The sequence below is a fragment of the Bos javanicus genome, chromosome 1, assembly GCF_032452875.1.
Source record: "Bos javanicus breed banteng chromosome 1, ARS-OSU_banteng_1.0, whole genome shotgun sequence".
NCBI classification, from domain to species: domain Eukaryota; kingdom Metazoa; phylum Chordata; class Mammalia; order Artiodactyla; family Bovidae; genus Bos; species Bos javanicus.
In genome coordinates this window covers 65388202-65524224 of record NC_083868.1, presented here as the reverse complement: position 1 = coordinate 65524224, position 136023 = coordinate 65388202, and the positions used below count along the sequence as shown (strand labels likewise).

At 42.9% G+C, this 136023-nt stretch overlaps 1 protein-coding gene across 2 annotated transcripts; it reads left to right on the top strand.

Annotated features, from left to right (window-relative positions):
• The first annotated feature begins 77098 nt into the window (after nt 1-77098).
• FSTL1 (follistatin like 1) lies at nt 77099-133299 on the top strand. Of its 2 annotated transcripts, XM_061400126.1 has the most exons (11): nt 77099-77252; nt 77414-77470; nt 116248-116352; nt 118525-118654; nt 119486-119518; nt 120811-120941; nt 124341-124459; nt 126287-126399; nt 126719-126829; nt 127874-127950; nt 131306-133299. In XM_061400126.1, exons 1-11 carry the CDS (start codon nt 77250-77252, stop codon nt 131348-131350), a joined length of 924 nt encoding a protein of 307 aa, XP_061256110.1. In that variant the 5' UTR covers nt 77099-77249; the 3' UTR covers nt 131351-133299. The 2 variants fall into 2 exon arrangements, with proteins under 2 accessions (XP_061256110.1, XP_061256207.1); XM_061400223.1 differs by lacking the exon at nt 127874-127950 and having other exon boundaries at nt 77118-77252.
• The last annotated feature ends 2724 nt before the right edge of the window (nt 133300-136023 follow it).

Below are 136023 nucleotides of genomic sequence, written 5' to 3'. Positions count from 1 at the left end.
ATATAGTCCAGCCTTTTCACTCCTAGATATTTACCTAATAAACATAAAGCTAAACAAAACTTGTATATGAATATAGCATAAGCATTCATAATAACCACAAATGGTAACAATACAAATGTTCATCATCTAGTGAATGAATAATCAAAATGTAGCATATCCATGCAATAGAATATTACTCAACAATTAAGAGAAATGAACTACTGACACATGTAACAGCCTGGATGAATTTCAAGAGCATCATGCTAAATGAAGGAAACTAGTTGCAAAAGTATTATCACACTGTATGATTCCATTTATAGGAACTTCTAGAAAAGGCAAAACTATAACAACCTGAAGCAAATTAGTCGTTTCTAGGGGAAAGAATGGACTGCAGAAGGGAGCTTTTGGTGGGTGATAGAGTGTATTGAGGGAGAAGGCAATGGCACCCCACTCCAGTACTCTTGCCTGGAAAATCCCATGGACGGAGGAGCCTGGTAGGCTGCAGTCCATGGGGTCGCTAAGAGTCGGACACGACTCAGTGACTTCACTTTCACTTTTCACTTTCATGCATTGGAGGAGGAAATGGCAACCCACTCCAGTGTTCTTGCCTAGAGAATCCCAGGGACGGCGGGGCCTGGTGGGCTGCCGTCTATGGGGTCGCACAGAGTTGGACACGTCTGAAGCAACTTAGCAGCAGCAGCAGCAGAGTGTACTGAAACTGGATTGTGAGGGGCTGCCTGCATGACTCTGTACATGCATACATAAAATTTACCAAAATTTATCAAACTATACATCCAAAAGTGGGTGAATTTTATTACATGTAAATCATGCCACAATACAGATGTAAAAATAAAAATGAAGGTTAAGTAAAGTTGTTTCCAGACAAACAAAACCTGAGAGAATTCAATGCCAGCAGCTGTAAACCAAAAGAAACACCAAGAAGTTCTTCAGGTTGAAAGAAAATGGTCTCAGATGGAAGAGCACTGACAAGGGAAAACGTGTGGTTAAAAATATAAGAATGCTAACTGTTTACATCAAAACAATAATAATCACATATGTAGAAATAAAATACATGGAAACAACAGCACAAACTGTGGGAGTGTGACAAATGCAGTTTAACTGTTGCAAAGTTTCTTGCCTTATTTAGAAAGTGGTAAAATCAAAAGTATTCATTTAAGGTAGACTACAATACACTAAGAAGGCATATTGTAATATCTAGCCTGTGTGTGTGTGCTTAGTCGCTCAGTCGTGTCCGACTCTTTGCCACCCTTTGGACTGTAGCCCGCCAGGCTCCTCTGTATGTGGGATTTTTCAGGCAAGAGTACTGAAGTGGGTTGTAGTTTTCCTCTTCCAGGGGATCTTCCCGACCCAGGGATTGAACCTGCATCTCCTGTGTCTCCTGCATTGCAGGTGGATTCTTTACCTGCTAAATCTCTAGGGCAACCACTTAAAAAAAACTATGTAAGAATGTATAACTAAAAATGGAATAAAGAAGAAAAATGGAATAATAAAAAAATGTTTCCATACTCCAAAAGAAGGCAAAAAATGAGAAATAAAAGAAAAAACACAAGAGGACAGATAGGAGAGAAATAGCAAGCATTAGACTTAAACTGTATCATTAACTATTAATTATTTTAATGTCAGTGGTCTATGAGCCGATTAAAAGACAGTTTGCCAGACCAAATAAAAACACAAAAACCAGCTATATGCTATTATTAATCAGAGCCACACATTAGATGAAAAGATAAAGATTGAAAAATAAAAGGATAAGAAAAGCTATCCTACTCAAATACTAATCAAAGTAAATCTGATATAGTTAAATTAATATCAGACAAAGTAGATGCTGAGGTTAGAGGTATTGCTAGAGATTAAAGGGGACAGTTTATAATTAAAGGCATTCAAGAATATTACTCATTTCTATCTTCCTTTCTTTCATTAAGTGCTATAATTATCTAATAATAGAATAACTATATTCAGGTAAGAGGATGATTCCAAAATGCTTTGTCATTTCAAGCACAAAAAAATGATAAAATCAAGTTTAAAAAATTAATTGCTCATCCATGCATGCCATTAGACTTTTAAGAGTGACAGCTGTGAAAATGTTAGGACTATTACATTTGCTGATCACCAAAGATTTTATTTTACTTCTGCCTATATAGCATTAATGTGCAGAACCACTCTTCGCATCTGTCCTATGTAATAGTCTGCTTCTCTTTCCTCTTTATTCTTCTGAAGTTACAGGTAATGAACTCACTCAGAAAACAGGAGTGAGTTAGCACTGCCAAGATAGACCAGTTTCATTAGCTTCATGAAAATGGTTCAGGGGAAAGACCTTCATCAGCTATTATGTCCTGATGAGAGTTCAGTCATTACCTGTCTTAAAAAAAAAATAACTTAAGCTTTGAATTCAGCTGTTTTCTTCTGGGCATGCATCTAGTTTCAAATGCACCCTTAAATAGAAAGTACTAAATGTAATGCTATAGAACTTTGTATAAATGTCAGGTTCTGTTATTATTTTTCACCAAACTAAGAATGCCGTAATTCAGAAACTACATATGGCCCAATGAGATGCTTTTGCTCATAAAACCATTTGGTTTCTCTCAGGGAGCTGGAGCCAGCAGTAGAGACACTGTTTAAACATTGAACCAGGAGCTATTCAGGCCAAACACTGTGGAGGACACACAGACTGTGTCCATCGTTCAGCGACTTCATTTGAAGCAGAACCAGTAACGAAACAACAAGCTGGACAATCTGGCGTCTCCAGGCTTTGATGTCTTATAAGCCGGTGGAGATAAAATTCACTGTAACTGTAGGCACACTCGAACTGGGAGCGTTGAGGTGCGGCCAGGGTGTAGGGCCCTCAGAGGAGTGAGTGGTTATCAAAACGCGCAGGAAGCACCCTGTGTGGAGAGGAGCTAAGACTTTTGGTTGGTGGAGCAGAAGAGAGCTGGGGAGGGGAGCATAAAAACCTTTGTCTTACTCTCCCTCTTTCTCACCTCCTGCCAATAATCTCAGTTGGCCAAACACAGCTGGAAACCAGCAAGCAAGTTGGTGCATCCTTTGTGGGAACAGAGTAAAATGGAGACGTGTATAGGGAGGATGTGGAGGAGCACAGGGAAGCCATCTGGCACAGGGGCTGTTGCAACTGTCTAGATAAGAGACCACCTGCTAAGTCGCTTCAGTTGTGTCCAACTCTTTGCAACCCTACGGACTGTAACCTGCCAGGCTCCTCTGTCCATGGGATTTCCCAGGCAAGAATACTGGAGTGGATTGCCATGCCCTCCTCCAAGGGGTCAAACCCGTGTCTCTTGTGTCTCCTGCATTAGTAGGAATGTTCTTTACCACTAGTGCCACATGGGAAGCCCAAGAGCACCTACTGAATTTAAATCTGAACTCTGCCATAAACTGTGTGCTGTGTGACTTTGTGGAAGATACTTAACTGCTCTGAACCATAGTGTCCTAGTCTTTTAAAACGAGGTAAATAGCTCACAGATTATTGTCAGGATAAGGTTAATGTGTATCATTTAGTGCTGTACCTGCCCACACAGTAAGTGCTAGATAAATGCTATTATTTTCCCTTCTTCATTGAACTTATTCTCTGCTTGCCTCTTTTAAGCCAAGCCTAGAAATCTACTTTCTTTTCAACATTAGCATGCTTTAGAAAGATCCTCTTACTCATAAAGGCCCTGGGAAAGTGTCAGGATCATTCCTATGTCAGATAAATTATTGCAGTAAAATTGTTTTGGATCAAAATATTATTTAAGCAGAAAAACATTTACTTTTAATTCTTCAGAAAGAACTACAAGGACCAATTTGGACTTTAGCAAATAATTCAACATAAATTACCACCTACTTACCAAAAGCAGCAGTTTATGTTGCCCTCGTAGCTCAGTTGGTAAAGAGTCTGCTTGTAATACAGGAGACCCGGGTTCGATTCCTGGGTCAGGAAGATCCACTGGAGAAGGAAATAGCAACTCACTCCAGTATTCTTGCCTGGAGAATCCCATGGACAGAGGAGCCTGGCGGGCTACAGTCCATGGGGTCACAAGATACAGACACCACTTAGCGACTAAACCACCACACCAGAAGCAGCAGTTTTATTTCCTAGGACCACTGGACACTGGCATCAGCCGTACCCTATTCGTTTGTGTCAGATAATGAGATACTGTGCATGGAGAACACTTAATTGGATCTTCGTGGAGTGAATCTCAGAAGACTTGCTGTGAGCCAATTGCTTATTCCAAGCATCTGAAGAATATTTTTTGTTGTAAACCTCACAGCAGCTTGCCAGGTCGTTTCCAAGTTTGATGCAAAGTCTATAATGTATTCCTAAAATCATCTAATGTTTTTATCGATGATCCCTCAGGCTGAAATGTTTTCTGCTGTTTCATTCACTCAGTGTAATTCTAAAACAATGATGGTTGCCTGCAGGCTGGACCATTAGAGGAGACTGGACCATGCTCACGCTACAGGCTTTCCTCGTGGGCTGCTCTAATGACAGGGAGGAAAACTGAGGGTGTTGAGTGCAGTGTTGAGAAAGGCCCACAAAATGATAATTGCATGTGCATCTGCTTCTCCCATCACTAAGCAACTTCACAGCCATTACGCCAGTTGAGGTGGGTAGGATAATTACTTCCTTGCTCTTTACAGATGAGAAAACTGACTTCCAGGGATGTTAACTAGTTTGCCCAAGGCCTTCCAGCAATTTGGGTTGACACAAGGGTTAGAATATAGGCCTTCCAATTCTAAAGAACTTGTTCAGGGATGAAAAAGAAAATTTACATTGCAAAGTCACTATTGACTGCCTGTTCTCTGTAAATGAAACAAAGACCAGCAGAGCTTAAATAGTAAAAAGAAGAAGAAGAAAGCAAAGTTTATTTCTTTGACAAGAAAACACTAATCAGTTAAAAACAAAAACAAATTCAGTGACTATTTACTTAGAAGGAAAAGTCAGAATTTTGTAAGTGCTTTAGAAAGATTCAAGGTGCTTATGCCAAGTAAGCATTGAAAACTACTTCTTTGGATAGAATGGAGCCAGACCCTAGGTCTTATGTGATTGATTTAACAAGCCCCATTGTTCATTGGTCTGGAGAGTCTGAGTGAGGGCTCCCCAGAACTTGATGTTCCTTTTTCAGCTTCAGCCAGTTACTATGGTTAAGTATAGCATTCAGGGTTTTTTTTTTTCAATATAAATTTATTTATTTTAATTGGAGGCTAATTACTTTACAATATTGTATTGTAAAAAAAAATTACTTTACAATATTGTATTGGTTTTGCCATACATCAACATGAATCCGCCATGGGTGTTTTTTTTGTTTGTTTTTTTAGGATTTTTGATGTGGACCATTTTTAAAGTCTATTGAATTGTTACAATATTGCTTATGTTTTGTTTCTTTGTTCTGGTTTTTTGACTGACAGCTCATGGGATCTTATCTCCCTGACTAGAGATCCAACCACCACCCTCTGTGTTGGAAGAAGTCTTAACCACTGGACCACCAGAAAAGTCCCTAGCATTCAGTTTTGACATCTTCTCAAACTCTCAAAATTCTCAAATATTCACTGAAATTACACAGAGGGCTTGCTGAGGCACAGATTGCTGGGCCTAACCCCCGAGTTTCTGATTCAGTAGTTTGGGCATAAAGCCTGTATCTCCAAGTTCCCAAATGAAGTTTTGTGGCTATCCTAGGGCCATGATTTGAGAACCTCTATCCCAGACACATAATGCTATAAAGGGAGAGTTTTCATTTTATAACTCTTTGTCACCAACATCCTCTCTAGGATCTAGCTACCAGATGACTCCCTCACACTCAGAAGGGACAGAGGTCTCTCCTGATAATAACCTTTATATTCCCCTTACAGGAGACCTGCCTTTTTCTTCTATCAGTAGGGAGCCTTTTTTATGGGGGCAGAATAGATAAAGAATTGCTCGTGGAATCTAAAGTCAACACAACTTCATACCACAAGCTTTATCTGTTTATTTCCCTTCATGGTGACAGTACTGAATTATTTGACTAGCCTTTTTAAAAAATAGCATTACATGCATTGATTCAATCTCATTACCTTTAGAGTTTGCTTTTATTACATTACCCCCTCTGATCAATAATCACATTTTTCCACCTTCATAACCTTTTCCCATCTGATTTTTGATGAGCATACAATCTGATTTATTTCTGCTGCAATTCAGCCTTACAGTTCTCCAAGCTTACAATTCTCCTTGTAATAATCCAGACTTCTCCATTTACACTGTCATCGTTCCTGTGTTAGGCACATATTCTAAGTAAACAGTAGTTATTTGTGTACCTGTTTGTGTCTTGCAGTGGACTGGTGCCTATGGAGAGAAGGAGCTTACTAGAAGGCTTTGTTTTCCTCATACCACTAGTCCAGGCCCTACTATAATAGGTGCTTAATAAATACCAGTTTGAATTTGTTGGCAGTTTTCAATCAGATTCTTTTAATTCACATAAGTAAACTTCATACTTTTGGGCATAGAGTTCTGAGTCATGACAAACATGAAAAGCCCTGTAACCACCACCACAATTATAATAGAACAGTTCCATAACCTTAAAAAGCTCCATCATACATGCTACTGTTTGTAGTCAAAAACTTCCCTTTACCTTAGTTCCTGGAGATCCCTAGTCTATTCTCTATCCCTATAGTTTTACCCCTTTTTGATTGTCATATAAAGAGAATGGTACAGAATGTAGCCTTTGAATATGGCTTATTTCACTTAGAAAAGTGCTTTTGAAAGCCATCTATTTTGGTGAGTCTATCAATAGTTCATTCTTTGTTACTGAGTATTGTTCCCCTATATGGATGTTCTGCAGTTTGTTTATCCATTCACTAGTTGAAGGATCTTTGGGTTGTTTCTGGTTGTAAATATTTGCATAGAGGCTTTTGGGTGAACATAAATTTCCATTTCTCTTGGATAAATACCTAAAAGTGGGATTGTGGGGTAGTATGATAAATCTTGGAGAAGGCAATGGCACCCCACTGCAGTACTTTTGCCTGGAAAATCCCATGGAAGGAGGAGCCTGGTGGGCTGCAGTCCATGGGGTCGCTAGAGTCGGACACAACTGAGCGACTTCACTTTCACTTTTCACTTTCATGCATTGGAGAAGGAAATGGCAACCCACTCCAGTGTTCTTGCCTGGAGAATCCCAGGGACGGGGAAGCCTGGCGGGCTGCCATCTATGGGGTCGCACAGAGTCAGACACGACTGAAGCGACTTAGCAGTAGCAGCCGCAGTATAATAAATCTGTTTAACTTTATGAGAAACTGGCAGTTTCTCATAAAGCTGCTGTACCACTTTGTATTTTTATCAGCAATGTACGATTCCTATTGCTTTGCATCCTCAGCATCTCTAGGGCTTGTCAGCTTGTTTAGTTTTCAGTTCAGTTCAGTTCAGTCGCTCAGTCGTGTCCGACTCTTTGCGACCCCATGAATTGCAGCACGCCAGACCTCCCTGTCCATCACCAACTCCTGGAGTTCACTCAAATTCATGTCCATCGAGTCGGTGATGCCATCCAGCCATCTCATCCTCTGTCGTCCCCTTCTCCTCCTGCCCCCAACCCCTCCCAGCATCAGAGTCTTTTCCAATGAGTCAGCTCTTCACATCAGGTACATTCTAATAGCCCATTCCCATGGGCTTCCCAGGTGGTGCTAATGGTAAAGAACCCACCTGCCAATGCAGGAGATGGAAGAGATATGGATTTCCCTGGGTGGGAAAGATGCTCTCGAGGAGGGCATGGCAACTCACTCCAGTATTCTTGCCTGGAGGGCTACGGTCCATAGGGTAGCAAAGAATCAGATACAACTGAAGTGACTTAGCATAAACACCCACAATTTTTTCGTTAATCTGCATATCCATAACAAATAATGATATTGAATACCTTTCCATGTGTTTATTTGACACCCATGTATTAACTTCTTTAATGAGATATCTGTTAAAATCTTGTCCATTTTTTCCAGTTGTGTTGAATTTAGAGAATTTCTTATATATTTTGGATAAAAGTCCTTTGTCAGATTTGCGATATGCAAATATCTCCCCCCCCCCCCCAATCTATGACTTATCTTTGCAGTGCTTTAAATTTTGACTCTTGAGAGTCCCTCAGACTGCAATGAGATCAAACTAGTCAATCCTAAAGTTAATCAGTTCCGAATGTACATTGGAAGGACTGATTCTGAAGCTGAAGCTCCAATACTTTGGTCACCTGATGTGAAGAACTGACTCACTGGAAGAAAGATTGAAGGCAGGAGGAGAAGGGGATAACAGAGGATGAGATGGTTGGAAGGCATCACCAACTCAATGGACATGAGTTTGAGCAGGCTCTGAGAGTTGGTGATGGACAGGGAAGCCTGACATGGGGCTGCAGCCCATGGAGTTGCAACGAGTCAGACATGACTGAGCAACAGAAATAAACTGACTGAAATTTTTATCAAGTTCCATCTATTAATTTTTTTCTTTTGGGAATCATGCTTTTGCTATCCTTTTTAAGAACTCCATGTCTACCTCAAACTCACAGAGATTTTCTCCTCTGTATTCTCTTCAAAGTTTTATAGTTTTACCTTTTGTATTTAGGTCCATGACCCATTTTGAGTTAACTTTTGTATAAAGTTTGGAGCATGGTTGGAGATTCACTTTCATGGCATTTGGGCATCCAGTTGTTCCTTCACCTTTTTAAAGAATATATTTGTTCATTTATGTGACTGCACTGGATCTTAGCTGTGGCATGCCAGATCTAGTTCCCTGCCTAGGGATTGAACCCAGGCCCCCTGCCCTGGGAGCTGGGAGTTTTAGCCACTGGACTACCAGGTAAGCCCCTCCTGCACCTTTTGTTGAAAGGACGGTTCTTCCATTGAATTGCATTTACCCTTTTGTCAAAACCCAGTAGATCATATTTGTGTGGGTTTATTTCTGGATTCTCTATTCTGCTTCACTGATCTACTTACTTATCTTTTTACGAATACTGCAGTTTTGACTGCTATAAACCTATCTTTTTATCAGTACCACAGAGCTGATTTAACAAGACTTTTAGGAAGTTGTGAAACCAGGTAGTATGGATCTTTCAACCTTGCTTTTTTCCAAAATTTTCTTTGTTAACCAACCCTCCCAAGTCAGTCCCCAACAAAGGTCCTTTTCCTGTGTCACTAACACTGATAGAACAAGTTACAGTTTGGTTCAGAAGCATAGGGAAGCTTTGTTATTCGATCAAAGAATGACGATGTGAGCTCAACTCCTCGAGCCCCTGCTCTCCCCAGAAGACGAACCGTGGGGGGAGGGGAGGATGCTGCTTTATATGGATTTAATCAGCTGGGACGGGGCAGAGTTCTCACAAGGCATGCGCAGCTCTGCTCCTCCGGGTCCAGATCACCATGAGGAGCGCAGCGACTCTAACCGCGGCACTCTGCCGCCATCTTGAATTGAGTGTTATGAGCAGAGTCTCTGTACACACCCCTGAGCTGAGGTAGTGGTGCAGCCACTTCACCCTAGGAACTGGTTTGAAGTGCTGGGAATAAGACCTTTGCACACAGCACCCTTTAAGCAAGTGAAACTGGATGAAGCACAAAGAAAAAGAAAAAGGTTAGACTCTGTTTTACTACCACGTTCTATTTTTACGGGGTGGGAATTGTTCGTGGGCTTTGCCTGTGACAAATCTCTGTTCTGTCTTTTGTCCTGCTCCTCATTCTTGAGGGGTATTGAGGGGCGCAGGTCCATCTTCTGCTTTCTGTTGGTTTCGGGCAATGTCATACCCCTGGGTAGAGGAGCAGAACTTCTCAGCTGCCTTTAGGTACATTTGAGGCTCACCAGACCTCAGCCCTGACTGTTGGTATGCCTGAGCCACCATCTTCTGTCCAACTTTCGCAGTATCACTGGTGGCTCAGACTGTAAAGAATTCACCTGCAGTTCAAGAGACCCTGGTTGGATCCCTGGGTCAGGAAGATTCCCTGGAGGAGGGCATGGTAACCCACTCCAGTATTCTTGCCTGGAAAAAACCGTGAACAGAGGAGCCTGGCAGGCTATAGTCGGTGAGGTTGCAAAGAGCTGGACAGAATTGAAGTGACTTAGCGCACATGCAACCTTTAAAAATTATGAATCACTGTATTGTATGCCTATAATATATAATACTGAATATCAACTATATGTTAATAGAAATTAATTAACTAATCAATTAATTCAAAATACACGGCCCAAAAGAATATGATCACATTCAAATTGTGATCACAAGAGAATATGATCACATTCAAATTGTTCTCCTAAAAATGCCATTATTTAGGTCTTTTGTGTTGTGTTGGACACTCAATTGTGTCTGACTCTTTGCAACCTCGTAGACTATATCCCACCAGACTCCTCTGCCCATGGGGGTTCTTCAGGCAAGAATACTGGAGTGGGTTGTCATGCCTCCTGCAGGGGATTTTCCGAACCAAGGAATTGAACCAAGGAATTGAACGCGAGTCTCTTACATCTCCTGCATTGGCAGGTGAGTTCTTTACCACTAGCATCACCTGGGAAGCCCATCTAGGTATTTTGCCCATAGGCTACGTATGCCCTAATGTTGAGGCTCACTGCCAAGGCCTGAATATCCCTTATCACACTTTTGTTGTTTTCTGCAAGAGAAGCCTCAGGTCAGAGAGGTTTTCATGAGTAGTCAAGGGGTTTCATTGTCCCAGGTTGTTTCTCCAGAGTTTGGGGCTTGGGGGCCTCTTCACTCACGTGATGTAACCACAGAGTGACCCTGGCAACTTCAGGATGGAATGGATGGTTAGGATCACCAAATGGGGTCCATTCTCCTTAGGGGTGAATTGGACTTGCAGACTGCCACTTTTCTAGATTTTAGGTTATCCAGTCTCCTGCCAGAAGTAGTGTAGGGCCAGGTCAGTGGGTGCAGGCAATTTCATGAGGGCTTTCTTGGTTTCTGCTACCTGAAGGGCACACTTGAGTTGTTCCATTTCAAGGCAGTTAAGGTTTCTGTCCCTTCCCTCAGGCTTGGGACAGGAGTTGGGACATGAGTTCAAATGCACTTAACTTTTTTTCTTCATATTTTTAAAATTTATTTTTAATTGGAGGATAATTGCTTTACAATGTTGTGTTGATTTCTGCTGCTGCTGCTGCTAAGTCGCTTCGGTCGTGTCCGACTCTGTGCGACCCCATAGACGGCAGCCCACCAGGCTCCCCCATCCCTGGGATTCTCCAGGCAAGAACACTGGAGTGGGTTGCCATTTCCTCCTCCAATGCATGAAAGTGAAAAGTGAAAGTGAAGTCGCTCAGTCGTGTCCCACTCTTAGCGACCCCATGGACTACAGCCTACCAGGGTCTTCCATCCATGGGATTTTCCAGGCAAGAGCACTAGATTGGGATGCCATTGCCTTCTCCGGTGAATCAGCCATAAGTATACATATGTCCCCTCTCTCGTGAGCACTTAACTTTATCTCATGGAGTTAACTGAATAAGAAACAGGGCAAATGGAAGCAACTTAACCCAATTTTCTTGTGTTTCTTGACACAACTTGCCTAAAGGCCTGCTTCAAGTTCTGATTGGATCTCTCTACTTTCCCCAACAACTGGGGCCCCCAGGATGAGTGCAAGGTCCATTATATGGACTCCATATCTCTTCATCACTTGAGACACAAATTCTGGACCATTATTACTTTGTAGGGGTCCTGGGAGCCAAAACTTGGGCATTATTTTCCTTTACTATTTAGCCACTTTGGCTGCAGTTTCAGGTCTAGTGGAGAATGCTTCTGCTCACCCTGAAAATGTATCCACTAGCACCAAGAGATACCTGAAGCTGCCAGATGCTCTCGGCATGACAGTGAAATCAGCCTTCCAGTCTTCCCCAGGATATGTCTAACTGGTCTGAGGGGCCTTATCTGGGGGAGGGGGTGGGGTCTGGTGTTGGAGTTGTTCATTGTGCAGATGGGGCACCTCTCGACCATCTGACTGATTATACTTTTCACACCTGGAGTTACCATTATCTCAGCTGATGAGTTATATAGAGCTACCTTCCCATAATGAGTTCCTTGATAAGCCTCCCTGGCAGCTGGACAAGCTGAAGTTTGAGGAAAGAAGTATCACCCATGTTCATTAACTAGCTGCCCGTGGCCTCCTAGATCTCTACTGAAACTCCATTTTTGGGCTCTTAATTCTTCCTTTGTGTAGATTGGGGAGTAATTGGTTGGAGCTGGCCTTCAAGGTATGAGGGATAGTTGCCAAGTTACTGGGTCTTGGGCCCCCCTTTTGGCAGTTGCATCTTCCTTGTTGTTTCCCTTTATAACCTCTATATCCCCCTTCTAGCACCCCTACAATGAATCACTGCTACCTTTTTGAAAGCTTTACCGCTTTGAAGAGCATCAATACACTTAAGCCTTGTTTTGCCTTTTTATTCTCCACAGTGAGCATACCTCTTTCTTCCCAAATAGCCTTGGTGTGTGTAGGATGGCATACACATGCTGAGAATCTATATAAATATTCAAGGTCTCCCCTGACCTGAGCTCTAAGGCCTGAGTGAGGGAAATCAGGTTGGCCTTTTGGGCTGAAGTCCCTGGGGATAGTGCCTCTATGACTTGGGTCAGGGAGGCTAATGCGTATCCCGCTAGCCTTTTCACCTCTCATAAAACTGCTCCATCTGTGAACCAGTCCTCTTCGGCACTTGGGAGAGGACCACTTCCTAGGTTGGGGCAACTGGAATAGAGTGGTGTGTATGGGTTTCTGTACAATTATGCTCCAGGAGCCCCATTTCTGTGGGTAGGATGGCAGTCTGCAGGGTGGCAGGATTTAGCATGTGTCGGGTTTTTATGGTAACCACTGGGTTGTCTGGACTTGGCCTTCTGAGGGATAGCCATTCCATTCCCTTAGAACTTACCACAGCTGAACCTGGTGTGGAGTCCATATAATGATTGGCTGACTGAACATTAACTTTTCAGCCCCCTTTGGCAGGGTTGTAGTAGCTGCTATTGCCATGGGTAAAGAGGCCGTCCCTTACCAGTTTGATTCAATTGTTTAGAGAAATAAGCAACCACCTCAGTAAGCCATCCCGGTTTTTGAGCTAATATCCTCAAAGGCAAGTCCCCTTCTCTCATGAATGTGAAGGTCAAAGGATTTAGCTAAATCTGGGAGGGCCACGGCAGGGGCCTAAAATAATCGCTTTTCCAATTCTTGAAAGCCCCCTTCACATTCTGAATTTCATTCAAAAGGATTATCGTCTTTTCCTCTTAACATTTCATATAGAGGCCAAGCTATTAGATCATAGTTAGGGATTCAGACATGGCAAAACCTGACCATGCCCAGGAAATCTCTAAGCTGTCTTCCAGTTTAGGAGGGACAAAATTGAAAATGGCTTATTTCCTTTCCTGGGATAGACTTCTCTGACCTTCTGTGAGAATGAAGCCTAGGTAGGTCACTCTAGTTTGTGACCATTGGAAGGGCCAACTTTCCCCATCTCCCAGCTGGTTTTGGGTCTAGGCTGTATTACCTAGAAGACTAAATGTTTCTACAGGATGCACCCTAATAGGTTGTCCTTAGGTATGGTGGACATTTGATTCCCAATACCTTAGATGCTCTGTTTTGGATTTGTTTCCAACTACCGAGGGGGCAAGAACTTACCAAGAAGCTCAGTGGTAAAAAAAATCCACCTGCTAATGCAGCTGACACAGAGACATGGATTCGATCCCTGGGTTGGGAAGATCCCCTGGAGAAGGAAATGGCAACCCACTCCAGTATTCTTGCATGGGAAATCCAATGGACAGAGGAGCCTGGCAGGCTATGGTCCATGGAGTTGCAAAAGAGTCGCACATGACTTAGTGACTAAACAACAGCTGAGAGGGTGGTTGGAGTGATATGGCACAAGATTTGACCCAGATAAGATTTCCAGTTCAGGAAATTTGGAACCACTACCAGATTAATGGATTCCTTTAAAGACCAAAAGAGGAGACGTCCAGATGACATGGACTCTGATATAACTGAGGTCCCCCTTGAATTGTAATGGCTTGTGCTTGAGACAGTTAGCCCCTCCTCAGTCAGAATATGCCACAGGCAGTCAGACAGGACTACTTCCAGGCCAGGGCAGCTGAGCCATGTTAGTTCCTGACCCACCTGGTCCATTAGAGGGTGGCACAAATATCTCAGGCAGGGGTCTTCTTTTTCTCCCTTTTGGCCAAAAGGGAAGTTTTCTGACTTTCCATCAGGTGAGAGCTAACAACATGAGTGATTCTCACAGGGTACTCACCAGATCACTGGGGAGGGGAGCCTGTGGAAACTCAGTCAATGAAAAATCACCCAAGTTTCTCCTTGTAAGTAGAAGAGGGCAGAGGTCAGGCATTGGTTGTTTCCTCTTCTTGTCAGCAGCTCACAGGGCTTCTCAGTAATACAGTTCCTGGTCTTGTGAATGGTTCACAAGGCTCCCCAGCCCATTTCAGAGAAGCTGGTGCTGACTAGAAGAGGTCAAGTCACCAGTCACACACCTACCTACACAGGGACCGTCTCTCACTCAGACAGCCCGGTGCCTCTCCCTGAACTCTTCATTCCATTTTGTCAGGCAATCCTTAGCACCTGGGCCTCTTCCCAGTCTCTCCTCTGGGCCACTTTACCAAATGAAAATGGCTGTGGAGAAAGCTACTGTTGACTTCTGGAGGTTGGCAAGGAGGGCAGCAAGCCCTGGTGTGGCTGCTGCTGCTTTGTACGGGAGTTGAGAGGACAGCTCTTGTTTGAGACAGTGGGCAGGACTGCCGTGGCTCCCTCATTCATGAGTCCCCGCATCCCCCACCACAGGAAGGCCAGCCAGAGGCAGCAGGCAGATAGGCATGAGTTTTAGTCTCTTATCCCCAGTGATGCCACAGTGTGAACCATCAAGGGGATGCAGTCCAGATGACTCTGAGGGCTATGTGCTGTGTACACCACACCCTCATATTATTGGGTTGTTTGGCAGAGTTGCTCTGAATTTGGCCAAAGGCTGCCGCTGTTATACCGCATCAGTCTAAACTCAAAGATCATCATGGACTGTGATTTGGGAAACATGTCCCTAGCTTCCCTGGAACCTAGAGAATGCTCCACAAGCTTTGAGGAAATTGATTACACCCACAAACTTGGTGAAAGAATATGGCATTGGGTTCACAGTTAAACCAAACAACTGATACCATATATTATACAATATTACGACCAATCAGTATTGTCCATCCAGTGCTAGTACACAAACCCAAATTTCATGGATGTCTAACTACCCTGCTTTAGATGATGAGAAAAATGGTATGGATTTCCTTGTCCCATGAGTAGGTCCTCTGTGATATGTATGCTATGGACCACTTGCATGAACATTTTCTTATACTCAGGGCAGAAATTCATAAATCATTCCCAGACAAGGAAAAAACTGGATTGGAGGGATTCACAAGGTAAGTGAGAAAGTTACAAGGAGAAACATTAATCAAATGAATAGACTCTCTAGAGAAAAATTAGATTAACGACCGTAAATATTAACTTTGCTTTACATTGAAATATGAATTGACCATCTTGCTTGGGGAATTGGACATTCTTGTTAATTTAATTTTCTGTAATGGGAGATGGAAGGTTAACTGGAAAAAGCTTCCAGTAGAAAAATCTTTCTGAAATGAATTAGTGCACTTTTCATGTTAATTTATTATTAAGCATTCATTGCTTTGCTTGTTTCCTAAGGGTTGAAAAAACAATTTACAAAAAACCAAAGTGAATTTAAGAGGATTCTCACAGGTACCTAGACCAAGAGACTCACTGAATAGGCTTAGCAAACAGGTGGAAAGAAATAAATTATTGTAGAATGCCACTGGGGAAGTGAACTCCTTTCCAGGTGTTAATTGCTTTGCTAATAGGCCAAGGCTGCTTAGAAAGTAGGGGGAAGTAAAAATTTAGAAGAAAACCAGTTTTCAGTCTTAAAAGAGCCTTCTCAGAAGCCCCAGAGTCTGCAGCCCTTGTGAAAAGGTGTGGCATACCAAGTGACCATGTATTCTTTATCGAGTAACCATGTATTCTTGACTCTTAAGTTTTCTCGAGGCACCATAGGGAGGCTTGATGAATCTTTCACTGGACATTGTAGTCTAGAGGTTCCTAGGTGGGTTGTACCCAGCTGATATCATCTACACCCTGGCCTCACCTTTTGTTGGTTGTATCAGGGGTCCCCAACCCTGATTGGAATGGTCCTCACAGCAGGAAGTGAGCAGTGCGTGATCTAGTGACGTTTCTTCTGTATTTATAGCTGCTGCCCACTGATTCTGCATTATGGTGAGTTGTAGAACTTCATGATACATCACAATGTAATAATAATAGAAACAAAGTGCACAATAAGTGTAATGCACTTGAATCATCCTGAAACCATTCCTCTGCCCCTGGTCCATGGAAAACTTATCTTCCACAAAACTGATCCCTGGCACCAAAAAGATTGGGGACCACTAGGTTATATGACCTTGGAAAAGTCATTACACTTTCTCTTTCCCTCAGTTTTACTGTCTGCAAAATGTAGGAAACAATAGTACCCACTTCATAGAGTTTATTGTTGTGAAGAGCAAACAGGTTCTTGTATGGTTCTAAGATATGCAGAATAGTCCCTGGATGGTAATCACTGTCATGAATTTGAGCAAACTCTGGGAGAGAGTGGAGGACAGAGGAGCCTGGTGTGCTGCAGCCCATGAGGTCACAAAGAGTTGGACACTACTTAGCTACTGAACAACATCAGTGATCAGTATTAACCACTACAACTAATAAAATCATTTATTTATGAGAAAGAATTTAAGACTGAGAATACTTCCTGAGGAAGATATTGTAAGATTTGGCATGAATCCTGTTCCTCTCTTTGCCTGAATTGCTACCGTTTACTTGTTGTGTGTATACAAGGTGATTGGGTCTGCAGCACAGTCACAGCTCTCTCTGCCCAACTATGCTTCTTCTCTACTTGCCTTTCACAGCTGTCAGAACTACCTGTGAAGTCTTTCCCTGCCCTAGTTTGCTTCCACCCCCTTTATCTTGACTCTTGAACTCTTGATTCTGACCCACCATGCTTCCCGGAGGACCCAAACTAACACTGGGATCACCCCCAAGCACACCTCGGAAGACAGAGCCCACTGAGAGGTGGCACCTGACTCTGAATCCCCTCAGACAGTGGACCCCGAGCTGCTGGTTGGGGAGGGTTTCAGGCAGAGAGCTGAATGTACCAGAACTGTCTTAGCTCTTCCACTTGAAAGCTGTGCCTTTGAAAGGTTAAGATTACTGGAAGTGAATAGGTATCTCAGAAGATGGTGTCAATACTTTTTCTTCTCAACTCTGATTTATAATACCAAAATGACAGATTCCTGGCAAAACAAGTGATGCATGTTAGGAAGATTAGGGGAAAAGCTTCCTAGCCAAAGGGTTCCACATGAAGTTTGAAGGGAAGGGAGAAAAAGACTTAGAAGAAACTTCTAAATTACAGAAATGGTCGTAAATATGAGTAGTGTAGAAAGAAGATTCACTCTGGGAGAAGAAGAAGCCCAGTAATTCTAAGAAAATTACAGAGAACTGGGCTGAGAATAATACTTAAGGCTCATTTTGTCATGTTTCAGTGTATGAGATAATACAATATAGGACTTCTCAGGAAACAAATGCTGAGATGGAGTTCAGCTTGCAGGATGCTGACTAGGGAATGCTCTTAGGATTAATACCTGTGAACTGGGAGGGAAGGAGCAGAATTGAGCAGAGGAACAAGTGGAGTTTCATTGCCACCTCAACGGAATGTCTCACCAACCTTGCTGGGATGACCCTCCAGAGCTAACCTGAACGGAGGCAAGAGGGAGTGGACTTTATTCCCGCATCGGTCAGTCACTGAATGACTACAGGCTACTCTGGAAGGGGCATGGCCTTGGGAGATGACGCAGCTCTCCTCAACTGAGACAGTTCCCAAAGAGACTGACAGGTGAAGATCAGCTTCAGAGTCATTCCCAATAGCTTGAGTGATACTTCCTTTATTCCTAAAGGGGAATGGGTGGTACATCATAGCATCCACCACACAGATCAATACAAGTTCTTAGATCTTAATCAGGCTTGGGGAAATGAAACTGGTTTAAGCAATGAAATGGTATGTGTTTCTCAATGTAAGCAGATCTGATAAAAATGGATATATAGTACCACTCTATGTCAAAACTGCAAATGTATGGAATCCACAAGTACAGCATACAGCATATGGAGAGGATTAGATGAGAGTGAGAGAGTACTGTTATTTATAGGAGCGTGCTAAGAATGCCAGGCTAAACCGGAGGATGCTTCCCTAAATCAAATGATAAAAATGTCACAGAGGCAAGATATAATATGGCTATGTTACTTCAACTACTTAGACATCTGTTCAAAATCTCTATAACAGTCTTAGAATTTAATACATTCTTGGCTTGCCTTCCTAATAATTTGATCTTTCAAAAAGTGTAAGAAAGAATGAAGGGAACTGCTACACTTGACTCAGTCTGATCAGCAAGGAAGGAATTGTTGGTGTTTATATGCTAGAAATCTTTCAACAAGCATATGAAATAAAATGCAGTCCTTGCCTTCCTGAAGAAAAAGAAAGGAATTGTGTCATCCTAGAGTCTGTAATAGGAAAAAAAAAAAAAGAAACCTTTGTCATGATAGACATGTAATTGAGGCTTTAGGAAAACAAACTTCAACAAGTTCACAGAAATATAAATATAACCCCAGGGCCAGAGGCAGTAAAAAGGACATCCATTTTCCTTAACGGTGAAACTCAGAAAAATTAAACTTTGTACCATAATAATTACCTGCAGAGGCCAATATGACCCAACATGGAGTTCTCCAATGAGTCTGTATTTTGAAATGACACATATAAAAGATGAAAAAAGACACACCAAGATGAATAAGGAAGTTATAAAAGTGTAAGAATGTGTCACTGTAAGAAAATGACAAAAGGTGAAAATTCAGAATGAGCTGAGGAGTGTTAAATGGCGAGGACCACAGAAGGGGCTTTAAAAACACACACACAGTTTGAAGTAAGATGAAGGAACGCATAAACTGACTGACTAGAGAAGATTCTGTTAAATGATTATGGAGAAAAGGCAGAGCTACTCAATTGCTTCTTTCTTTTCCAATAAGGAACATGATCTTCAAACTGAGAAGAGTATAACAGATATCACAAAGAATAAATTGAAACACAATCTAAGTGAGGAGAGAGTCAGAAAGAACAGGTATGCAGGATTTGCAGTCTGAACAAAAGATTATAGGTCTCAGGGAAATAGAAAATAGGACATGTGCCAGAAATCTAAGGCAGGCAAAAATACAGATTCTCTAAAGGAGAAAAGGAGGTCAGGGGTATACAGTCAGCAAAAACAAGACCAGGAGCTGACTGTGGCTCAGACCATGAACTCCTTATTGCAATATTCAGACTTAAATTGAAGAAAGTAGGGAAAACCACTAGACCATTCAGGTATGACCTAAATCAAATCCCTTATGATTATACAGTGGAAGTGAGAAATAGATTTAAGGGTCTAGATCTCATAGATAGAGTGCCTGATGAGCTACGGAATGAGGTTCGTGACATTGTACAGGAGACGGGGATCAAGACCATCCCCATGGAAAAGAAATGCAAAAAAGCAAAATGGCTGTCTGGGGAGGCCTAACAAATAGCTGTGAAAAGAAGAGAAGCGAAAAGTAAAGGAGAAAAGGAAAGATATAAACATCTGAATGCAGAGTTCCAAAGAATAGCAAGAAGAGATAAGAAAGCCTTCTTCAGCGATCAATGCAAAAAAAAAAAATAGAGGAAAACAACAGAATGGGAAAGACTAGAGATCTCTTCAAGAAAATCAGAGATACCAAAGGAACATTTCATGCAAAGATGGGCTCGATAAAGGACAGAAATGGAATGGACCTAACAGAAGCAGAAGATATTAAGAAGAGGTGGCAAGAATACACAGAAGAACTGTACAAAAAAGATCTTCATGACCCAGATAATCATGATGGTGTGATCACTGACCTAGAGCCAGACATCCTGGAATGTGAAGTCAAGTGGGCCTTAGAAAGCATCACTATGAACAAAGCTAGTGGAGGTGATAGAATTCCAGTTGAACTATTCCAATCCTAAAAGATGATGCTGTGAAAGTGCTATGGAAAATTCTGAAAGAGATGGGAATACCAGACCACCTGATCTGCCTCCTGAGAAATTTGTATGCAGGTCAGGAAGCAACAGTTAGAACTGGACATGGAACAACAGACTGGTTCGAAATAGGAAAAGGAGTACATCAAGGCTGTATATTGTCACCCTGCTTATTTAACTTCTATGCAGAGTACATCATGAGAAACGCTGGGCTAGAAGGAGCACAAGCTGGAATCCAGATTGCTGGGAGAAATATCAATAACCTCAGATATGCAGATGACACCACCCTTATGGCAGAAAGTGAAGAGGAACCAAAAAGCCTCTTGATGAAGGTGAAAGTGGAGAGTGAAAAAGTTGGCTTAAAGCTCAACATTCAGAAAACGAGGATCATGGCATCCGGTCCCATCACTTCATGGGAAATAGATGGGGAAACAGTGGAAACAGTGTCAGACTTTATTTTTGGGGGGCTCCAAAATCACTGCAGATGGTGATTGCAGCCATGAAATTAAAAGACGCTTACTTCTTGGAAGGAAAGTTATGACCAACCTAGATAGCATATTGAAAAGCAGAGACATTACTTTGCCAACAAAGGTTCGTCTAGTCAAGGCTATGGTTTTTCCAGTGGTCATGTATGGATGTGAGAGTTGGACTGTGAAGAAGGCTGAGCACCAAAGAATTGATGCTTTTGAACTGTGGTGTTGGAGAAGACTCTTGAGAGTCCCTTGGACTGCAAGGAGATCCAACCAGTCCATTCCGAAGGAGATCAGCCCTGGGATTTCTTTGGAAGGAATGATGCTAAAGCTGAAACTCCAGTACTTAGGCCACCTCATGTGAAGAGTTGACTCATTGGAAAAGACTCTGATGCTGGGAGGGATTGGGGGCAGGAGGAGAAGGGGACGACAGAGGATGAGATGGCTGGATGGCATCACTGACTCGATGGACGTGAGTCTGGGTGAACTCCGGGAGTTGGTGAGGGACAGGGAGGCCTGGCGTGCTGCGATTCATGGGGTCGCAAAGAGTCGGACACGACTGAGCGACTGATCTGATCTGATCTGAAAGGAGAAAAAAGTGGATTATGGAATCTATAAAGTGAGTGAGCTTAGCATTACTTTCTATAATATTCTAGAGTGCATATTACATAAACATTTGTGAACTAAACTTTAAATCTCTGAGTTAGCATCATATTATTTTCTGATAGAGCTAAAAAATAGAATGGAAGAATACCAGGCATAATTAACCTTTTTTGGCAGCACAATATTTTGCAAAGATGCTTGTAATATTCATTTGAATAAGATGGAGGGATTTTGCCGAGTTTGTGTGCTGGTTGGGGGGATCCACTGCTGACTAGACAGTTGCATTCATATGTCTGTTAATAGATCTATGCCCATCATAAACAAAGACCTCTAAGGCTGTAACGTATTGTTCTGTACATGTTCTTGTACTATTCAACATTTTGGGGGTGGGGGGGAGGTTCATGTGAAGACTCTATAAAACAGAGTAGAGAGAATATTATGAAAAGAGTAAGAATAAGCAGTTCATACAAAAGATGTTATGGAAAAACCTCAAATGAACTTTTTGGCCAACCCAGTTAGATCCTCAAGCTCATTAGTAATTGGAGTAATTCAGATTAGTAAAAACTAAAGCATGTACAGAGGTAAAGAAGTGCATAGCAACAAGTCTTGATGAGTACATACCAAGTCAAGTTGAGTAAATATCTCTGGAGAAGGATGTGGGGTTAGAGGAAGAAGGGCCAAAGGAGATGTTCACTAAATCTGTGGTGTTTGATTTTATGCAATGTTAATTTCCAGTGGTCATGTATGGATGTGAGAGTTGGACTGTGAAGAAGGCTGAGCACCAAAGAATTGATGCTTTTGAACTGTGGTGTTGGAGAAGACTCTTGAGAGTCCCTTGGACTGCAAGGAGATCCAACCAGTCCATTCCGAAGGAGATCAGCCCTGGGATTTCTTTGGAAGGAATGATGCTAAAGCTGAAACTCCAGTACTTTGGCCACCTCATGCGAAGAGTTGACTCATTGGAAAAGACTGTTGCTGGGAGGGATTGGGGGCAGGAGGAGAAGGGGACAACAGAGAATGAGATGGCTGGATGGCATCACTGACTCGATGGACGTGAGTCTGAGTGAACTCCGGGAGTTGGTGATGGACAGGGAGGCCTGGCGTGCTGCGATTCATGGGGTCACAAAGAGTCGGACACGACTGAGTGACTGAACTGAACTGAACTGAGATGTTAGAATCATCACTGTAGAAGCAGTTCTATGATGTAGATGATAAAAATATAACAATTTCAAGCCATATTAGGAGAAACCTTGGGAAGAGAGATGTGGTCACAGTTGTTGGTGGGGTCATCCACCAGGACTGACTGGTCTAAGCTTATTAACCAATGAGAAACACAGAAATATGTATCATTCAGGAACATAACAGATTTTTCTGAATGTCTCTCCATTGAATGCCATACCATTTAGCATTTAATATGATTTCATTAATTATCACTGTTTTTCCCATTATCTCTTCCTGTGATTCCCAGGTGTCGCTGTGATAAAGAATCTGCCTGCCAATGCAGGAAACACGGGTTTAATCCCTGGGTCGGGAAGATCCTCTGGAGAAGGAAATGGCAACCCACTCCAGTTCTCTTGCCTGGAAAATCCCATGGATAGGGTAGCCTGGTGGGCTACAATATGGTCCATGAGGTCACAAAGAGTCAGACACAGCTGAGCAACTGAGAGGATCCCATTACATTGTAAACACCTTAAAAACACACACCACAGATTGTATTTTTCATTCCCCATAAAACTTGGAGGAGAGCTGAGCATATAAGAGGCATTTAGTAGATACTGAATGTAATAAAACAGATTTTATGTTTTTCTTTTTTAACTTTTTGACCTGGCCCCACTGCATGTGAGATCTTAGTGCCCTGGAAGATTTTTAAAGACTGAAGATAATGCAAGTTCTGCATCTGTCATTCTGAAGATCAGTAATAACATACATGATTCTAAGAGTAGATGTAGGCATGGTTATACCTATACTGTCAGTTGATTGTTTTGTTACCTTTATATGACCTTGTTTTCTTGAGGCTTTTTTTTTTTAACACAATCCAGCAGAAATTCCAGTGGATTCATTATTGCATCATATTGCTAAAGGTTTTACATGCAGAGGATTTTATGTTACTGGTGACAGAAATAACTAAGACATCTGTAAGAATATAAGAGCAAGTTATCCATCAATCAGAAACAACTGGGAGAAATAGCTATTTAAGCAAGGAAGCCTTTTGTAGAGTTTTATGAGAATTCAGACACATTCGATTTTTCTGTTAAAAAATCCACTTGGTACTAATTTTAGCTTTTTCAGAGTTGTGATACTCTTGAAGGAGGAAATAAGTCCATTGGAATATGTGAAAAGTGGGAGCTGTGTTTATCACTTTGTGTTGTTTCAGTAAATCCTTTTCCCTAGCATCTATATGTAGTTTGCCGCACAATCAGCTGATATACTTTTAAAAAGATATGTATAGCCTGGGCTCCCTCCTCCTGGTCTGAAATGGAGCCTCAAATTCCTGATTTTTTAAGTGTTCTCATGATACATGGCCAGTTATGAAATGAATTTGGCTATAGCTGTAGAAAATAAATGTTGAAACCTTAGTGATATGCTTCTCCTCCTATCATATTTTCAATACTGTCTTCATATAATTCAGTTAATCAGTGATTCGGGTTTGAGAAGAAAACAAAAGGAAATATATTCAGGAATTTTATTGGTGAGATGAGAAAATAAGGTCAGGCATGTGTCACAGTAAGGATGGATATATTTGTCATTTGGGACCCTGTCAGGGAACTGATGGAACATGTGAATAGGATAACTGGGGAGAGTTTAAAGAAACTATTTACAAAGTGTCGAGGGGGTAAGGGAAGTCACAAAGGATGGGTAAGTGCCCCCACCAGCAATGGTGGGAGCCACTGGGCCTGGAGGGGCAGGAGAAAGTAGTGGTGGTCAGAACTGCAGCTGTAGGAGAGGGCCACCCGACAGGGGCCTTCAGGAGAGAAACGAGCTGCAGCCCAGCCAGGAGGGAACTGAGGCGCTAAAGGCCCCAAACTTGCCCTTCTGCTACCGTCCTGTCTTCTGCCCGCCTCTCCCACTGGCCAGACTTGACTTGGAGCAGAGGGCAAGGGAGCTGGTCAATGCATTCCATGTAAGTAAGCCTTGAGTGGCACAGTGCAGGGAGGAGAAGAATGGAAAATGGATTTAGAAGGATAAATGGAGAACATCTGGCACAGGGGATGGTCCCCGGGTACCACCGTGGACACTTCAGCTTCTTTATTTGTTTACCAATTTTGACTTATTAAATCTATAAAACACTGGCAAACTTTCTGGCTGCTTGGTACCTCATCACTGTTGGGGAGGTTCTCATGTTCAGAGCTTTGGCTCTGTAAGATAGAAAACAAAAAACTTGCTTCCCCAGCCCCTCGTTTGCAGCAAGCTTCAGGCGTGAGCCGGGGTGCATCAATTAGACATATCCAAAGCACAGCAGATTCTGGTTGAAGATAAACTTCATGTTTTGCTGCTCAGGATGGCAAGAGAGGTGATTGGGTTTCGGGATCAGTAGGATTATAGTTGAGCTCCCATAACCAGAGAAGTACAAACACACTGCACAATTCCAGCACATGTCATTGACACCAAGGTGTGTTCTACACAGAAATAGCACTGATGCTAGTGGCAGTCATAGTTTCAGTAAAGCCAAGTTTCTGTAAGCATCTAGTTTACTATAGCATCCAGTGCTCACCGCTTGAAACAGTAGCCTTTCTCAGCAGGCTACTTCTAAGGTTTGGAGCCCTGTTTAGCCTTCCCAACAATTTGGTGAGCTACACAAAACCCTAGTAATAAATTTTTTCTGCTCAATCAACCAGAGTCAGTTTCTGATGCTTGTAACTGTGGACCCTGAAATGTATAATACTTCTCTTTGCATTTCTATTCTTATTTTTTTATTCTCTTATATTTATCTAAAGTAAAAGTGTTAGTCACTCAGTAGCCCACTAGGCTCCTCTGTCCATGGAGTTCTTCAGGCAAGGATACTGGGTTGCCAGTCCCTTCTCCAGGGATCTTCCTGACCCAGGGATCAAACCTGGGTCTCCTGCATTGCAGGCAGATTCTTTACCATCTGAGCAACCAGGGAAGCCCCATATTTATCTAAACTAAATCACTGCAGATGGTGACTGCAGCCATGAAATTAAAAGACGCTTACTCCTTGGAAAGAAAGTTATGACCAGCCTAGATAGCATATTGAAAAGCAGAGACATTACTTTGCCAACAAAGTTTCATCTAGTCAAGGCTATGGTTTTTCCTGTGGTCATGTATGGATGTGAGAGTTAGACTGTGAAGAAAGTTGAGCACCGAAGAATTGATGGTTTTGAACTGTGGTGTTGGAGAAGACTCTTGAGAGTCCCTTGGGCTGCAAAGAGATCCAACCAGTCCATTCTGAAGGAGATCAGCCCTGGGATTTCTTTGGAAGGAATGATGCTAAAGCTGAAACTCCAGTACTTAGGCCACCTCATGTGAAGAGTTGACTCATTGGAAAAGACTCTGATGCTGGGAGGGATTGGGGCAGGAGGAGAAGGAGACGACAGAGGATGAGATGGCTGGATAGCATCACTGACTCGATGGACATGAGTCTGAGTGAACTCTGGGAGTTGGTGATGGACAGGGAGGCCTGGCGTGCTGCAATTCATGGGGTTGCAAAGAGTCGGACATGACTGAGCGACTGAACTGAACTAAACTGAACTGAAACACTTAATAGGGCCACGTGAGAGACAGAATAAGGAGTAGCCTCCTAACTGCTTTCTATCAGAAGCAAGAAAGGCTGATATGCACATATTTGCATTTGAAAAACTTGCAGTAGATTGAAACTGAGACCTTATGAAAACTGGATGTGATTTGTTCTGTGAAATGCCTCCACTTTTTAAATAGTTATGCATTGCAATAGAAATCATTTATCAAGTATCCTAGTTCCATCACTTCTGATATATGCTACTGACAGCTTTGTTGAAGAAATACAAATCTAAGAGAACCCAATTACTAAGTTCTAGCTTTGCTGTCAGTATACCACGTAACCTTGAGCAAATATCACATATTTTTAGAATCAGCAAGTCATTCCAACTTTGCTAATTACAAAAATTCCCATTCATACCTTAAACATTACAACCCATGGTGTATGTTATTAATGGTCACTTTGTCACAGAAAATTGAAAACTTCCCAAGGAAGATTTTTATAAAACAGCTGCTGGACTTGAATAAGATGAGACAGGAAATTCACACTGACATTGCTGTTCTTCCCTCAAATACATGGTGATTATAAACTATGAAAAAGAAAATTAAAATGATGTTGCAGAGTTCAAGGGGGGAAAAAGATTGCTGTCTTCATGGATGTCTCTCAGATATGCAGATAACACCACCCTTATGGCAGAAAGTGAAGAAGAACTAAAGAGCCTCTTGATGAAAGTGAAAGAGGAGAGTGAAAAAGTTGGCTTAAAGCGCAACATTCAGAAAACTAAGATCATGACATCTGGTCCCATCACTTTGTGTCAAATAGATGGGGAAACAGTGGCTGACTTTATTTTTCTGGGCTCCAAAATGACTGCAGATGGTGATTGCAGCCATGAAATTAAAAGACGCTTACTCCTTGGAAGGAAAGTTATGACCAACCTAGATAGCATATTCAAAAGCAGAGACATTACTTTGTCAGCAAAGGTCCATCTAGTCAAGGCTGTGGTTTTTCCAGTGGTCATGTATGGATGTGAGAGTTAAACTATAAAGAAAGCTGAGTGCCAAAGAATTGATGCTTTTGAACTGTGGTGTTGGAGAAGACTCTTGAGAGTCCCTTGGACTGCAAGGAGATCCAACCAGTCCATCCTAAAGGAGATCAGTCCTGGGTGTTCATTGGAAGGACTGATGTTGAAGCTAAAACTCCAATAGTTTGGCCACCTGATGTGAAGAGTTGACTCATTGGAAAATGCCCTGCTGCTAGGAAAGATTGAGAGCAGGAATAGAAGGGGATGACAGAGTATGAGATGGCTGGATGGCATCACGGACTCAATGGACATAGGTTTGGGCGAGCTCCGTGAGTTGGTGATGGACAGGGAGGCCTGGCGTGCTGAGGTTCATGAGGTCGCAAAAAGTCGGACACGACTGAGTGACTGAACTGACTGACTGACTCCATGGATGATAAAGAAAACAATAGAATGCCAAAGAGTGAGTTGGGCTAAAGCCATGAATGTGTCAGTCTCCATGTCTAAAATTAGGTGGTGAAGGCTATGTGACTGGAAGTCTGCTCCACTTGAGACAAGGGGCCTGGATTAGAATCACTGCCTTAGGCAGAAGCTGCCTAAACTGTGAGTTAGAAAAGTCTATATAGCTAGGGAGATGGGAGGACACAGATCCGGCCTTGAGAGCAGGAAAGGAACCAAGCCACATGTTGGCCTGGTGAATGGACCTGTGGTACCTATGACATCACCATGGCCAAGAGTCCTGAACTGCCTTTATAGCATCTGGTTCCGAAATGGAATTCCAGGGGGCCAAGTGAAGTGACAATCACAAAACCAATGAATTTAGAAAAGTAGACACAGGGAAAGAAGAAAAAAAACAGACTGAAAACAACAATTAAAAACAACACAAAATTAGCTTGCAAATCAAAATACCAAGATCCATGAAATCTAATCCTAAAAAAATAAAGTCAGTAAAATATGAAATCAGAACATGAATTCACTCCAGAAGGAAATTTATTATAATGAATGCATAATGGGTATAACAAAATGGTTAAAGCAAGGAAGCACAAAGATATAAATAAGAGAATGACAGTCATAAAAAGAAGCAGCCATTACTGAACAAAAACAGGCATAAATGAAGCAAGAACAGATGGATATGCAAAATAACCAAATAGAACTACTCTTCAAGTAGCCCTCAAAATTTTTAAATTACTTAATAGACGGAATGACCTCTAGATCAATGAAGAAAGTGCTGGGCACTGGAAAGTTCACATTGAGGAATTCACCCTAAATTTAACACAAAGAGATAAAGAGTTTGAATATACAAAAGAGTGGTTACATGCGTATTCTATGAGTCCCAGAAAAAGAGAATGAAAAGGATGACAGAGAAGCAATACAAGTTGTTTCACATAAAAGTAACGGCTGAGAATTCTCCAGAGCAGAAGAAAGACGTAAATCCTCTGACTGAAAGTTCACTCAAAGGGTAAATAAAAATAAATCCCCATCTAGGAATGTTGTCATGAGAGTTAGAACACAAAGAATAAAAGTAAATCTTAAATGTGCCAGAAAAAAATACAGATTGTTAAAAAAAAACACCCCAGATTATCAGATTTAGCAGCAGCAACATTAAATGCTACAAAACAATAGAGAAAACATTCCTCAAAATGCTGAATGAACAAAACTTTCAACTTAGACTGTTATATTCAGCCAAACCACAGTTTGAGTGATGAAGAAAAATAAAGATATTTTCAGACACACAAAACTAAAACTATTTATAATCCACAGACCTCCACTGAAAGGACTTTTGCTTTGCCAAGCAGGCTTCTCGCCCACCCCTTCTTCAGCAGTTCTCCACCTCAGAGCACTCCTACCTCACTCTCCTCCCAGTTTCTGCCATGTTTGGTGCCCTGATAGTGTACACACAATTAACCCTTTCCCTCTGGTCTCTCTCTGCGCTTCCTCAGTTTACCCTCCCCCTCCTTTGCCCTGGTTCTCCTTATCCCCATGGTACAGGCACCAAGCAACTGCCATCTCCTGCATCTCTCCGCCCGCCTAAGCAACCAGCCACACATCGGTTGATGGATTTTCTGCTATCTTCTTCCCTAGAGCATGCAATGTGGGCAACCTAAGCCTGGAAACATCAGAAAGGCTGCTTCATTATCTTGTATGCAGTTGGGTTAGTGTAGGACATAGATTGGAGGGAAGAATTATGAGTGCCAGGGAGAAAAGTAAGAACACCAGGTCATAAAGCAAAAGATGTAGCAGGAGGAAACCCTGAGAATTCCAACTATTGCTGTAAATCCTCATCCTAAAATCTCTCTCTCTTTGCACTGGAGGGTGCACATGTGTGTGTGAGAGAGACAGAGGCAAAGACAACTGAGACTGGGGATTTTGCAGTTTTTAAATACAGTACATGTGTCTCAGTTCAGGAGCAGCTAATACAGTAATGCTTTAGTTTCCTGACCATCTTGGATAATAGGGTTTACTGGAATTTCCCATGTAAACATGAGTCATTCTCATTTGTGCTGTGAAATTGCCGTGGACAGGGATCCTTCCACACAAGAGTGTATTGACCTACGGCCTGATCTTCCCCCAGTGCCCAGTCTTACTGGTCAAAACCTCAATTCTGCATCTTCAGTCAAACAGCTTGATTTGTCTTCTGCAGGCAAGAGCATTCTGGCTTAGCATGTATGCCTTCTTTTCAGTTTCTAGGGTTTGCATATTGTTTTGAGGGTGGAGTTTGTCCTAGAGGTTTTTGCAGTAATAGAGGACTGTTTTATTTCAGGCCTGGTGGCCTCTTGACCAATTTAATGGCCTATTAACACCACCTAACAACTTCTAAAGAGGCTTCACAGAAATAAAATTAGGACCATTTCTGTTGACTTTGGCACAATCAAATTTAATTTCCCCAAAGCATCGCATAAGTAAAGAGCAGAAAACTTCCAAATATGACAAAAAGTGATAGGTATTTTTTATTGATAAGAAATATAAATACATATGCCTCTAAAAAGCCAAGTAATTTGAGAGTTCTAATTTAAAAATAAGAGATTAACATATACACCATTTCTCAGCATATTTTACAAATGAAATGCCTCTTTGTGACATTTATTTCACTTTTCTTTGATTATGGGAAAAGGCAGAGGGAAGAAATTCAGATTTTTCTTTCATTGTCCTAGTGATGGCCACGACTGACTTTTGGAGTCTTATTTTTTAACCTGCTTTTTTTCTCTTAATACATATAATAATTAGCTTAATATATCACAAAATTTTCTTATGAAATTTAATATTATTATAACATTATTTTATGGTTGTATAGTATACCACTGTGTGACTATATCATGTGTGTGCTCAGTTGCTCAGTGGTGTCTGACTCTTTGCAAACCTATGGACTGTAGCCCACTAGACTCCTCTGTCCATGGGATTTCCTAGGCAAGAATACTGAAGTAGGTTGCCATTTCCTTCTCCAGGGGATCTTCCTGACCCAGGGATCAATCCTATGTCTCCTGCATTGCAGGCAGATTCTTTACTGTTGTGCCAGCTGGGAAGCCCTAAATATATTGTAATTTGTTTAAAGGAGGATTCTCTTTTTGGCTATTTGGCTGTTTCCAATTTCTCACAATGATAAATAATGTTGCAACAAACAACCTTCTACAAAGTTTTGTTTTGTATTTGCACATCTTGGATTATCTTTTTTCCTTCCTGAAGGCTGGAGTAAGTGACTTGAGAGATTACTTTTAAGTCCAATTTTCTTCAAGCTCAGGCTGTCCCAGAAGTGTTGACCTTCTGGTTCACAGTGGTGTCAGTTAGTAGAAGGCCTGGTGTTAGTAGTAAGATGGTGCATCATTCTTAATCGACAGGTCCATGGGAAGTAAACTCTTCATTTCCATCTTGAAACCCTAGATTTTTTTTGCCATTCTATTCAAATCAATTAAAAAACAAAAATCCTGAGCTAGCTCACATGCCAATTTTTTGAAGCAGCTGAAATTAATTTTGATGTGTTTAATATGAGTTTGGAAACTGTTCTCTAAGATTTGTTATTTTTAGAGTTTTCATAGCTGTTCCTATGCCTTCCCAGTGCCAATTCATTGTTAAGTGTACCAGATCTATAATGTACATTTTAATTAACTCCATAGTTGAGCCAAATAGAATTCTGCAAAACGTAATTGAAATTTTGGAGACACTTAATGGGCATCTTAACACACAGTTCAGTCCTATTTAACATGAGTCAGAAAAAAGGCATCTTTGGCTCATGAAATTGCCGCCCTTACATTAGCAGTCTCCCTTATATCCCAGCAGGCAGAAAATGAAGTCACTTTGGAACAAAGCCTAAGAACACAATGACTTCAGAACACAAATCTTCACATAGGGAGGAGTTTGAACATAAACAGTTTCACTAATGTCCAGGAAGTTTAAATCTACTTCTTGTTAGGATGACTATTATTATAAATAGCCAAAAAGGTAGGAAAGGGAGGAATGGGGATAGAATTTTTGCCTATTTATCTGTTTCATTTGATTATTTCTCCTTTTTTGGTGCTTTTTGAAAGCATGATATCTAAATACATAATCATGGAATACAATAGTTCTCATAATTTCATCATCGTAAAAAAAGAGGGGAAAATGTAGGTTTTTTCAAGCTGATCTAATTACTATAAACTAAGTCTGATAGATTAAAATAAATTTTTTTCTGAATATAAATAATATTCTGAGTATCTTGGGTTTCCAAAGTGCAGCAGCTGAAGATTAAGTTTATGGCCTATGGCAAAAGCAACATATCTTAAGACATGTCAGATTTTCTGGCTGAAAACAAATAACTGGGGAACGTGGGCATAATGAAAGCATAGAATTTCCAAGTTAATTCCTAATATTTTTAGCAGTCCTGACCCCAGAAGAATTATAATCAGTTTTTAATAAAGGCCAGTTCAAAAGCAGCAGTGTAGAGCTGAATGTTCACAGCACCATCCATAATCATGCCTTGTTTTCTTATAAACCTCTATCCTTTTAGTTTATAAAAATTGGTTAATGCTGCTTGGCTCATTAATAGTCTATATGAGTTCAGGCTGAAAGGATGCCAGAGAGAGAGAGAGACAAGGCCTCAGAAGAGCTGGGAGAGGAAACCAGAGGAGAAACATAGCCTGTGCTGAGAGCTTTGCACAGCAAAGCAAGAGTGGGGCATGATTTCAGTCACCCCTCTACCCCCACACCTGAGGAACATGTGAGGCGCACAGAGTGACTGTAAGAATAAAAACTCCTTCATGTTCTGTCCTTACAGTCAAACTGAAGGAAACCATGTGACCTACCATCATTCATTCATAACCCAAGGTGAATTAGAGTTGGGAAGTTAACGAAAATGCTTAGGGTCAATGTGCTAAGACCATGGGGAGAAAGAATCAGGATGCAGTAAGATGAACCTGGGCTTATTGCCAAGCTGGTCAGGCTACAAGGATGGGATTGGACTTCTCCCCGAGGAGTGTGAGCACATCTGTCATCACCAGGTGACAGTGCCCCATTCCCTGAATCAGTACATAGGAGAAGGGAACCCTGGGGAAGTTTCCACGGGGTGTCATACACCAATAAGAATAAACAGCACTAGCACGCTAGAATTTACAAAGCACTTTCACCTTCTTTTTCACATATCTATTCCTCACATTTCTGTCAATGGGTAAACCCTTAAGAGAAATGATGCCTGAAATAGTGTGTGATTTTCATGTTACCAGGGAAAGATTCAGTTCAGTTCAGTTCAGTCGCTCAGTCGTGTCCAACTCTTTGTGACCCCATGAATCACAGCACGCTAGGCCTCCCTGTCCCTCACCAACTCCCGGAGTTCACTCAGACTCATGTCCATCGAGTCAGTGATGCCATCCAGCCATCTCATCCTCTGTCGTCCCCTTCTCCTCCTGCCTCCAATCCCTCCCAGCATCAGAGTCTTTTCCAATGAGTCAACTCTTTGCATGAGGTGGCCAAAGTACTGGAGTTTCAGCTTCAGCATCAGTCCTTCCGAAGAACACCCAGGGCTGATCTCCTTCAGAATGGACTGGTTGGATCTCCTTGCAGTCCAAGGGACTCTCAAGAGTCTTCTCCAACACCACAGTTCAAAAGCATCAATTCTTTGGCGCTCAGCTTTCTTCACAGTCCAACTCTCACACCCATACATGACCACTGGAAAAACCGTAGCCTTACTAGACGGACCTTTGTTGGCAAAGTAATGTCTCTGCTTTTGAATATGCCATCTAGGTTGGAAAGATTCAGTAACATGTTCCAAATAAAAGCATGAGAGAACTAGGTTCTGACAGAGCAGTCAGCATACTACAGCGTGTAGCACTCTGGACTGGCTGCACTGGTAGGCATACTTAGCAGGCTCGGTTTTCTTCTGCTTCTCCAGGGTGTCCAGAGAGATAGAATGTTCAACTACTGTGGAGAAGAGCACGTGCAGGCCAGTCCTGCTCAGACTGTGGTAAAGAGATACCAGACGGGGCTGGGAAGATCTTGCCCACAAGCCTTCACTCCCTCCTAGATGGTCACATGACATTCCCAGAGGCAGAGAACACTATTCATCCACTTTCCGATCAAATGAGGCTGGTATCTCCAAGTGGGTAAGTCAGAGGCAGGAGAAAAATTGAACTTTCTCCTGCACTTCAGGTTTTCAGTGGACTTCCCTTGTGGCTCACATGGTAAAGCGTCTGCCTACAATGCGGGAGACCTGGGTTCAGTCCCTGGTTCAGGAAGATCTGGAGAAGGAAATGGCAACCCACTCCAGTATTCTTGCCTGGAAAATCCCATGGATGGAGGAACCTGATAGGCTACAGTCCATGGGGTTGCAAAGAGTTGGACAGAACTGAGCAACTTCACTTTTTTTCTTTTCAGATTCTCTGCATATGGGAATCTGGTATGTCCCTGGGAAAGAAGGTTCCAAATTGACACAATAACCTTCATGAAGTTTTACAAGCAGGCTTCATCTTCCAATGTCTAGTTTTACCTTCAGCATCATAGCTCTGTGTTTTGCTAACACAAATCTACATCGTCTATGAAAGTGAAAGTGTTAGTCTTTGCAACCCCATGGACTATAGCCCGCCAGGATCCTCTGTCCATTGGATTTTCCAGGCAAGAATACTGGAGTGGGTTGCCATTTCCTTTTCCAGGGGATCTTCCTGACCCAGGGATCAAACTCGAGTCTCCCACATTGCAGGCAGATTCTTTATCGACTGAGCCACCATGCCTGCATGCATGCTAAGTCACTTCAGTCGTGTTCAGCTCTTTGCAACCCTATGGACCACAGTCCGCCAGACTCATCTGTCCTTGGGATTCTCCAGGCAAGAATACTGGAGTGGGTTGCCATGCCCTCTTCCAGAGTATCTTCCTGACCCAGGGATTGAACCCACGTCTCTTTTGTCTCCTGCATTGGTAGGCAGGTTCTTTACCACTAGTGCCACCTAGGGAGCCACTGAGCTACCATACGGGGTATTAAATCCTGGAGAACCACTTCAGACAAAGCCAACAGCTCTTCAGGGTTACCACTCATGGCAAGCCTCCAGCATGTTTCAGCTGGCCTTGGCCTTGCCCTCATTGTGAAAGCCTATGACCATAAAGGGTCCTAGACTATGCAGGCAGCAACTCCAGGGATGGGTCCAGCAGTCTGAGCTGTTTCAAGCATTCACTGAATCTTGGGGGCATAGGGGAATTCTTATCTTCAGAGGATGAGGGAAGTGGCTATATCTTGCATCTCTTCCTCCTCAAGCTTAGTAAGTCCTCATTCAGCCCTACAACCCTGGGGGTAAGTGAAGAAGCCCTTGTGGCTGCTGGAGATGGCTCTAGAGTTCTCTAGGCCTTGGGATTAGCCCTGCAAGTGAGTCAACAGACTGATAACCTAAAGTTTGATGGTAAGGGAGCAACAACCCCTGGGGGCCCCATGAATTCTAATGGGTGGCAACCAGGGCTCAAAGGCTCCCTCCCAGTTCCTAGTAAGCAGCTGTGTTATAGGATGGAACTTCTCTGGGCTTTTCACTGTTCTACCTACCACCTTGGTCATACATGAACATTCACAAAAAGAAGACCCACTAAGGGTGATTCAGCAAGAGAGAAGCAGAGACAGAGAAGAAATAAAGCAAAGAGAAAGTTGGAGAATGAGCAATTGAAGGGAATTCAGTAAAGAACAGAGGTGAGATTGAAAAAAAGCAGTTACTGTAGCTGCACCCCCTTAGCATCTGATACTGTTTACATCCCACATTTTGGCCAAATGTCTTAACAAAGATTTTTGCCTTAACAGGTAGGTGTTCTTATTTGTGTTTCATAGATAGAGTCATGAAGGGTGAGGACTAGAGAGTTCTTGCTCAAGGACACACAATATCAGACATTTTCCCAGTTCCTCATTTGTCTTCTGGCCTCTGGAGATTAAAATGCCTTATTGATTAAGCTTTAACTATGTCCTTTGAAACCTTTCTCTTCACTGGGTTCCACGACACAGTCTCCCATAGCTGTTCTGTATACTTCTTAATTAGAGAGTATTATAGCATTGTTTTTTTTCCAGAATTGTACCAAAGCATCAGAATAATGAAAATAAATCAAAGGATCTGAGAGATGGAAGCAACTTCAGAGGTCATTGAGGTCATTGAGCTCGGTCTCCTTGCTTTCTACATTAGCAGCCTGATGGCAGTCCAGGGAGGTGAAGAGGTTCATCACAATTGCCTGGTTGCACAGGGAAGGCAGGAATTGCAGTTTATACATCTTGATTTCTAGGAAGCTATCTACCCAAGAGTCTTACCAGACACAGATTTCTTTCTTTTCTTTATACCTAATCCCAAGTATTTAGCATTCCCAGAGCATTCCAAATGGATGAACGAAAGCAAAGAACTCAGTGTGATCCAAAGCACTGATTTCTGGTGTTTCTTCAAGGGTGTTTTTGGCTTTCAATCTGTTAACCATAAGGAATATTGAGTTTAGCAAAGTACATCGACGTTTTCTGTGCAACATGTTAAGAACAGCTGAAACCAATTAAATGGTAATCAATTTTACCCTGTCTGATGCAGAATGGAAAAAATGTTCCAGAGGTCTCTCCACCCTGAGATGTTCTTGGCAATGGGTCTCTGTGCTGTGGGCCCCCTCCCATCTCTCTTAGTCATGTACACTCAGAAGAGGAGAGCTGGCCAACTCCCTTCACAACTGGGAGGAGAGTAGAACCCAGCCCAGACTTTCCTTTGAAATGAGAGTTCATCATGGGAAAAGAAGGCTGCAGACTCTGAGACAATGCACATCACAACTGTGAGAACAGAAGGGACTGGGGAAGGCAGTGAAGTCACATTTATCAATCCTCCATGACCACTTCATGGAGTTTACCAAGATCTCTATTACCTTATCTCCCTGCCCTGCTTTCCCCCAGTCTCCATCTTCCATGAGAAATAGATAGCAAAGAAGACAGTGTCCAAATATGATAAACTGGGGTTTGAATTTGGACTCTGCAATTATTAGATGTGATGCTAGGCAAGTGAACCTCTCCTGGCCTCAGTTATTTACTTATTGGTTAAAATTGAGTAATAATATCACCTTTTAAAAATTAAATGTTTATAGAGTACCTGATACATAGTGGATGAGCAACATGCCTTTTCATTAATTATTCACAAACGCTCCTATATTCAAGCCATTTCATTCGCTTTTCCATCAGCCTAGTCCAGTGTGTCACAGTGTGTATGTATATTTGTCTGTCTGCTGACTATCCTGCTCTATCTGTCTTGAGGATGCATGGGTGAGAATATGTATATTAGGGAACCACAAGAAAAAGGGCCCTGGTTCTCTGCTTGTGGGCAGAATGGGGAGCGTGTTACCCTCCACTCTGCCCAAGGTTCTGTGTCCAGGGTAATAATCATCTTCTATCCCTGAGGCCTGAACTTCAGGACTTCTAGCGGATACTCACCACTCTCCAGTTCACAGCATTAGTCTAAATGTATATATTTTTTAATCTGTTAACTTCATATACCTACATGTATAAAAATATCTACGTGGGTAGATAAACATGTATCTATATCTTTATTTTATTTGCTTAATTTTTAATTTAAATAAACACCTATTGATTAATTATATATATACTATTAACTTATTTTACTAACTTGATGATTTACTCTTTTATATTTCTGTAAAGAGTAGGAGTGGGAAGCGGGGAGGGTGGTGTGCCTGACATAGCCATCAAGTGTTTACTAAGACTTGAAAAGGACTCAGTGACTTCTACTTCCAGGAAGTGGGAGGAAATATACTTTCCCTATTGCTCCTGCTCAGCACAACTGAAAACAAGCATAAGAAGCCTCTGAAAGGTGGAGGGAAGGCTTCTAAACTCAAAGAATGACATGATGGTAATTCCCTGGGCTTTCTCTTTGCTTCACACATTCCAGATGTGGAGCTGAAGAACATACAACCCAGAAACACCAACAGGTGCAGGCAAGAGAAACCTTGAACAAAAACCCGCTCTCTCTAACTGAACATTGTAGCTAGACAAAACTTTTAAACAAAACCTACTCTCCTCCAGTGAAACACCAAAGAAAAGCCATGCTTCAACCTCTCTCACACCAGCAAAGCCCTGGTGGGAAGCTTAGATTTCCACCCTTGGGAGGCTGAAATGAGGCACCCCAGCCCCTCTGCTAGAGTGGTGCAATGGAGACCACACAGGAAGCCTGGAATTCTGTCCCCACCTAGCAGTAATGAGACATCCTTCAGCCTTCCTGCTGGGGTGTTGTCAGAGGAAGATTAGTGAAGAGTTAGAACATTCATCATTACCCTGTGGAAACTAGGCCACCTCTACCACAGTTCCAGTAGAGACCACCAGGAGAATCAGAGCTCCCAACCCTGTCCCACAATACTGAGTGGCTCCTCACCTTGGGTATCAGTGGAAGTTAGTGAAGAATCTGGATTTCTACCTTTACCTGACAGTAAAAATGTGGAAGTCTCCTTCTCCTGCCAGAGCAAGGTCCAGAAAAAGGCCAGCTAAAAGAGAAGGTTTAAATAAGATTTAGAGTCACGTAACCTGATATGAAAATGTCTAGGTATCAGTCAGAAATCACTCATCATAACAAGAGCTAGGAATATCTCAAATTGAGTGAAAAGAGATGGTCAACAGATGCCAACACTGATATAACAGAGAGGTTGGAGTTATCTGATAATGAGTTAAAAGCAGCCATGATAAAAATGCTTCAACAAGCAATTATAAATATGTTTAAGATCTGTGAAAACAAGAGAATTTCAGCAAAGGGACAGATGATATAAAAAAGAATCAAACAGAAACTTGAGAACTGAAAATACAAAAACCAAAATAAGAATAGCAGTAGATGGGCTTAATTGCAGAATAGAGGGGACAAAGGAAAGAAATCGTGAAATAAAATATAGAACCATAAAATTACCCAGTCTAAACAACAGAGAAAAACATACTTGAAGAAATGAGTGGAACCTCAGACTGTAGGATCATAACAGATGATCTAACATTTGCCTCATCAGAGTCCCAGAAGAGAAGAAAGATGAGGGAGCTGAATAATTCTTGAGAGAAATAATAATGGAAAACTTCCCAAATTTGTCAAGAGATGTATATTTCCAGGTTTAAGAAGCTGAGCAAACCCCAAACAGAATAAGCCTAAGAAACTCATGCCAAGACACATTATAATTAATCTTCTGAAAACTGAAGATAAGGAAAACTTGAAAGAAGCCAGAGAAAAATGGCACCTTATCTATTACAGACGACTGATTTATATGTCAGCAGATTTCTCATTAGAAATCATGAAGGCCAAAGGGAAGTGATACAATATTTTTTCAAGTCCTGAAAGAAAAGAACGTTTAACCCAGAATCCTACACACAGTGAAAATATCTTTGCCTACAACCACATGGCATGTGGCATCTTGTGGACTCTTAGTTCCCCAGCCAGGGATCAAACCCACGCCCTCTGCATTGGGAGCACAGAGTCTTAACCACTGGACCACCTGAGAAGTCCTGAAAATATCCTTCAGGAAAGAAGGGGAAATTAAGACCTTCTCAAGTGAAGGAAAACTAAGAGAATTTGTCACCAGATCCATGTCAAAAGAACGTCTAGGTATCAGTCAGAAAGCTAACTGAAGTTCCTTACACAGAAAGGTAAAAGAAGGTAAACAAGGTAAAAGAAGGAAGTTTGGAAGACCAGGGCAAATGAACACAATAAGCAAAATTATGGTAAATACAATAGAATTTTCTTCTCCTCTTGAGTTTTCAACATTCTGCTTGAGTATCAAAGCAAAAGAATTTTAACACTATCTGATGGGGTTCTAAATGTAAGTTATTTAAGATAATTATATTATAGATGGAGGAGGGTAAATGTACATAGAAAGAGGAGGTGAGGTTTCTCTGACATTATTCAAACTGGTAAAATGATGGCACCAAAAGACCTATAAGTTAAGTAGATATGATGTAACATTTAGAGCAACTATTTAAAAAGCTATGCAAAGAGATACACTTACAAACACCACAGATAAATCAGAATGGAATTTTTTTTTTAATGTTTGAGTAATCTGTAGGAGGGCAAGAAACAAACAAACAAAACCAGAAGGGAAAAAAAAACAGAAAACAAAAAATAAAATGGAAATAATAAAATAGTGCTCGGGAGCTCAGTGGGTGCACAAGTGCGTGAACAGCACACAAATGCCAGGGTTGCTCAGCCCCCACTACTACCTGCTTGTAGGCCCAGCTTCACCACTGCCTCACTCACAGGCCTTCCCCTGGCTGCAACCAAGTGCCATCCATCACTGATGGGGTGGGGAGGGGAAGCATGTTTTCCAAACTAGACTGCACAGGCTTATGGTCTTGCTCAACAAAGCTGGAAATATCCCCTCCTCTTTCATCTTCAGGGCCATGTCCTCATGGTACTATCAGCTGCTGAGGGACCGCAGGCCCCCATCCCTAAGCTACACCCAGGGAACTGGGAACAGCCAAGTACCTCGGAGCAAATATGCAGAGCTGCTGACTGTCATAGAGTTGAGGAAAGTGATCAGACCCACCTACCCTGAGGTATCATTCACCCTAAAGGACTGGATAAGGAGTACTTGGCTGAAACAGAACACAATACCAGACCCTAGTCACTTTGTTAGTTCTGAAAGATTTTCCATATATATATTTTTAAATAAGATGGAAGATTACAGCTTCTCTTCTGTTTAAATGAAACATGCTTCCAAAATGGTAACAGTTTGAATTTTTCTACCCTTTTCCCTCTCACGGTTCATTAGGTTCTGAACCTAAAGAACAGATTTTGCTTTTAATTAGAATTTTCGTCTTAAGTAGTTAGGAACTATTTGGGTTAGTTTTTAAAGCATCGATTAAAAAGATGCACATGAAAGTTATCTACTGTTGCAGCAAACTGTAGTTTGCCTCCCAGATACCAGTGTCTCATTTTAATCTCTCTTGATAACAGTTAGGTAGCCCAACTTCTTCCTTGTACGTTTTCGTAAGCCAACACAACCCTAAGGATTTTGTTTGTAATGAATCCTGACAGATCACTTTGTTTTTAAATTTTTATTTTACTGACAGCTGTACAATATAAATGCTACATAACAGAACTTTTTTGCTCAAGCACTTGCATGACTGTTAGTGCTTTGAAGTCAGCTTTAAAAGTCACAGTTTATAAATACAGATAAAAGAGCAATCAATCCAACAGCAACTTTCATACTGACTGTATGTAGATTTAAGTACTGCTTTTACTGTGTAAGTTGATCAAAACATCTGTAAAAAAAGGACTAAAACTGCTTTCATCTTTGTGCATATTTATTATTTAATAAAGCTTATTTTCATTAACAAAAAACTAAAATAAATTAAATGGAAGATTAAGGCCCTAACATATTAATAATTACATTAAATACAGACAGTCTAAATACACCAATTAGAAGACAGAGGTAGGCAGACTGGATTTTAGAACATGACAAAATGTATATGCTATGTACAAGAGATTTCGATTTGGATGATATACGCAAGTTGAAGGTTCAGTTCAGTCGCTCAGTCATGTCCGACCCTTTGCAACGCCATGGACTGCAGCATGCCAGGCTTCCCTGTCCATCACCAACTCATGGAGCTTGCCAAACTCATGTCCATCACATTGGTGATGCCATTCAACCATCCCATCCTCTGTTGTCCCCTTCTCCTCCTGCCTTCAGTCTTTCCCAGCATCAAGGTCTTTTCCAATGAGTCAGTTCTTCACTTCAGGTGGCCAAAGTATTGGAGTTTCAGCTTCAGCATCAGTCTTTCCAGTGAATATTCAGGACTGATTTCCTTTAGAATTGACTGGTTTGATATCCTTGCAGTCGTAAGGGACTCTCAAGAGTCTCCTCCAACAGTTCAAAAGCAGCAGTTTTTTGGTGCTCAGCTTTCTTTATAGTCCAACTCTCACATCTATACATGACTACTGGAAAAACCATGGCTTTGACTAGACGGACCTTTGTTGGCAAAGTAATGTCTCTGCTTTTTAATATGCTGTCTAGGTTGGTCATAACTTTCCTTCCAAATAGCAAACATCTTTTAATTTCATGGCTGCAATCACCATCTGCAGTGATTTAGAGCCTAAGAAAATAAAGTGTGTCACTGTTGCCACTGTTTCCCCGTCTATTTGCCATGAAGTCATGGGACTGGATGCCATGATCTTCAGTTTTTGAATGTTGAGTTTTAAAACAGCTTTTTCACTCTCCTCTTTCACTTTCATCAAGAGGCTCTTCAGTTCCTCTTCACTTTCTGCCATAAGCATGGTGTCATCTGCATCTCTGAGGTTATTGATATTTCTTCTGGCAATCTTGATTCCAGCTTGTGCTTCATCCAGCCTGGCATTTCACATGATGTACTCTGCATATAAGTTAATATGTAGGTTGACAGTATGCAGCCTTGACATACTCCTTTCCCAATTTGGAACCAGCCTGTTATTCCATGTCCGGTTCTAAGTGTTGCTTCTTGACCTGCATACAGACTTCTCAGGAGGCAGGTAAGGTGGTCTGGTATTCCCATCTCTTAAAGAATTTTCCACAGTTTGTTGTGATCCACACAGTCAAAAGCTTTGGCATAATCAATAAAATAGAAGTAGATGTTTTTCTGGAATTCTCTTCCTTTTTCTATGATGCAACAGATGTTGGCAATTTGATCTCTGGTTCCTCTGCCTTTTCTAAATCCATGTTGAACATCTGGAAGTTCATGGTTCATGTATTGCTGAAACCTGGCTTGGAGAATTTTGAGCACTACTTTGTTAGCATGTGAGTTGAATGCAACTGTATGGTAGTTTGAACATTCTTTGACATTGCCCTTCTTTGGGATTGGAATGAAAATTGACCTTTTCCAGTACTGTGATCATTGCTGAGTTTTCCAGATTTTCTGGCATATTGAGTGCTGCACTTTAACAGCATCATCTTTTAGGATTTGAAATAGCTCAACTGGAATTCCATCACCTCCACTAGCTTTGGTCATAGTGATGCTTCCTAAGGCCCACTTAACTTCACATTCCAGGATGTCTGGCTCTAGGTGAGTGATCACACCATCATGGTTATCTAGGTCATGAAGATGTTTTTTGCACAGTTCTGTGTATTTTTGCCACCTCTTCTTAATATCTTCTGCTTCTGTTAGGTCCATACTGTTTCTGGCCTTTATTGTGACCATCTTTGCATGAAAAGTTCCCTTGGTATCTTGAATTTTCTTGAAGAGATCTCTAGTCTTTCCCATTCAATTGTTTTCCTCTATTGCTTTGCATTTCACTTTAGGAATGCTTGCTTATTTCTCCTTTCTATTCTTTGGAACTCTGCATTCAGATAGGTTTATCTTTCCTTTTCTCCTTTGTCTTTTGTTTCTCTTCTTTTCTCAGCTATTTGTAAGGCCTCCTCAGACAACCATTTTGCCTTTTTGCATTTTTTTTTCTTGGGGATGGTCTTGATCATGCCTCCTGTACGATGTCATGAACCTCCGTCCATAGTTCTTCAGGCACTATGTCTATCAGATCTAATCGCTTTAATCTATTTGTTACTTCTACCGTATAATCATAAGGGATTTGATTTAGGTCACAAACCACTAGACCATTCAGGTATGGCCTAAATCAAATCCCTTGTGATTATACAGTGAAAGTAACAAATAGATTCAAGGGATTAGATATGATAGACAGAGTGCCTGAAGTTGAAGGTAAAAGTATTGAAAAAGATATACCATGCAAACATTAATTAAGGAAAGAAGGAATGTTAGTAACAAATAAAGTAGACATTAGAGAAAATAAAATTACTAGAGACAGAAAGGGATATTATATAATAATGAGTCAATCCATCAGGAAGATAGCTGTTACTGTTTAGTCTCTAAGTCGTGTCCAACTTTTTGAAACCCCATGATGGGTGACCCCCCAGGCTCCTCTGTCCATGAGATTTCCCAGGTAAGAATACGGGAGTGGGTTACCACTTTCTCCCCTAGGGGATCTTCCCAACTCAGGGATCGAACCCAGGTCTCTTGCATTGGCAGGTGAAAGTTGTTTACCAGTAAAGCCACCTGAAAGAAAGTGAAAGTGAAAAATCGCTCAGTCGTGCCTGACTCTTGTGACTCTGTGGACTATACAGTCCATGGAATTCTCTAGGCCAGAATACTGGAGTGGGTAGCGTTTACCTCTCCAGGGATGTTCCCAACCCAGGGATTGAACCCAGGTCTTCTGCATTGCAGGTGGATTCTTTACCTGCAGAGCCCCAAGGGAAGCCCAAAGCCACCTGGGAAGCCTTAAATATGTTTGTGCTAAACAACAGAGCTGCAGAAAACATAGAACTGAAAGGAGAAATAGAGGAATTCTAAAGGAAGAGCAGAATCACTAGAGAATTAGAACCCAGAAAACATGACAGGATTGGAAATCAGTAAAGATGGACTTTGCACTGATGATGAGCCAGGCTGGGCCCCATGAGAGAGAGAGTCAGCTAGATATGATGGGACCTGAGGACTCTGGCAGAGTGTGGTATGCAAGATGATTTCAGGAGGCTTACCACTGCAATGTTAGTTTGCTTTTTACATTATGCATAAGTATTTTAATGTTATTAGGGGCACAAGTACTTGGGCACAGAAGATAGAAACATGGTTTCATAGACCACCTAGATTAACAGACTGCCATGAATATTTCAGACCTTTATGTATTCAGCATTTCACCACAACTTCTTGGAACCAGGGATAGTAAGAACGACTGCTCTTATCATCCTCCCATAGTGGTCATGGTAGGTTATCATTCCCGTATTGAGACTGCTGTCAAGGTGGCCTGACTATGTCACACCACCAAGCAGGGGCCCCACTCACTCTGAACCAAGGACTGTGTCACACCACCAAGCTGGGGCCCCACTCACTCTGAACCAAGGACTGTGTCACACCACCAAGCCGGGGCCCACCCACTCTGAACCAAGGACTGTGTCACACCACCAAGCAGGGGTCCCACTCACTCTGAACCAAGGACTGTGTCACACCACCAAGCCCGGGCCCACCACTCTGAACCAAGGACTGTGTCACACCACCAAGCCGGGGCCCACCCACTCTGAACCAAGGAAGCATCTAGGCATGGTGGCAACATCGAGCACCAGTTGGACAGTCGTGAACTTAAACCAAGGAGTTTTTCACATGTCTAAGCGCTTTTCGTATATGCATTTAAACATTATATTTACTACTTGTTTATCATTTTTTTATTTTAATTTTTTAAAGTACAACTTTTGTTTTTGCAGTGTTTATGTCAGCAGTGTTTTGTTCCCAAGTCTCCTTAAAACCTGACCTGGTGGGAAAGCTTTTTTTTTCCTTTGCTAACTCTTAGGTTAAAGATAGTACAGTCTTTTATGTTCTAATTCAGTCTTAATTTGGTCATTTGAATGTCAGGTCCTTTAGCCAACCCTTCAACCTCCTCCCCCTCCCCTGGGCAAGGCCTCTAACTTGACAGCTGCCTGCCGTCCAGGAAGGGAGTGTGTTTGGCATCTGCTCTTTCCACTCACTTCCTCCTCCACTTGTTAGCTGCTGTTTTACTTCTTCCCTGGTTAGAGATGGGGAGGTCCAAGACAGGAGAGGTACAGGCACTAGGACAGTATTTTCTGACAGGTGACTGAGTGCTCTGTGGGCCCAGGAGCTCACATCTGAGTCCTTGCCTGGGCACCTTAATAGAGATTTCTGTCATCCCCTGGAGCAGGGCACGTACGTATTTCTAGTCCTGTCACAGCATTCCCTCCTAGCTTCTTTTTGCTGAACTTCCTTCAGGATCCTAGATGTTCTGACCCAACTTCTCTTTCTCCCAAGTGGCCCAAATCTGGCCCATGACAAAGAGTAATACCTTCCTTGTCCCCAAAACACTGGTAATTCAGCCCACTCCTAACACAGCCACTTCTACCCTTCATGGGGTGGGAATTGGTCGCAATTACTCCATTTCCCTTAACTGTAGGGAACATAGTCTGCAGCTCTGTATGTGTGTGGTCCCGAGGAAACTTGTCACTCTAAGTCTGAAGAGAAGGACCCTTCTTGAGTCTCTGCAATAGCACCAGAATCCTAAGAGCTCCTCCACAAATCCTCCTCTCCCTCCACAGTCTGACTCATTTTAAATATCATTGATCTGGCTAAGGGGTACAAAAATCATAGAACCAGTTCTCCACAACTTCCTATGTAAACTTGCATATAAGGACTCCATCTTACACTACTTTGGCAGTATATATTGTATATTGCATTGGAGTCTTAGTCAAAAACCATGGTTCGAAACCACATTCTAACATCCTGCTATATTTATTTACATGATTACTTTCTATTTAAGGAAAATGATATCAGTTATGGTAGAGTGTATTTTTTAAATTAATGTATTTAGTTATAGGCTGAGTTGTGTTTTTTTTTTAAGACATTAAGTAATGAAATACAAGAGGTAACATAGATAAGGCTAAAACACAGAGACAGTATATGAGTAATAGTCATCATAGATTGGGCTTCCCTGGTGGTTCAGTGGTAAAGAATCCTCCTGCAATGCAGGAGACACGAATTCAATCTCTGGATCAAGAAGATCCCCTGGAGGAGGAAATGGCAACCCACTCCAGTATTCTTGCCTGGAGAATCCCATAGATAGAGGAGTCTGGCAGGCTATACTCCATGGGTTTGCAAAGAGTCTGATACAACTTAGCAACTAAACACGCACACACATACCATAGATTATAAATCTAAGGTATTTTATAGAGATTAATTCAGTAGAAGTGAGAATAATACTTTGGAGGAAGGACAAAATGTAGTTTTCCCATAAATTCCCAAAATACAAATACACAATCATGAAGAAGGCTTAATAGATAGTCCAGGGAACTTTTGGAACTAGAATTCCTTTAGAGAGTTAAAGTATAACACAGCTGCTGTGGACGATTGTGTCCTTTGTTTGCCACAGTCTCTGACTTTTGAGGAAACTGCCCTATGTTCTCAAATGAACATACAATAAAAGTAGTATATTCAAAGGGACCTTGTTCCCTAGCCACAGTTGATTGTTCCAGGGCAGGAAATTGACTGGAGTTTGGCTAATTATACTCCTTCCTTAGGAATTTGAAATTAAGACCAAGAGATTACAACTCAGTTTAACTATCCTGCAGGAATGCATTAACCATGAGTGCGCTGGCAGATTGTATTTCTGAACTTGTGAAATGGACAGCCCCCATCTCAGAACCTGATGATATGGATTATCCAAAGTCATGAAAATTAATGCGTGAAAAGCCAAAACTCTGATTTTTAGATTTATATTGAGAAATATAATGATCCAGCAGACTAAATACTTAGGCGTACAGAACAGCATATCCTGTCACTGCTTAATCTGCATAAGCAGCCAAATTATTAGAAAATTACTTGAAATCAGAACAACGGATGCTAACTCAGTGAGCATAGTGGCTGGTGTCCGGACCAAAAAAACATGGTGCATTTATCTCCTCCAGGGGGATGTGCAATCTGGTGGGTCACAACCTGTGTTCTTTGCATCTGCAGGCCTTTTATTCCATCTGGTACTGAAAACACTCTTTGTCATCCCATTGCCAGCTAATGCCATTTTTTTTTCAGTTTAATTTATTTATTTTAAATGAAAAAATGTACAATTCATAAAGAAGATAGCTAACACCATTTTTAATTGGCATTTTATTTTTAAATATGCCAAATGTTGAAGGCCATATTGATGGTCCCCTAGAAGATATTGATGTCCTAATCCCTTGAATCTGTGAATATTACCTTATATGGCAAAAGAAGTCTTTGTGGATGTGATAGCATTACATATCTTGAGATGAAAGATTATCCTGGATTATCTGGGTGGGCCTAAATGGAATCACTGTGTCCTTTTAAGAGTAGGGAAATTTGATGCCCAGGCAGCAGATGGGAAAGCAACATGACTCCAGAGGCAGAGACTGAAGTGACTGATGTGGGCACAAGTCAAGGAACTGTGGCGGCCACTACAAGCTGGAAGAGACAGGAAGCAGATTTCTCCTGGAGTCTCTGGAAGGAGCACACCCCTGGAGTGAGCATGGCCCTACCAACACCTTGATTTTATTCCAGTGATACTGACTTGGACTTCTGGCCTCCAGAACTTAAGAAAATTAATTTCTGTGTTTTTAAGCCACCAAGTTCATGGTAATTTTTTCTTATAGAAGCCATAATAATCTAATACACCAATACTTACAGATTCAGCTTGAGAGTCACTGTTTCTCTTACAGATGACTTTACTTGACTGAATTCTAATTCATTATGTGTATGAAGTAACAGAAACTGATTTTAGTAACCATAAGCAGAAAGGGAATTGGTAATTAGGGCCCAAGGGAGCCGTACAAATGCTGAAGGCAGGAGAGTGATTGGATCTCAGGAATAGGTGGAACTATGCCACCTGGGAATCCTCTTTCACGGTCTCTCATCTCTGCTCCTTTCTGAGCATCCCTCTGCTTCCTAGCCTCTCTTGCACCAGTGTAGGCTTTCTCTGTTACTCAGCCCACATAGCTGGTAATGGCTTCTTCCTTCAAAAGTTCTCAGCTGTAAATTTTGTTTTCTCAGCTGTTAAATGAAAAAGTTGGATAATATGCTTTGCAAGCTCCCTCTGGCTCTGAAATTCGATGGAATTCTATTAAGGGTCCTGTGTGGTAAATGACAGAAGGAATGGAAAGCCAGCTACAGTGGGTGTGAGGGAGCAGAAGTGCTACAGAGAAGGTAGCTATGGGGTGAGGCTCAGAGCTGGAATCTCTCAAGACCCACTGAGCTCATGGGCTTAGCCAATGGGAGGAGAGATTCTGACAGGTAGCCTGGAGTGGGGGGCGGGGGGGGGGTTGCGGGGGGGAGATTCACACTTTGTTGTTCAGTCACTCATTTGTTTCCTACTCTTTGCAACCCCATACACTGCAGCATGCCACACCTGGAGCTTGCTCAAACTTAAGTCCATTGAGTTGGTGGATGCCATCCAACCATCTCCTCCTCTGTCATCCCCTTCTCCTCCTGCCTTCAATCTTTCCCAGCATCAGGGTCTTTTCCAATGAGCCAACTCTTTGCATCAGGTGGCCAAAGTATTGGAGCTTCAGCTTCAGCATCAGTCCTTCCAATGAATATTCACGATTGATTTCCTTTCAGATTTACTGATTGGATCTCCTTGCAGTCCAAGGGACTTGCAAGAGTCTTCTCCAGCACCACCATTCAAAAGCATCAATTCTTTGGCACTCAGCTTTCTTTATAGTCCAACTCTCACATCTATATGTGAGTACTGGAAAAACCATAGCATTAACTAGATGATCGGACATTTGTTGGCAAAGGAATGTCTCTGCTTTTTAATATACTGTATAGGTTTATCATAGCTTTTCTTCCAAGGAGAAAGTGTCTTTTAATTTCATGGCTGCAGTCACCATCTGCAGTGATTTTGGAGCCCCAAAAAATAAAGTCTTACTGTTTCCATTGTTTCCCCATCTATTTGCCATGAAGTGACAGGACCAGATTCCATGATCTTCATGTTTTGAATGTTGAGTTTTAAGCCAGGTTTTTCACTCTCTTTCACTTTCATAAAGAGGCTTTTTAGTTCCTCTTCACTTTCTGCCATAAGTGTGGTGTCATCTGCATATCTGAGGTTATTGATATTTCTTCTGGCAATCTTGATTCCAGTTTGTGCTTCATCCAGCCCAGCATTTCACGTCATGTACTCTGCATAGAAGTTAAATAAGCAGGGTGAATATACAGCTTTGACGTACTCCTTCCTCAGTTTTGAACCAGTCCATTGTTCCATGTCTGGTTTTAACTGTTGCTTCTTGACCTGCATACAGATTTCTCAGGAGACAGGTAAGATGGTCTGGTATTCCATTTCCTTAGGACTTTTCCAGTTTGTTGTGATCCACACAGTCAAAGGCCTTAGCGTAGTCAATGAGGCAGAAGTAGATGCACTTTTAGGTAGGCATTGTGCACTTACACGTAATAGCTGACAGAAACTCTAGCTAGATTGTTCCTTACCTGTAATTGGCATATATTATTTATGAATTCTTTCCCTTTTTTTGAGTAGGAGGACACTTTCTTTATTTTTAATAGAAATGAGTCTGACTGCCCCATTCTATTTGGGTAGTCCCTCAGAGCACTTCCTATTGGAACCACATGTTCAGTCTGTACTTGGAACCACAGTGTGACAACTAGATGCATCTCTGCCCATGCCCTTCACCTGGATAGTCCTACACACTCACATGACACCTCCCCTGGGACCCTACCCCTGAGGCCGTCTTATTTAGAGCACCCTTATATGTACCCACTGCACCCATTACTTGTTACTAAGCTTATCACCCTGGCTGGGAGTCAGCTGTTCACTCCATCTATGTTTACAAACTGTACCTTTTCCACCTACATCTCCTGTGTCTCGCACAGAGCTCGGAACATGGTAGAGACCCCACACATACTGAATGATGAGAAGGTTAAGTGTCCATTTACCCATCTTAATTATGCTGCTCCTCTGACAGAAACCACTAGCCCCTTCCACATTTCCTGCTTTCAAATTGTGATCCTACTTATAATGAACATTGCATCATGAGATATAGTGAAAAATGAGACGCTTACTACCCTAAACAGAGAAGAGCTCATGTTTTCTTAGATTAGCTTGATTTCTTTGTTCATAAAAAATCTAAACTAGACTTTTTAGGCATGTTAAGTTTGAGGAGAAAATGTTCTGGGAAATATAGGAAGGGATAGAGAGGAAAACCAGCCCTTCCTGCTCTCAACTTAGACCCTGAAAGGAAAGCCTTTCCAGCATCCTCCAGTCTTGCTACAAGATGACATACACTTACCCACTCCAAGATCCCCTTGTGGTTTTATTTCTTGTGTTCTCATAGTTTGGAAAACAGAGTGAATTCATTTTGAGACTTCAGTTTATATGCAATATTTTCATGATTAAATCTATCTAGAGAAACATCACTATTGCCTGACTGGGGTTATTGTTGTCTGGTAGCTAGGCACGTATTTTCCGAGCATGAAAGGAAAGGGTTGATATGTGGAGCCTCAGAAGAAATATCTCACTTGGCACCTGCTCCAACTACTTCCTTAGAACCACCCCACTCCCAGGCAACCTACCTTGTCTCAGAGGTCTCAAGTCTTATCCAGGGTCCCAGAAGTTTAGAGGAGCTGTAAAGCATCTTAAGGAGGGGCTCCCACTCAGGAAGGAGGCATTCTCCCATGAAATTAGGCTAGGGAAAATGACTCAGTTTTACATGACCAGGAGTATGACTTCTCTGTTTTTCTTTTTAATACTAAGCAGCATAGACATAATTATTGCTTTGTCAAGGCCATACTACTACTTCCAACACCAAAGTGAGTATCTGGGTGGAGGAACAGGATAGAAGGGTAGGTGAGGTCATGAGGCAATGAAGAAGGACCCTCACTTGACTCTGCAGAGCCAAGCCTTTGCAGAGGTGCACACATTCACATGCTGACCTTCCAATGCTGCTTGTCACTCTGGATCAGTAGTTCTCAACTGGGAGCAATTTTGCTCTCCAGGCAACATCTGACAGTGTCTGGGGACATCGTTGGTTGTCACAAGCATAGGAGGTGCTACTGGCAACTAGTGAGTAAAGTTTGGGGATGCTGCTAAATATCCTACAAGGCACAAGACAGCCCCCTACAACAATTATCCCACCCCGAATAACAGTAATGCCCTGCTCTAGACACTGGATGTAGAGACCGCATTCCTGTCGATGGTAGCAACCATCTTCCCTAACTCCAGAGCAGAACAGCCTCCGAGCTTCTGCCTTACACACCCAGCTGCTTCTTAGGTGTCTTTACCTGGAGGTCTCAAAGGCTCCTCGAACTCAGCATGACAAAAACTCATCTTTATTCTTTCAGCAAACATAAATAAGCACTTTCCATATGATAGGCACTATACTCATGATAGAAATGCAGGAGTATTTCTGCCACCTTAAAAATTCTGGTTTGGTGGAATGTCTAAGCAGCCAAATAGGAAATTATAATATTGAGTGAAAAGTGATCATTAATTAAGCAGAAAACTGGGTTGTAGAATTGGTGAGAACTGTATTCTTGCCTAGGAAATCCCATGGACAGGAGCCTGGCAGCCTACAGTCCATGGGGTCACAAAAGAGGTGGACACGGCTTAAGGACTAAGCAACAACAACACTCAAATACACTGTAGAGCTTGTAGGCAAATTTCATTCTACAGTTGTAGGCTTCAAGGATACAACTTTCAGCCAAAGGGAAAGAGATATCAACTAGAGACTCTAGATAAGTACAAATTCTAGGATCTCCTCTAGTCCCTTATCTAGTCCCTCCTGACAAACACTTTCTGTTGGTGACAGTGGCTGATCTGGGAGGGGAGTTGGGAGTTGGGTTCCTGTCCGGGATAAGGAAACTATGAACTCTGGCCCTTGGGCATGTTACCCTGAAACTGTAGCTTAATTATCTTCATTGGTTGTAATTTCTTTTTTTGTTTATTTTTTCATCTGTACATCAAGGTTCAAGACATAATTTCTTACTCTGTCATAAATGCCGTGTCTTTGCCTTATCCAGAGCCTGTGTAATAATAAATAGACTCTACACATAGGCCGTGGCACTGTTTTTACATAAATCGTATTTAGCTTGAGGACATAGAGGATCATTTACTAAAACATAGGCCTGGAAGAATTAAATGTGGCAGACTATCAAATGGTGCTTTTTTAAAATACAATCTATTTATTTTATATTTTGGTCTGTGCCAGGTCTTTGTTGCTATGTAGGCTTTTCTCTAGTTGCAGCGAGCAGAGACTACTCTCTCGCTGCAGTGTTCAGGCTTCTCACTGTGGTGGCTTCTCTAGTAGAGCACGGGCTCTAGAGTACAGGCTCAGTAGTTGTGGCGCATGGGCTTAGTTGCCCTGAGGCATATGGGATCTTCCTGGACTGGGGACTGAACCCACGTCTCCTTGGTGGATTCTTTACCACCAAGCCACCAGGGAAGCCCCTAAATGGTGCTTTAAGAGGGAAAATTTAACTCAGGCTTGGAGGTTAGGGAAGGATTCCTGAAGAAGTATCTCTCAAGATATGACCTGAAGTACCAGGGAAAGTTATACAGATGGTTTGTTGTAGTTCAGTCAGTCAGTCGTGTCCCACTCCTTGTGACCCATGGACTGCAGCATGCCAGGCTTCCCTGTCCTTCACTATCTCCCAGAGTTTGCTCAAACTCATGTCCATTGAGTCGATGATATTCTTGGAGTAGAAAATGGCAACCTGCTCCAGTATCTTTGCCTGGAAAATTCCATGGACAGAGGAGCCCGGTAGGCTACAGTCCATGGGGCCACAAAGAGTTGGACACACACAGACTGACATGCATCAACACGAATGAGCCATAGGTATATATAGATGTATCCCCTCCCTCTGGAACCTCCCTCCCGCCCTATCCCACCCCTCTAGATAGTCACAGAGCACTGGGTTTGAGCTCCCTGCATCAAACAGCAAATTCCCACTGGCTGTCTATTTTACAAAATATGTCTATTTTTACATATTCTACATGTCTATTTTACATGTCTAATACATGTTTCAATGCTTCTTTCTAAGTTTTTGCCACCTCTCCTTCTCCCACTGTGTCCGCAAGCCTGTTCTCTATGCCAGCATCTTGGAGGACAATATTCTTTACTCAGTCTACAGATTCAAGTGCTAATCCCACACAGAAACACCCTCACAGAAACACTCAGAATAATGTTTGACCAAACATTTGGGCGTGCATGACCCTGTCAGGTTGGTAGGAAAAAAAATAACAGTCATATCACTTTAAAAATTCTATTTGTTTTAAAAATATATAAATCAGGCTTCACTAAGGCCTCTCACTGTATCCCTACATGGAAGAAACTATTCAAAATCTCATTTAAACAATGCTCTTCTGTTTCAGAATACTGCATTTTTTCATGACTATATTTAGCTGTGCTGTTCATAGGTAACCATTACATTTGAAGCAACTCACAGCATGTTAGCTTCCAGGAACAAGGATTTCTAAACAAAGTAGTATGTGGAAAAGCACTTTCTCCTGAGAGGCAAGGGTGTGGTTAGCTACCAGAAACTTGGCCAAAACTTGTTTGGGAAAGTGGGGTCTCTAACAGAGACACACCCAGATTGTGCCAATGGGAGCAGAGAAATGAGTTACAGAGTAAAGGAAGGCTGGGATGCAGTCCTGGTGATACCACTTGAGTTAGAATGAATGACTGTAAACAGCTGGTGGTGGAGGTATGAATTTCCCGTGGTCAGTACAGCTTATCAGTCAAGTCTCAAAGTAAGATGTGAGCAACCAAACTTCATCTTTCTATCTAAATACAATGAGAATACTGGAGTTGGGGGAGGGGTGGTGGTGAAGTAGATTTATCTTCCAGAAAATATGAAAAAGAAAGGAGAATTGATATGTCTTTATAGTACCTAATTTAATCTTTAAAGTAGGAGTTACTATATCCACCCTATAGAAGATAAAAATAAGGCATTGACAGATTAAGCTACTTATCTAGGGATATAGAAGTAGAAGTTGGCTATGGAAAATTTAAACACAGTTTTCTCTAATTTCTCTTCATTATGCTGAAGGTAACAGTTTGGTTGAATTCTGTGACCCCCATATGTTGAAGTCCTAACCCCAGTATCTTAGAATGTAACCTTATTTGGAGATGGGGTCTTTATGTGCATGTGTGCATGCTCAGTGACTCAGTCATGTCCAGTTCTTTGCAGCCCTATGGACTGTAGCCTGCCAGGCTCCGCTGCCCATGGGATTTTGCAGGCGAGAATACTGGGGTGGGTTACCATTTCCTACTCCTGAGATCTTGCCAACCCAGGGATCGAACCTGCCTCTCCTGTGTCTCCTGCATTGGCAGGCTGATTCTTTACAAGTGCAACCACCTGGGAAGCCCCAGGGTCTTTATAGAGGTAATCAAATTAAAATGAGGTCATTAGGATGAATTCTAATCCAGTATGACTGGTGTTTTTCTAAAAAGGGAAAATTTGGAAACGTACATGGAGGAAAGATGGTATGAAGGGACATAGAAGATGGCCATTTAAAGGATAGAGGCAAGGAACAGATCCTTCCCTCACGGCCCACAGAAGGAACCAACCTTGCCAACACCTTGCTTTCAGGCTTCCAGCCTCCAGATCTCTGAGTCAATAAATGTCTGCTGTTAAAGCCACCCAGTTGCTGGTAGTTTACAATAGCAACCCTAGCAAACTAATACAGTGACCCCATAGTAAGGATTTAATCAAGAAAATAAAAACTTCATCAGCTATTTTTTTTACAGAAAGAATTTAACTACTGAAATTGATTAAGCAGGTATTGGAGACTGAAAGGTGAAGGAGGAGCATGGAGGTAACAGAGAATTCAGGAAGCAGCTCCCATGCTAGAGCAAGGGGAAAAGAGAAGAGATCAGGGTCATCAGAATCTAAAGGCTTAGAGGAGTGGCCCTACCGAGCCGGGATCCAGATGAGAGGGCTGCCTGTCAGTGCTGGTGCCTCCGGAGCTCAGGAGATGGACCCACCAACCTGGAACTCATCTCTGAGGAGATGTGGCCTGTCACTGGGGCTGGTGTCTCCAGGGTGGATGCTGTGAGGTTTGTTCAGAAGGGTGGGAACCAGAACCCATTGTCATCAACAGGGTGAGCAGTCTTTCCTGAGGTGACACTGACAGGAACAAAAATCAAAACAATTCTAAGAATCCCCTCAGCCTTCCAGTCTCCCTTTAGTGTCACCTATTGTCAGAGTGTCACAGGGACCAGCTACTCAAGGAGAAATGTGGCTTGATGACCTCTGTCTTATTCTAAAGATCTAAATGACTTTCCTTCAGGAAGGCCCTGCTCACCATCCCTCCTGCACCCCATTGCTAGTCATCATGCTGCTGCTGCTGCTAAGTCACTTCAGTCATGTCCAACTCTGTGCGACCCCATAGATGGCAATCCACCAGGCTACGCTGTCCCTGGGATTCTCCAGGCAAGAACACTGGAGTGGGTTGCCATTTGCTTCTCCAGTGCATGAAAGTGAAAAGTGAAAGTGAAGACGCTCAGTCGTGTCTGACTCTTAGCGACCCCATGGACCACAGCCTACCAAGCTTCTCCATCCTAGGACCTGGCAAAACTTAACTGCACCATCTGGTATACCAGTTCTTTATAAATTCCCTGAAACACATTTGTTGTCACATTGCTCCTCTCCTCAAAAACTTTTAGTAACTCACTGTTTTCTCTATAACCCTATTTTCTCCCCACCTTGGCCAGGCCCTCAGCCCTGACCATCAGTGATTTCACTTGTCCCTACTAAATGCCCTTTCTCATTCTCCATGTTGACAATTCCACATACTCTCCACAGCCCTTCCTCCAGCCTATTTGTCACAAAGAAAATGGGCTATCAGGCCAGAACCCTTCAACTTCTCTCTCCTCTTCCTCTCAACTTATCTACTCACTTTCCTCCTTCCTGCCTGGCTCAGAAGAAGAGCTTTCAGTCCTCTTGCCCCAGGCTGACCTCCCCACCTGCCTGGGCCTCAGCCCAATCTTGCCTGTCTCTCCCAGGCCTTGCTCTCTTGTCTGTACTTTTATAATCTGACCCTCTCTAAGAGCTACTTCCTCTTCACCAAGAATATATCCAGGTCTTCTCCCGTCTGAAAAAAGGGTTCCCCAAATTTCAGCCCCCTTATCATGTTCTCAGCATATCTTCACTTCCTCACTTTTCAGTCACTCTTCCACCCAAGTACTCTGGCATCTGTCACTGTCACTTACTTAAATGCCTTCCATTAAGGTCAGCAACGACCAAATAATCAAATGTATTTTGTACTCTCTTGTTCATTCATGTCTAATTCTTTGCAACCCCATGGACTGCAGCATGCCAGGCTTCCCTGTCCTTCACTATCTCCTGGAGTTTGCTCAAACTTAGGTAATGTCATCCAACTATCTCATCCTCTGTCATCACTTTCTCCTCCTGCCTTCAATCTTTCCCAGTATCAGGGTCTTTTCCAATGAGTCAGTTCTTCACAGGTGGACAGAGCATTGGAGCTTCAGCTTCAGAATCAGTCCTTCCAATGAATATTCAGGATTGATTTAGGATTGACTGGTTTGATCTCCTTGCAGTCCAAGGGACTCTCAAGAGTCTTCTTCAGCACCACTATTCGAAAGCAACAATTCTTTGGCATTCAGTCTTCTTTATGGTCCAACTCTCACATTCATACATTGACTACTGCAAAAACCATAGCTTTGACTTGACTGATATTTGCTAGCTTTTTAATATCTGTCTAGGCTTGTCATAGCTTTTCTTCCAAGGAGCAAACGTCTTTTAATTTCATGGCTGCAGTCACCATCCATGGTGATTTCGGAACTCAAGAAAATAAAATCTGTCACTGTCTTACTTGATCTCTCTTGTTTTTTTTTTTTTTTTATCTCTCTTGTACTATCTGATCTTTGGTAAAGATTTTATGATGGTTTTTGTCTTGGTTTAAAATTAATATTCAGTCATTACATACATTTGGGGGAATATGGAAAATAACAAAATTTATTTTTTAAAAAAAGATTCTCAGACTTCCCTGGCAGTGCAGTGGTTAAGACTCTGTGCTTCCAAAGCAGGGGACATGGGTTTGATCCCTGGTTGGGGAACTAAGATCCTGTATACTGTGTATAGCGTGGCAAAAATTTTTAAAAATAAAAATCTCCAAACCAGATAATACTTACTGTAAAGTTCCTAGGGGTTACATTCTAAGGTACTGGAAGTTTGGGCTTCAACATATGAGTTTTGAGGGAGACACAGTTCAGCCCATAATAGTCTTTGCAGAAAAAAGTTTTAAGATCTAAAAGCTTGGCTTTTAGATATTAAATGCTAATGCTCCAAAAGATTTAGGGCATAAAATCATGTGACACTATTATTATGTCCTATTATTAAATTTTGAATCCCGTATTTCATACTTGGATTAGATTCCTCTGAATTTCCACTGAGCTCTAACACACTGATCAATTATAGTTCTGATTACAGAAACAAAAGAGAGATTTGAGACATGTTATTTTTACACTGATATCCCTAGACAGCACTGATGCTTTAAATGTTTGTATCTGATTTTTTGTTGTATTTCTGACTCCTCTGTCACTATCAGCAGTTTTTCTTACTGTTTACATTGTGCAACTAGATCCTCCTATCACTTAGCAACCTCAGTCTGGCATAGAAACTTGATAACCTAAGTGTCTTTGAATATGTAACAAAAACAAATAAGCTTTATTGGATAAGGGGCTTGCCTATGAATGAACTCTTTGGTGTATGGCTTCTATGAAACCCGTTTTCCTGACTTTTTTTGCTACTTCCTATCCCTAGCTGTGTTTAGATTAAGTTCAGTCCATGTTTCAGGTGGATGAGAGGTCATTGTATAGCAGAGTTTTGGCAAGAGAAAAATCTTTTACCTTTTCACAGAAGAAAACCTTGAGCCTGGCAGTGGGAACTCTGGGATCTATTTAAATCCCCCAGTTCATGAATACTCCACTGGCATATAGAGTGGATAATATGACACAATGGCTTCTCCTCCTCCCCACCCCACACTTTCTGCTGTGCCTTGTCCAATCTGCATTTGACCTAGACCTGAAGCTGACATTGTCTGAGGGTAGATTTGTTACAACATAATGCAAATAGCAAAGAAGTCAGTTCTTAGTTTCAAAATAGGCTTTGCAAGAAAAAAGGGTTTTGTGATCCAAAAGCTCTGCCTTTAGATAGCAAAAGCTAATACCACCCCCCCAAAATTCAGGGCATAAAATCATGCCAAATTATATATTATTAAACTGTGACTCCCATGTTTCTAAAAGAGCAATATAGAAAGGCTCTCTTTGTTAGTTCTGGTTATTTTGTAATTAAAGAAAACAACCAAATAAGCTATTTCTGTGTAGGTACTCTAGTAAGAATAAAACACTGTGTTTTAAGAGAAACATTCCATAAACATGAGAAGACTTGCCTGAGAAGACTTCCAGGGAAGGCTCTAGGATCCAGTCCGCCATCCCACGGTTGCACAAAAGGAAAGAAAGAAAGGCTTGAGAAAGGCCCTCGTGCCCTTAAGGCCATGTGCTAAGCCAGGGAAGAAGGTGAACAAAATGCTCAGAAACTGTTGGGGAAATAGGAGCCCAGGGAGTGGAGTGGTGTGACTCCACCCCTGCAAGCAGTGGAGCAGTTGCAGGGTCTGGCCCTAGAGAAGGTGTGGGCTTAGAGGCCAGAAGTGCCTCAGAGAGTCCCTGTGCCCCGAGGCAGCAGGTCAGGACCCAGGAGAGCAGGAGGGCCAGGAAGACCAGAGGGTGAGGGAAATCTTTGAAGGTGTCAGGCATGCATCAGTGGTGATGAACCCAGGGTTATAGGCCATCCTCACCAACTCGCTCCCCCGGGGGAAAAGAAGAAAAACACTGAACCCAGGGAGCAAACTCAGACTCTGCCACCAGGTAGAAGGAAGGCTGAAGAGAGTACTTAAATATAGCATTGAAAAGGAGCAAATGTTACTCCACCTACCCCCTAGCCCACACTTGAGTTTGTGGTCTGAAGATATGTTCCCACTACACATGTGATTTATCCTTTCAAAAGCTGTAAAGTACAACTGAAAAATATGCTCCCAGTTAATACTTTTATTCCAGGTCGACTTCATTGAAATGCAGAAGCTAGCAGTCTGCAAGGCATACTCTCTAGTTAAGCCACTCATCCCCACCTCAGCTCAGAGGAGACAGCTCATGCATGCCCCAGAGCACCTGTTATCACAGACCCGCCAGGGGGCTTGATGGGAGTCCATTTATTCACAAGGGCCAGAACCACTCAAGATATCTTAAGCAAAATAATAATAATAATAAAAATTTATTGGAAGACTACTAGGGTATTTCATGAACCTCTGAGACAGAAAGAGGAGATAGACCTTGCACCAGAACTAGGCCTCTGGAGGCAGAACCAAGCAGTCAGGAATGCACCCTATGCTCCTGTTTCCCAGGGATCTTAGGCTCCCTCCCCTCTGCATGTTTCTGCATCTCTGTTTCCTCTGTCTCTCTCTGAAGTACAGCTTTCTCTTCTATGCATGCTTGGCTCTCCACCCAAGATCACATGCAGTTTCTCAGTTCAAAGCCTGGGAGAAACAGCCAAAATTCAGGAGTTCATTGTAACTCAAGGAGTTTTATTTATTTTTACTTTATATAATAGATAACTTTTTAAAATTGCAGTGTAATTGCTTTACAATGTTGTGTTAGTTTCTGCTGTACAACAATGTGAATCAGCTATAAGTAAACATATATCCCCTCCCTCTTGAGCCTCCCTCCCACCCCACTCCCATCCCACCCTTTTAGTTCATCATCGACCTTTTTAAAAAGGGCTATTTCCCATTGAAATCTTTTCCAATGTTTAAAATTTTAAACACACACAAAAAACCCCTGAAATAACAGTGCAGTGAATATTTATACACCCTTCAATTAGATTTATTATTTTAATTCTGTGATGTTTTAATTCTGTGATGCTTTCTCTCCCTGTACAGTATATATACATATATACATATATACAGTTTTCCTGAACCATTTGAAAATAAATTATGTATATCATGAGATGTGACCCCCAATTTCTTCTTCATGTATCTCCTGAAAACGAGAACGATTCAGGACAGAAAAGCAGTTTGATCCAAACACCAGATCAGCTCTCCCTGCATTGCGTGTCCCAGCAGCTGTGGTGTGGGGTCACAAGACACAAAGCTTCCTCCAAGCCCACCTCTTTTGTGGGGGGCAGTTGTCAGAGAAGAGAATGACTGGGTGGGTACTCAAAATGATTCTACTGCATCCTCACTGCTTCTTATCCATTTTAGGTTAAGGTTATATGTGTGTATATATATATTACATATATAACGTATACCATGTCACAACCCTTGAGACAGTTTATGAATAGTTGAAACCACAAGAGTGAAATCCATGGAAGACAAAGGCCTACTTCATTTTACAAACGGCCCAACCTACCCCTCCTTAATGTCTATAAAACATTCTGCTCTTGACCACTTACAGTGATGGGATTCTGATGTTGGAAAGTTCTGGAATAAAGTAATTGTACACAGGTTCAGTACCTATGAAAAAATAAAACAGTTAAATAGTAGCTTAGTAGTAATGAGCAGTCACTCTGTGCTAGGCATTATGCTAAGTGTTTTATGTACATTATCCAGTTCCATCCTCACAAAAACCCTGTGTGATATTATTATTCACATTTTACAGAAGAAACTAATGAGCAAAGAGCTTAGGTAACTGGCCCAAGCAGCTAGTAAGCTGCAGACCTCTCATATACGTGAATCTGTAGTATTAACCACTACTCTGTATATCAAAGCATAACTGTACCCTGAATGCTTTTAAGGGAGCTATTAATTTTCCCCTCCTTCTATAGAGAAAGAAAAGTTGAGCCCATTTTTAATAACAAAGAATGGAAATGGCCCCAATACTAAAACTGGATCTTCTCAGACAACCCTTATCATTTTAACTGCAGGAAGCTCACCAGGGAACAGTGATCACAGAGCAAGTATTCCTATCCCATTTAGAACTGTCTCTGAACAACCCCAAATACTTCCAGTTCAACTATAAGGTCACATGCCAGATAAAGAGAGGTTATCTACCCTTCTCTTAAGAAGGTGATGGTGTTGGAATGAAACCAGCCTTTCTAATCAGTCCTGCCTCATGCAACATGTCAATGGGAGTCTCTGAAGTGCTTTGCCAGATAGCAGACGCTGTGTTCCCCACACTGACTGCATGTTCTGAGGGCCTTTCACAAGAACATCCTGGGCTAGGGGGTGTGCCCATGAAGCCTACTCCTAATTACACTTATCCTTGCAGAGACCCAAAATGTTGACTCTTGAGTTATATTTAATCCACAGACAAGTTGATAAATACATTATACTCCTGCTCTGAGCCTGATTTGGATACAGGGGGTGAATGTTGCCTCCCACTGAGTCCATCAGAATGTTTCCACCTACTGTTCAGTTCTGGTGTGGAGCTTCTGGGACTTAAATCCTCAGGGGCTACTCTCAACTTCATAGACCCTGCTGGCTGCCTCATCAGAGGAACCCTTGCTTCAGGCCATCCTGAGCTGGTCCTGCCCAGGACACAAGATTTATGTCTAGGAGATCATCACTGTCCTTCCTGACATCCATCTCATAGGAGACGAAATAGTCCCAACATATTGAGCTCTTCCCAGTAACTCCTTATGACTCAACCACATAGATATGTTTTGAAGCTTTTCTTAAGCCCATCTATGTTTTCTATTTTTGAGGGTCTGAAATGTGTTCTGAAACTTCCTTTCTGCAGTGTAAGGTACTATTTCCTGTTATTGACCTAAATTGTACTCTTTCAAGTTTCCTTGGACACTCTTTAGTACAATCTTTTCTTTTTAGTTGCCAAATCTCTTTGTAAAGGAAGTATTTACACCATGTTCTCTAGGCTTTTTCAGGCTGCTTGGAAAAGACACAGCCGTATCAGTGAAGGAATTTATTGCAAGGATACATGAGAATGTCAGACAGGAGGTTTCCTCTCTGTCTTGACCGTAGACTTCCAAGATTGAGGAGCATAGCAATCTTCATAAAGACCTGAAACAACAACTCAACATTGCTTCACTCAGTCTGAGCTCTAGTCACCCACTTTCCCTTTCTCCATCTAGAATTTATTTTTCAAAAGACAACGGATGGGATCAGTTAATTATGCCCCACCATAACATCCCCCTTTCTGGTTGGACTCTGTGACTCTTGGTCTAGGGCATATCCAACTGCATTCTTAGCTTTTGACTCAAGGAGAAATCTCTTGTTTCATCATTTATGGCCAGGAGAACAGGATAAACATGTGACATATAAACCCAGTTTGAAAGACAGGTGGGGTCATGACAGACATTTGAGGCTTCATGGTTTATCTCCCAATTTATATTTAATAAGTTCTGTTTTATAACTTCAAGTTTTCCTTAATGCAGGAAAAGCTACAGACACTGGAAAATTGTGGAGATTAATGAGTTAACATAGCAGATCTGAGACAGTTATCCTTAGAAAGTCCTGACTGCAAGGTTGGTCCATGGCTGGCATCAGGAAACTTGGATTTCAGGAGGGTTCCCACCATTCCCAGAAATTATGAGAGTGGCCCATTGTGCCTAAATTGTGCAAGCAGTGTGGCTATGCCAAACACTTGCTTTTCTTCTAAAGCTCTGGAATTCTGGTAGGTACTAGGCAGGGTGTGCCTGCATGACCAACTCCCACTAAAACTCCTGGTCACAAGTCTTAATCAGCTTCTCTGATGGGCAGCATCTCACATATGTTGTCCCGATTTGTGGCTGGAAGATTTCAGTGCATTATGACTGACTCCAATAGCAGCAGACCCCTGGAACCCCAGCCTGGTTTCCTCTGGTCTTTGCCCCATGTGCCTTTTCTCTTTGCTGCTCTTGCTCTGTATCCTTTCACTATAATAAATCATAGCTGTAAACACAACTATGTGCCCAGTCCTGTTAGTCCCCCTAGAGAGTCATGGAACTGGAATCACATGGAATCAAGTGGTCTTGGGGATCCTCAACACACAGTCAACCTGGTCCACAGATTTCCATTCATATTGCAGTAGCACCATTTCTTCACATTAAAAACAAAAATAGTCTCTCTGCAAGGAAGAGACATTACATTCCCCTCCTCCATATATCCATTACAGCTATTTAAGTCTGTAACTTGAAAGAGCCAGCTTTCTTTGGAAGAAGCCATAAGTGTCTAAAAATTTAATGAGGGCAAAAGAAGAAACATCAAGGGGGCAGACCCAGCTGGAGGGTGCTTCTCTGGCAGGCTCACTCTGAGCTGTATCAGCAGGTTAATGGCGACATTTCTATTTCATGAAAAGCCAGTAAAAATGAACATTTTCTGCCACTTTTGCATATCCTAAGTGAACCAAATTCTTCTATTGCATGACCTTCATGTGCAGGTCAGTTCCTTTAACCAGCTGCATTTATTCACTTCCATTTTTAGGTTTTGGTGGTACATTAAAAATAATACCTAAGAATCTGAAAGAAGCCCTGCCATTGCTCAAAAGTGCCTGATTTGCTCCTAGGGAGTAGCCCAGACTCTGGAAGAATCTGTCCGTGAAATTTTATGATAAATATCAGTGATTATGCTGATAATAGAGTACTCCACCAAAACTAGGCAAGGAAGGCATTGCTTTTCAGCTGGGGAAAAAAAATCATAAACTGCTTTCTACAAAGCCCACAACTGGTGCATTAACATCCTGCTTCTTCTCCTGAGGGTAGGAGTTAGGAGAGACAAGGAGAAAAAAAAAGAGGAAGGGAGGTTAAAAGGGGGAACAGAGAGGGAAATGAAGTTGCCAGAAAATGAGAAAGGGCTCTCTTCAGCCTTGAGCTCTGGCCATGAAAATCCCTATCCCCAGGGGTCCTCTCAGGAGAGGCCCAGCCCATCCATAACCTGCCACTGCCTAGTAACTTCATGGCACCACTGAGGCCACCCTCTCATCCAGCCTAGACCAGTCCCACTCTGATGGGAACCTATAGGAGGGTGGGACCAACATTTTGATCAAACATGCAGCTTTTCTGATCTCCACATAAATTCCAAAGGCAGTTCTTTACACCTACATCTGGGTTGAAAGTGAAAAGGTGAAAGTGATTGTCACTCAGTCGTATCTGACTCTTTGAGACCTCATGGACCATAGCCTGCCAGTCTCCTTTGTCCATGGGATTCTCCAGGCAAGAATACTGGAGTGGGTACCATTCCCTTCTCCTGGGGATCTTCCCAACCCAGGGATCAAACTCAGGTCTCTTGCATTGTAAGCGAATTCTTTACCGTCTGAACCACCAGGGAAGCCCGTACATCTGGATCAGAGGAAGGAATATCCAGTAGCCTGTGTCCCAGGGACAAGGCTGTTGTTCCTCTGCCCATAACCCTACACAGCCTCATGGTGTCCCAAGCTAGGAAAGAATCCAGGAATCTGGCCAAATGCCTTGTTATGGATATTTGTTGTTTCAGTCCACCTTGTCTCTTTTCTTAGGAAAAACCTCTAGCCGCATGTGGTTTAGGAAGTTGTTAATCAGCATGTCATGCCTGCTACAGGGATGGTATCACAACCAAAATACAGCCAAGAAAAGGACCACCCGGTTGACAGTATGCTTTGTCCAAACACATGTTGATGGGGGTGGGGAGCAGAACATTATACAAACAGAACCAATCAGAAAACTTCCCCGGGTTGGATGTAGGGACCTTGGGAAAACATCAGTAAACACTCCCTTCTTGTTGCAATACCAAAGCAGAGAGGATGCAATCTGGGCACTTGCACTAGCCATCTATTCAGCCAAATGGAGAAACTAAAACTACAGATTAAGCAGAGAGTCTTCCCAGGTGGTGCTAGTGGTAAAGAACCCGCCTGACAGTGCAGGAGACATAAGGGATGTGGGTTAGATCCCTGGGTCAGGAAGATACCCTGGAGGAGGGCACGGCAACCCACTCCAGTATTCTTGGCTGGAGGATCCCATGGACAGAGGAGCTTGGCAGGCTACGGTCCGTGGGGTCACAAAGAGTAGGACACGACTGAAGTGACTCAGCACATGCACTGATGAGAGAGAAAGAAAGAGCAAGTACTTCTAGTATTGAATATTGTGTTCATTTCCTGGGGTACCATAAAATATTAACCACAACTTTGGTTGCTTACAACCACAGAAATTTATTCTCTCCTTGTTCTGGAGACCAGAAGACTGAACTCAAGCTGTGGGCAGGGCAGTGCTCCCTCTGCAGACTCGGGGGGGAAACTCTGTCCTTTGCCTCATTCAGCTTCTGGGGACTGCCAGTACCATTCCCACCTCTACTTCCATCTTCATAACATCTTCTCTCTGTATGTCCTCTCCTCCTTTGTCTGTATAGAATATCCATTTACTTCTCTCTTATAATAATGTATCAGGATAAGCTCCTCCTCTCAAGATCTTCAAATTAATCACATCTTTTCCATATAAGTAATATTCATTCTTTTGCATAAAAGGTAATGTTTGCAGGTTCCAGAGGTTAGGAAGTAAGTATATCTTGATGGGAGTTGGGGAAGCATTCTTTTTTTTTTTTATTTTATTTTTTTGTTTACATGTCTCATTCAAGTTCCCGAGACCTTATTTCTTGCAGCTCTTCCTTCAATGCCATATATTATCACCAGTCAATGAGTTCCTTCCTGGCTTCCCTGGTGGCTCAGATGGTAAAGAATCTGTCTGCAATGCAGGAGACCTGGGTTCTATCCCTGGGTTGGGAAGATCCCCTGAAAAAGGAAATGGCTACCCTCTCCAGTTTTCTTGCCTAGGAAATCTCATGAACAGGGGAGCCTGATGGGCTATAGTCAATGGGATCACAAAGAGTCAGACACAACTAACACTTGGCTTAGGCTACCATAAGTTGAGTTAGTCACTTGTATTAAAGGTATCTTAAATAATACACATGCCCGTGTCTGCAGCAAGCTGGGAAATGGAGGAGGCAGCCTGGTACCATAGACAGAACATCTGTTCTTTTGCAAGAGTTTGAGAAAATAATTTCCTTTTCCCAGCTTTGATGTTTCATAACTCTTACAAAGATAAGGCTTAAAGGACTGTTGCATTTGCTTATGCTAGGTATTTTATTGGTTTAAACACTGTGTAATTATATTTATGGCCTGATGATCAGCTGGGACTTTCTGAAATTGTGATCAAAAAACTCAACATAAGACGCTTGAGCAAAACCAAGCAGACAACAAAGCTAAAAAGTCTGGGGCTAATCAGGTACCTCTCAGTTTGAGGCTCTGATGATATTATTGGGCTCCATCTCTTGGCTCTGTCTCTTTAAGGTTGGCAGCATCTCAAGTCCCAGGAGGTGGCCCCTTGCAGTTTCAAACTCACATGTCTTGTACCCTGACCAGTGGAAGAGAAAGTAGATTTCCCGGATGGGTAGAACAAAAATCCTGAAATTAGATCTCATTGGCCCAATTGGTCTGACTCCTGCCAGACGCCTACTGCTAAACTGTGGTCAGAGGAATGAAAGGCAGTGATTTGCTTACCCTAGAGATCGTTGCTTTACCTCTAGAGTGGAGTAGAACACAAGGATGAAGAGTGAAAGAAGAGTGGTATTCTAGAGGGAAATGCAGCATGGTTACCTGAAGTGGGGTGAAAGCGCACTGGCTACAAAAGGAATAAATGTATACTAAATATTGGAGTGTTTCATGGTGCAAATTCCTTTATTTATTCAAATGAATAGGCTTGCCAAGTGTATGAGAGATTGTTATCATAAACCATAGTTTTGTGAATATAGCGTGATAATTTATACTACCAATTTACAGAACTTTCAGAAATTAGCTTGGAGAAGATTGTGTGGATCTAGCACCTTTAGACAGGGTAGAATAGGCATACATATAAATTATACGTTGTTCTGTGTATGTAAATAAACACAGAAATATGTACCAAATATTTGCCCAAGTTGCTGATAAAAGCATCTTGTCACAGGTACTCTCAACAATTAAAATGTCACAATGAATTTGATTAATGGCACAATGAATGTGATTAACAGTAGTAAATATTGTATTCATTTCTAGAAATCTTCTTTTGGCCTAAGTATGAGATTTAGTTTTCTGTAGCAGTGGTCTTCAAACTTTTTGGTGACATACCTCCACCAATAACAATGAACCGACTAAATATATTATAAAACATACAGGAAATATGAAATAAGAAGACAAGTTAATCAACATTCAAAAAACACATCATTTTACTTATCAATGGTCAGAAAACCTTTATGCTCTTCTGGGAAAAATAATGATAATAAATTTAGTGAGAGTGGTGTTTTTGTTTTATTTAGAAAATATTTGCTTAATATCTTGTGACAGAGAAAATTGAAGGTTTGATCCTAAGTCCAGTTTATTTTGATATTTGGCTTAAGACTCTGAGAAGTAAAAAAGACAGCTTTTTTTTATAGACAGAATTGTGTTTTCCCAAAACTCACATGTTGAACCACCAATGTGGCTGTGTTTGGAAATAGGGCTTTTAAGGAGGTAATTAAGGTTAAAAGTCTTTCCTGGTGGCTTAGATGGTAAAGAATCCACCTGCATTGCAGGAGACCTGGCTTCGATCCCTGGTTGGGGAAGATACCCTGGAGAAGGAATGGCAACCCACTCCAGTATTCTTGCCTGGAGACTCCCATGGACAGAGGAGCCGGGTGGGCTACAGTCCATGGAGTCACAAAGAGTCAGACACAACTTAATGACTTGCACACACACAAGGTTAAAAGAAGTCAGAAGGGTGGAGCCCTAATCCAATAGGACTGCTCTCTCTAAAAGAAGAGGAGGACACCAGGGATGCATCACACAGAGAAAAGGTCACGTGAGAACACATCAAGGAGGTGCCTGTCTGCCAGCCAAAGAGAGAGACCTCACCAGAAACCAATGCTGCCAGCACCTTGATCTCGCACTTTCAGCCTCCAGAACTGTAAGAAAATAAATTGCTGTTGGGTAAGCCACCAGTTTGTGGTGTTCTAGCAGACTAATACACTCCCAACATTCACAGATCTAGATGGCAGATGTGTATCAATGGCCCAGTCACAAGATTGTGCTAAGTCACTCAGTCATGTCTGACTCTTTGTGGCTCCATGGACTGCAGCCCATCAGGCTTCTCTGTTCATAGAATTTTCCAGGCAAGAATACTAAAATGGGTTGCCATTTCCTACTCCAGACAGCACTATAAACCAATCATGCAAAAATTTTTTGTCGAAATTCAGCTAGTAAATTTCCATCTCCTCTGGAAATCATTTGCTCTTCAAATTAATTGAAAGTTACCTTCTTTAACTTTCTACAAATGCATAGATAAACTACTAAATCTCTTTGTTGGAAGCTTTTTAAACAGGGTTAGAAAATTTTGTTAAAGTTTTTTAAGAGTGCATACATGAGAGCTTTTATGGGTGCCACACCATTTTTGTTTGGGACAACAAAATCACCTAACAATGAAACGCTTCCAAATATCCAATTTCAAAATATTTTGTTTCACAGCATGTTTATTTCAAAGAGCAATTACTTTCTCACTCATTAGCATCACAAATTTTCCATGTAGTGGTAGATTGTATGTGGGTTATTTTTTTAATATGATAGGTAGCATTCTATTTGTTATCACATAAAAAGCCAATAAATTTGGAACAGCAGTCTTTACAGGCAAAGATTTGTGTTTTCAAGTTCAACAACATTTATGGCCTGTGTCTCAAGACAATCTGTGACCTCTGTGTGGCACAAAATATTTTCATGGTCACTTTCCATATTAATACTAAATATTAAAATATCCTGCTCTATGTTAATTTATAAAATTAATGACACCAATGACTTTCTATACCATGGTATGCAGCTCTGACCTCAGTATCCTTGCTGCAGTAACTCATTTGTAGCTCATCTGTGAATTGCCTGGCATAGGATTCCATCTGTGAGGGTAGCTGTGGAATGTTATCCTGAGTCCTTCTGCTCTGTTCAAAGCAGCCACTGCTCCTCGGTTTTACTTACACAGTTCTTCCAGAAGATACTGAGTTCATTAAAGAAGTTGTTTATTATTAGGAATGTATCTTTTCCAACTACAGCTTTCTGTAGTTGCTCACACACAAAAAGCAGTTCCTTGTTGATTTCATTATTGAAACAATATAGTCAATCTTTAAGAAGAGAAACATTGAGACATCCATATTTTCATCCCTATGCTAAAGCTGAAACTCCAGTACTTTGGCCACCTCATGCGAAGAGTTGACTCATTGGAAAAGACTCTGATGCTGGGAGGGATTGGGGGCAGGAGGAGAAGGGGACGACAGAGGATGAGATGGCTAGATGGCATCACAGACTCGATGGACATGAGTCTGAGTGAACTCCGGGAGTTGGTGATGGACAGGGAGGCCTGGCGTGCTGCGATTCATGGGGTCGCAAAGAGTCAGACATGACTGAGTGACTGACTGAACTGAATTGATGTAGTAACTTTGCATGGTATAACTTGCTTTAATACTTGCTTTTCCTGCTAATTTTCAGATGTGTGTATGTGTAAACCATATATATATATATGATTTTTGTATTTTTTTTGCCAATTCCAATGGTATATCCTGACCAAAAATGTATTTTAGCTTGTCATCATATTGTTTCCCATGTACTATTTCTACTATTCTTAATTAGAGCAGGAAAATAATTGTTTCCCCTCAAGGTATGTCCTTTGCTATTAAGTAAGAAACCCGAGTGTCTCTATTTAATATCAAATTCAGTGAAATTTTCTAAAGTACTGAAATGAGTATTGCAAATATCACCCTCCAAAAACAAATATCTGTCTTAATGTCTTTATGTTCCAGATACATGGTTTCTAAGTTCAGTTCGGTTCAGTTCAGTCGCTCAGTCGTGTCCGACTCTTTGCAACCCCATGAATCACAGCATGCCAGGCCTCCCTGTCCGTCACCATCTCCTGGAGTTCACTCAGACTCACATCCATTGAGTCAGTGATGCCATCCAGCCATCTCATCCTCTGTCGTCCCCTTCTCCTCCTGCCCCCAGTCCCTCCCAGCATCAGGGTCTTTTCCAATGAGTCAACTCTTCGCATGAGGTGGCCAAAGTACTGGAGTTTCAGCTTCAGCATCATTCCTTCCAAAGAAATCCCAGGGCTGATCTCCTTCGGAATGGACTGGTTGGATCTCCTTGCAGTCCAAGGGACTCTCAAGAGTCTTTTCCAACACCACAGTTCAAAAGCATCAATTCTTTGGCGCTCAGCTTTCTTCACAGTCCAACTCTCACATGCATACATGACCACTGGAAAAACCGTAACCTTGACTAGACGGACCTTTGTTGGCAAAGTAATACCTCTGCTTTTCAAAATGCTATCTAGGCTGGTCATAGCTTTCCTTCCAAGGAGTAAGCGTCTTTTAATTTCATGGCTGCAATCACCATCTGCAGTGATTTTGGAGCCCCAAAAAATAAAGTCTGACACTGTTTCCACTGTTTCCCCATCTATTTCCCATGAAGTGATAGGACCAGATGCCGTGATCTTCATTTTCTGAATGTCGAGCTTTAAGCCAACTTTTTCACTCTCCACTTTCACTTTCATCAAGAGGCTTTTTAGTTCCTCTTCACTTTCTGCCATAAGGGTCGTGTCATGGTGTCATCTGCATATCTGAGGTTATTGATATTTCTCCCAGCAATCTTGATTCCAGCTTGTGCTTCTTCCAGCCCAGCGTTTCTCATGATGTACTCTGCATAGAAGTTAAATAAGCAGGGTGACAATATACAGCCTTAATGTACTCCTTTTCCTATTTAGATCCCGTCTGTTGTTCCATGTCCAGTTCTAACTGTTGCTTCCTGACCTGCATAGAAATTTCTCAAGAGGCAGGTCAGGTGGTCTGGTATTCCCATCTCTTTCAGAATTTTCCACAGTTTATGGTTTCTAAAGTTCTTGGTAATTCCAAGTATTCCTACTGAGTAACTCAAAACATTCTAAGGATGAAGATATCACCAATAATAATGAATGTGAATCCACATTTCAAATAGTCTTATTGTTATTTTTGAGTTTGACTCATCAGATCTAATTAAGTCATTTGTTTTTACCTTGTTAATGTGGCAGTCAGTGAGCTGTTTTCAGAAGTAGAAAATATGTCAGCTCTACCCTTTTCTTATTAATAGGAAGGTTTATCCTCAATTTATGGTTCTGTAGCTAAAATGTTTTTAATCTAGTTAAAACTAGATTGTATACTATGTAAATCCATGTAAGGGGGCACACCACAGTATATGACAATATATTAAAGGGAACTAGCTGGAGCCATCCCTTTGTGGGGAGAATGACTGCTGTTCTTGGCAATGGTGCTTGGCAATAGGGTGTAATCCATGACTGTCTGACACAGAGACCAAATATGAGGAACAGAGCCTGTCTGCTACTTGCAAAGTTAATTTCTATTTTTAGATTGGAAATGAGTAAACATAGACATTCTAATATTCTTTTCCCATACCCTCTGGGAAAAGGGGCACCCCAACTTTGGAGAGTGCTGGTTTCACAGTGTAGGTTGGTGATTCATTGCTGCAGTGGACATTGTTGACTTGGTCCCAGCATTCATTCCTGCCTTTCCTGTCAACATTACCCTGATTTTCTTCTGAGTAGATCCTCATTGGCTTAAACCAGTCAGCCCAGTCCAGCCTCCAGTCAAAGTGATTGGTATGGAGATGTCAAGAAACTCAATTTTGGCTTTCTTTTTTAAAAAGTGAATGCTGGGAATTTCCTGGATGTCCAGTGGTTACAATTCAGTGCTTTTACTGCCATAGTCCAGGTTTGGTCTCTGGTCAGGGAAATAAGATCCCATAAGGCAGTCAAAAAAAAAAAAAAAGTGAACCCAAAAGAGACTCTCTCCCTCACCTAGATGGGGGTAGTCCACGGGCATGATAAGACTGGCACTGCAGCCAGTTACCACGGTGAGAGCATGGACTGGAACTCCCAGGAACCACCATGTGGAATCCAGGGAGGAAAAAAGATGCTGAAGGTAAAGGGGAGAGATGGCAATAGATCATTGGTGACCTTATTTGAGCTCCAGCTGAAGGCTTTCCTGAAATCAAATTTACCCCTGGATTTCTTAGCTGGTAGCTGAATAAATGCTATGTAATTGCATAAGCCATTTAGTCAAGTTGGCTTCTCTATCATCTGCAACCAGAAAATTCCTCATGATACAGCTATCAACTCTTTTGGTTTTTTGTTTTGTTATCATTTTTGATTAATCTTGTTTTATTTTGTGTTTATTATAGTGTGTCAAGTTAACCGTACTCTGAGGACAGAATTATCATCAGTACTGCAAGGTCCTTCCATTGAATTATTCCCCTAGTAGCACTATATTATCCCCATTTTACAAAAGAGGAAACTGAGACCAGAAATAAGTAACTTGCCCGAGGTTACTGAGTAAGTAATAAAGCCAAAATTTACTACCAAGGCAAAGACTACACTACTCACATACTATAGTTAGGCGTTGTCCAACTCTCTCATTTTTGCCACTATAATGAATATAAAGTAATATTTACTATTTCTTATGTAACTTTGGACAAGTTACACAACTTAAACTCTTTGTGTCTCAGTTCCCTTACCTATAAAATGGAGGTAATAAGATAATACTGATTTTATAAGGTTGTTGGATAGTTTAAATTGTACCAGTTACTTTGAACATCTTTTCTGTATTTATTGGCCATTTAGGACTCCTTTTTTGAGAAACTACCTGTTCATACCTTTTGCCCATTTTTCTATTGCGTTTGGTGTCTTTTTCTTATTGATTTTCAGGGGTCACATATTGAAGTTATGTCCACTTTAGATATTGAACATCTTCTAATCTATCACATTTCTGTGGTGCCCTTGATTAACAGGAATCTTTAGTTTTTATATAATCAATGTGACCAATTGTGCCCCAAATGTGGAAAGAATAAAAACATGAAAAACAATGTTTATGCCATCAGCAACTTAAAATCTAACTGAATAATCAAAACCAACAACTAAACAAACACGTGTTAGACACTATGTATGAGCGCATGCTCAGTCGCTTCAGTTGTGTCCTACTCTTTGCAACCCTATGGAGTGCAGCCTGCCAGGCTCCTCTGCCCATGGGATTCTCCAGGCAGGAATACTGGAGTAGGCTGCCATGCCCTCCTCCAGGGGATCTTCCTGACCCTGGGATATAACCCTCATCTCTTGAGTCTTCTGCATTGGCAGGTGGATACTTTACCACTGTGCCACCTGGGAAGCCCCTATATAATCAACTATTAACCTCAGAAAAGTACCCCAATTTTTCTGAGTTTCAGTTTCCTTACTTGGAAAGTGGAAGCAATGAAAAAATACTTTTCAGTTTGTTGTGATAGTTAAATAAAGTAAGACCTGGTTCTTGTAGTTGGTACCTGGCATATAATAATTGCAATTCATAAGCAGAGCACATCAACAAAATAATAACAGCTACCATTTATAGCTATCAAGGCTGTATATTGTCATCCTGCTTATTTAACTTATATGCATAGTACATCATGAGAAACGCTGGGCTGGAAGAAGCACAAGCTGGAATCAAGATTGCTGGGAGAAATATCAATAACCTCAGATATGCAGATGACACCACCCTTATGGCAGAAAGTGAAGAGGAACTAAAAAGCCTCTTGATGAAGGTGAAAGAGGAGAGTGAAAAAGTTGGCTTAAAGCTCGACATTCAGAAAACGAAGATCATGGCATCTGGTCCCATAACTTCATGGGAAATAGATGGGGAAACAGTGGAAACAGTGTCAGACTTTATTTTTTGGGGCTCCAAAATCACTGCAGATGGTGATTGCAGCCATGAAATTAAAAGACGCTTACTCCTTGGAAGAAAAGTTATGACCAACCTAGATAGCATATTGAAAAGCAGAGATATTACTTTGCCAGCAAAGGTCCATCTAGTCAAGGCTATGGTTTTTCCATATGGTCATGTATGGATGTGAGAGTTGGACTGTGAAGAAGGCTGAGCACCGAAGAATTGATGCTTTTGAACTGTGGTGTTGGAGAAGACACTTGAGAGTCCCTTGGACTGCAAGGAGATCCAACCAGTCCATCCTAAAGGAGATCAGTCCTGGGTATTCATTGGAAGGACTGATGTTGAAGCTGAAACTCCAATACTGTGGCCACCTGATGCAAAGAATTGACTCATTGGAAAAGACTCTGATGCTGGGAGGGATTGGGGGCAGGAGGAGAAGGGGACGACAGAGGATGAGATGGCTGAATGGCATCACCGACTCGATGGACATGGGGTTGGGTGAACTCCAGAAGTTGGTGAGGGACAGGGAGGCCTGGTGTGCTGCAATTCATGGGGTCGCAAAGAGTCAGACACGACTGAGCATCTGAACTGAACTGAACCATTTATAGAGGTCTATTACCTGCCTGGCATTACTCTAAGTCACCATATTTAAATTCCACAAGCCTCTGCAAGGCATTATTACTGCCATTTGTCAGACGCAGAAATCTAGGTTCAGGGAGCTCAAGTAATTTGACAAAGTCACACAGCTGGTATAAGGTGGCAATAATACTGAAAGTGTACTAGACACTAGAAACTGTCGAGTCTGACTCTGTGACCCCATGGTCTGTCCATGTAATATTGAAAGCCAGGTTCATTTGACCTTAGACCTCACGTGCTTTCCACTATGTCAATTTATTGCCAGAAAAGATGCTAGAAAAAGCAATGAAACCTGACTTGGATCCTGAAGAAAAAGAGAAAAGAAAAAGACAGAATTTTAATAGACAAAAGGAGGAAGGTGGAGAGGACACCCTGCCAGATTCTGAGGGAGTACAGTGCATATACGGGGATGAAAAGTACTGTGAGTTATTAGAGGGCAACATAGTGCCCTTCAGTCCAAGCACAGAGATGGGGACAGGGTAACTACTGGGTCGGGGGTGTCTATTCCCTACGTCTGTTTCCACGGGGAGGAAGCAGGAGTACACTGCCTGTCTAGTGAGCTTGAAGGAAGAACTGGCATTGTGTCCTTCTGAACCCTCAAGTTTGGAAAGCAGGCCTAACCCAGGAAGCATGTATTTTCTGCTTTTCCAGAAGTTGCAAAACTACAGTCAGCTTTTACAAGCAGACTTTCCAACTCTGCTTGTGACTGGTGGTGTTTGTTGTTGTTGTTTAGTCTACTAAGTTGTGTCCGACTCTTTGACACCCCATGGGCTGTAGCCCACCAGGTTCCTCTGTCAACGGGGTTTCCCAGGCAAGAATACTGGAGTGGGTTGCTGTTTCCTTCTCAGGGTAATTTTTCCAACCCAGGGATCAAACCCACATCTCCATTATGGGATATGTTCAGTTCTGGACTGAAGTACAAAGCGGTCTTTATCCCTGCGGATCTAAAAGCCACGGCTACCATTCCAGATTTTCCCAGGGACAAAGCTGACATTTTGTTTTCCACCAGTCTGACTCCTGCAGCTATCTCGATGGATTTTGAACTTGGATGGGCCTTGTGGGTGTTATCTGAAGACCCCTAAGACTGCAACAGTATGCATTCAACAAATCATGGTAAAAGAATGAATATGACAAGTTCAGAGAACAATGAGAAGACGGCCTGATTTGAGTAGAGAACATATAAGTAGCTTTTGTGAGTATTCATGGGATTATCCAGGCAAGAATACTGGAGTGCTTGCCATGCCCTCCTCCAGGGGACCTTCTGGACCCAGGGATCAAACCCCCGTCTCTTGTGTCTCCTGCATTGGCAGGCAAGTTCTTTACCACTAGCACCATCTGGGAAGCCCTATTATAAGTAGCTTGTAAGGTTAGATGGATGACTTACAAGAAAGAGTTTTGCTTTTGATGTGGGAAGAGTGCTCAAGTTTCTGAGCAGGGAAAGAGCATGAGGAAGACAGTGTTTATGTAGATATCTCTATTGCTTATATAGATATCTCTATATGGCAATATCCATTGCCTTATTATCAATGGGCTGCAGTGAAGGCCAGGGGAGGAAAACCAGGAGCTGAAGGGCAACCAGAAGTGGTTTCTAGAATTCCTGAGTGAGGAAGGATGAAGGTCTGGTCCAGGGAAGTGGAAATGTGAACTGGGGTGAAAGGACAAACAGGAGAGATCAAGGGGAAAGTGCCAGGATATGGTCACAACTGGGGTCTGAGAAGTGGAGATACCTTTTTCAGGCACCACTCAGAAAAACGTAGATGAGCACGCCCAGAGCTGGTGAGAAGTGGGTCTCAGCCTTCAGTTCAGTTCAGTTGCTCAGTCATGTCCGACTCTTTGCGACCCCATAAACCACAGCATGCCAGGCCTCCCTGTCCATCACCAACTCCCGGAGTCCACCCAAACCCATGTCCATCGAGTCGGTGATGCCATCCAACCATCTCATCCTCGTCGTCCCCTTCTCTTCCTGCCCTCAATCTTTCCCAGCATCAGGGTCTTTTCCAATGAGTCAGCTCTTCGCATCAGGTGGCAAAACTATTGGAGTTTCAGCTTCAACATCAGCCCTTCCAACGAACGTCCAGGTCTCAGCCTTGGGCACCTTAAATCTGAGGTCTCAAGTGGACTTGTTCTTGGCACCAAGGACACCGGGCACAGGCTAGGAAAGAAGTTAGGGTTGGGAGCATTTTGGGGAGTCAACATCGACAAAGAGGCAGCACACATTTGAAAGCCTCTGGGTAGCGGTGGAGATGTGAAGCATGAACATGGAGAGGACTCGGGATGACAGGGATGGGAATAGGGACACAGGTGAAGCTGGGAGGAGAGCAAGGGGACACGGGTCGCTCCTGGACTGAAGGGAAGGGCAGGATGAGGCGGCTGGCAAAAGGTTGGAATCAGGATCTTGTCAGCAGAGGAGGATGGCTTCCACCTCCCTCCCCTGTCCCGCCCCCCAGGAAATCCACAGCTGGACCCAAAGCAGCTTTCTTCAGGCTGGCCTGTGTCTTCTGGGCCCTGAGTTCCCTTCCTCATGCTCTGGCGACAGTGACGCCTCGGACCACGGGCTGCAGGGGTCCCTCTATCAGCTGTAGGGGGCGACTCCAGCTCCCCACGCCGCAGGGTTTTTTCCCTCCAGGTTCCTGCCGCCCGTCAGAGCCGGGGTCCTCCCCAGCACCCCCCCACCTGGCCACCGCCGCAGCCAGCCCGCGCCCGCAGCCAGCCCGAGCTGCCGCAAGCCACCGGCCCCTCCCGGGGGTGGGGTTTAGGCTCCCCCTTCCACACTCGCTTTGTTGCAGGGCCCCCCCCCCCCAGGACAACCCCCCGACTCTGTCTCCACGTCCTGGGAGTCAGAAAGGTGCTAAACTAGGGGCCTGGTGGGAAAAGGGGCTCAGCAGCGCTCGGACGCTCGCGGGCTCGAGGTAGCTAGGGATTGGGAGGAGGGAGCGGAGCCTGAGCCGCTGGGGCCGCTGCTGCAGAAGGGGGAGGAGAATGGGGAGGAGCTGGGGGGCAGGCTGTCGGGAAGGAGGGGTCTTAAGGGGCGGCGAGCCCAGGTCGGATTTCCTCTGAGGCTGGCGATCCGCGAAGCTCCCACCTTCCCTTAGAGCTCGCTGCAGCCGCCTGCCCCGCGCCCTCCGGAGACCGGGACGGGACCATGGTGAGAGTGGGGTGCGTGGCGCGAAGCCGAGCGCACTGGTGCGACCCCTCTGAGCGGCCGACGGTGGCCGGGCGGAGGGGGCGAGCGGCCGGGACCCGAGGAAGTTTCCGGGGTCGGCACGGGGCCCGGAGCCTTCAGTCTGGCTCTTCTCTCTTCCGCAGATGTGGAGACGCTGGCTTGCGCTCGCGCTGGTGGCGGTCGCCTGGGTCCACGCCGAGGTAGGTGAGCCTCTGAGCCGGTCCGAACTCGGGCGCCGGGGCTACTGGGGTCTGCGCGTGGCGCGGGCGGTGCGTGCGTCCCCGGGGATGCTCTCCCCGGGTCGGACTGGGAGTTTCCATCCGCCGGGTGAGGGGGCGCTCGGAGCAGAAATGCTACTTAGGAAACTTAAACCTGAAAAATCAGGAAAAGTAGTTTGGGCCGTAAGCTGGAGCCCCACCAAGGCTAATATGGAGGGAGAGTGGGGAGGGGGAGTGAGGACGAGCAGGGCCGATTGGGACAGAGGCGGCGACACGAGCAGGAGCCGAGTTCAAAAAGGCGCTTGAGTTCTTTCCTTCACTTGAGAGGAATCTGAGAATAGTTGGAGCCTTCTCCCTTCCGAGTCTGTCTCCTGGGGGATGGGGGGTGGTCCGAGGAGCTCAAGAGATTCTTCTTTTAGGGCGGGATATATATATATATATATTTTTTTTTTTCTCTTTTATAGAGTAAGATTATGATTCTCTGATTTTTTTTTCTTTCTTTGTAAAGTGCCCTGGGACTTTGTGTTACTATCAGAGCCAAATAACGGCCTTTTAAAAATCTCGGTTTTTTTCCTAAACTGGGCATTGCGCAAGTATGAGCAATCCGTTGCTCAGCTCTTTGAGGGCTCCGCGTTTCCAGTCAAAGTATTTCAGCGCTTTTGGGGTAATGTTTTCTTTTCAACTCCAGTGACCTTCCTGAAACACTACAAACAAACCAACAAACCCTTCACTCACAAGCCCCTACATTAACTCAAAGGTTTATGGACAGAAAATAAACAATTCTAAGTTCCCTGGGCTCTAGTCTCCAGAAAAGTGAGGTCAGAAACCAAACATTTGATAATTATGGCAGGAAATGTGGAAGGAATTAAAAAGCATGAGGGAGAAGAAATGGAATGTACATTACAAAAGAAATAGTTCCCTGGTGGGTGGTTATTCTCCCTCTTTGAATTTTTTTCTTCATATTACAGTTTAGCCCCACCCTTAGCATCACAGCTTTTCTGCCCAGAAAAGTCATAAAAGCCTGCAAGGTCTTCACGATTTAAAAAAATATGCACATTATACTGAACTCTCATTTAATTCACTACTACATTGTTGGTTGATCTGGAAATAGGAGCTGTTTTTACTCACAATGAAATTAAAAGTCAGGCTTCCCTGGAAGCTCACACAGTGAAGATTCTGCCTACTGTGCAGAAGACCTGGGTTCGATTCCTGGTTTGGGAAGAGTCCCTGGAGAAGGAAATGGCAACCCACTCCAGTATTCTGGCCTGGGGAATCCCATAGACAGAGAAGCCTGGCAGACTATAGTCCATGGCGTCAGAAAGAGTCGGACACGACTGAGCAACTAATACTATATTAAATTAAAAAGAGCTAATTCTTTTGGATATCTACTTGTGTTGTAATAAAACTTCATTTGAATGATGGGGAGACTAAGTCAGAAAGGTCACATTATTCATCTAGAGTCCTAAATTGTTAAATGGTAGAAGTGAGATTTGAAGACAGTCTGGCATCACACCCCAGGCTTTTAACCACTCCCTCCCACAAGGACTTCATATTTGCCATGTACTTCTTGGCATAAAGCAGACCTTGGTTGGGCTGCATACATCATTTTATTTAAAGCTTCCCAGAACCTTGTAGGGTCACTTTTGTTATCCACATTTTACAGGGGAAGAAACGGGTTCCAGGAGATTAGGTAACCTGCCCAGGGTCACACACAGCTAGTTAGTTCTGAAGAAGGATCTGAACCCAGCTCTTTCCACCGGCAGAGCTCATCTTGAACTCCAGATCAGTTTCTCATGCATTTTGTTTTCCAGGGTTTGAGTTTGAGGGAGGACCCTTCTTCACTGGCTGATTTAGTCCTAGCTAAGGAACACCCTGGCATCCCTGCTGTTGCCCTCAAAAGGCAAAAGCCACAGTCCATTGATGGTTGAGGAGAATCCCTGATTTGTTTTACTGCAGGTTTAGGAATTGCCAGCTAGTGTGTGAAATCGCTCTGTGAACTGGAATGCAAGTGTGAGGAGTGAGGGGGCCATAGGTTCACTTGTCACAAGGCTGTGTAGCCCAAGGTCTGGGATCTATTCTCAGAAGCTGTTTGTACTACACCCCCTCCCCCCAGTGCATTGCAGGGAAAAGCTTAGCCCTCATAGGAAGTTCCCTCTGCAGCAATTTCCTGCTTGAGGTGGAAGAGCAGAAAATACTCTCACAGAATTCCCAAGGCAAAATCTGAGGGCAGAGAGGCAAAATCAAGAAGTGCTGAGCCATGAAAACTGAGGAAAGGAGTGGTGCAGAAAGAAGGCTGTGAACTCAAGGTATGTGAAGAGCAGGTATGATGTAGGTTTCATTTCATGACCCCAGATTATTAAGGATTATTTTTTAATGAGTACAATCTCTTGGTGTCTGGACCTGGTAACATTTGGCAAGTCTTTAATCCACGTTTTAATAATAACATACCTTAAATTATTAATGAAAAGATAAATTAGCGTTAGCAGTTTAGATATTACTTTCAGCATTTTATCATGTAGTTAATGGTGCTTGCAGTAGAAATTTTTTTCCTTGTTAGCTATAATAACATATAGCAAACAAAGCCAAATAATTTACTGTCTTTATTGATATCCACTTTAGTAGTCTTTAGGGCTAAAATTGTACAAATATTGTTGAGCTTTTAAAATGAAATTTAAAAAACAAAGAGTTTTCTTGCTCCTTTTTGATTTAGTATAAGCACAAGGATTCAATTCGGCATATTTTTAAAGCATGTGATTGTACAACAAATTATGTTGATATTTGAAGAAGTCAAGTGCCAAGCTTGAGAAAAGGTAGTTGTCTTGATTATCAGTGTCAGTCTGTAAAAATCCTGTTTGGTTGGATTCAAGAAACTATTAGCAAATCTCGTTAAACAAAGTGTTCTGTTTTGAATGTTTTCCATGGTCTCTTATTGGCACCTCAGGGTTGCTTTTTTGATTGCTTCCTCTCTGTCTTTCTGTCTCAATACTTCAGGCAGCCTCCATCAAAATTCCATCCCATTCAGCTGAGCTCACTCCCATGTGCTCATTAGAGTCTTCTTAAAGGGGGTGTTGGCACATGTCTCCTGATGTGTCTGCTATGGATGAGGACTGGGGAGTGGCAGCACAGAGCAAACTAACCTCTTTTCAGAACCTTTTGGGAGGGGGCTGTATGGACCTGCTCACTCTCCCTCACCACCCCCTCTCCCAGTGAGAATTACTACAATTCACTGGGAAGTGTGGATAGTAGAGGCTGGGAAAGGTTGAGAAGTCAGGTATTAGTGCTTGTGCCCTGGAGTCTTAGTGGGTGGGTCTGAGTCCAACACCATAGGCTGGAGGGGACCCTGTGGCTCAACTGCCTGCTTCCAGAAGGCAGCCTTGGCAAGTGCCCAAGCACACTCCACTCTCTGCTGGTGGTTATGTCTGCTGGCACTCTGATTTCCAACATTCCAGGTCTATAAATTCACAGGTCACATGATAAGTCACAAGTACAGGTGACTGATTCACAAATCAGAACACTTATTCCAGGGAGGGGATGCTTAACCCGTGAACTGTGAGTGCATCGCTTAAGGTAATAGTGACAAGAATAACAACAATTGTACAGATAGGCAAGAAGATTATTAGTGCATTGTTCCTCTGAAGCCAGATTTCTTACCTCCTTCATACCCTATTATCAACATACAGTTAATCAACCACTAGGGGTATTGTTTGGAGAAGGCACTGGTGACCCACTCCAGTACTCTTGCCTGCAAACTCCCATGGACAGAGGAGCCTGGTAGGCTGCAGTCCATGGGGTCTCGATGAGTTGGATGCGACTGAGTGACTTCACTTTCACTTTCACTTTCATGCATTGGAGAAGGAAATGGCAACCCACTCCAGTGTTCTTGCCTGGAGAATCCCAGGGATGGGGGAGCCTGGTGGGCTGCCATCTATGGGGTCGCACAGAGTTGGACATGACTGACGTGACTTAGCAGCAGCAGGGGTATTATTGGCCAATGTGAGATCTCCCTTATATTCTTGAGAATTATTCTAATAGTGGATTCAGGTGGGCCAAGGTATGACTTTTTTCCCCACATTTTCTACAGGAAAAGCTAGGATTTTGATATCTATCTTGTATATTGACCACTAAAATAATCTCTTGTTTGTTTATCCTTTGGCAAAGAAACTCCTTGCTGTGATTCTGGAGGTCATTGTTAGAAAATGGGATGTTAAAATATAGCAGGGACTCTGCTGAATAGCCAAAACAGAGGGACAAGCACCCTGCAAATTGAAGCCTTGGATACCGAAAACATCTTTAGAAGGAACATGTCACAATTCCCATAGAAGTCTCTGGATTGGAAAACAGAAAGCAGGGGTCAATTCTCAAGCTCAGAGGAACAAGTTTGGGAGGAGCTGTGAGGTGGGGGCATGGCTGCTATGAATGTAATATCTTGAAGAAGGAAATAAAGTCTTCAAATTCAGTGAGGCAAGAAGATAGATGTTTCCAGGAGAACAGAGAAAGTAAAGGATGACCTGTAAATGCCAGTGGTCACACACAGAGAATTGAAAATGTCATGGTGTCTTCTTCCTACTCCTTTTAAATAAATGGACATCCAGACAGAAATTTCTAGTAGCCACAAATAGTATTAGCTTAAGGACACCAGATATTATAGGATTAAAAAACAACTTATCTTTAGATGGGTTCATTTTTAAGCTAGGTGACTGATGTCCTGCAGGTCAAATGTATACTTTTCTCTTAAGGTGCCATCTTCTGTCACGCGTGACTTTGGTGTGGGATGCTTTCTCTAGGAGTGAGTCATCAACAGCGCAGACCTTGCCTTCCCGGTGCCCATCAGGCAGTATTCCCTGCTGAAGGCTGAGCATGCCCTACACAGGGCAGAGTCGTGGATGAAGTACAGGACATGGTCTCTGACCTCAGGTTGCTTACAATCTAATGGTGCGCCAGGAGATTTAAACGATGGCAGCTAAAATACGTAAGATTATTACTACCTGATGAACAAGTATCTTCACTATTATTATTATTGCTTTTTTTTTTACATTAACAGAGGACATACCTTGATTTTTAAAGTTCCTTTACATTAATACAGTGCACACATTTTTAATGTATCACTTGAAGAATTTTACATATGAATATACACATGTAGCCACTATCCAATCAAGACTGAGGGAATTGATGCAGTAAGGAGGCCATAAATGCGGGGTGTGTGGAAACAGTTACAATGAAAAAAGTGAGGAATAGATATGATCAAGGTTACATTTCATCACTTGATGATCATTATCATTTAATTAGTCCAATCTCTTTTTTTTTTTTTTTTAGTCCAATCTCTTAATGTCTGGCCCTACTAACAAGTTTTTTGGCAGGTTTTAATTCATGTTTTAACAATGAATTAAATGTACCTTTAATAATTAATGAAAAGGTAAACGAACCCTCTCCATATGAGATTTGGATATTAAACATTTTAACTGACAGGTAACAGTGCTTTCAATAGGAAATTGTTTTCCTTGTTAACTACAAAAACATAACAAACACAGTTGAATACAGTCTTTGTTGACATGAATTCATTTTAGCAAACTTTGTATAGGCTTTGGGGGAGCTGACTTGACTGTTTTGCCAATAGATATTCCAGGGCTCAATATAATCTACATTGAGAAACTAAACCAAGGATAGAAACTCAAGTAATTCCCTTTGACCACTTTGCCCTGGCCAGTATTGTTTTTAAAGGGACTCCACATAAGATGCCTATCACATTAATTCTGAAAGCTAAAAACTTTAAACCTACTATAAGAGAAGAGTTAAGAGTTAACAGCAATATATGCCAGTAAAAGTTATGTTTACAAAAATTTAAGGCTCTAGCAAATTATTGTGATTTAAATTAAAAAGCAGAACAATTCCCACTCCAATGCTCTATGCTCACACCTATGTAAAAATTTATAGAGAAGTACCCTGGGTGTTCTTTGGAAGGAATGATGATGCTAAAGCTGAAACTCAAGTACTTTGGCCACCTCATGCGAAAAGTTGACTCACTGGAAAAGAATCTGATACTGGGAGGGATTGGGGGCCGGAGGAAAAGGGGACAACAGAGGATGAGATGGCTGATGGCATCACCGACTTGACGGACGTGAGTTTGAGTGAACTGCGGGAGATGGTGATGGACAGGGAGGCCTGGCGTGCTGCGATTTAAGTGGTCGCAAAGAGTCGGACACGACTGAGCAACTGAACTGAACTGATAACAAAATGTCTTAAAAGCCATCATGAGGATTCTTGTGACATCTCACATTTTCCAAGAGGAATTTATCCTCCTAATACATCCTATTTTATTTAAATAAAAAAGTAGTATTATTTTCTGATAAAATACAGAAATATGTTAATAAGAAGCTCAGGAATATAGAAAAAACTAGAGCAAAGAATAAAGTTGCCTGTACTTCTACCACCTAAACTTAAACTAGCCTTTCATCCCTCCTTTTAGAGAAATTATCAGTCAGTTAACAGATGTATGTGATGTGCATACTAGACCCTACAGGTAATGAAAATTAGTACCTCCCAACACTAGGATAAGGGGCTTCCCTAGTGGTTCAGACAGTAAAGTATCCGCCTGCAGTGTGGGAAATCTGGATTCAGTCCCTGGGTTGGGTAGATCCCCTGGAGGAGGGCATGGTAACCCACTCCAGTATTCTTGCCTGGAAAATCCCCACGGACAGAGGAGCCTGGCAGGCTACAGTCCACGGGGTCACAAAGAATCCAACACAACTGGGAGACTAAGCAGAGCAACAGTAGGATAGATCGCCTGCAGAGATGAAACAAACATGATGTGTGTGTCACCACTACCTTCTCCCTTACCTACGACAGACCTTGCTAATCAATCATAGAATTCTCCCTTCTGAGGCTGGAGAAAGTTAGAAAATCCTTCTCAGGAATGCAGTGTACGTGTGTGTGCTCAGTCTCTCTGTCCTGTCAGACTCTTTGTGACTACATGGACTGTAGCCGGCCAGGTTCCTCTGTCCATGGGATTTTTCCAGGCAAGAATACTGGAGTGGGTTGCCATTTTCTCCTCCAGAGGATCTTCCTGACCCAGGGATCAGACCCGCATTTCCTGCATCTCTTGCCTTGGCAGGCAGATTCTTAACCACTGAGCCACCAGGGAAGCCCCAGTGCTCTAGGTAGCCACTAGCAATCCATTAGTCTGTGTGTGAGATAAAAAGATACTTGCTTTTTCTGTTGGAAAAGTCAATCCAGTTTGGAAGTCAATCCAGATAGCGCTATGTCTTTAGCCAGAATTAAGATGATTTAGAAGGCAGAGTTAGGGACTGTGTGAAACAAAGACAACATGGGGTGATAGACCTAGGGTTGCAAATGAAATGGATGAAAATGTCAGGAAAACAGTAGTTTGTTCCTAGCTCAAGCTTCTGAGTTCTTTAGATGAATCCGAGCATCTTAAAACCTAAGGCAAACTTTTTAACATTGGCCATCAACAAAAATATGAGAGTTGTCTTGGCTCTTCTGGTGGAATAAATAGTTGCTCTTGCTAAGGCTCTAAGAACTGCTGTTGTCATAGATAACAGCCGCCTGGCAAGAACATGCTAATGGAAAGCTCTTTGGGTAGTTGGAGTACAAAATATATCCTGTAAATCTGCATTTTCTGCTATGGTTGGAGAATTTCCATGTAATCTCTTCACAGACTTTTTATATGCTTATTTGGAAGCCATCACCAGTAAGCTGTTCCCAGGATTGTCTGAATTTATGACCTTTAAAATGTTTCCTGTATAATCCCAGACACTATATATGACCAACTAAGCTGTTGCCAAAACAAGTCATGTGACACATGGCAAAAGCCTGATATGATGCACGCACGGTTTATAATGTGTGTGGCATGGGATATTGGCTTGAATTGGCTTGAGGTGGGGAAAATGTCTCTGTTGTCTACCTTTTATTGTATTCAAGGATAAAATCCTGAGTCTGAGTCAAAATTTGCCTTTTTCCTCACAGTCTGTCATTCTGCCCTTCAATGATAGTAAATGAATATAATTTATTGATCTCCTACAGCAGTGCCAGGCATTATGCCAGTCAGTCTGCACATATGCTTCTATTAAGAATAGTGTGGAACTAAAAAGCAATACCATTTTGGTCCCTATTCTGAAGTAGCTGCTACCACCATAGCTACTGTACAGCTCAAATGGACCTGGCCATTAGGGAGCCACACCGCCTCCTTCCTCGTCTCCTGCTGCTGGTGCAGAAGTCTTTGCAATGCAGCTGTGGGATGGATGCCTTCTCAGAATTTAAGAGGCTCCAGCAGAGCTGCTGGGGCCATTTTCAGCTTGTTCACCTAGCCCGCTTGACCAGTCTATCCAGTAGGTGGCAGCTTTTTGTGTGGAACTTCATCTGAAATTGTCTGTTGCTTGAGGGCTGGTGCTTTTATTTCCCATTTTCCTGTCACTTGAGCCTTCCACTGAGCTCCTTTCTTCATTCTCTTCTCTCGTTCTTGTATCTGGGTGTTTTCAAGTTTTATCTTTTATGTGGATCCTGTTACAAAACTCCTTGTGATTGAAAAGAACCTTATAAAATAATGAAAGAGTCCTTGACTTAGAAGTCCTGCTCTTCCCCTTTCTTGCTGATATTACCATTTTAAAGCCACCTAATTAATATCTCTGACTTGCAGCTTCAGTTAAGAGCAAGCGCTTTGAGGTAATGAACCGGGTTTGAATTCTGGCCTTGCTGAGCTGTGAAACCATGAGCAAGTTACTTAACCTCCCTGAGCTCACTTTCCTCATTTGTAAAATGGCCATCTCTCCTGCCAGTCAATCAATTAGATAGAAAAGCCTTCTCCTCATAGCACACAGTCAACGCCAAACATTTGCAAAACTGAAGTGCCCCTTCCCAGAATGTTTTTGACTCATGATTTCAATGAGAGAATTCTCAGTTTACACATTGACATTCACAAGGTATTGTCTCCATTTGTACCGCCTGTGCCCTAGCTCAGGTTATTACTCTGTTTACTGATTTATCCTTGAGGGGAAGTATAGCATAATGGTGTAGCACTCAGGCTTTGAGGCTATATTGTACTGTGCTCTGCTAAGTCGTTTCAGTAGTGTCCGACTGTTTGCGACCCTTTGGACTGTAGCCTGCGAGGCTCCTCTGTCCATGGGGATTCTCCAGGCAAGAATAATGGAGTGGGTTGCCATGCCCTCCTCCAAGGGATCTTCTGGACCCAGGGATGGAACCCACCTCTCTTCCATCTCCTGCATTGGCAGGTGGGTTCTTTACCACTAGCACCCCTTGGGGAACCCTGAAGCTATATTACCTGAGTTTAAATCCTAGGCCTTATTAGCTCTGTGAACCTGGGGAAGTTACTTGACCTTCTGGCTCTCTTTCCTCATCTATAAAATGGGCTTAATATGGAGTATTCACCCCATAAGTTAGCTGTGAGAATCCAGCTGTTCCATGTAAACCAATTAGAAGAGTGGTTTGGCACATAGAGTGCAGTAAATAGTTAGCTATTATTATCAACCTTGTGGCATCTCTACTTATTGAAAGAACTTCACAGCTGTGTATGTGTGTGTTGTGTGTGTGTGTGTTTGCATACTCGCATGTGCTCATGGCTGGCAGAATTCCCCTTGCCTCCTTTACTCTTTCCAGGGATTAAGGATCACCTTTTAAAAGACAACTAGAGCATTTATTTCAGTGGATGCTTTGTCACCCAGAGTTCATATCAGAACCCTGCCTCCACTTAGACTTAGCCAGTCTTGCCTTCAGACTTCCAGCATGTCCTCTGTAGAGCCACGGTTCTATCGTTCCTCTGAGAAAAGAGTTAAGGACTCATCAACCTCCTTTGCGCAGGCAGTGAGCTGTGTAAGCCAGCACAGGTTCTCTCTGAAGACAGTGAATAAGGCAGAGAACTGGAAAGGGAAGAAGAGCGAGAAAAGGCAAAAAAAGAGGTAATAAAACTCCTGTGGAATTTTTGCAGATCCAGTTGTTTTCCTGTGTCCCACCTTCTGACATATGGAGGTGGCCACCAGATATCTTCCGTTTTTTGTGGGATTTGTCATTTACATATGTTCTTGCTGTAGTCCCCATAGCACGGCCTGTTCCCAGGCCACAGATGCTAAATTTGGGGTTTAGAAAATAGAACCCTTTGCCTTCACTGTTTGAAAAATAAATACCTTCTCTCAAAGACAGGGTAGGCAGTGTTGCTGGAGCAGGCTGATTTGTCTGTTTGGGAACCAAGGCAGCGCTGCAGTGTTTTGCACACAAACTTGAATCCTCTGCTGGGCACTGCTGTGTCTGGCAGCCAGCCCTGACTGCAGCTTCACGTGGTTGCCGGTTCCCAGGCCCCGGAGCCTGTCTCTTTATTGCTCCCTGTGTTGCTCACTTCATCTTTTCCCCTCCTTTCTTGTCTTTCCTCTTCTTTCTCATCTCCTTCATCCACCATAACAGAGAGGTCATCGTGGAGTGTTTGGGCTGCCTTAGGAGCTGCCAAAACATGCACAGAGCACCAGGCTCACATCTCATACAGAAAGAAAACCGCACACAATCTTGATGCATTATTTTGCTTCATCCATCTGGGACAAAGTAACATTTCTCCGAGTAAACTCAAGGAAGGCAAGTAGAAAGTATCACAAGCCTGTTCTCTATGGCACTCTTGAGTTAGTGCTGGTGACTAAGACACAGACCTGTCTCCAAGGAGCTTGCAGGCTAGTAGGGGAGGCTGACAGGGTGACACACTGTGGTAAGTGCTAGGACAGGGCTGACAACCTAACCCATCACTGGGGGTTGCAGGAAGGCCTCAGAGAGGGTGTGTCCCCAAGCTGAGCCCCAAATATGAGTGCTGTTAGCCAGACAACAGCAGGGAGACACAAAGAGCCTTATTTAATGCTCACAATATGATGATGCTGTTACTATACTCTTCATTTATCAGAGAAGAAACCGTAGCTCAGAGGATTCAGTTAGTTACTCCAAATCAGCCACCTAGTAAATAAATAGTAAAGCCAGGATACAAATCCAGGACTTCAATTCTCAATGCAAATACTCTGTGTTCAAGTGTGCTTAAGGTCGTCTTAGTTTTATTTATGAAAGTGACTTTGAAAACAAAGCAAAGACCTTTTCTCTAGGTAACTTGAACTCAAAAACAGCTGCCCAAGCTCTGTCATTTACCATTTCACACTCTATCAGCTACAAGTGCCTGGATCAATGTTTCAGGCCTGGTCATGGTCATTCTAGCCACGTCAGCATAGACATGGCCTCGACTTGGTTCACGTCCAGGTGCTTCTTTGAACCACAGTGAAGTGTAGATGTCCCATCAGAGCGCTTGCTGCATAATGGTCAGGAGATGCTTTATAGCAGTGTCCTTGTCCTTCAGATGTATTCAGAACTATTCCACACTGAATAAGACCAATTGGCAAGAGAGCTGTAAATCTCCAGCGAAGTGTCTGGGTATGATTGTCCACACTGTCGACTGCATAACAGTGGCTGGGCAAGGGGGCAAATTGGGCTGACCCCACCCTGTGCTCTGCTTACAAGTCTCTATGCCCTGTCCTGGGGCTTTTCTGACCTCCCAGAGGGTCACTGTTTTTCTAACTGATGTGCAGAGCTACCCAAACCCACCATTTTCTCTCAGATGTGTGATGCTTATTGGACTGTGGTGGCCATTTCTCCTCCATACATTTTGTAAATCAATATCATTTTAGGGTCTTAGAAAGTTTTCATAACTGGCCTCCATCAAAAGCCAGTTCTTTGTTTTTGTGGGTTTTCCTTATGGATAACCTAAGATGATACAAATGGAAATTTTTTTAAAATCTGTTGTTTTTTTTTTCTTTTGCTTTTTGTTTTCTTTTTTTTTTAATTTTATTTTATTTTTAAACTTTACATAATTGTATTAGTTTTGCCAAATATCAAAATGAATCCGCCACAGGTATACATGTGTTCCCCATCCTGAACCCTCCTCCCTCCTCCCTCCCCATACCATCCCTCTGGGTCCTCCCAGTGCACTAGCCCCAAGCATCCAGTATCGTGCATCGAACCTGGACTGGCAACTTGTTTCTTACATGATATTTTACATGTTTCAATGTCATTCTCCCAAATCTTCCCACCCTCTCCCTCTCCCACAGAGTCCATAAGACTGTTCTGTACATCAGTGTCTCTTTTGCTGTTGCAACCAAAAATGTGCTGCTTTTGGCTGTTGTCCAACTCAATCTAGTTGGGGAACTGTGATTCCCCAGGAATTGAGAAAAGCATTCCTAGCTTCCCCCTGATTGCTGGATTAGCACAACTTCCCTCAGCCCACAGCTGAATTCCAGCTCCAAGGAAGAAATGCCTTAGACAGAGTGAACTCCCAGCCCGGAACCGTCAGAGGTTGTGTCATGTGTTTGCATTAGCTGAACAAAAAGCAAGCAGGCTTTCCGGCCTTGCTCCCCGTCCTCCCCGCCCCACCCCCGACCCTGGAGAGGCCAGTTAAAGTCTAGACAGTGTCTGCTTGGCAGTGAGCCTCTGCAGCACAATCTGCACAGTTCTGCAGCTCTGACTTCAGTTGCCTCTGTTCACTCATCCCCACCCTCACCCAATTTTCTTAGTTAGCCTTAAACTGTCTCAGGGTACTGGCCGCATATATAAGCAGCAGGTGAATGAGTTTGTGAGACCATGAGGATTCAGCGGTCTTGAGGGGTTCAGAGATGAAAAAATATCAGCAGCGCTGGCTGCAGCTGTGGCTGGGTTTGCAGTGATCCCTGATGTGAGCCAGCTTCCAGTAAGCCTCCATTTACTGGCCAGAGATGGGCTGGAGCAAACCCAGGACTGACAGTGGCACCCCGGTAATGAGCCTTATGCTGTCCTTGGTTGAGTGAACTTGGGCGAGTCACTGGGCCCCTCATTTATAAAATATGGGGGTTAGAGCAGGTGAGCTCTCAAACTCAGCTCTGAAGTCCTATCCATATAAAAGAAGGCAGACGTTTTAGGTTGGATTGTCACGGTATTTACTTAATGGAGTTAGGATATTTGATTAGCTCTTAACTCATGGCCCAAAGAGGAGGAGTTTGAAAGAGAAGCTGGCCAGGGAATGGGAGCAGAGAACAAGTAAAAGCAGAAGTCATGTTGTGTCCCTTGCTTCCTCCTGTGTGCATTGACTGAAATATAACCAGTACATCCTGTGGCACCCAAACAGTCTTCATGCCCAGAAATTCCAACTGCTGTTTATTCTACAGAAAGGAATCACTTAATTATTCCACTTTAGAAAGTAGCTATTCTACAACACTGGGCAAGAAATGAAGGATGATGGGTCCTCTTGGGGTTGAGCAAGGAATCTTTTTTTTTTTTTTTAATGAAAGACCTCGAAATTCCAAAATGTGCCACTTGAGCTTTTGCTGAACTTACCAAAAAAACAAAAACAAAACTTCCTTCTGACCTTCGTAAATGTTCATGGCTTACAAAAATCATTGTCTGAAAGTGTTGCACGAACACTATTTTGTTTTCTGGAATTCATCTTGCTTTCTCACCATGTTGCCTGGCCCATGACCAGATCCTGGGTTTCCTCAACAGGAACTGATGAAGTTCCTGCCTGGGTCCCCATGCCTTCTCTCTAGATCAGTTCAGGGCTCTTGTTACAGCTGAGGGCACTGCTCCTTTGGCCTTGACCTCGGTGGTTAAATCGAGTGACCTGAGAAGGTGAACCCAGTAAGGAAGCAGAGGCCAATGCAAATGTTTCAGTCCTGCTTAATGCCTGGTGCTTTAACTGCCCTCTAGTTCCTGAATCCCACTACACAATCTCAGTATGCTAAATTGTGCTGACTTTTGGTTCTGAAGGGGGGACCAGCCCAGTGTTGTCTGTGGCTTTCCTAATAAGGCCACTTGTAGTGTCAGAATTGAATTGAAATTGGCTGTGCTCCAGGGTAGACTATATACACAGACACACACATAAATTTTACTGCTTAATTGACTTAAGTTTCACTACTTGGAGAATGTGACCATCTACTTATAGTTCAAATACACTCCCCTCACAAAAACAAATTCCTGTGGAAACTAATGAAAAGAAGGATATATGTTACTAAATTTCCCTTAATTCGATTGCTATGTTTGTTCTAGTTTGGTATTTAACTTCTGTTACACTGTCCTGATTTCTATCTGAATCTAGGGATATAGATCAGTACTTGTGGTTGTGAAGTTTGCTTGTTAATGAACATTAACTTAATATATGTCATTCATTCATTCATTCCCTACCTCATTCCAGGAATAAGAAGAATGTTTTTCTTCTCAAATCCTATGGCTAGCATGTCCTACTAGTTCCCCTCAGGGTTATACTAACTAGGAATATTTTCAGTTATGGACAAGGACCCAAGTTTATAGCATAACATTTGCAACAGAGAAAAATAAAATGATGGAGAACTTAAAATTCCTGGTGACTCACCAGCATACCTGGCTCATGTAGATGTTAGTGAAAAATTGACACACCAGTGTGGAATTTCTATTAGAGCAGCTAAAACTTTTGAAGCAGGATTCCAGATGCCCTCACTGAGCTGAGACTCAGACATAACCAGAGTCCCCTTCATTGTCAGGGTCCCTGTCAAGAGGACCCAGGTGTGGCTTCTGGGTGACCCGGCCCAGCTCACAAAACCTGCTTGGAAATGGAGGCAGGATTCACAAGTGCTCAGAACGTTCACCTTCACTCTCCCAAGGGCATTCCCATCCTTGGGTCTTCACCATGTGCTATAATTGCAATGCTACAATTAATTGGAGCAGACAGAGGTCTACATCAGAAGCAGGAAATTCACTTGGCTTCTCCTCGGAGTCCTAAGAATCTTTGAGGAAATCTGTTCATTTGTGCTTTGTTCTCCCTACCCCTCTTCTGTCCTTGGCATTTTCTGTTTTCTTTCCTTTCTTAGCCTGTGTGGCCTTGGCCTTGCCAGCAGCCACATGCCAAGAAGCAGACTTCCTGGTTTAGCTATTTATTTTAAGGGCGAAACCTTTCACTTTTTGCATTAATTGGTGTCTGTATCATGTTCAACAAAAGAGTAATTTTCTGCATGCACCAAGGGCTGGCTAATGATCAAAGAAAAAAACCCCAGCACAAGGATATCCACTTCAGGTGTGAGTTCATTTGGGGTTTCTCAATTTCCTTTCCTGGGGGATGTCTAGAAGGGAGAATGGGATTGGGAAGTGTTTTGAGCAGAGGCCAGACATTCAAGTCTTTGCTAAATGTCGAGTATAATAAATTCAGTACTCACTGCAGACTTATTTTTTAATAAAACTTGCTCAGCTATTTGTGGACCATATTGTTTAAACAATAGTTTCAAAGTTAACAGTTTTCTCTCTGAGAAATACAATTGGAAAAGAGTCTGTGGTTTTTTTGTCTTCTATGAAAAAACGTGTTAAATACAATCTGGATGATAATAAACTATTTTTTTTGTTATATACCCTATCTAGGCATTCTGTCTCTCTCTCTCTCTCTTTTTTTTTTTTTTTTTACATAATAATAAAGAAACCATGAAGGTGATATGAAATCCTGTAAGAAAAACTAATGCTTGAGGTTTATTAACTCCACTGTTTGGTCATTTGATAGCTTAGATAATTGCATTTTCCCTCTAAATTCCTTTTACACATTTGATTAAACAGCAGGCTCTTCATTTCCTGCTTAAGTTGCTTCATTGAATTGCTGTGTGGATTAGAGAGCAGGTTGGGTTCCTCCCCAGGGGCTATATTTCAGCTGGTGATTGGCTTATGTTTCTGGGTAGTGTTATCACTATTTTGCCCAGTGTAAATGGCATTGTCATGTAGTGACCATAATTACTCATGTTATAGTGGCCTAGAATGCAAAGACCTTCTCATTCCCCAATGATTTCTTGTTTAAATCTGGGAAAGTCTTCTCTCTGTCAAGTTTGGTGAAATGAGTGCACACACACAAGTGTGTGGGGGGGGGGGGTGGGGCCTGTTCCCAGGCAGCTGAGGACTATTATGGGCTCTAGATTACCAGTCTGTGGATTTAGATGTGACAACAGCCATATTTGGAAAGCCATGGCATTCTCTTTGAGGGAGAGACAAAGGATTCTAAAGCCAAGGGTGTTGAAAGCATGAGTTAGTGAAGTCGCTCAGTCGTGTCTGACTCTTTGTGACCCCATGGACTGTAGCCTAACCAGGTTCCTCCATCCATGGGATTTTCCAGGCAAGAATACTGGAGTGGGTTGCCATTTCCTTCTCCAGGAGATCCTCCCAACCCAGGGATTGAACCCAGATCTCCCACATTGTAGGCAGACCCTTTACCCTCTGAGCCACCAGGGAAGATCAAAAGCATGAGAACTGTCCTAAAACAGTTTCTTGTTTAGAAATGGGTGGAGTAAATAGGAAGAAGGAAAATAGTGATGAGGAAGACTACAGGAAGAGGAGAAAGGCAGTGATGGGGGTGGGAATCTCTTACTGTTAGCTTAGTTGGGTAAGTAAATGAAGAAGAGGTGATAAAAAGAAGAATATCTGGTCTTTATCGTGAATGCTTTGTGAGGAAATACTGTGAGTGAGCACTGTTGATACATATGACCCGAAAAGAAAGGTGACTGTTTTTGCTAGATGGATGTATGGTCTCATCACAACAGCAAAGGATAACACACAAGCTGTAAATTTAAACAGCACCTGTATATAGTGTGTATAGCAAGGGAGATAATGATATAAAGTACCTTACAAAAGGTAAGTGCTCAATAAATAGTAGCTGCAGAGATCAAATTGCCAACATCCGCTGGATCATGGAAAAAGCAAGAGAGTTCCAGAAAAACATCTATTTCTGCTTTATTGACTACGCCAAAGCCTTTGACTGTGTGGATCACAATAAACTGTGGAAAATTCTGAAAGAGATGGGAATACCAGACCACCTGACCTACCTCTTGAGAAACCCGTATGCAGGTCAGGAAGCAACTGTGAGAACTGGACATGGAACCACAGACTGGTTCCAAATAGGAAGAAGAGTACGTCAAGGCTGTATATTGTTACCCTGTTTATTTAACTTCTATGCAGAGTACATCATGAGAAACGCTGGGCTGGAAGAAGCACAAGCTGAAATCAAGATTACCGGGAGAAATATCAATAACCTCAGATATGTAGATGACACCACCCTTATGGCAGAAAGTGAAGAGGAACTAAAAAGCCTCTTGATGAAAGTGAAAGTGGAGAGTGAAAAAGTTGGCTTAAAGCTCGACATTCAGAAAACAAAGATCATGGCATCTGGTCCCATCACTTCATGGGAAATAGATGGGGAAACAGTGGAAACAGTGTCAGACTTTATTTTTTGGGCTCCAAAATCACTGCTGATGGTGACTGCAGCCATGAAATTAAAAGACGCTTACTCCTTGGAAGGAAAGTTATGACCAACCTAGATAGCATATTTGAAAGCAGAGACATTACTTTGCCAACAAAGGTTCGTCTAGTCAAGGCTATGGTTTTTCCTGTGGTCATGTATGGATGTGAGAGTTGGACTGTGAAGAAGGCTGAGCGCCAAAGAATTGATGCTTTTGAACTGTGGTGTTGGAGAAGACTCTTGAGATCCAACCAGTTGCAAGGAGATCCAACCAGTCTATTCTGAAGGAGATCAGCCCTGGAATTTCTTTGGAAGGAATGATGCTGAAGCTGAAACTCCGGTACTCTGGCCACCTCATGCAAAGATTTGACTCATTGGAAAAGACTCTGATGCTGGGAGGGATTGGGGGCAGGAGGAGAAGGGTCGACAGAGGATGAGATGGCTGGATGGCATCACTGACTCGATGGACGTGAGCCTCAGTGAACTCCAGGAGTTGGTGAGGGACAGGGAGGCCTGGCGTGCTGTGATTCATGGGGTTGCAAAGAGTCGGACACGACTGAGCGACTGATCTCATCTGATATGATTCTTCTTTCTGTTGCTTGAATTCCAGGGGAGAGTAGAACTACAGGGAGAGACATACAGAGCCTAAACCCATGTTTCTCAAACTGAATACTGATTGACGTTAATATTATGTGCCCAGATAAAAGGGTTTTTTGTTGCAAGACTTCAGAGCCTTATAATGTTCATATGTATTATTTATTTTCCTCTCTAAAACAAAAGTAAGCAATGTTTTCCAGACATTTCACCACATAAAGCCGTTTCAAAAAATACCGTAAATATTTAAAGACTAGTGGAACAGTTTGGAAACATGGGTCAATTCCAGATTTCCATAAGCAGAGTCTGTTTACATCTGACCCCTGGCTCTCAGTGAGCTTGCTGAACTCACTTCCTAAACGAATTCAGTTTTATTAAGAGGGCATGGGGCTCATCTGGATCCTAGGGTCAGTCCAACAGATTCTTCTGAGCCTGACTCTAGACTGGACCATTGGCATGGCCATATGTATACCTACCTAGAACTGGCTGGGTTTTTTTTTTTTTTTATCAGCTTGAAGTATCCAGGTGTCTTCTTTTCTATTTTTCACTTTCCCCATCCATACCCAGTCAGTCCATCAGCAGATTTTCTCAGCTCTTTTGTCAGAATCTATTACCTCTCCATTGACTGTTCTGTCTCCATCACCACCACCTTAGTCCATGCTACCATTATTTTGTACTTGGACTATTGCAGTAATATCCTAGCTGCTCTTTTTGCCCTCTAGGCTTTTTCCATCCGCTTCTCTGCACAGCAACCTGAGTCATCTTCATAAAGCACATACACTCACGGCACTCTTTTATGTAAAACCCTCTAGTAGCCTTCGTCTCATTAAGAATAAAATGTCAACTTCTTGCCAGCACCTCCAGGGCCCTACATGCTCCAGCCCTCATTTGCTTTTCCCAGCTCACCTCTCACTGCTCTCCCTGTTGGGCCCTGTGTCACAGCCACACTGGGCTTTCTCTTGTTCCAGGAACATGACCAGTTCCACCTGCTTCAGAACCTTCACACTTTTCTTTGCTCTGTCTGAACTGCTCCATTCATCCTTCAGATCTCAGCTCAAGAGAATGGTTCCTAAGCACTAGATCTAAATGGTGCCCTCTCTCCAGATTGCTCTGTGAGACATGCTCTATATTCTTGTACACATTTATCACAATCCAAAATGATCTTGTTATTTGTGTTTATTCACTGTCCTCCCTCTAGAATATGTACTCTTCAGGACAGAGCCCTTCTCTTTTTCCTTCACCAGTGAATCCCAGGCCCTTAGAACTGAGCTTAGCATATATCGTAGGTGCTCAGTAAGTAATTTGTGGAATTAATCCACTGGCTAAATGCATTGCTCAGTGCACCAAAATATGTCATCTGCAGTATAAGAAGATGCATAGTATCCTGCCTACTTCAGTCATCTCTGTGCCAGATTCTGCAAGAATATTGTGCACCTGGGAAGGTGGTTGATAGCATGTGCCATCGATACTTTGCTTAACTTTGGAATTGGTAGTAATGCTGGGCTTACTTAGTCTGAAACCTGATTCTCTCAGCTCCAGGAAAAGTTGGAATTTACACAGACACTAGCTGAATAGTAAATATTTTTATTCTTTTTCTCCATGATCAGCAATTCTGATTTAACTGGGCATCATTCCTAGAGTAAGCAAATGTCCCAAAGGAATGTAAAATAAAGCATTATATTTCTGTTATTGGTGATACTTTGCCCCAAAGCCTCTGGTCAGTCTGTCTTCTGACCTCACCATTTGCTGAGACCTTTGCTTTCTGGGATCCTAAAGCTTTTGTTCTTTCTTCTGTTTCCTTTGAATGGCACCTATGATGTCCCCAGTGTGGGTAAAACAATATTTCTGGACTTACACATTAAATCTCAGAGAAGTCTCATGTCCTTGGGACAGCTCCAGCAGAGGCACAGTCATCAGTAGTGAGTGGAGTCCCAGGGAACAGACCACCTCCGCTTTTCTGCAGTCTTACTCTCTTTAGGCTCTCCAGATGACCCACAAACCAAGTTCTTGACTTCCACAGCATCTTGCTCTGCTTTTCAACAGAGCCAGTTTTACGTGTGGCATTTCTCTAGTGGTTCAGTTCAGTTCAGTCGCTCAGTCATGTCAGACTCTTTGTGACCCCATGAACAGCAGCACTCCAGGCCTCCCTGTCCAACACCAACTCCCGGAACCCGCCCAAACTCATGTCCATTGAGTCAGTGATGCCATCCAACCATCTCATCCTCTGTCGTCCCCTTCTCCTCCTGCCCTCAATCTTTCCCAGCATCAGGGTCTTTTCATATGAGTCAGCTCTTCGCATCAGGTGGCTAAAGTATTGGCGTTTCAGCTTCAACATCAGTCCTTCCAAAGAACACCCAGGACTGATCTCCTTTAGGATGGACTGGTTGGATCTCCTTGCAGTCCAAGGGACTCTCAAGAGTCTCTAGTGGTTAGTCAGTTAAAAATGAAGGAGAACAGAATTTTAAGAAGTATACTCCCACATAATACTTGGGAATGTTTTTACTGCAAATGGTAATCTGTGTGTAGCTACTAAACTAGTGGGTTTTGGGGTAGAGTTTCTAATATGGTCCTTGGGGGAAACAAAATGAACAGAAAAGGAGGTCTTTGTGCATTGCTGGTATAGCTTAAAGGTCTCATAGGATTTTAATCTGCAAAAATAGGGTGTTTCACTACAGTGGAGCCGGATACCCGGCAGATTCTCATTGGTGGGTCTGCTGTCAGCTAAGACCTGACCGGCAGAAGTAGGCTTTACAGTTCCTTCCCCCTGAGCTGTGACCTTCCAACTGTTCCAAGGAAAGAATGCAAGGCAGGAAAGTCTCAAGAGGAATAGAATGTACATGTATTCATTGACTTTAATCTCAAGGCACTAAAAGTGTGTGTGTGTATGTGAGAGAGAAAGAGAGAGAGATTATTGAAAGCTGACAGCAACAGAGTAAGTCTATCAGTCAAGCAGAAAAAAATGAAAAAAGAGTTTTGAGAAATATCTACGTCATTGTGAAAGTTGTCCATGTACTTCTATGCCAAAACAAAAAAGTATCTTTAAGTAGTTAAGAGAAGGCTCAAAATATGTAATTTAATTAGCCCCTTATTTTTTTCATGAAATAAGCCATATAAAGTCCTAAAATAGAAGATAGCAAGCATTTTATCTTATAGAGGAGACCAGACGGGTGAAGTGACTTGCCCACAGGCTCTGAAAGCTGAGTCAGAATTAGGCCAAAGTGCCCATGATGCCTGTTCATCTTCACAGGACTAGGTATTTCAGTTTCCTAGTCCCAGAGGCAGCCAGCGTGCTGCCTTCCCTGTTATCAGATAACATCTGTCGATTTCAGTTATGTTCTAAAACATTCCCAGTTAAAGGCTTAATTTTTCTATCTAAACTCTCCTCCCTGATTTAGCTCTCAGTAATGTATCAGAACTTGGAACTTACTGTTTTGAGCTGTGCTGTTCAGTAGAAAAAGCCACGAGCCACAAGTGCCCCTTGAGCACTTGAAATGGGGCCAGTCCCATTAAGATGTGCTGTGGATATAAAATATATGCTGGACTGCAAAGACTTAGTATGAAAAAAGTGTGTAAACTGTCTCAGTAATATTGATTATGTGCTGAAATGGTCATCTTTTGGCTATATTGGTTTAAATAAATTCTTAAAATAAATTTATCTATTTTTTTTTACTTTTAAAATATGGCTACTAGAAAATTTTAACTCATTTGTGAGACTGATGTCTATTGGACAGCACTGCTCTAGACAATTGTCACTTCACCAGATGTTGCATTTAGCCTCACAGTGTCTTGAGGTTGCTCTTGTTAGCTTATATTTTTCTGTTATTTAAAACCCTTACGTATTTATACCCCATCTCCTCATCCAAACTGTCAGCAGCTGAGGAACATGGACTATGCTTTATTGTTCCTTTAGTCCCCAGCATCTAGCATAATGTTTGGTATTTTGTTGCTTGATTGTCCTATATTTTGCTGACTTTCTCCAAAATAGGTTTTTGTCCAATTCCACTTTGGACAATGATAAGGAAATGCAGATTAAATTGTGTTTGGAATGTAGCTTTTTTTCAAAAGGATTGATTTTATGTAATTCTTAATTTGTTCCAGAGAGATTAACATTCCTCTAAACTGGACTGTTAAAACCCAGGAGACGTGCAGTAGGTGCTGGAACTTCCTGACACTCCTGCCCAGCAGAGAGCAACAGTGTTAATTGATAGTTAAAGATTGTAAATTGGCACTCAAATTATTTGGGGAAGCTCCACATTAAACTCAGAGATTTGTGCCCCATTTTCCAGTATCTGTCTGGATATAGGTCCAGGTAAATAAAACTCATTAGCCCCAGTGGCTCCCAACCCTGCAGCAGAGTTGAAAGAAGAGGGCTAACCACCATCCATGGTTGCTAAGTAACTGCCAGGAACTCTGACTAGATGGCTGTGATTCCCAGCGTCCCTGAGAAAATACCAGGGGATGCACCCTGGGTGGGCCTTACCCTTTAAACATCCTACAATTTTGTGACTGAGGTTGTGGCTGAACCACATGCTCATAATTTCTAGGCTGGCTATATTGCACCTAAAATACAGTCATTTCTTCTGGTTCCCTGGGAGAGTCTGACCTTTCCCTGGGTTTTGTGACCACAGGGTCCCTGAGCCTCTGTATTTTGGTTCGGTTGATAAGGAATGTGTAAGAAAGCACCTCTGGAAACCTCTCTTCAGGGGAGATTTATTAGGTCTCACTGCTGTGGAATGATCCCCCTCCATTGACCACATTATTGCCATATATTCATTGAGAACCCTCTCCTTTTGGCAATGATGTATTAAATGGCTGTCTCTTTAGAGAAGTAGTTAGAAGGATTTGTAATGACAAGGATTCTGAAGTAAAAGTGGTCTCATCTGCCTGGGTTCCCCAGCTTTGCAGCAGCAGACCCCCTTGAATAGCTTTATGTCGCAGTTGAATCAAGGGAGATTAAAGCTGCAAGAGGCGGTTCATCTCTAAAGCAGTACATTTTTGGGTTTTTCATCTTTCCTAGATTATACCCTAGGAAAATTGAGTCCCCAAACCTATAGGTGGATTTCTAGGGTCTCATAGACACCAGGTAAGAATTCCCACATCATAAAATGGAAAGAAACATTTTCCACTTAGGCAGCCTATTGATTAAAGTGACCATGTGTCACAAGTATATCTGTTTGAAAGTTCCCTTTCTACTCTCAGATATGTCCCAGTTTGACTGATAACATACACTGTTGTCCTATTATGAACAAGTGTACCCCTTCCCTGCTCAAGCTCACACGCCCCTACTTGCCCTCAGCACTTATCCAGCATCCCCCTCACAGAGGAACTGGGCTCCTTAGTGATATATAAATTAAGCCTGCAGCTTCCTTCACTGATCCTCAGACTCAGATTCAGAAAGCTCCTAGGGCCAGAGACTGCCCAGAGGACATTATCACCTGCACAAACTTTCCTCCAAGAATTGACTTTCTCTGGGTGCCATCTGAATGGAGCCCTTCACTGGCATTTGGAATTGCTCTGAGTATGTATCTGGGTAGTGGGAAGTGAGGATGAGGAGAAACTGGCTGGGAAGGGTCCTCAAGGGTCTGAGAGTGGGTAGGATAGAGAAACAGACCCTGCTTGTAGAGCCTGAGGGTGATTGCCACCCACCTCGGGCATTTCCTTGGAAGACTGTATTCCTCGGACTCCAGGTTTTCCCCCTACTCCCTCCACTCCAGGGGCTGGCAGTTGCCATGGCAACACAATGTCTAAGAACTTCTAATTACATCTGTCTGTTTCTCCTGGAACCATACTGAGCCACACATATGGAGACTTCATTTAACCCAGAGTTTCTTGCTGGGTTTTAACCCCTTCTTCATTCCTTAGACTGGAGAATAATTGCCAGTATCTGGAAACTTGACAAGTACTTTTCAGCTGCACTGCCCCAAAAGATTCCCAGGGCTTTGTCTATGTCTTTATAAAGAGGAGACTCACGCTGCTCTGCTATGCTGAGTCTCCGGGTCTCTCTGTTCTATGTTGTTCCAGTCAGCCCTGAATTCTTTGCTTTCCCCCCACCTTATTTCCCCCTCCATTCAGTCAGATTGTCTCAGGATTTAGTTGGACATCACAGTTCCTTTTAAGGTCCCCAAGCCCCAGGGGAAATAAATCACTTGGGCATAGCTAAGCCTTTGCCCTTCTCTGGCAACTCACATTTCAGTGTCTTCCAACCCACTGCTGGGTCAGCCTAGTGGATGAGCCAGAGGGGAGTGGCTAGAGACATTCCGGGGCTGGAGGAGGGGTAGAATAAGGCAAGAAGCATCTCTTTCTCATCTAGGGAGAGACTGACCATCTTGCCTTCCTTCTACCTCATAGAGCAGTGTTGGGGTGAGGGTCCTGAGAAGAGGGAACACAAAACAGCTGCCTTGATAATAAGCCCATTTTCACAATTTCTCTTGGCCTCCTCTCATGTGCTTCTCTTCATCTTCTCCATTTTTGCCACCTTGTGGGGCTATTCTTGGGTGGCATGTACCCTATACTCTGAAGTCTCACCGAATTTTGCCTTCCTCTGAGGGATCTCACATTCTCACATTACCTCATCTTCCACACCGCTTCCCTCCACCAAAATTCTCATTTCCCCAGCATGTCAGCTAGGTTGTACATTAACTGTGAACAAAGGGCGTGACTGAAAGCCATTTCAGTCCTGTAGTGTTCTCCTGTCCACTTCGTCAACACACACACACCCCAGTGTCTTTCTGTGGGTCTAAGACAATCTCTGGTTAGTGAAATTCCAAGCTGTTTATGGCCTGGTAGAGAAAACAGTGGGGTCTTGAGGCTATTCCCCAAAAAGACTGGCCCTGGAAGTGGGCAGTGCTAGGAGAGGAACTGGCATAGGAGCTGTCTCTCTGCCCCTGTTCCAAGTCCTTAGGGAGGTGGGATTCAGTTCCCCTTTCCTACTTTCAACAAAGGTTGATTGAGTGTCACAGGATGCCAGGACCTGACAGAACTTTAAGCATAATCCTTGTCCTTTCAGAACTTTTAGTTCAGATAGGAAGGCAAAATCTGCACAATCAATTTTTAAAAAGTGATCAGAAGGAGTTCATAAAGACAGGAATGAACATTCAGAGAAGGAAGAAGGAATTCATAACCAACAAAAAGGAAAAAGTCACTGAAGATGGAGTGGTGTATAATAACTTGAACTAAGCCTTGAAGAACAGAAGAATTGGGGTAATTCAGATGATAAATCAGATTTCCCAGATGGTAACATTATTTTTTGGCTGGTCTTGTGGGACATTCTCTACCTATCTGAAGGTTAAAGAAGCAGCTAACAATGCCTTATGTGTTGACATTTTAAAAGAGTAATGAGTTCTTATTTCAAAATGTAGAACCTCAGAAGCCCCATCCCCTTAATTTTAGTCTACTGTGGCCACCTGCTCTACTCACAGACACCTCCTGAAGTGCCTGTAGAAATGAGGATTCCTGGAGGTGAGCAGGCCAAATAAACAAGGAAGTCACCCAGGAGAGAGGAAGAAAACTGAGCCACGTGCCAGAGATCTGGTTAAATGTGGTCAAGTAGATGACAGTGTTGGCACTGGTGCCAAGTCGTGTGAACCACCTTGGAAAACAGTGGCTTACCTTTCAGTTTTAGGGGGAGGCATGTGCAATTTGGGATGCTGGAAAGGGGACACAGTTCAGGGAAGGTGACCAAGTTCTCTGCCACAGTGGATTCCTTCCTTAGGAGTGTTCTGATATCAGATCAGATCAGATCAGTCGCTCAGTCATGTCCGACTCTTTGCGACCCCATGAATCGCAGCACGCCAGGCCTCCCTGTCCCTCACCAACTCCCGGAGTTCACTCACACTCACGTCCATCGAGTCGGTGATGCCATCCAGCCATCTCATCCTCTGTCGACCCTTCTCCTCCTGCCCCCAATCCCTCCCAGCATCAGAGTCTTTTCCAATGAGTCAAATCTTTGCATGAGGTGGCCAGAGTACCGGAGTTTCAGCTTCAGCATCATTCCTTCCAAAGAAATCCCAGGGCTGATCTCCTTCAGAATGGACTGGTTGGATCTCCTTGCAGTCCAAGGGACTCTCAAGAGTCTTCTCCAACACCACAGGTCAAAAGCATCAATTCTTCGGCGCTCAGCCTTCTTCACAGTCCAACTCTCACATCCATACACGACCACAGGAAAAACCATAGCCTTGACTAGACGAACCTTTGTTCACAAAGTAATGTCTCTGCTTTTGAATATGCTATCTAGGTTGGTCATAACTTTCCTTCCAAGGAGTAAGCGTCTTTTAATTTCATGGCTACAGTCACCATCTGTAGTGATTTTGGAGCCCAGAAGGTGGTGTTTTAGTTGCTAACTTGTGTCCAACTCTTGTGACCCCATGGACTGTAGCCTTCCAGGCTCCTCTGTCCATGGGATTCTCCAGGCAAGAATACTGGAGTGGGTTGCTGTTTCCTTCTCCAGGGGATCTTCCCGTCCCAGGGATTGAACCCAGGTCTCCTGCGTTGCAAGCAGACTCTTTCCTGACAGCTACAAGGGAAGCCCTCCTGAAATCATGAGCTACCTAAATTCAGAAGAGCCCCAGTCAAAAGAGCTAGAGCTCTCAGTCTGTATCTGTATCTCTTCTGCCTTCCACCAGAGCAGAGGAATAAATCCTATATTCCACTCAGAAGTCCAAAGAATGTGAATTCTATGTGGTTCGGGGCTTGGGAAGCCTGGGGAGGTGGACGGCTGGCTTGCTTGGGATGAAGTGCCTGGAATGTGTGGGGATGTTAGTCCAGATGTGGCCTGCACTGCAGGGGACACTTCTAAAACTGGCTCTCGGAACTCTCCCTGAGCTGCCCTAGAGCTATCTCCCCTCTTTAGTTGAGGGAGTTGGGATTTAGGTGTGTGGGTTTTTTTTTTTTTTTTTTTACTTTTAATCAACCATTTTCCTTGAACTACATGTGGAAATAATTAGAGCATGAATGCTGAGTAAATGTGAGTCCTGGCAGTCCCAGACATATTTCAGTGACAGGTTCTTGGCAGGAATGAAGAATTGTGAATCTCATGTGAATTTCCTTTAGCCATTCTCTCCCTTCTTTTCTTCCCTTTTTCTCTTGCAAGGCAAACACAAATAGAATAAAAACATTATTAATGGCATTCTAGGGGAGTAGAGGGTTCCAACCAGTTAACTAAGAGTGAAACCAGGCCCCTCAATTGGGGTCCCATTACTGCTCCCCTGATTTCCTCTGCCATGATCCAGGAGGGAATGCAAAAGCATTGCTTATGAAAATCCTTTGACTATGAAAGCTAACGTTAATTCCCCCACCAAAGCCCAGCAAAAACCCTGAAACCCTCACGAGAGTCTATACATAACCAATATCTTTAGTTTGGACACTTAGGTTAGTTTCCTTGGGAGATTGAAGTTTGATATTCAGGAATATCTGAAATGTTAAGTTCTTGTGCTTACTAGTTAAGAGATTTCTAACAATTTAAGGGGCTGTGGTATCATCAACAAGACTTGATTTTATAGACAGGGAATTTGAGGCCCACAGAGGTCAAGCACATTGCCCTAATCACACAGTATGTTAGAGGCAGAGACATGTCCAGGGCCTGTCTCCAGGCTCTTACACCAGTTCTCTTTACATAAGACCTCACTGCTTCTGCTTGGTCTGCCCCCTGAGTTACTGATTCAGGTTTTAGCAGAAGTTTAAACGTTTTTTTTTTTTTTTTTGGCTACTTCTTCGCAGTGTTTGCTAAAGCATTTCTCATGCAGTGCCATTCATCATCCATTTCTTGGAGCTCTCTAGACTTCCTGGTTTAGCTCCCAGTTTTCTGAATGTGTCTACTTTGCTTGCTTGGCTGGTCTGCCTTCAGAGTCCTCATACAGTTGGGGGGCTAAATTCCAACCTGCCATCTCCTTGCCAAGCCTGGTAACCTGGTCCGGTATTGCATCTGCTCAAAGGAGAAGACACCATTTCTGATTTGCACAAGGCCCCCATGGGCCTTCCTCCCTGCTCCTCTAGGTGTTCATTTTGTCCCTTTCTCTCAGTCGCCCTCAGCCCTCCATTCCCACCCTTTCCTCCTGAGCTCATTTGTTCTCATTGTCTACACATATGATGTCCAGCTGTGTACCTCCAGCTCTTTATTTTCAGCTGTCAGTGGGTTATCTTACTGTCCTTTTAGACTCATGTCCATAACTGACTCGTCATCGCTTGTCCCTCTTCCATTCAGCCCCTTCCCAGGGCTCCATCTCCACCAGCAGCCTTCCAGGCCCTCAAAGCCGAAGATATTGGCAGCTCCCTGGATTTTCTCCTTGCTCTCCTCTGTCCAATGTGCTGCCAGATCTCCTTATTCCTTAGAAATTTCTCTTGGCTTCCTTTCTTTCTCTAAATCTGTGTCACCACTTCAGTGAGACTCATCATCCCACGCTTCACCGTCTGAGCCACCAGGGAAGCCCCTCCTCTTTACCTAGTTCTTCCCATATACCACCACCCAACTGTTCTTAAAACCTTCCTGCTCAACAACTTTTTCTGTCTAGATCCCACTGTTCTTCAGGGCTTGGCTCAAGTCCCGTCCCATTCATTTTTTTTTTTTAATTTTATTTTATTTTTAAACTTTACAAAATTGTATTAGTTTTGCCAAATATCAAAATGAATCCGCCACAGGTATACATGTATTCCCCATCCTGAACCCTCCACCCTCCTCCCTCCCCATCCGTCTCATTCATAATACCCATCTCCCAAAGTCAGCCCCATTTCCTTCAGGACTGCATTAGTGTCTGTGATAATTTCATCTCCTGGGCTAGGTTAGACACTCCTATGAAGGCGAAGGCCACATCCTATATGCTTTTAGAGTATATGCCATACGACTTGTGCCGTGCCGGTCACAGGTCGCTCTCCTTTTTGTTTGTTGTTATAGGCATTGTCAGATATGCTTTCTGATGGGTTTAAACTCCTTGCCTTGATCTTCACTGAAGAAGACTAGGAGGTTATCCATACCCTCTGGTTTGTCCTTTAAAGTGGAAAAGTCTCAGGCAGACGGTTGGGAAACAGAAAAGGAATATCATGTTCAACAGACTAATAATTCAGGGTGGAGAGTGGTCTGGCTTAAAAGTTTCCATTCAGCATTCTGAAGAAACTGAAGGATGGAATGGTGAAACTAGGGAACGTACAAAAAGCACTCTTTAGTAAGACTGACACGTGATCTTGGGAATCCCCAGGGGTCACTCTGAGGACTCTTTTTTTTTTTTTCCTGGAATTCTCTTTCTTTTTTTTTAATTTATTTTTTAAAATATAAATGTATTTATTTTAATTGGAGGCTAATTACTTTACAATATTGTATTGGTTTTGCCATACATCAGCATGAATCCACCATGGGTGTACCCATGTTCCCCATCCTGAACCCCCCTCCCATCTCCCTTCCCGTACCATCCCTCTGGGTCATCCCAGTGCACCAGCCCCGAGCATCCTGTATCATGCATCGAACTTGGACTGGCGATTCAGTTCACATATGAAATACGTGTTTTAATGCCATTCTCCAAAATCATCCCACCCTCGCCCTCTCCCACACAGTCCAAAAGACTGTTAGTAGCCCCTGTGCGTCAGAGTGGAGTCACTGAATGTGCTGAGTTGGGGAGACAGCGTGGCACTCCCAGAAAGACTGCAGCTCGTTGTGGTGGACCATGGCCTGAAGGCATGAGAGCAGAAGCGCCTCCTGGGCTGACTCTTACCTCAGTCACAACTCAGATTCAGTCTCTTCACCGCCAACAGGGATGAATCCTCCAACCTCGTAGATCCTTGTGAGGTTGTTTTCAGTTCACGTGGAAGGGCCTGGCATATTTTTAACTCTTTAAGTGCTTACTCAGTGCTGCTGTGTACTTGTGCTCTGACTGGAGACCAAAAACTGAACTTACATAGAAACCAGACATCCAGTCGGCCATGCTGTATCTGGGCCACGTCAAGAGAAATGTATGAAGCGAGAGGCAATTCCAGAGATGGTGCTGAGCAGCTGGGAAAGTGGGAGGGCTTCCATATGAAGGTGGCAGTGTAGATCCTTGTCTGACAGGGCCAGCGCTCAGAGAGTGTGACAGAATCTGTAAAATAATAAAGACAGTGATTAAGGTAAACAGCCTTGTCCCATTTGAAATTTGAAAGTAGTCATTTCCGGGCACATAATATATTATCATATCGTGAGTAGAAAATGTGCTATCCCATAAGCTATGATAGAAGCTGAATGTAACCAGTGGTTAAGAATCCTCCTGCCAATGCAGAGGATATGGGTTCTATGCCTGATCCGGGAAGATCCCACATACTGTGGAGCAACTAAGCCATAACTACTGAGCCCATGCTCCGCAGTAAGAGAAGCAACCACAAGGAGAGGCTTGCACACCACAACGAAGACTAGCCCCTGCTCGCTGCAGCTCGAGATAACCTGCACTCAGCAAGAAGGACCCAGCACAGCCATAAATAAATACTTTTTTTAAAAAAACAAAATGAATATAATGAAAAATTAGGTCATTCTTGAGTGACAGATCCATAATAGAGTTTTGTTTTTTTTTTTTAATCTTAAGGCTAATCCTCTTGGGGTTGGCGCAGCCCTTATTTTGATATCATAAAGCTCAGCCACGCTTTCCCCTAAACATCAGAGTGCATTGTCACCAGCCACTGACACTGACATCAACCTGAAAAACCCCAAATGACATTTAATGTAAAAAAAAAAAAAAAATATATATATATATATATATATATTGAGAATTTTCTCTGGCAAGACAATGTGGTGAGCCTGTGGGAAGCCACAGTGTGCAGGCGTTTAGTCTACTTGAGATAAGCTATATGTGCATAAAATATTAAATAGAGCTCTGACTAATAGATTGAAGGCCTCAAAGCCTCCATGTTTATGAAGAAAATACAGGGTATATAGCGAGTCAGATCAACTGAGAAGCTAATTAAGCTTCAGTTTCAGTCCTTTTTCTTGTAAGGCCCCTTCCAAAGCCCTGTGCCCAATTTTGCAGTTTTACGTATGTATTCTTTTTCATAAGGAGGGCCCATCAAATTGTTTAAGCTGCAGGCCCTGCAAAACCAAGGTCTGGCTCTGGTGCCTAAACCTGGAGATAAGGGATTGGTCGTGAGCACACACAAAGGGGGGCACAGTCCCTGCAAACCAAGTGCCTCCTGCCAAGCATGTCAGAGCAACTGCAAGAAATCACTCCTTCCTCCTCTTCCCTAGAATATGTAGCATGCAGCAACACAACTTTTCAGAGAAGAATCGCAGAGAATTGAGCAAAGTCACATGATGCCCCAGCCAGGTTTCAAGGTCCTGAAGTGGCTTGGATTTTCCCCTGGCTTTCTCCGGCCTGTGCTACTGGGCTCCATTCCAGAACAGCCCTCCACCCTGTGCCCAACCCAGGTCTCCTCCTGCTCGCCCCCACCCCCCAGTTCTGTGAATTCCTTTGTCCCCAACTCTGTGGTGCTCTGCGTATCTGAGGGGCCCTCGTGTTCCTGTGAAGTTTCCATGACTAATTCTGGCAATGCAGGGAGAGTCTTTCTCATGTCAACAAAGCCGCTCTGTCACAGAATAGTGGCAAGGGGAGCCAAAATTCCACCTTGGCATACGTAGGGCTGCTTTTTTTTCTTTTTTCAACAAGAAAGTTGGGAAGAAGGAAAGGGATGGAGGGACAGAGCCTACCCAGTTCACATTAGTGAAATGATGGTATATTAAGCTGACAGTTTTATGGCTTTGCTTATAAGCTTCCAACCCCTGCCAAAGCACACTGTTCTTCCAGAAATTGTTTTACTTCAGAAGACTTTTTTAAACATTCAAAGCATATTTTATGTTCAGACTTAATGCTGTTCGACCCAGAGACTCAGACACACTATCACCTCTACTGGTGGTTTTGCAAACCTCTACTTGGTTTTCCCTTTGCTTGCAAAGAATCTTTTTCAATTGCAAAAATAATTGCTGATTTTTTTTTTTAGACCTTGGATCCTTGTCTTTTCTAACTCTGATTTATAAAGAGTCATAGTGGTTTACTGGAAAGAGGGCTGGAATTAAAGTCTGGAGACCTTGGTTCAGGACACAGTTCTGTATCCATGAGGTCTTGGAACTGTCAATACAGCTGTGAGCCTCCATTTCTTCTTTATCACAGGATGTTATATCTGGAGCGACCTTAGAGGTAACCCCTTCCTTCCTATCCTAAGAGGTTTTGAGAATAAAGGCAATAGTAAAAATTACAAACTAGTTAAAATTGCTGTACAAATAGCATCAAATCTGTAGATTACTTGGGGTTGTATAGTCATTTTCACTATATTGATTCTTCCAGTCCCAGAACTTGGTATATCTCTGTTTGTGTCATCTTTGATTTCTTTCATCAGTGACTCATAGTTTTCTGCATACAGCTCTTTTGTCTGTTTAGGTTGGTTTATCCCTAGGTATTTTATTTTTGTTGCAGTGGTAAATGGGATTGTTTCCTTAACTTCTCTTTCTGATTTTTCATTGTTAGTGTACAGGAATGCAAGGGGTTTCTGTGTGTTAATTTCATATCCTGTAACTTTACTACATTCACTGATTAGCTCTAGTAATATTCTGGTAGAATCTTTAGAGTTTTCTGTGTATAGTACCATGTCATCTACAAATAGTGAGAATTTTACTTCTTCTTTTCTGATCTGGATTCCTTTTATTTCTTTCTCTTCTCTGATTGCTGTGGCTAGGACCTCGAAAAGTATGTTGACAGTAGTTGTGAGAGTGGGCACCCTTGTCTTTTTCCTGATCTTAATGGAAATGATTTCAGTTTTTTACCATTGAGAATAATGTTTGCCGTGGGTTTGTTGTGTGTGGCCTTTATTATGTTGAGGTGCCATGCCGTGTTAAGTCGCTTCAGTCATGTCCAGCTGTGCGACCCATGGACTGTAGCCCACCAGACTCCTCTGTCCATGGGATTCTCCAGGCAAGAATACTCAAGTGTGTTGCCATTTCCTTCTTCAGGGGATCTTCCTAACCCAGAGATCGAACCTGCATCTCTTAAGTCTCCTGCATTGGCAGGTGGGTTCTTTACCATTAGCACCACCTGGGTTATGCCTACTTTCTGGAGAGTTTTTTTTTTTTTTTAGAATAGTTAGGACATGGAAGCAACCTGGATGTCCATCAACAGATGAATGGATACAGAAATTGGGCTACATATATATAATAGAATATTACTCAGCTTTAAAAAAATAACCCATTTGAATCAGTCCTAATGAGGTGGATGAACCTAAAGGCTATAATACATAGTAAAGTAAGTCAGAAAGAGAAAGACAAATGTTGTATGTTAACACTTACATATGGAATCTAGAAAGATGGTACTGATGAACCTATTTGCAGGGCAGCAGTGGATATGGATATATGGAGAAGGAAATGGCAACCCACTCCAGTGTTCTTGCCTGGAGAATCCCATGGACGGAGAAGCCTGGTAGGCTGCAGTCCATGGGGTCGCACAGAGTCGGACACGACTGAAGCGACTTAGCAGCAGCAGCAGCAGCAGTGGATATGCAGACTTATGAACACAGTGGGGGAAGGAGAGGTCGGGACAAATTGAGAGAATAGCATAGAAACATATACATTACCATATGTAAAATGATGGCAAGTAGGAATTTGCTGTGTGACGAAGGAAGCTCAACCCAGTGCTCTGTGACAACTTAGAAGGGTGGAATGGGGAGGGAGATGGGAGTGGGGTTCAGGAGGGAGGGGGCATATGTATACCTTTGGCTGTTTCATGTTGATGTATGGTAGAAACAAACACAATATTGTAAAGCAATTATCCTCCAATAAAAAAATTTTTTTTAAAAAGTGTCATTATCACCATGCAGAGGTTCAGAGAAGTTTTTCCCTGGTAAAAGTCAGCAATGTGTTCTGGTCAATTTTTTCCAAGGAGAATTTGCATTGTGCAAATTAATGAGATCAAACCCCCAGAGCCTGGCATACAACACATAATGAAAACAACATAAAAGCAAGTGAGGGAAATGATATAGAAGGATAAAGCTAGAACTTGATATATCTCTCCATAGGGAGCAGATATTTTGTTGATTTTTCTCAATATATCATGGTGTCCACCCTTCCAGAACATACTCCATCTCCCTACTCAGTCACACTCTCACAGGTGTATATTCAGACTTATGGGTTCATGTACCTGAGAGCTCACACTCCCAGAGAATATTCCTATGCCAATGTGGTTGCTTCTGCATAGATGAATTTCTCATACGGCCCTGGAACCCAATTCCTAAAATTGCCCTGGAACCCAATTCCTAAAATTGCTCTGGTGGTAGAGCAGACAAATCTATTTCAGTTGTGAGAGCTGCACGGCACCTGTGACCTCTCCCTGTGCCAGCTCCTATAGCTGTACGCTCTCCCTGCAGCTCATGTCCTCAACTATTCCCAATAAGGGACTGTCGAGGCTCTGGGGTCAGGCCGACTTGTGTTCCAATCCTGACTTAGCTCTCGCTAGTTAATGTGGTCTCTGCACATCACAGAGCTTTTCTGAATCTGAAATTCCCTTCTGGATCTTCCCGACTCAGGGATCAAACCTGGGTCTCCCAAATTGCAGGCAGATTCCTTACCATTTGAGCCACAAGAGAAGCCCCCCTCTCTGTTATATGGGACTAAAAATATGGAAACCTACAAGATGTTGTGAGGACAGAGCGATCTGTGAAGAGCCTCACTCAGTTGCAAGGGCTCTGATTAATACTAGCCCTAGGCCCTGGTCACTCCCAAAAGATTTACTGCCTTATACCTGGCAGGTTTCTCTGCCTGCAGCTTCTCTCCAGGCTTCCCTGCACTTTGAGTCTGTATTTCCCAGCTGGAAGGGACCAGAAATAATATCTGAAAGTACCACCTTCATCATGACACCTGTCCCAAGCCTCCCAAGGTCCTCTTTGTGCATCAGATTCAGCAGAGAGCCCCCTAGACTACTTGGCAAGACCCACCTCTTGCCACCTGACACCCCAACTCATCTCTTCCTCACCATGCCCTCCTCCACTCACACACAAGGCAGCCATTGTCCTGTACTATGAGCATGTTCGTGCCATGTTTATCCCCTCTCAAGGTGTCCCCCACCCCACCACTCAGAATCAGCAGATGGGCAAGACTATCTACCGTCTCAGGAACTTTCTAGAAGCCTTGAGGGTGGTCCTGACACCCCTACTCCCAGAGATGATAGGGCTTGGAGAAAGGCTTTTAATAACACAGAGAGACCTCTTCTCTAAAGAAAGTTTTTCTTCCTTGCTGATTCTTGCATTACAGCATGCCTGTGAATGGACAGAATTAGGGGGCAGGGGTGCTATGAGGGCTTCAGGTTAGACATTTTTCCCCAAGTCAGCAAATTCCTGGTTCGTAGTGTCCTGATGCCCAAGGGGGACCTGCCCATTCTCCCAGCCCCCTTCCCCACATCTCCATGAGAGGACAGAGCTGTGAGGAGCTGCTAAAGCCAAAGCTGCACTTCTGCATTGCGGCTCCAAGTGGTGCCAGGCTCCACAAGACAAAGAGAGAGATTGCCACCTATTGACAGATGTGCCACCTGCAAAGAGAAAGGCTTGTGTAGCTAGCATTTCTCTGTGGTCTTCAAACAGGATAATGGGGTTGTTAGGTCCTTGGATTTTTCCATCCAGTCAGTGCAGTTCTCAGTATTATCATTCATTGTAAGGAAGGATGGGTGGAGACTTGACAGCCCACAGTGATGATGGCATCTCAGTGGGAAAACTGTTTGAACATCAGTTGCCCACTGTAATTATGGATGCTTTCTGATGTGTGGCAGGCACTCTGCTGTATGCAGCACGTCTTGTATAACCCTCCCAGTCCTCACAGAGATCAGTGCTCCCGTTTTACATACCAGAAACTGAGGTTTACAGAGAGTACCTTGCCTACAACCTTGGCAAGTAAGGAGCAGAGGATCGAGGTGGAAGTCAAATCTAACTCTCTGTCATACTCTTAAGCACTTTCACCTGACATTTGCTAATTATGCAAATCAATTCCCCATCATAATTTCCTTAACCTCCAATCTTCTAGGTATGAAAATAAATATTAAAGAACAGTTTTCTCTTTGGTTGTCTAGAATCCTAGCTGTGTCACTTTCTATTTATTTAACATCTTAAGGCACAGTTCCCTCATCTGTAAAATGGCGATGGTTATGATGTCTATGATGTTGTCATAATGTATCATGTATAATGAAAATCACTTAGCAGGGTGTCAGGCATTTATAAATGAGAGCCTAGACATCTATTGTCTGAAGATCTGGGTTGGAATCCTAGCTCCTCATTTTTAGCTGTGGGACCTTTGGCAAGTTACTCGACCTTCCCATCTTCAGTTTCCTCTTCTATAAAATGTGGTTAATAATATGCATGTTTTTGTAGGGTTGTCCACAGTAAGATGAAATTTTAGGCATGAAAACACTGTAAATGTAAATAGTACTATTCAGACATTGGGCTTCTCTGGTGGCTCATTGGTAAAGAATCCGCCTGCCAAAGCAGGAGATGCATGTTTGATACCTGGATTGGGACGATCCCTTGGAGAAGGAAATGGCAACCCACTCCAGTATTCTTGCCTGGGAAATCCCATTGACAGAGGAGCCTGGTGGGCTAGAGTCCATGGGGTCTTAGCAACTAAACAACAACATTCAAATGTTAGTCATTATATTTTAAGTAAACAGTATCTGTTTCTTCAAATGGATTTTTGATAATTATTTCTGAAAAATGACTTGGGTTGAATTTGACCTATCAGTAAAAGCTTTTAGTTTTTATACTCACTAAAAGCAAACATAAGATAAAAAGAGGCTCTGTAAATGCCACAGATTATTCTGCAGGAAGCTCTATAAACATTAACATGAATAATACTTAACAGGCAGATTTGCTTTACAGCTTATGACGCAATTCCAAATACATTCTCTCTCTTCATTTTCACAAGGCAGGGCTAGTATTTACCCCTATTTTACAGATGAGGAAACCAAGGCTTAAAGAATTAAAGTGACTAATTACAGACATACAGCTGCTGCTGCTGCTGCTGCTGCTAAGTCACTTCAGTCGTGTCCGACTCTGTGCGACCCCGTAGACGGCAGCCCACCAGGCTCCCGTCCCTGGGATTCTCCAGGCAAGAACCCTGTAAGTGGTAAAGTCTTGTGGGTGTTTCTCTGTGGGGCTATCTGCTGGTGTGCCTTTGAGTGTAGGCATGTGTCTGAGCATGCTTTTTTATGCATTAGTGTGTCTTTTATTCATGTGACATACTCGCTGTGGGTATATATTTGTCTGTATTCCTCAATTAGCATATTGTTTCATGAAGAGGGGGAGTTGTGTTTTTTTTTTTTCACACTGGTCAGTGACAGCCTTTTTCCTCTTCATTTTTCTACCTGCTTGCCATTCCCAGGCACAGTTTCCAAGAGGGCCTTAGCCGGAATATACTCAAATAGACTCAATTTTATATTCCACTCCTGATTTAGGAAATAACAATTCTCCAGTACTCCCAGCCTTCTGGGAATTACTTCTTTTCTCCCTGCCAGCTTTATTGAATTCTCCTTAGCAACATACAAAAAAGAATGGGTTTAGCAACAACCTGTGAACCAATGAAATGAGAGCATAGCAAGAGCTTCTAGACCAATGGGAGCCCTGCATCATGGGCAAGCTGGCTGAGAGAAAATAACCTGGAATTTGCAAAGCAGCCTCCAGGTGGCAGCAGACCAGCTGTATTAGACATAGCCTCTCCGCTGTCATCATCCACTTTTGTTTATTGCTTTGGATATAGAACATTTACCAACTAAGAATTTTACAGTTATAAGCTTTGTGGTTGTGAGTTCTCTGCGTGACGTGGCAGACGGATTCCCGAAGGATGGAATCTTAGCTTCCACCCCCCACCTTTACTATAGCCAGTCCCACAACCCCATCCCAACCTCTGCCATCTTTGTTGGTTCTTCCACAGCCAGTGCTACCCCAGTGGACAGGAGCCTGGAGGCCCTAGTGACTGCCTGCCCAGCCAGTCAGGAAAAGGGCTAGAGAAAAAACGTACTTCTTTGTTCAGCCTCCACTACCACTGGCCTGAGCGGCAGATGAGGTGGGGCTGGCTTTCTGCCACCAATTAATATGAGGGAAGGACTGTGTCACTGACAGGTTAGTGCCTATGGACATCCACATTCTCAGTGGCATAGACTGGGACCATTCCCTGCCTTGTCAGTTCTGCTGCATGTGTCTGAACATGAGTGTCTGACCACAAGTGGTTTGAGAACAATTCTCTCTGTCAGGTGATTCTTCAGCCCTCTTGATCTTAAAGTTGGAGGCAGACTTGGACAGGGGCTGCATGAGACCATGTGAATAACAGCAGATGCATGTTTCCTATGGCTTAGCCATCCTTCTTTTGCCTTTTGAGATGGCAGTGTCTTGAACACTACTCAGTGAGATTTTTGGTCCTTCAGATACCTATATTTTCTCTCAAGCATTTCCATTTGTGCCTGGCTTATTCTTGTCATCCTTTAGGAGTCAGTGAAGGCAACCTGTCTTCAGAAAGCCTTGTTTGAGTCTTGCCGTCCTGTTACACTTCCCCACTGCTTTCTAGATGTCTCTTTATTGTGTCTCCTTGGATAGCCCTGGAACTTCTTGAGGACAAGGACTGTGCCTTTATATCTCCAGTCCTTAGCCTAGTACTAGCATTTAATGGGTGTTCAGTAAACATTTTCAGAAGAAAGGAAGCTTGCTAGAAAGATGCACTTGCTCTTTGAGAAACAGTCTTAGGGATTCATAGGCAGCTGGGCCTGGGCAGGAGCAGTGCTAGCAAGACTGATGCCGGCTGTCAGGGAGAACTTCTGGCTGTGCAGGACCCTTCAGCACCAGGAGCCTCGACTGGACCACACCCAAGCCTGAGAGATAATCACCACCATTGACTCATCCAGAGACGGGCTCCTCCCATGGACTGTGTTTCCCTGATGGCTTTGTGTTTCAGGAGCAAGTAAGGAGCAAATCCAAGATCTGTGCCAATGTGTTTTGTGGAGCTGGCCGGGAATGTGCAGTCACAGAGAAAGGAGAGCCTACCTGCCTCTGCATCGAGGTAAGAACTGCGGGCGAGAGCCAGAGGATGGTGGCCAAGGCCATGTGGTTACCTCACTGGAGCTACCCGTCTACTGAGCAGAGCCAAAGATTTTGTCATCTTTATAAAAGCACACCTTGACTCTCTGAAAGACGTGAACTTTTTATCTCAGAGGTTAAAAATCAGATGTGAATGTAGGGATTTTTTTCCTTTTAAAAATTATTTAGCTTTATAAGATTTTCAAATTACAAAATTAACAATTGCTTTTTATAAGTGATACATAAGACATTTATGCAAAGATAAAGTTAATAATCTCCCCCCATAACCTTCAAATCCCCTTAGTCTGAGGTAATCAGTGTTAATAGTTTGTGTATATTTGTTCCACATAGTTTTTTTTGTTTCTCTGCACTATAAATATATAGAGTTTCCCCCTATTTTATGCAAAAATGAGATCATAATGTAGACAGATCTAGATATATGCAACTTGCGTCTTGTACTCTTTAATATGTAACACAACCCTCTATGGGTCAGCACATATAGTTCTCATTTTGTAATAGCTCAGTTATATTTAGTGATATAAAAGAACCAGATTTATGTAATCATTTTCCCACAGATGGACATTCCGGTTGTTTACCATTATAAACAGTAATGTCTTTGGCCAAATATTCTTACATGCTGTTGCCTTTATTTCTATAGGATTGAGTCCCACTTGTTAGGTTGAGTCCTAGGCTTGCTAGGTCAAGGATATGCACATTTTAAAATACTAGCTGGAATGCAGATTTTTCAGGTTTGGTTTTGTTTTTAATGAAATTTAAAAAACAAAGTGAGCTTTTGAGAAATACTTCTTTTGTAGGCAGAATTCTCTCTCTTGGCGAACATAAACAGCTTGGATGTGTGCCTTTTTCCCCTCTTTCTGTCAGAAGAACCCAAGACTGGATTCATCCATATTGCTGCAAGTTAATTCACCCACTTTAGTAACCAGTTGAAGGATCCCGACCCATTGTCCCAGAAAGGAAGTCTCAACTCAAAAACTTGCAAACCAGATCCATTAAGGATTCTGGAAGGTCCTCACTAGTGGTGTACCCGGCCACTCTGTGGCCATTTAGGGTCCAGAAACTTAACCTCAACTTGGCCACATACCATTGTGTGATTTTAAGCAAATTAATTGCCGCTGGATGCCCTGAAGACCGACCATGTTTGGCTTTGCTCAGGGCCCAAGTTGCTTTGCCCAGTGGGTGATCTTAATAACCCAATGATAAATATTGGTTAAGTGAAGTTTGTCTCTCTGGGCTTTGGTTTTCCAGTCTATAAATTGGAGAGGTTGACCTGCCTTCAGTTCCAGGGTCCTATGTTCTTTCACCATATCTACTCTGTTTTGTTTTAATGTCTTTATTAGGTCTAAGCAGAACTTGCTTACCCCTTCCCCCTTTCAAAAACCACAGAAGTGTAAAGAAACTAAGCTTGCCTGTCACTGTGGCACTTTAATAGCCAAAGTAGAATCAAGCTGCCAAGTGAACTTTAGTCCATTTCCTGGTCCAGAAGGATCCTCTGTCCCACTTCACAAAGACCTGGCACCCCCTCCCCCTGCCTGAAAACAACCGTTGTGAGATTAGGAGAAAAACAAAATACTAAATAAAGCAACAGAGCAAAGATTCTTATAGCTAGACCCTGAAATAATTGAAGAATTGGGGTAATGGGGGTTGGGGGCTGTGGAAACATTCCTTTCAATGTTTCCATATTTCCAGCTCTGGCTGTTTTGTGTCATAAAATTTTGGAATTTTAAGGGGTTTTTCAATATCCAGACATTGAATGACTTTCTACAAAGTGATAAAGTGACAGATAATCCAGATTCCTGACTTCTGACAAAATGCCCTTCCTGCTAATTTGATAGGATTGGGGTCAAGGAGTGGGTATTTCTTTTCACTGAATAGAAGAGATGACCCAGGGCCAGGATCGGCACAGAGCACCATGAGGGACTGCAAGGTGATGTAATCCCTCCAACACTGAGTAGGGTAGGGTCACTGATGCCAGAGCTGAGGCTCCCTGTGCCCTGGCAGGGTAGAAGTCATCTCTGCTGGGGAGGACGCCTCACAAGATGGCTGTGTGTGTGTGTGTGTGTGTGTGTGTGTGTGTGTGTGGCGCACACACAGACTCAGCCTTGACTGTACCAGCATCCTCCACTATCTGTTTCAGCAATGCAAACCTCACAAGAGGCCTGTGTGTGGCAGCAATGGCAAGACCTACCTCAACCACTGTGAGCTGCATAGAGATGCCTGCCTCACTGGATCCAAAATCCAGGTCGATTATGATGGACACTGCAAAGGTAAATGGTGCTCTCATCCCATGTTGCAGCTCCAGCCAGGGAGCCAGAGAAGGAGCAGTGTGGCTTGGCCTCCTGGAGTTCTTTCCACCCCGAACATAGTGCCCAAAGCTGTGGGGACCACCCAGTTGCTTAGAGAGGCATCCCCTTGGTGCTCATGAGCCTGCTGGGTTTGCCCTGGGTGGCCCTGCTTCTACCCTGCCCTTCCTGCCTCAGACCCCCCAGGTGGCTTCCCACACTGTCTGGAGAAGGATAGTGGATATGGACCACATCAACAATCAATAGTGTGGTAGTATTTAGCTGAATTCTGTACCTCTTTAGAAAGCAGGTAATTTCACATATCTTGTGCTTTTTAAATTTGGGTACCTTTCAGCCCTGATGATATAGTTCCTCTAATTTACACTCAAACCACTGCTATCAGAGTAAAAGGGAAGGGATTCTAAGCTTGTTGCTAATTAGACATCAGCCTCCTGCCTAGCCTTGAACTTCTCTGGAGAAAGAAGAAGCTGTTTCCCACATGTTGGTCTCCATTGCATTTCTTTGTCCGTAATGATTCTGTATGAATTCTCAAAGTCCCAGCAGCCCCCCACCCCTCAATCTAACAAAAGGAGGTGTGATATCAGGAGGGCAGCTCAGTGGCCTCAAAATTCAAACAAAGCAGGAAAGAAATGATCACCATACTTGGGACTTGGAAGGAGAGGAGACAAGGATTCAAGACAAAATGATGAAAAGATATAAGTGGCCCCTTAATATGGGCAGTTTTAACCCTAGCAATACATAGAATTTTCTTTTTTCTTCACTTTATGTTATGCATTTTCTCCTTTTGTCTTACAGAGAAGAAATCTGTAAGTCCTTCTGCCAGCCCAGGTGAGTACCTCTTTTTTTCTACAGTGTGCATTTAGGGTGGAAATTCTTTTCATGATGGAAATTCCATGTTCCACAATCCCTACCCGCAAAGCTCACAAGATCTTTAATGTGTCAGAGCTTGTGACCCAGAACTGGTTGCTCCTCAACATAGTTCAGAAAAGCTGCAGTACTGCATTTTTTGGTACTTGCCATGGAAAGCAGCTGATTGGATCAGAGTGTTGGCTGTGTTTTTCATTTTTGCTGAGTAATGATTGAACTGCAAGGATGGAAAAGCCACTGAGTCCCTCCTTCAGTGCCCTGTGAGACCTGTGGGTGTCACGGGACAAGCAGAATCAGGAGGCACAGCTGGTTTGGAAAGGGGATAATTGGAAATGGCAGATCTTCTTCCATGGTTTTCAATGAATACAAATTTAAGATTTCATCGATTTATAGCTACAGACTCCTTTAGCATATACTTTTCCTTAGATCCTCATGTAACCTTGTGAAGTAGTTACTATAATTACCTTATAGATGAGGAAATTGAGACTCAGAGAGGTTAAGTGAATTTCCCTGAGTCACACAGCCAGAAAGTGCCAGAGTGGGGAAAAGTGCCCACAGTTTTATTTCCCTGGCTCAGTGCCCTTTTTACATCCCAACATATGTTGGGAATTCCCTTTTGCCAAAGCTTTCCCTTCTCTGCCTCCCAGTCCACTAGACTTTCAGCCTCACCTGTTGTTGCCATGTGGCTTACAACAAACAGCTGTCCAGAGCAGGGCTTCAACATGCCCTTCCCCAACCTCATTTTCTGTTGTTTATAATATAGGATAAAATTTTAAATGGTAGAAGTTTTTAAGTGGGAAAGAGGGAAAAGCTATATAGAAAGAATCAAAAATCCAGTGGCGTAAAGAATTGTAATGTTCTCTCTTATTCATTATTAATTCAGCTCATCTATGAACCAAAAGAGCTGTTCTATTGATTGATTGATTGATTTTTTTTTTCCCTCTTGGCTTTCTAAAGTTAGTGAAAATATCCTTTATTTTTCTTTTTACTTTTTTCTCAACTAAGCATAATCTCTGTTTCAACTATCTCAAACTGTATAAATTTTTTAGACATGGGCTTGAATCCTGGGTAGATACAATCCAGTATCCTGGATTGACTCCTTTGTAAATGTGTGTAATAGTCCTGTTTCCCTGGGTTGCTGTGAAAATTCAGTGAGATGACACATACCAGATCCCCAGGCACTGAGCCCACCAGCTAAGGGGTGCTGGGTGACATTGGAGTCCTCACTGCTCAGCCGACCCCTTTTCCTGCAGTCGTTTGCTATCAGTCCAACCGCGATGAACTCCGGCGTCGCATCATCCAGTGGCTGGAAGCGGAGATCATTCCAGACGGCTGGTTCTCCAAAGGCAGCAACTACAGTGAAATCCTAGACAAGTACTTTAAGGTAACCCAGCACACAGAGCTGGCTGCCTATTCTCAGACCCAGGCCACTTCAGCCTGTTTCCCACCCAGTTTGGCTTTTCTCTAAGTCTTTAACTTGACCCTCCATGGCTTACAGAGTTTCTCTTCATCTGAGGAGAATCAGTGGACTCGTATTTCATGGGTCCAGGATTCTTCATGAACCTAGAAACTGATGTTCCCATCGTGTTTGGTTGAAGCAACAGATTGTTCCACTTGTGGGGAGGAGAGATGCTGCTTTCCAAAAGGAAAATGAGGGAGGAAACAGTATTTATCAATGAATAGGGCGGCCATGCCATAGAGGTCTTTCAGAGAGCTTGAGACAGTTGTTAAAAGAAGAAGTTAAGGGCGCTCTTCCAGCTGATTGATAAGAACATACACACGTATGTACATCACACTCAGATAAACACCACATACAGAAACACACCATCACATGCAGAGGTGTGCATGCCACATGGAGACTGTCGTACACACAGACACATGTTCAGGCGCCCGCGTTCCCGCATAGCCACGAAAGCCCCCATCACTTACAGACAGTCACATCTCTGGATAGAGGCCCTCCAAGGCTCATCCTCAGATGCCCTCACATACCTCCATGGTGTGTCCTAGGCTTGACCAGCTCAGACTCAGAAGCAACCCACACACATGAGGGACTTCTAGGCAACTCTGTGGCCACTAAGTGTGGTCAACACCAGCCTCGTCTGTGGATTCCTCTTGTTAACTGACATCATGGACCCCCTGCCCAGAGATGGAGAAATACGGTGTTGGACTGAAATAGGATATTGGTCATCTAGGACTTCATTTAAGTAGAAGTTTCTCACTGTGGCAGAAAGTCGGTCTCTCTGGATTCCAGGGGCTTGAGAAGAGAAAGCACAGCCCTCTCTGTCTTCTGTCTCAGCCACTCCCATATCAGGGAGCTCTGGGAGCAGGGGTAGTTCCTTATCTACAGAAAAACACGCATTGCTGAGCCAGGAGATTTGGACAGGAGGAGAAACTAAAGAAAATGATTTTTTGAAAGCCAAGTGAACAGCACCTGCTGGGTCTGTCGTGAGCAGTGACTTCGGCTTGGTCATTACAGCTCAGGAGCCATGGGGCCCAGGACACTTTCCAGGAGACTTCTTGGGACCTTTTAACTGTTCATAGTGGCCCCTTAATGGAACATGCCTTGGGCATCACTGGAAGGTGCTATTAATTTGATTCCTAAGGACCAGGGGGGAGAAGGCAATGGCTCCCCACTCCAGTACTGATGCCCGGAAAATCCCATGGATGGAGGAGCCTGGTAGGCTGCAGTCCATGGGGTCGCTAAGAGTCAGACACGACTGAGTGACTTCACTTTCACTTTCCACTTTCATGCATTGGAGAAGGAAAGGGCTCCAGTGTTCTTGCCTGGAGAATCCCATGGATGGAGAAGCCTTGTAGGCTGCAGTCCATGGGGTCGCACAGAGTCAGACACGACTGAAGCGACTTAGCAGCAGCAGCAGCAGTAGCAGCAGCAAGGACCAGGGCCCCACACATCTCCACCCCCTCTGGCAATAACTTTCTCTCATAGGTGCCTGTCTAAAAACTGCAAGGCCCCTGGAGAAAGTACCTTTTCTCTAGAGCATTCTCATCCTAACCAAGAAAGCTTGCTCATAAGTGACAAACACAATGCTCGCTCTTCCAAGTGTCCTCCGAGAAAATAGGGTTTTCACAATCTACTTGATGATCATCAAAGAACCATATGGTACAATCTTCAAAGGGAGTCCTCTCCCCACTAGGCAAACAGCTGCCTGTTGCTAAGCGATCTGTATCTCACAGAGACTGTTTCTGAGCCAGTGCATTCCCCTCCAGCCCAGCTGACATTCCTTACATCAAATTAGTTGCAAAAGAAATCTAATCGGAATTTGAATGAGATCAAAATCAGACTCTCATCTCAACTGGTGATTCAGTAATTATTTTTTAGACAAAAGCCCAACAGAGTAAAGAGGGGAAGGCCTCGGGTAGAAAGAGCCTTTTATGACCATGTCACACACACACACACAGAGCCACAGAGCCTTTTATGACCTTGTCTCTCTCTCTCTCTCACACACACATACACACACCCTGAATTCCTGGTGAACAGGGCTGAAACTGGAGCCAGGGTAAAAGTATAGTGATGAGAGAGCATCTGAGATCTTTTCCTAGGAATTAGGACAAGAATAATAAATAGGTATTAAGCAAGGGCCCCCAGAGTTGTTTTATACATAACTGTCATACATGCCACTAGAAGATTGACAGCCTTAGAGTAGAATATACATGATATGTGATAGTCCTGCATCAGAGTCAGTAGCTGTATCTTTCTCTTCTACCTGGAAACCTGTGCAGCCTTTTCTTCCAGAAACTCTTCCACCATCTGGAGAGCCACGTTGAAAGTAACATGGGGTGCTGATTATTTCCCAGGGTAGCAGAATGAGGCAGCCTAGGGAAGGAATTTTGAAAAAAATATTTTTTTTCCACTAAAAATATTTTGGAGAGCAGCAGTATCTAAATTAGAATTTGATCAGAGCCTTGAAGTTGCTGCCCTCCACCTGCAGCAAGGGCCTGGGCATCCCGAATGGTCCCAGGTGGCTAAGGTCTCAGTCGACCATCTTGCCAAAGGGAGCATAATGTTGAGCTCACTCTGCCTTGCCTTGTGCTCATGGAACGTGAGCTGGACCACAAGGACAGCCTGCACTGTCTACAGTGGGGCCCACAGCACACGGCGGCAGGGTGGGGGGCTTTGCACCACTTCCACAAGGCAGGTTTTTGATGTGGATAACGTACAGGGGCCTTATGTCTTTGATGAGGTCGGCTAAGGGTACCAATGGGAGAGGTAAGCACTGAGAGCTAGCCAGGAAGGCTGGAAATCAAGCAGCAAGAAATGATCCTGTGGTTCCCAGAGTGAGCTCTGAGGGTCGCCTACATCACTGTTCACAAGCAACTTGTTAGAAATAGGCATCCTGGGCTCCAACACTGATTCTGATTCACAAGTCTGTTGTTCCATGATCATTAGGGTTTGAGAACATGGGATGATGGAGTGAATTCAAGAATGTCTGGAGGATAGTGCCAGGGATGGGGCTACAGAGACCTCCAAAGCACCCCCAGGCTCCTTGACAGCAAAGGCCTGGGTTCAGGCTGCCTTCCTTATCAGGGTCTGGGATTGAAAGGCCCTCAGTAGCCTTTGCCCAGACACTTTCAGTCTCTCATCTTGGGGCACAGGTGCCTTCTGGGTGCCCCAGGGCTTCGAGGCTTTGTTCCTCGAAGGGCAGAGCAGGTTTGGACTGTGTTAAAAACAAGATGAACCAGAGATGGGCCAAACTGAGTGGAGGGATGATAGAATTGAGGTTTTACAAAACGTTCCAGAAAGATCTCTTCATCTCCTTTCTAGAACTTTGATAATGGTGACTCTCGCTTGGACTCCAGCGAATTTCTGAAATTTGTGGAGCAAAATGAAACCGCCATCAACATCACCACCTATGCAGACCAGGAGAACAACAAGCTTCTCAGGTGAGTGGAATAAAGGGGTCAGGGAGAGGCCCACAAGGGGAGGCTGTATAAGAAGGGATTTGAACCCCTTCCTACCTGCCAAGGAGCCTCCAGTGTCAAAGTCAATGTGAAGTAAAAAGCGAAATAGGGTTTTGTCCTGATCTCTTCCGTGAACATTATGAACTAATACATTGAGCACCACTGATATCTGATCAAGTAGTTAGTGTTTTTGGCCAGAACTCGCAAGGAATAGAAGAAAGTAGTTTTAAAATTAATGATCACGTCAGAGCAAAGTTGTTTCTTAGTGTTGTGGGTGATGTTTTAATGGTTCATTTTCTTAAGGAATTACTTCAATGTTCTATTTAATGATAAGTCTAAAATAGCTTTAGATTTGATTTTAAGATAATAAGTGCTATTTCATGTAGAGAACCCTAATTGTTACAAATGGGAGCACGTTCCTCTCCTTTTCTGGTATTATTCCAGAGTAAACATTATTAAAAATTACCCCCTAAGAATTAATAAAAATTAACCCCTAAGTAAATATTAATAAAGTTAACCCCTAAGAATTAATAAAAATTAATCCCTAAATTAACTGTGGTTCCAGTATATTGGTAAGAATTAAAAATAGGAAGGGCTTCCCTGGTGGCTCAGCTGGTAAAGAATCCGCCTGCTATCTGGGAGACCAGGGTTCAATCCCTGGGTTGGGAAGATTCCCCTGGAGAAGGGAATGACTATCCACTCCAGTATTCTGGCCTGGAGAATTCCATGGTTTGTATAGTACATGGGGTCACAAAGAGTCGGACACAACTGAGGGAAAACAGGAGAACACCTGTTTGTTCAAAAGAATGCAAAGAATGAAACCCAGATTCTAGGGTTCCTTTTTAATGATAACCCATGGCCTTAAGGCTTCCCTGGTGGCTCAGATGGTAAGGAGTCTTCCTGCAGTGCAGGAGACCTGGGTTTGATCCCTGGGTCAGGAAGATCCCCTGGAGAAGGAAATGGCAACCCACTCCAGTATTCTTGCCTGGAAAATCCCATGGACAGAGGAGCCTGGCGGGCTACAGTCCATGGGGTCACAAAGAGTTGGACATGACTGAGCTTTGAACTTTTACTTATTGCCTTGAAGTATAATACCTGTAAATCCTTCTTATTTTGATGACCTGCAATAAGATAATGTTTTACAAATTCAACGTTTGATCCTTACAACACTGCAGTGACGGAAGGCCGCTTGTCCCCATTTCACAGATAAGCAAACAGGTGCAGGAAGGTTGAATAACTAGCTCAAGGCCATTTGGGTTGTAAGTGATTGAGCCAGGGCTCAAACCCAGGCCAAGGGGAGACAGAGGGAGCTGGAGTTCTAGAAAACTTTTCTGAAAGGTCTCTTTGTATAATAAAAGGATGATAGTGGTGCTGCTGGTTTCAAACTCATATTCTTTCAAATCACACATTCTTTTCATGTCATCTGTTCCTACCACTTTTATTTGATCTTTCTAGTTCGGTTGACTTGATACATTATACCTGGAGCAGGGGAGGCAATTGATAGTGGAAGGTATGTGCAGATGGTGAAACATTTGTCAATCCAAGTGGACAAAACCATCCAGGAAGCTTCAGTCATCTTGGGAGTATCATTTGAAAAACTTGAATGATCTGATATCCCATATAATAAACTAAAGGTTGGAAGCTTACTGGAGTCAGGATACATGATGGTTGTAGAAGGTCAGTGTAGAAACTTTCTCTTTAAATATGGGCCACCTTCAGAGGCCCAGGTGTATGTAATCCTGATGCTTGATTCCTTCAGGAGGGAAGCTGAGGTCTTGCCAACACGTTTCTCCTGTGTTTTCTTTTCAGAGGACTCTGTGTTGATGCTCTCATTGAACTGTCTGATGAAAATGCTGACTGGAAACTCAGCTTCCAAGAGTTCCTCAAGTGCCTCAACCCATCCTTCAACCCTCCAGAGAAGAGTATGCCTAATCTAAGAAATAGCGGCTTGTAGGGAGTTGGGGTTATTTGGAGGGGGCCAAGATAGAGGAGACTGTGGAACTCTCCAGAGCTTACCAAGAAAATTCCCTTCCGTGATTCTAGACTGGGCCCCAGCCCATCATCTCCATGCTGAGGTTCAGGTCCGAAAATCTTTGGGTTGATAGAGGCATTTGTTCAGTTATCGTGCCTCTGAGGGACAAGCAGGTCTTATCTGGAAGGTGGTAAGGTGCACAGACGGTAGCCAGGATGTCCTGTTCCACCCTCACCCTAAACCTTTGCCCCTCATTTCTGGTCACACAGAGTGTGCCCTGGAGGATGAAACGTATGCCGATGGAGCTGAGACCGAGGTGGACTGTAACCGCTGTGTGTGTGCCTGTGGAAACTGGGTCTGCACAGCCATGACCTGTGACGGTGAGAAAGAAGGGACGGTAGGGAGAGTGCTGTCTTCATGAATCGCCATGAGAGAAGTCAGGGTGGGGATGTTGGGGAAGAGTGCAGTGGCTGGGAGAAAAGAAACTGGAGGGCAAGAGACCCACTCACATTTGGACCGTCAGGGCTCCCAGAGAGCAGCCTTGAGGGCACAGCACTTACGCTAGATGTGCTATGTTAGAAAGTCACTCCAGAGGTTGGGAATAAGAAAGATTCAAGACCCAGGGCAAGATCAAGTGTTGGTAAGAGATTAGAGTGGTAAAAGTAGAAAGGAAAGCAAACACTTATTAGTGAGAATTACGTGCATTTCTTGGAGTAGGAAATGGCAACCCACTCCAGTTTCCTTGCATGGGAAATTCCATGGACAGAGGAGCCTCGTAGGCTACAGCCCTTGCGGTCACGAAGAGTGGGACACAACTGAGCACACACACACACAACTGAGCACACACACACACACGCATGCATGCATTTCTTCTAAGCACTTTACATTTTAACCCACTTAATCCTTATGACAGCTTAGGAAATCCTCTATGTCAAAGACTAAGGTGATTGGAAGGCAAAATGACTTCTTGTCATCTATGCCCGGCAGGAAAAGGAGACATGTTCATAAGCATGTTTGAATTAGCAGGATTGGGTAAGCCTAAAAAAAGAGAAAGTTGAAATAGTTGAGACGTGGGCAGGGCAGGTTGGGAGACATCAGACATCTGGGGAAGGGGGAGCAGTGCCCAAGCCAGCATCACCACTAGCACAGTTCTACCAAGAGATCTTTCAGAAAAGGTTTCTAGAACTCTAGCTCCACACCCTCCCCACTTAGCCTAGATTTGAGCCCTGGCCCAGTCACTTACTACCCAAGCATGTTACTTTGGAGGTGTCCATTTCCCTGGGACACTTTATATTCAGAGAAATGTGAGTATTTCATTTCTCCTTCCATAAGTTAAATGGGAGATGAATTTGAAAGCCTAAAAGGTAGGTATTGGAGGGATCTCTAACAGCTACCACTGCTCTGAGCCTTGATTCTTCTTATAGGAAAGAATCAGAAGGGGGCCCAGACCCAGGCAGAGGAGGAAATGACTAGATATGTCCAGGAGCTTCAAAAGCACCAGGTAAGTTGCTGGTTTAGGTAGCCCTGTCACCACCAGGCCCATCCTCCACGCAGACACTGCCTAATGCCCCAGGTGACCAAGGACATGTGCTCTGTTCCTTACAGTAGGTCCCGAACGACACACCTATATACCTGTGTCATGTAGATCATGATACAGATAGTTCCCTGCCAGAGTCCTTGTAGAGCCAATATGCCCCAGCAGATGTAGATTACAACTTGGTAAATTGCTCTATAAGTTAGAATCAGGTGGGTGGTGGTTTGCAAATAAGCATGGTCTAAAGAAGCATTCCTATTTCTTGTCATGACCAGTGCCCAGACCCAAAGGCTGTGAGCTCCTTGAGAGCAGGCTCTGTGACCTGCTCACCAGTGTAGCCCTGCATTTAGCACAGGGTCTGCTGTATAATGGGCTTCCCTGATAGCTCAGTTGGTAAAGAATTCGCCTGCAATGCAGGAGACCCTGGTTCAATTCCTGGGTCCGGAAGATCCACTACAGAAGGGATAGGCTACCCACTCCAGCATTCTTGGGCTTCCCTGGTGACTCAGCTGGTAAAGAATCTGCCTGCAATGCAGGAGACCTGGGTTTGATCCCTGGGTTGGGAAGATCCCCTGGAGAAGGGAGAGGCTACCCACTCCAGTATTCTGGCCTGGAGAATTCCATGGACTGTATAGTCCATGGGGTCACAAAGAGTCTGACTGAGCAACTTTCACTTATGAACTTATGAACACTGCTGTATATAATTGGCTCTCAGGGAGCATGAAATTAGTGAATTTAGACTGTAGCAGAAAGGATTTGTTAAATGCCAAGCTGGCTAGAACACAGCCTGAGAACTTAGAGATTCTGTTTCCTAGAGACTTGAAAGGATAATAAGAATTCTGTTCAGGTTCTATGTCATTAAGTTGAAGGCTTTCTTGGCGAGAAATATGTTATTGAGGGCCTAGAGAGAAAATCTAGATGAGCTAGACTCCTAGGACTGTTTTTCCACTGGTTTACCTGTAGTCCTAACAAAGGATATTGTTCCTTGAGTCATCTGTCTGTAAACTGGGTCTGGTAATACAAGCCTTCTCTCTGACATATAAGTTTTTAAGCAATGTAATGCTCACAGGAACTATTGAGATGAAATATGTGACTTGAGAATCAAAAATTATTTGTATTAATAGTAATTGCTCATATTTATTGATGGTTTTTCATGTGCATTTTGTCACTGATAGTGTAGAAACCTCATGTCAGTTTTTTAAACAGATGCAGAAGCTCCTAGTCCTTGGCTTTTTCATATTTCAGCAGCCTTGAGCTTCTTCCAGATTAGTATAAACCCACAAAAGCAAAAAACACTTAATAGGAATTCCTTTCATCTAGGGTGGAAAAATGATCAGAGTAGACAGTGGGGAGTGAGTTATAATAGCTAACATTATGTAGTTTGTCCGTTTTATGTCAGTTGCCTCAGAAGCAGACGCTAAGGTAAGAACTCAAGTACAAACAGTTTATTTGGGAGGAAGTCCCCAGGAAACACCAGAAGGGGAGTTGGGAAGTGAGCCCAAGGAGGGAAGAAATAATGAGTGTGTATTCTGGCACATTACCACTGGGGGCAAGTGGAGCTTAGTCCTGTTACAGAACTCTGGGAACAGTTAGTGCAAAGGGGGCAGGGAGCCGGGCTGTGCCTGCATGAGCTCCCAGCAGCCACTGGCTGAGAGCCGCCACCAGCAAACATGAATTCCCTGGCATTTCTGGCCTGTCAGCGTGTGTGGGCAGAGCAGGCTTCAGCAGCCAGAGAAAGCCTCAGGCAAAAAGATGCAGGTGCTGGCAGTAAGAAGCCAGGCCAGTGTACTGAAATGTTGAAGACAAGGGCTATGGATGGGGCACTGACAGTGCCTGCTGCTGCTGCTGCTGCTAAGTCGCTTCAGTCGTGTCTGACTCTTCGCGACCCCATGGACTGCAGCCCACCAGGCTCCTCCGTCCATGGGATTTTCCAGGCAAGAGTGCTGGAGTCAGGTGCCATCGCCTTTTCCGCTGACAGTGCCTACTAGATGCCAAACACTGTTTTTTATTCCCTATTTAATTTTTTATTGAGATGTAATTCACATACCATAAAACTCACCCTTTTAAAAGTATACAATCAGATGGTTTTTAATGTATTCACAAGATTGTCAGCCATTACCACTGTCTATTTCCAGATCATTTTCATCATCCCCAAAAGAAACACCAAACCCATTAGAAGTCACTTATATTCTCTCCTCTCTCAGCCCCTGGCAACCACTATTATATTTTCTGTTTCTATAGATTTGCCTATTATGGACACAAATAATTGGAATCATACAATATATGGCTTTTTCTGTCTGACTTTTTTCATTTAGTGTACTGTTTTCAAGGTTTATCCTTATTGTAGCGTGAATCAAGACTTCATTCCTTTTTATGAATAAAGAACATTTCATGGATAGATATACCACATTTTGTATATCCATTCATCAGTTGGTATATATTCAGTTTGCTTCTACTTTCTGACTATGATGAATGATACTGCTGTAAACATTCTTCTACAAGTTTCTCTGTGGACGTATGTTTTCACTTCTCTTGGGTATGTACCTAAGGAGTGGGATTGCTGGATCACAGGCTAACTTTGTGTTTAATCTTTTAATAAACTGCCAGATTGTTTTCCAAAGTGACTATACTATTTTATATCCTAACCAGTCATATTCCAATTTCTCACAAACTCACCATCATTTTTCATTGTGGTTATTTTTTATTAGACATCCTAGTGGGTGTGAAATGACATCTCATCGTATTTTGATTTTCATTTCCCTAATGCTTAATGATGTCACGCGTCTTCTTATGTGCTTCTTGGCTGTAAGAATGTCTTCTTTGGAGACATTTGCCACTGTTATAAGAGGTAGTATTTACTTTATTACCCTTATTTTGTAGTTGAAGACATTGAGGCTCAGAAGGTTTCATAATAATGCCCGAGTCCCCCAGAAAGTTGCACAGCTATGATTCAAGCTCAGGCAGTCTGCTTCCAGAGCCTGTCCCTCTCAATGCTTCTCTAAACTTGGATTCAAAACATTTTGTAGCACTTCCATGTAGCATCCTTTCTTCATTTTTTAAATGAATATAATAATGTCTGACCTTATTGTTTCATAGGAGTTTAGAGTCAGCTCTTAATTTAGCCACAGCCCTATGCAGCTGTGTCATGGTAAGACATGATCCTTGCCCTCAAGTTGTTCATCATCTGTGGAGGAGATAGACAAGTAAACAGAACCAAAATTCAGCATGAGCATGTTTCTGTGAATGCTGGCCTTGAAGACTAGATAAATGCCAGTAATTTTTTAAAATATTTCATTATGTTTATTTCTCTTGCCTCTCAAAGGAAACAGCTGAAAAGTCCAAGAGAGTGAGCACCAAAGAGATCTAATGAGGAGGCATCTGGGAATGGTGTCCGGAGCCTGGCACCTTCTCTTCAGTTTCAGCGCTGAGTCCAGTATATGCAAGTGTCTGCTACAACCGCCAAATCACCTGTATTTGCTTATATAGCAATGAGTTTTATTTTGTCTATTTGTTTTGCAATAAAGGAAATGGGGGTGGCTGGCTAGGAGGGGAAAGGCCAGAGCCTTCATTTCTAGGAGTGTTTTGGGAGAAGCTGTCAGTGTGCTCAGGGGCCGGAGGCAAGTAAGGAAACTGCATCAGGATTGGGAGAGTGGACCCAGATCTGGAACCCTTCTGAGTATAGCACAGCTGTGAACATGCTGCAGGGAGTGCAGGCAGTGAGAGAGAGCTGAGCAGGCTGTCCCCAGAGGAGGGAATTGGGAAACTCAGAGAAGAAGACGGCATTCTGCTTCCAGCCCTTCCTGCCACCATCAGCGTAACAGACCTCTAGCATCTGTGCTTCTCCTCAAGGCCCCAGCCGCTGGCTCTAGACACACGGCCATCCTGCTAGTTCCCCAGTGTCTGAGAGAGGGTGCCCCCAAATGATGCAGATACTTGTAGACTTTGAGCCCCTTAGAGATCTAACCAAATTTTTAAAATACTTTTTACCAAAGGTGCTATTTTTCTGTAAACTTTTTTTTGGCAAGTTGATTTCATTCTTCAATTATTATCATTATATTATTGTTGTTGTTTAATATTTTATTTTCTTAACTAGAAATTAAGCTTTTGTAATTATTTTTCATTAGTCCTGCATTTCAGAGATGGGAGAGTTTGGGCTTCTTCCTTGTGCAGAGATGCTATCACCCAGACATCTCCCCACCCTGCCACATGCAGCCTGGAATTCTCCTATGGTTTCCAGTGGGTCTGTAGTCTGCCAGAGGAGCAGGGAGTGCCTCAGACAGAAGCCATGAGAAGTATCCCCACACAAAGCCTTTAAGATCCACAACGCTAACTTGTTTTCATTTATTCTGATAGAGCCATACAAATCAGTATTCCAAAGGATGGAAACAAGCGCAGCTAAGCAAGACTTAGTTCCCAGCCTATCAATATGCTCGTTGATCCTGCACTAAGTAGGAGAGTGACTCTGGCCCATCTCTTCCTGTTTCTGGGCCTTAGTTTCCTCAGTGAACAGGTAGGAATGCATTAAACTTGATTTGAGGAACTGTAAATTCTGTGATTCTGGTAATAGGTCCAGAAGGAGAAGATGATTTTTCTCCTCCTTAGGATAAATGAAACCTTGTTTTTATGTAAGAATCAGATGACCAAATTTGACCTCGGTCTGAATGGCCCCACGGGTTGTGCTATGATGTAGAGCCCTCAAGTAAAGCCTACCCAGGAAGAGAGTGAGAAAGAGAACCACTTCTTTGTCTTTGCTTTTGCAGTTCATCTTTAACCTTCTTGGGAAGAAAAAGGACTCTCCCTTTAGAGATGAGGGGAAAAGAAGGTTTACATTTTAAGACAGGGAAAAAAGTGGAATCAAATCCTAAAAGTGTGACTGGGGAGAAGTCAGTCATTTCTGTGTCTTTTGACCCTTGTGATAATTAACCCCGCGCAATACCATGTTTAAGATGCATTTAGAATAACAAAATTAAAAACTTGACATAAGATCTCATTTTCAGAAAGCAGATTACAGACCACCAGAGGGAAATCATGTGGGCCGTATTGCACAGGCAACTCTGAGAAAGTTGTGCTGAAAATGTAATTCCTTCTAACCAGGTTTCCTTTTTCTCCTTTGAAAGAAGAACATTCCACTTTGTTTAGAATTCTGAGTTTTTGTTAAATCATCCCACTTAAAAGCTCTCTTCCAACCCAACTTATACAGTTTGAAATGCACCTCCATGTCAAAGTGCCTTGGAGAGCTCCCAACAGCACATCTTGACCAAGTTTTGCCAGCCCTTGAACACCAGAAGAGAGGGCGGGAGTACCAGTCTGTTTAAAGCAAGAAGGCAGAATGTCTCCTCACCTGTTACCTTTAGGTCAGTGGCTGCCATCCAAGATGACCCTACCCTGCGATGTTGACCCTAACCTGCATTCCTCCTGTAAATAGGGAAGCTGCTGTCGGCACCATAGAGTCACATGATGATGATCATTCACAGAAAGCTGCTAAATAGCCTAGTTTGGGGAGTCTTGCATAGAGCTTTGCATGGAGCAAATAAACAGAATTAAATCAGGTTCAGTTCCTCCAGCTCTCTAAAAGCACAGGGCTTAGACTGCAAGCTTCCTTGGGCTTTCTCTGTGTGTCTATGGTTTTTATAAAGACATTATAGCATCTGTTAAGATTCAGTGTCCATGGAAACCTTCTCACATGCCATGGCTCTGGACTCCATCACTGTTTTTGGAAAGCAGGGCTCCTCCACCTGCTAATAAGACCATTTGGACCTGTCTGAATGTCTTTCCTTTACATTTATGTTTTTAAATAGTCAAATTTCAAGAAGCAAATTTGGACAGGTTTCTTTTGCCTGTGTGTTTGTGAAATGTATTTGTATTTAGTAGGCTTCCATATTGCATTTAACTTGTTTTTGTAACTCTTGATTCTTTTTTTGGATACTATTGATAAATAAAGAAATTAAAACAATAACTGTGTCATTTTCCTTCCCCTCAATTAAGGCCAAATAAAGTTGTGAGAGGGCTTCCCAATGGCTCAATTGTAAAGAATCGTCTGCAGTGCAGGAGATGGAAGTTCAATCCTTGGGTCGGGAAGATCCCCTGATGTAGGAAATGGTAACCCACTCCAGTTTTCTTGCCTGAGAAATTCCATGGACAGAGGAGTCTGGCGGGCTGTAGTCCAAAGCATCACAAAGAGTCAGATGTGATTGAGCATGGAGCAAGAGAGAGAAAGTTATAAGAACATTAACCATTTACCTTATAAAAGTGAATTTGAGTTTCAAGAGGCTTAAAAGAGGCCTGAAAAGTTTATCTTAATCTTGGGACTGAAGCTGTAGGCAGGAAGGTTTGCTCATGGACTGATAAAACAAGTTTATTTTAAAAAAAAATCACTGATGGTGGGTCTGGATAAGAAATGATGAGAACTCTGGGAACATTCCTCTTTGAGAAGAGGTTAAACTAAATGACTCCTAAAGCTGCCAAGAATCTGATGAGACTGAAGGCTGATTACAGGTAAACTTGTATGAGAAGTCAAACAAACCTGGGAACATGGCACAGGAAGCTTGTGAAGATCTGGTTGACTAAGCTTAGTGGCTATTTACCTGATACATGTGCATCCCATGCAGTAAACATTTCCAAGTGGACTGCATGTTGTCTGATCAATACCATCTTGGAGACACATGACCAATACTTATTTTCCAACCGCCTGTCCAAATGATTATTACAGATATCATTCACTCCCCATGACCATTAATTCTGGCTTCTAGAAGAGCGCATTACTGTTGATGAGGTTTAAGCTGTCTTAATTTTAGTCATAGAAAGGCAATGCCAAAGAATGCTCAAACTACCGCACAGTTGCACTCATCTCACATGCTAGTAAAATAATGCTCAAAGTTCTTCAAGCCAGGCTTCAGCAATATGTGAAATGTAAACTTCCAGATGTTCAAGCTGGTTTTAGAAAAGGCAGAGGAACCAGAGATTAAATTGCCAACATCTGCTGGATCATGGAAAAAGCAAAGATATTCCAGAAAAACATATATTTCTGCTTTACTGACTATACCAAAGCCTTTGACTGTGTGGATCACAATAAACTGGAAAATTCTGAAAGAGATGGGAATACCAGACTACCTGACCTGCCTCTTGAGAAACCTATCTGCAGGTCAGGAAGCAACAATTAGAACTGGACATTGAACAACAGACTGTTTCCAAATAGGAAAAGGAGTACTCAAGGCTGTATATTGTCACCCTGCTTATTTATCTTCTATGCAGAGTACATCATGAGAAACACTGGGCTGGAAGAAGCACAAGCTGGAATCAAGATTGCCAGAAGAAATATCAACAACCTCAGATAGGCAGATGACAGCACCCTTATGGCAGAAAGTGAAGAGGAACTAAAAAGCCTCTTGATGAAAGTGAAAGAGGAGAGTGAAAAAAGTTGGCTTAAAGCTCAACATTCAGAAAATGAAGATCATGTCATTCGGTCCCATCACTCCATGGGAAATACATGTGGAAACAGTGTCAGACTTTATTTTTCTGGGCTCCAAAATCACTGTAGATGGTGATTGCAGCCATGAAATTAAAAGACGCTTACTCCTTGGAAGGAAAGTTATGACCAACCTAGACAGCATATTGAAAAGCAGAGACATTACTTTGCCAACAAAGGTCCATTGAGAGTTGGACTGTGAAGAAAGCTGAGTGCTGAAGAATTGATGCTTTTGACCTGTGGTGTTGGAGAAGACTCTTGAGAGTCCTTGGACTGCAAGGAAATCCAACCAGTCCATTCCAAAGGAAATCAGTCTGGGTGTTCTTTGGAAGGACTGATGCTAAAACTGAAACTCCAATACTTTGGCTATCTGATGCAAAGAGTTGACTCATTGGAAAAGACTGATGGTGGGAGGGATTGGGGGAGGAGAAGAAGGGAACAACAGAGGATGGGATGGTTGGATGGCATCGTGGACTCTATGGACATGAGTTTGGGTGAACTCCGGGAGTTGGTGATGGACAGAGAGGCCTGGTGTGCTGCAATTCATGGGGTCGCAAAGAGTTGGACATGACTGA

What these genes read in the sequence shown, in the direction of transcription:
- FSTL1 (XM_061400126.1), top strand. An exon ending in CTACCTGCCTCTGCATCGAG is followed by an intron (nt 116,353 to 118,524) that starts GTAAGAACTGCG and finishes TATCTGTTTCAG; the next exon opens with CAATGCAAACCTCACAAGAG. An exon ending in AGGAGCTTCAAAAGCACCAG is followed by an intron (nt 127,951 to 131,305) that starts GTAAGTTGCTGG and finishes TGCCTCTCAAAG; the next exon opens with GAAACAGCTGAAAAGTCCAA.